The sequence below is a fragment of the Martes martes genome, assembly GCF_963455335.1.
Source record: "Martes martes genome assembly, chromosome: 2".
NCBI classification, from domain to species: domain Eukaryota; kingdom Metazoa; phylum Chordata; class Mammalia; order Carnivora; family Mustelidae; genus Martes; species Martes martes.
Genome location: NC_137889.1, coordinates 59631031 through 59773700, shown reverse-complemented (window position 1 = coordinate 59773700; position 142670 = coordinate 59631031). Strand labels below are relative to the sequence as shown.

The 142670-nt window shown below is 48.9% G+C and overlaps 2 protein-coding genes across 4 annotated transcripts; one reads left to right on the top strand and one right to left on the bottom strand.

The window, feature by feature from the left end:
• Window positions 1-59542: 59542 nt before the first annotated feature.
• PTK2B (protein tyrosine kinase 2 beta) lies at window positions 59543-120182 on the top strand (the record flags this gene model as incomplete). Of its 2 annotated transcripts, XM_080796647.1 has the most annotated exons (30): window positions 59543-59746; window positions 90370-90548; window positions 91071-91158; window positions 92341-92420; window positions 93519-93581; window positions 93793-93847; window positions 94294-94434; window positions 94846-94920; window positions 95513-95614; window positions 96337-96454; window positions 97000-97039; window positions 97496-97542; window positions 98255-98305; window positions 98790-98887; window positions 99909-99993; window positions 100238-100338; window positions 100603-100718; window positions 102352-102452; window positions 102647-102736; window positions 103559-103763; window positions 106430-106538; window positions 107802-107867; window positions 109136-109261; window positions 114057-114203; window positions 114412-114447; window positions 114822-114846; window positions 116275-116321; window positions 117021-117158; window positions 117412-117492; window positions 119044-120182. In XM_080796647.1, 30 exons carry the CDS (start codon window positions 59543-59545, stop codon window positions 119257-119259), a joined length of 3030 nt encoding a protein of 1009 aa, XP_080652773.1. In that variant the 3' UTR covers window positions 119260-120182. The 2 variants fall into 2 exon arrangements, with proteins under 2 accessions (XP_080652773.1, XP_080652774.1); XM_080796648.1 differs by lacking the exon at window positions 109136-109261.
• Window positions 120183-122145: 1963 nt separating this feature from the next.
• CHRNA2 (cholinergic receptor nicotinic alpha 2 subunit) lies at window positions 122146-132464 on the bottom strand (the record flags this gene model as incomplete). 2 transcript variants are annotated; one of them, XM_080796652.1, is made up of 6 exons in its annotated part: window positions 132373-132464; window positions 131526-131677; window positions 131076-131120; window positions 127401-127510; window positions 123425-124466; window positions 122146-122271 (listed from the first exon to the last, which is right to left on the bottom strand). In XM_080796652.1, the coding sequence occupies exons 1-6, from the start codon at window positions 132443-132445 to the stop codon at window positions 122146-122148; spliced, it is 1548 nt and encodes a 515-aa protein (XP_080652778.1). In that variant the 5' UTR covers window positions 132446-132464. The 2 variants fall into 2 exon arrangements, with proteins under 2 accessions (XP_080652778.1, XP_080652779.1); XM_080796653.1 differs by having other exon boundaries at window positions 123425-124439.
• Between the last annotated feature and the right edge of the window lie 10206 nt (window positions 132465-142670).

Below are 142670 nucleotides of genomic sequence, written 5' to 3'. Positions count from 1 at the left end.
TTTCATAAGGCAGCTGGGCAACATGATTAAAGCTAAGATAAACCACTGCCAGCATCCACGGAAGGCTGATCCTTCCCCACTTTCCTCTCTCGGCATCAAGTTCACCAACATTTTCCTCCTCTGCGGTGCCCTTCTTGCCTTTTCTTTCTCAAAATCCATTGTAAAGAATCTGGCCACTAGCTGGGGGGTTCACAGGAACACACCACACCCATTGTTTAGAACTTGGCACTGGGTTTAATTGTTGTCTCCCTTTTGGTTAGGTCGATTCTCTCCACAACTTTGAGGGCATAGGACCGACCCTTCCCAGTACCCCTTCTTTCTCTGAGGGTCTGCCCACCACCTGGCTCTCTCAGACTCCCCCAGCTGCTGTATCCTTACTGGGACACCCGAGGTTCCAGGCGCCTCCTCGAAGTCCTCCTGGGAATTCTGCTCTGAGTTTGGGCTTTGCTCCTGGGGGATGTGGAGGAGCAGGAATCCATTTCCCACCTGTGAGAAAACAGCCCCTCCTCTGGTCCTGGCCCCTGACACATCACGTCTTTTCCTGGTTTCTAAATCATGTAGTTGACCCCGCCCCCTACTTCCTCCCCAGCCTCAAGCACATCTCTGTTCTCCAGGTGCATTTGCGGTGGGACCCTAGCTCCTCTCTCTTACGCAGGTTTCTACTCTCCCCACTCCTGGTTCCTGCTCCAGGCAGGTTCCCGGAGATCTGACACTCAGAAAGCACCCTTACTAGCAGCCGGCCACCTTCCCTCCACTATTTACAGGAACATGGGGCACTGATGTACAGTGATGCCCCTCTAGGCAGTCCTGAGGGGCTGTCCCAGGCTTGGGTTCTGAAGCCCCAGTGCAGGCACACTGGGAGCCTGGGTTAGTGGAAAGACGATCAGGAATCAGAAGACATGGCCCCAGTATAGATGCTGCCACTCGCTAGCGGTGCGATTTGGACAGGTTGCTTGACTCTTCCAGACCTCACTTTTCTCACTTGAAAATGAAGGAAAAGGACAGCATCCCTCCCTGATGAGGTCCTTGAGAGAAATCCTGGACATACGTGAAAATGTCCCGGAAAGCACCCCAGGCACCATCCCTGGAGAGATGAGGAGTGGCGGGTTAAAGAGATGTGGGTTTGAGCCTTGACTCGGTCACTTTCTATCTGGGTGACGTTGCCCCCACAGAGCCCTAGTTTTCTCACTTGTAACTTGTTCTGGAGATTTGTGTGCTCTTTCTCCCCTCTTCACCTCCTTCACTCTCGGGGTCAGTCTTTCTTTACATGAGAAGGACTTTATCTGTTCTCAGTAAGTTCACAGCCTGGTCGGGGAGGTAATAAGTAAACATATTGAACTGTAAGATGAGATGGAGACTTGCAGTGCCATAAAAGACACACCCATAAAGTGTGATGATGTCAGAGGATGGAGAGGGTATTTCTGTCTGGGGAGTCTGGGGATGCTTCCTGGAGGAAGTGGCATTTGGAAAAGGTCTGAAAGGATGGGTAGGGATGACTGTGGAAACTTGGGATGGTGCTTATGGTCAGAGAACGGTGTAAATAAAAGCAGGGAGGTGGGAAGGCCTCATTTGAATGAATCATTTTGGGTGGAGCCAGGGGTGTCGAAGGACCATAAAGATAAAGGGAAGAAAGTAGGATAAGGCTTGACCTGGCCACTGAAGAGTTTGGACTTTATTCTGAAGGCTGCAGAGAGATGGGGAGAATGGCGGGGGGGCGGGGGGGCGGGCGCTGATCAAATTTGGGCAGCAGCAAGTAAAGTGGATCCGAGAAAAGAGGGCTTGACGTTTTGGGAGGAGCAGGTAGGACATGTTATTACGGTTCATGTTTTGAGAGTTTGGATAAATTATGTAATTCAGGATGATTTGGGGGTCCTGAAGATATCTGCTAGTCCACCGGAGGCTTCTCCATTCTGAGTGGAGATTGGTCTTTAGCTGAATTGAAAAGATGTAGGGTTGTGGTGCAGTCAGGTAAGCGTCCAGCTCTTGGTTTTGGCTCAGGTCGTGATCTCCCGGTCGTGAGATCAAGCCCAGTGTCTGGCTCCTTGCTGAACATGAAGTCTGCTTGAGATCCTCTCTCCCTCTGCCCCTTATGCTCATGCTCTCTCTCTCCCTCTAAAATAAGTAAATAAATCTACAAAAAAAAGTAGATGTGGGGTTTATGGGAATATCTATAATTTGCCATTCTCCTTAATCCTCTCCTTTCTCTGGGTCATTAATTCAGATAAGCCGACCCCCCACCCCCACCTCCACCCGCAGACTTACCTTTGCTAGGTATGCACTATTATATGTTAGCCTGTCTCCAGGCCTAATGACACTCTCTATACAGCAGGCCCCTGCAGAATCGGGGCAACATGCCCTTAGATCTGCTGTCCCCCTCTGCCCTCATCACTTCCCATGACCTGGTCTCTGTCTCCAGCCAGAACCTCCTCCCTTCAGCCCCCCACTTCCAAGAGTCTATCAGACGTTTCCACTTGAGTAATTCACCTTAAGTGCTACATGTCGGAAACCAAATTCATCAGTTTCTCATACCAAACCATCTCTTCCTCCAGGCAACCCTCCTGTTCATGCAGTTGTCATTCTCCTAGACACCCGGGCCAGAAACCCTGATGTTCTCTTCCCTTTCTCCTCTTCTCTGCTTTTCTCTGCTCATATCTTACTTATCACTAGTCCTACAGACTCCTTCTTCATGCCTCTCATTCCTCTCTTCCCTTCTCCCGCGGGTGCGCTCAAGCCCAGGCCAAACTGATTAGCTGATATCCTCTAATATTACCTAGAAGCCTCTCCCCTTCCTCCAGTTCCTTCGGAAGCTCCCATGCCCCTAGACACACCCCAGTCCCTTCCATTTTGATGCCATCTATAATCTGACCTCTGTTTACCCTTCTAACTCAACCCCCGTGTACTTTCCAAGTAAGCCCTTCACCCTCGCTAGCATGATTTGCTCACTGGGCCCCATCAAACCTTTGCTCAGTTCCTGTGTTCCTGCCCGTGGTCCTGTCCACCTTCCCCAGCCCAAGTCCTCCCAGAGGCTCCATGCACAGCCCACCCCTGGGAAACCTGTTGCTCCCCCACCACCCCCTTCGCTGCCTCAGGGCTTCTTTGCACTCCCTGATCTGCTAGAATTTATCAACTCATCCCAGCGTGAAATTCTGGGGTAGGGAGGTGCTTTGCCTTTTGTTCTTCTTAACTACCTCAGATGCCCATGATAGGAGATTCCGTTTCCCTCCTTCCCTGCACACCCACGCCTGGCTCTCTGGGCCAGGTGGGGTCTTCTTTATTCCCTGTGCTGGCATCATGACAGCCAGGTGTAGCAGCAGGAACCACATTCTCCCCAGGGGTCAGGATGCGCTCCTAGCCTCTTCTGAATGTGGAGGTTTCCTAGAGCCTAGGGAGAGGAAGCCTGAGATTTAGATCAGGAGCTCAGTAATCTCTTTATAAGCTGTTCCCGTGTCTCTCTAATCCGTGGGTCCTTGCCTTTCCCTTCTCCCTTATCCTCCTGTGTATTGAGCTCATGTAGGCCAGACTGAAAGACAGGAGAAGACAAGGTGTGGGGGAAAAGGCTGGGAGCCTTGGTCAAGGGAGAAATTGTTGTGGGAATATGGAAGAGAGATTTGCAAGGCAGAGGTTGGCAATTTTTAGTAACCCGGACTTCGACCTCGCTGTGCACAGGCATAGGGCTTGCCATGGTAACTGCTCTCAGAGCTTTCTGGATCCTGCAGTCCCAAGATTGGAAAACACTTAGTACACATCAGCTCCTTTATCTCCAGAGAGTGGCCCTCCTTCCATTGGTCTGGGTGTACCTCTGAGCCCTCCGCTTTTTCCCTACCTGACTCTCTGTGTAGAAAACCCCTCCCAGCCTGTGTTCCCTCCCTGGGAGAGTCATGAGGGGCAACAGAGAGAGCCTTGCCCTGGGACAGGAAGACCTGGGTCTGGTCCCTGTCTGCCTTGCCTGGTCACTGTCCAGCCACATGATCCTGGGTGAGTCACCTGGGCAAACCTGAAGAGTTTCAGGCTTCTCATTTGCTCATACAATAAGGACATTTGGGGACTTATTATCTGCTGAAGAGCTTTCTTCAAAATGGATCTCAGGCAGAAGCCCCGTGTTAAACCGGGTAAAAGTAGACCCTCTGGGGTCAAAGTGGGGAAGCAAGTGCCTGTTGCCTCCTCAACCCTCTTGCACAGCGGTCTTGGGGCCCTCCCTGTGTCTCTTGGAGCTGGGATCATTTTGGATCCTTTCCAGGCATCCAGTTTTTGAGGTCCTGATTCTTAGGTGTTTTGGCAGCCAAAGAATGGGTCCAGATTCAAGTAGATTCCATACAGAATGATCTCAAAGTAAGGAATCCAGCCTTGAGCGTGGCATGTGTGTGCGTGGGGTGGCAGGATACTGTATGCGTGAACAGCCTGAGACAAGGTGGCAGAATTGTCCCCTCTGAGCAAATGAACATGATTATGGGGAAAAAGTGCAGAATTTTCATCTAGGTCCCAGGAACTGATGGCACCCCAAAATTTTAGGAATGACCCACAAGTTTTTATACTGAGTTTTACAAACTTTTCATAGAAATTACATCAAAATTGAGCTCCATTTTAATTTGAATGAACGAGGTCAGAAGCTCTGTTGAGGTCAGAACCATGTCGGCACTGAGAGTTGGGGCTCTCTCCCGAGGACGAGGACTGCCTGACACACAGTCGGCATTTGATACGCACGATGTGTGTGTGCCTGAAACTGACCATATGGGTGCGTCCCACCAAGGAAGGTTGTTTAAAAAAAAAAAAAGGTGATGGGAATATGTGAATGTTTTAGGGTAATATTTAATATATTATATTAGTGACATGTTTCAAATGACATACTGTATAAAATAACACATTAAATTAAAATAATGGTTTTTTCCCAACTCCCCACCCCCCCGTTACAAAACATTCAACATTTCACTCCCATCTTTGACATCAGTGTCCTTTCGCCACTGGAACCCTACCCACATTCTAGCCTTTATCATTGTCCCTACAGTCTAAAGAGAGGTGGTTATTTCTTTTTAATATTTATTTTTGAATAGCACCTTTCTTGAGACCTAATTCACGTACCATAAAATTCATACTGTTAAAAACGTACATTTGATGACCTTGGTATATTCACAACTTGTACAAAAGACACCCCTATCTAACTGCAAAACATTTTTTTTTAAAGATTGTATTTATTTATTTGAGAGAGCGGGTGAGCACTCATGAGCAGGGGAGGGGCAGAGATATAGGGAGAAACAGACTCCCTGATGAGCAGGGAGCATGTCCTCTAAGGGAGGCTTGATCCCAGGACCCTGAGATCATGACCTGAGCCAAAGGTAGACGCTTAACCCACTGAGCCACCCAGGTGCCCCTAAATACAAAACATTTGTATCACCCCATAAGAAAGCTCATACCATCAGCAGTCATTCCTCCTTCTTCTCTGCCCCCAGCCCCAGCAACCACTAATCTGTTCTCTGTTTTTGTGAATTTACCTATTCTGGACATTTCATCTAAACAGAATCACACAACACCACGACATATTTAACTGGCTTCTTTCACATAGCATCATGTTTTCAAGGCTCATCTAGGTTGTAGCATGCGTGAGTCCTTCATTCCTTTTTTTGCTGCCAAATAATATTCCGGTGTATGGATATGCTGCATTTTGTTTATCCATTCATTAGTTGTTGTTTTTTTTTTAAGATTTTATTTATTTATTTGACAGAGACACAGCGAGAGAGGGAACACAAGCAGGGGGCGTGGGTGAGGGAGAAGCAGGCTTCCGGCTGAGGAGAGAGCCCTATTCGGGGCTCGATCCCAGGACCCTGGGATCATGACCTGAGTGGAAGGCAGATGCTTAATGACTGAGTCACCCAGGAGTCCCTATCCATTCATTAGTTGATAGACATCTGAGTTGTCTCCATTTTTTGATCATTGGAAGTAATGCTGCTATGGAACATACGTGTACAGGTTTTTGTGTGGACATGCGTTTTTATTCGTCTTAGTTATCTACCTAGGCGTGGAATCCGGGGTCATATGATCTATGTTTAACATTGTGAGGAACTGCCAAACAGATTTCCACAGCAGCTCGACTGTCTTACTTTCCCATCAGGAACATATGATGACTCTAATTTCTCCTGATTCTCATCAACACTTGTTACTGTCTGTAATTTTGATGGTAGCTCTTCTAGTGGGCGTGAAGTGGTGTCTCGTGGTTTTCACTTGTGTTTCCCTAATGGCTAATGATGTTGAGCATCTTTTCATGTACGTATTGGTTATTTGTGTGCCTTCTTTGGAGAAAAGTTTAATCAAATCTTTTAGAAGGTTTTTGTTTGTTTTTGATGTTCACAATAAAACCATTTCCTGTACTGCTTTTTTTTTTAAAGATTTTATTTATTTTATTTGACAGAGAAAGATCACAAGTAGGCAGAGAGGTAGGCAGAGAGAGGGAGAGGGGAGCAGGCTCCCTGCTGAGCAGAGAGTCCGATGTGGGACTCGATCCCAGGACCCTGAGATCATGACCTGAGCCGAAGGCAGCGGCTTAACCCACTGAGCCACCCAGGCGCCCCCCCGTACTGCTTTTTTTAAAAAGATCTTTTTTTTTTTTTAAAGATTTTATTCATTTATTTGTCAGAGAGAGAGAGAGAGAGTGAGCGCTGGCAGATGGAGGCAGAGGGAGAAGCAGGCTCCCTGCTGAGCAAGGAGTCAGATGTGGGACTCGATCCCAGGACGCCGAGGACCATGACCTGAGCCTAAGGCAGCCGCCCAACCAACTGAGCCATCCAGGCGTCCCTAAAAAAGATCTTTTACATGTTTTTTTTAATAGCAAAATTCAGCTCTTGTAAGGTGGGGCTGTACCCTCAAGAAAAGTTACCGAATCTATATTTTGATACCGCGATTACTGAAGAAAAAATCTATCAGGTGACCTTTGTAAGCCTCCTTTTGGAGGCACTGATTGAAGTGGTATCAGGCTAATACTTTTTCCCAAACAGTGTATTTTTGTTCAAAATAGGGTAACTGAGAGGGCAGTCCATACTATGAAAAATTCTCTAAGGGCTAGAATATATACTTCCTCTTTTCTGACAGATAATTTAGGGAAGGGAAGAGCTTTACCTTATATTCAAGCCTGTACAATATATGAAAATAGATGTATAAAAATGGATGGATGGATGAACAATGACTTTAAGAATGAATGAATGGGGGGCACCTGGGTGGCTCAGTGGGTTAAAGCCTCTGCCTTTGGCTCAGGTCATGATCCCATGGTCCTGGGATCGAGCCCCGAGTTGGGCTCTCTGCTCAGCAGGGAGCCTGCTTCCCGCTCTCTCTCTCTCTGCCTGCCTCTCTGCCTGCCTCTCTGCCTGCCTCTCTGCCTACTTGTGATCTCTGTCTGTCAAATAAATAAATAAAATCTTAAAAAAAAAAAAAGAATGAACGAATGGACAAAAGAAGGACTGTATGCTAGTGATCAAGCAGCCACACCAATCTGTCCCTCTTTATCCTCACTTAATTTCTGCTGAGAAAACCAACACTGGTCTTTAATTTATACTACCTAGAACCATATATAAAATAAGTGGAAAAGCAGGCTTGCAGTTACAAGCTGGAAAAAAGACACTGTATTTTCTGTTGCCTGGAATGTCTTTATCAACATCCTTTACGATGGGAGAACCTGAGTCTGCCCGTATCCTGGACGTGGTTGAGAAACCCAAAGATCGTGTAACGTGACTGCAGGATGTGATTCGGGGCCATAAGTCACTGGAGCAGTACCTTTAGGGAGGTGATTGTATATGGCAGGATTTCTTCGGTTCTGGAGTCCTCCGCTGCCCTTCCCACCAGCATGAGGACTTCAGGGTTGCTGTGGCCTCAGGCATGGGCCTGACCCTGGAAGCTTTGTGCCTCGTCCAGTCTCCGGGATGGAACCGACCACAAACCACACTCCCTAGTGATTCACCAGCTAATTCCATAGAGAGAGCCTCCCACTTCCATCCTTCCCCTTTGGTCCCCTCTCGAGAAGACAGTGGGAACTGGAAAGGACTACTCTGGAGTTTGGGGTGAGCGTGAGGCGTGGAAAGAGGAAGAACGGCAGCCAGGAGAACAAGAATGGAATGGACGTTGTGGCCAGACCTATGAAGAAGTGACGGAGACGGATGAGGCCTGGAGAGATGGCTTTTAAAGACTCAAACCCTGCAGGCGGGGAGTAAGTGACAGATGATATTGCTCTTTAGAGAGACCTTCATGGGGACACTTGGGTGGCACAGTCGGTTGGGCGTCTAACTCTTGGTTTCAACTCAGGTCATGATCTCAGAGTCATGAGATCAAGCCCCGGTCAGGTTCCCTGCTCAGTGAGGAGTCTGCTTGTCCCTCTCCCTTTACTCCTCCTCCTACCCATACACTCTCTCTCTCTAATAAATAAATAAAATCTTAAAAAAGAAAAAAAAGAGGACCTCCATGGCAGCCACAGAAAGGCAGCTTCCTATGATACTTACTCTGAAGTGAGTGTGGTTGGAATTGGTGTTGGGAAGCGAAGGACAGTGAAGGGAGGTGTTGACATGTTGACATGGCCTGGAGTTCCTGCTGTAGGCTTGGCTGTCACATCTGTCCACACTGCTGGTGGCCGGAGTGGGTGTTGGGAGGGCTGGCCCTCAGGAACAGCCCACTTCCCACTTGCTTCTCCTTATTTCTCGGTGCGGTGAATGAGTGGGGCATTGAGGATAGAGAGAGGCTTGGCCAAATGAGCAGGAACCAACTTAGCCTTGGAGCGGGGGTGGAGTTCAGAGGATGAGGCGGTGCTCCGTCTGCAAGAATGGGGAATCTGTAAAGAGGACACCCACTTGGAAGGCAACGGGGCAGACAGACATCAGTTTTTGCCCCAACAGCATAGAAAGGGTATTTCACAGGAGTTATGGAGCACGTAGGATACTCAGGACTAGCAAAGACTGATGGAGGGAAAGGAACTGGGCATGGGACAGAAGTTCGCATTCCACCCTCCTGGGCACCCCTCCTCCAGAGTTCTTGGCTGTACCATCCGTGTCTGCCAGGCACATGTTATCTTGAGATAAATTTATTTTTCACAAGTACATGCCTCGCTAATGGAATGGTGGAAGGCAGAGACCTTGTCTTGTGGCTCTTTGTCTCCAGTCACATTGCAGCAAGAGCCAGGATGTGAAACCTGTACGCAGGAAACATTTGTTCGGATCTGAGTGGGTTTTAGGAAGAACAATTGCTAATTTAGAGATGCTCCCCCAAACCTGGGGAGATGAGGGGCAGCAGAGGGATTCAAATGAAAGCAAAATGGTCAAAATCTCAGCAGCTGCTTCAAGAGATGAGTGGGCAGAGGACTTCCTGATCCCAGAACAAACACACTTTGGAGAACACTCCGAGAGGAAGTAGCCTAGCTCCTCCGGGCTGCACAGAGTTGTGCTCCTTGAGCACCCCTGTCATCAGAATCCCCTGGAGGGCTTTTGAAAACACAGACCACGAGGCTCCAGCTCTACAGTCTCTGATGCAGCATGCCTGGACAGTCTCACAAGCGCCATCAATGCTGGGGGCCCAGGGACTCCACTTTGACAACCACTAGTGTGATGCCACTTTTGTTACCGAGGGGCATCTATTAGCACCAGCTTCTGTCTGCAGTCAGAGTCAGGCCGCTGTTTCTTCCTCTTTAGGTTTTGCTTTGCTTTGTTCTTAACAGTACAGAAATGGTTTCATGCTTATCCTGGAGGAAATACCCACCATGTCTCCATGGGCTCCACCATGAGCCCACCCTTTCATGTGCCCAAGGCTCCCTGAGAGCTTGGTGGACTTTCCCAGCCTCTGACCTTTGTCCATGGTGTTCTTTCAGTCAGAACTGCCTCTACTGGCCTTGCCAAACTCCCATCTCTTGGGCTCCAACCTGAGCGCCACCCCTGCCAGGCCCTTCTCCCCAGGGCCCTCAGTCTGGCTTTACCTTCTGCCTTGTCTGTTCCCACAACCCTCCTGCTGACTTTCCTTCTGCCTTGTGCTCTCATTGGTTACATGTGTGCCCTCTGCCTTCATCAGTGCAGACCGCCATAACAAAATACCGTAGCCTGGGGGGGCTCACACCACAGACATTTACTTTCTCTCAGGTCTTGGAGGCTGGAATTCTTAGACCAGGGTGCCAGCGTGGTGCGTTACTGGTGAGGGCCCTCTTCCTGGTTTGTAGACTGCCGTGATCTTGTTGGGTCCCCTCCTGGCCTTTCCTCGACGTGTGTGTGCAAGGAGAGAAAGAGAGCTCTGGTTGCTCTTCCTTTTCTCATAAGGACACTATAATCTATCGGGTCAGGTCCACCATTATGACCTCATATAAGCTCAATTACTTCCATAAAGGCCCTTTCTCTAGACACCGTCCTATTGTCCTATTACCATCTTGGAGGTCACTGAGTCACGGTGCCTGAGTCCCCCCTCAATGGGCGTTGTGGGGGAGGTGTTCAATCAGGGTCTACAGGATCAGTGAAGGTATGAAAAAGCAAAACAAACCAAGACCTTTGGCCCTTCCCAGCCCCTAGTTCTTGATACGTGTGTGCAAAGGCCGAGGAGCTAGAGAGGAAAAGGCATTTGCTAAACCCCATCCATGGGGTGATGTGGCAAGGTGCCAGAGTTGTCATGGGCTCCTCAGCCTTGAAAATAATTTGATTACTAATCTGTATCACTCAGGGAACTACCACCCCCAGAGCTGTATTAAGAATATTTTCCTCAGGCAGAAAATGTGCTGCCTTTGGCATCCAAGTTGGACTCAGGAATTTCATTTTATGATTGATCTCCCTTTCTTCTTCTTCTTCCTGTACTTCTTCCAGATTCGGTTCCTCCTAGACCTCTCAGCTGATGCACAGCCAAGATTGTATTCTGCCCTCTTCAACACTCAAATAATTTCCAAATGTAGTTTCTTCTCCCCGCCCCAAGACTGTCTTTTAGTTCTTGCTTTTAACCTCATTTCTGTCCAGTGAAACCACCAGGCTGATGGTGTTCTCATAGAAACCCCAAGGGACCCAGGTACGTCTCTGGGAACTCCCGTCCTTTGCCATTTATTTATAGCTATTTAATGACAGGGTCACCCTGGAGGAGAGCCGCAGCTCCCTGATGGGCCTTGAACAGGTCACAGCTTATCTTCCCAAAAGTGTTCTTGATAACCCTTCTCCAGCCCCTACCATAATCCTGAATCTTGCCTGGCCCTCTTCCGTGTGTGTGTGTGTGTGTGTGTGTGTGTGTGTGTGTGTGTTCCCCTGAGTCCTGTCTCTAAAGGAAAATCCCTAAGGTTGGAGAGAGGACCTCAGGACTCAGTTCTTGATCCCACCTTTCACTTTCCAGGAAAATGGCGAGCCCCTCCCCTTTTTCGGGTGCCGTCCCCCAACTCCTTATCCTTCCTTCACCCACTTCTCTCCTCCCTTCCCAAGCTTGGGCTTGATACGATTGCTCCTTTGAGTACGGGGCAGTCCAGTCTCCTGGTGGAGGCAGAGGAACATCCGGCCTGCACACAAACAACTCACATCACAATCTATCAGCGGGCAGTGTTCCTAATGGTTGGGAGCCAGCACTGAAACTCAAGGTGTGGCTCCTTACTTCCCAGCCGCTGGCCTTGAGCACATTCTTAACCCCTCCACCACGTGCCAAATGGCAGTAACCGTAGTGCCTTCCTTAAAGAGATACCGCCACGATTACAAAGAGATCGTATATTTATGTATATAAAGCACTTGGCTTTGGTGCCTCGCGCATAATGAGCACTCAGTACATTCACCAGCTGTTATCAGGACAGAAGTATATGTTAACTGCAATTTCACATGGGGCCCCTGCCCCCTTGTCTTCTGGTCAGGCTTGGCCAGGACCCCACTCCACAGCCCGTGGCAAGTGGCCCAAGGTCCTGTGCCAAGCTCTCTGCCGGGCCAGGTTCTAGACTCCCTTCCTTGTGCTGCCAGATCTTGCTTGATCACATCACCCCGAGGCACACAACTCAGCTCCTTCACCAATTACCCCGAGAAGTCTAACCCCACAGAACATTCATGACAGAAATGGAGGGAGGATGAAGAGTGTTATGAAGAGGGTCCAATCCTGCAGCATTCCACGTTTCCCCTGGTCTCTTCCCCGTCCTCCCTCCTGTCCTTTCCCCTTCCTTTTCCAAAGCAATGAACAAATACCTGCCTGGGCTCCTGGAGCCTCATCGCCTGTCACCAGAGTATTAGCTTGGCTCACTTGGGCTACGCTGACCAAATACCAGAGACTGGGTGACTTAAAAACAACAGAATTGTATTCCTCACGGTTCTGGCGGCCGAAAGTCCAAGATCCAGGCGCCGGCAGATTCAGGGTCTGGTGAGGACTCACTTCCTGGTTCATGGCCAGTCTTCTTGGGCTGTGTCCTCACATGGTGGCAGTAGTGAGGGACTTTGGGCGGGGGGGGGGGGGGTCTCTTTTATAAGGATAGTAACCCCATACATAAAAGCTCCGCCGTCATGACTGAATCACCTCCTCAGGGCCCACCTCCTAATACCATCCCCTTGGGGCTTAGTATTTCCACACATGAATCTGGGGAAGAACACATACATTCAGACCATAGCAGACATAGTCCTAACCAAATACAGTGTTTTTCCTGGAGGAATTCTGTTACCCTCTCCTAAGGGAATAGAAACCCCATCATCTTCCACACATGTCTCAGGAAAGAGGCTCCCTCCTGGGGATAAGATTGCCTGTGTAGATATGGGGGTAAGCCTGAAATTGAGCAGTGTGGAGAAAGTGGAGAGCTGCCCACCACCGAGGGGACGGAGGCTGTTCTGCATGAGGGTTTGGATGGCTTGGAATACAAGGTCTGTGGGAACAGACGCCCATTTCCCTGCAAAGGCAAACTATGCCAGGGCTGGGTTTTTACTGCTTGTGAGGGAAGCCGTTGCTTTCCAAACTGCAGACCTCACTTTGTGATCCAACCAGGAGAGGTGGACAGATTCTATTACATGCAGTTGCTTCAGCCGTGAAAAACAAGCAGAACCTATGACAAGGTTGACACACATGTGGGAAGATGAGTCAAGTGGCAACCCATCCCCTGCTCCCATGGAGGAGACCGGGAGTTTGTGAGCCTGGGGGCACGGTGAGGGGTCCGGGTTCCAGGGACCAAGCTGGAGAACCAGGAGAGGCTCATACCAATGGCTGCAGTGTGACTGATCTGTCACGTGCCAAAGGTGTCCAGAGTCCTCACCCCCAAAAATAAAGTTCACCTCTCATACCTTTGCCAGGAGAGCTGTGTTTTTCCACGCAGAGTTTCTTCCTTCCCTCTTGCCTCTTCATGTTTTTGTTCTTCCTCTGAGACCCTCCTCGGCATTCAGTGCTCCACCTTTGTGAGGCCTTCCTGATCCACTCTTGCCTGTAGTGGGAGTGAGGGCTCCTGTCCTTGCTGTTGTCCCAGCACACCGCCGTGGGTGACAGTGGGCGCCCTCCTCCTTCCACCCCTCAGCAAGCCCTGTGAGATAGTCTTCCCTGCTCTCGACCCTAGCTAGTGGCGAGGGTGGTCTCTGACATGCGGTAAGTCATCTTTAAAAATCCATTAAATGTGCCATTAAGGATAGTTCACTACAGTCCAGAAGCAGAGGAGAACCTGGTTCAGCAACAAGTGTGGCTGCTCAAGACCATGGCAGGTGCTATAGGTCATTTGCATTTGCAGATGGGGAAGAAAGAACCCAAGAAAGAGGTTCTGTGGATCCTTATTTTTATTCTATTCTCATAGAACTACTTGCTCTCTACTGACCCTGCTGCTTGAGTAACGCAAGAGCGAATGGGGAGTCTCCATGAGTCACAGAAATGTGGAGTGTCTCAAAGGACCAGATACACCTCCATGAACAGAGAATGACTTGGGGGAGGAGGAGAGGGTGGACAGCTGAAGTGATCTGGTCCAAACTCCTTCTTAAGGAGAAAGGTCTTCTTTGGGCACCTGTGAACCATGTCTCACACAGAGAACTCATCATTGTTGGAAAACTTTAATTGCCAAAAGGGTCTTCCTTTCACTGAGCTGAGCTTTGAATCCTGTCAGAAACTCACCCACTGGTGCTAGAAATGCCCTCTGGAACATCCCAGAATAATGACTGGTTTTCAGTATGATAGTCCTGAGAGAGAGACCACCTAGCCATTATTTTCTGATCTAGGCTCACCATAAAGACCAGTGTTCCCTCTTCCTTGTGTGACATGGTTTTCAGATGCTCTGCCCCTCTGGCCCTCTACTTCTCTATCTCTCCATCAGTGGTTTTTGTCACCATCTTCAAATGTCACATTCCACAAGAAACTAGGCCCCTCAGCTGTGGTCCCTACCTCCTTCATCACCATGGGCTCCTATCTTTCCCCTCTCCAGATGGGCCTTCTGTTGAGAAAGATTTTGCTCGTCAAAATTACTATGTAAAATCCACCTACAGATGCCTTAAAGTTTGAATTCCTCAGCCTGGCCCTCGTGGTCCTAAGATTCCTCTGCATTGTGTCTCTGGTCTCCCCCTCCCCACTGCCTTGGTTCTCATTTTTCTTGTGTTCATCCGCTCAGGCTGCTGTAACAGATACCACCGACTGGTGACTTCAACAGCAGACATTTATTTTTCTCACAGTTCTGGAGGCCGGAAGTCCAAGATCAAAGTGTGGACGAGGTTGGCTTCTTTGAAGGCCTCTCTCCTTGGCTTGTAGATGGCCCTCTTTTCTCTGTATTCTCATGTGCTCTGTTCATGTCTGTGCTCATTTCCTCTCCTTGTAAGGTCACTAGTCATATTGGACTAGGGTTCACCCTAATAACCTTACTTTATGTGCCTCCAAATCCAGTCACAGTTTGAGGTACTGGGGGTTAGGACATCAGCATATGGATTTGGGGGGAACACCACTCAGCCCATAACATTCTACCATACCTTCATGTAGTAAAGCTGATTTTACCTCATCTGCTCAGAACCCTTTCATCTCTCATGCCTTTGTTCCCCCTGCCTCTTGCCCTGTTTCACCCTCCTTCTCTTTTGAGGTCATTCTTCCACGAAGCTTTCTTGCTGCCCGGTTGTCCAGTCCAGTTTAAACCCCCACAGAGATGGAGAACTTCCTTTCTCCCAAGCGAGCCCCTTCTGCTTGCTTCGGTAGCGTCCACCTAGCAACGTGGACCTAGAAAGGCCTCAGGTGTCACACACACACACCAAGGGCATTTTTCCTTTCATTTCAGATAAAATGATCTCCAGATAAATCAAATTATCTCTAGATAAAATGAGCCCTGAGTAGCATATGGGGGGTGGGGGGAGAAAAGCCTGCAATATCCCTGAAGTTGGAAACTAGTGAAACTAGATAGACGCCTGAAACCTGTGTACTCCGAGGTACTGTTCCTGGGGAACAGCCTGAAACCGAACTTGGTCCTCTTCCACTGTTGTAAATACGCAGATGTTTCCTCCCTCGCTCCCCACAGTTCAGGAATACTGCGTCTCCTCCTTGTTCCCTCTGCAGGGCGGGGTTCTTCTTAACCTCACCTGCCGAGGTGTCTTGTTTTGTCCAAACAAAATCAACAAGGTTGCGTTTCCTTCCACTCCACTCTACAGCTCTTCCCAAGTGCGCCATGCACACTCCGCCACACACACCTCCTAGAGCTTCAGCTTCGTACATTGGCTTAATGCTGTTGCTTAGCAACCGGGAAGGGAAGTGTGATCACACCTCCCAGCACTGTCCGTGGAGCACTGTAGACAATACAAACAGTTCCCTGGCTTCTTTCTGCAACCGAGGAAGGTAACTGTCAGGGGTGGCCAGCGTGATGCTGCAGAGATATTGGCTCATCATCTGGGGGCCCAAATTGGTGACTGCTTAGCTTTTACTTGGCATTGGGTAATGTCTTCGAGGGGGCGGCTGGGTAGGTGGTTCTGGAAGGGCCGGATCTCTCTGCTTGCACTTGTTCTCAGGATGCCTGTGATGCAGGCAGGGCAGCTTGCAGAATCCTCTCTGCTCCCACGCAGCCCTGCCCTGCACCAAGCCTGCATCCTCCCAGCCGCTACCTTCCCTGCAGTCTCCTCCAGGGTTGTTCTTTGGTGTTCTGGCACTGTCCTGCCCACCCCTCCCCACTTTGCCCTCTTGTTCTTCCAGTTCCTGGGCCCTCGGCTTTTCAGATGCTCCTCTGTGCTGCTGGACAGCCCCAGCTCCGCAGATCGGCTACGTCTCTGCCTCACCTCAGTCCTTTCCATTCCTTCCATCCCAGCCACAGACCACTGGGCCACAGGCCACACAAGGGGACTGAGGCCCACCCCCTACTCTCAACTGGTGTCCTAATCAGAAACTGGATGACTGTGACTTGGAATCCCCGGGTGTCATGGAACACGAAACGGTAGAGAAGGTGAGAAAGTCTGTAGTCTGAAGTCATATATCCCAGATCCCTATTTTTTTTTTATGGGATCTAGGGAAAGTTTCTTTCATTTAAGTATTTCCTACGGGGATTGGAATATTTGCCTCACTGGGCGATTATGGCAATTACATGAATAACCAATAGCAAGAACCCAATGAGATGCGTAACATGTAGACGGAACGCTCCTAGGAGCCTTCTAGGTCTACAGTCCAACTCTTCATTCTTCCTTCTGGACCTGCTTCTTCCTCAAGTGAGAACCAGTGTCCCCGTTAGATTCCCAGGAAGCAGTGGCCTGCAGTGACAAGACTAGGCACTCAGTACCTCTGATCTTGGGTCCTGCAGTCCACAGTCCTGAAGTTTCTTTTGTTCACCTGTAAAATAGATCTAGGAACCACTGCTCTGTCTAATGCACAGAGTTGTGGTAATGCTCAAAGGAGAAACTTTGTGTCAGTATCTTTTACACATTTCAAGGTGGTTTACAAATCATAGGCATAAAAATTATCTTGGGAGTGCCTAGGTGGCTCATTTGGTTAAGCGTCTGCCTTTGGCTCGTGTCATGATCCCAGGTTCCTGGGATCGAGCCCCCTGCGGGGAGCCTGCTTCTCCCTCTACTACTCCCCTTGCTTAAGTTCCCTCTCTCGCTGTGTGTCTCTCTGTCAAACAGATAAATAAAATCTTAAAAAAAAAATTATCTTGGGGGCACCTGGGTGGCTCAGTGGGTTAAGCCTCTGCCTTCAGCTCAGGTCATGATCCCAGGGTCCTGGGATTGAGCCCCGCATCAGGCTCTCTGCTCATCAGGGAACCTGCTCCCCACCCCCCCCGCCCGCCTGCCTCTCTGCCTACTTGCGATCTCTGTCTGTCAAATAAATAAATAAAATCTTAAAAAAAAAGAATATTTCCTTTAAAAAAATTATTTTGGACAAAATTGGTTCTATTTCTTCCCCTATAAAAGGAAGGAGTTCAATTTCAAAATGTCTAAAACCCCCTTGATGTCCTAAAATTGTAGCAAACTGAAATACGACAGTCACTTTCCCTCCAAAGTCCTCAGTGGACAGAATGGAATCCTTTTTCAGAGACACTATGTCTTATGGCCATAAGAATACATTGCCCTAATACTGCCACTCCCTTATCCCTGGGGCCCCATGACCAAGATGGCTGCTCATCACCTTGTCAAAAACCCCAGCCCAGGAATGTTCTAGAGCCTTCTTCTAGTTCTGGCTTGGGAATGTATATAGCTCTGTCCTTTCAGTAAAGAAAACAAGTGAGTCAGAACTTGCCCAAGGCGTGATAGAGGTGCTGGGGAAGCAATCACTGGTGTAGGTGTTTGAACTTTATGTCATGGGTACGTCGATGGTGCCTGTGTGTTTAATAGTGGCCTGGAAAAGAGCTGGATTTGCAAACAGAGGATAGCTGAAGCAAGAGCTATTGGAGTGTGTAACGTCAGGACTTCACAAGTACACTAAGTGAAAGTGTGACCAACAAATAGAGTTCGAATGTTACTGAAATCTTAAAGATTGGGAATCTCACCAAGGATAAACGAACTGTTCATACACATTGGCACTGCCTTCAGTGAGACTCCTCTAGACCATTAGAAGGTCTCCCTCTAAAGGGGATGCCAACAGGAAAGATGGCTGATGCAGCTCTCAAAGCTCTGGCTTTGCTTGGAAGATCTATTTCCGAGCCCTGTGGGGAGAAGGGTGCACCTTCACTCGGGGTCTCCGCTGTTACCCATCCTCCAATCCTATGAGTTCAAGGAAAAGATGAATAGAGTCTTTTATTATCTGTTAAAAAGTTGGAAATTCCTGCTTCATAATGAAGTTGCAAGAGGTCAGCTCTAAGACAAATGTCCATGGTTAAGCACATCACCAACTTCTTAAAAGGTGTTTGGTGGGGGAACACTGGGAGGCAGATTTGATCTATGGTATGTCTGGACCCATGGACTAACTAGTCACAGAATCAGAGAATGTTAAGCCAGAGGGACCTTGGCTATCACCCAGTCTGACCAGTTGGTTAACAAATGAGAAAACAATCTGCAACCTGTTAACAGTGGTTGATTTGGAATTGTGGACATGCGGGTGATTGTTATTTTCTTGATCGTTTCTTTTCCTTTTCAAGTAAAATATGCCATAAGAAAACAGGAAAATGACTTGCCTAAGGTCCTGAAGCCACGTAGAGACAGAACTTGCCTCGTTCCCAGATCCATTGACTCTTTGTCCTCTGCTTGTCCCTGGGACATGGTATCCGGAGGCTAGGACCAGGTTTCCGAAAAGATCTCTTGCAATAAGAATGCAATCATGCTGCTTATCAGTCTTCACCACTTAACACTTAACTCTAAATGATCAGTATTTTACAATTTCCAGGATGATTTCATGAACACTTTTCTCTTAATTAAACCTAGACCTATTCTCTGGGGAATGCTAAAAATAAAATGTCAGTTGTAAGCCAGTCTCTCAAAACACACCTGGTTCTACAGAGTTAAAACCGCCCGCTGAGGATAATGTGAAAATGGAACCCGTGTTTGATTTTCTTAACCCACATCCCACGTAGCCCATGCACTAGAGGAAAGAGAAACACTGTTAATGGAGTGGTAAGAGCAGTGTGAATGTCATCCCCCGCAGAGGTTCCTGTGTACAGCTTTTGTTCCTGTGGTCTCTTCAATAAATATGACTCAGTGTGCTGTTTGGGCCCCACTTCCCCTGTGCAGGGAGCTGACAGCAGCGCTGAGCTGTGCCCGTCATGGGTGACTCAGGGGACCTGCTTGGGCCCTGATTGGTCCAGCCACCTGTCTGCCCTTGGCTGACCACGCTCCCTCTGCTTTTCTGAGACTGAGATCCCTGACCCTTCCCAGCTTGCAATGAATATGGGTGGTGGTTTCCCACTGCCCCATTCTTTTTAAAGAAGTGCCATACACTTATCTTGACAAACTGCCAAAGGGCTCTTTTCACCCACCTACTCAGCCATAGAATTTGTGGTCTCCGCATAGGCATGAAACACAGAAGGCCAAGTAAAGGTCAGAATGTGCTCCCCGTGAACAACAAAAACAAAAGACAGGAAAGGCCTCTCCTCCTCTAAATACTTGTTAGAGGGGTGCCTGGGTGGCTCAGTTGTTAAGCGTCTACCTTTGGCTCAGGTCATGATCCCAGGGTTCTGAGATAGAGCCCTGTATTGGGCTTTCTGCTCAGTGGGAAGCCTGCTTCTCCCTCTCTCACTCCCTCTGCTTGTGTTCCCTCTCTCACTGTGTCTCTCTCTGTCAGATAAATAAAATCTTTTTAAAAAATGCTTGGTAGAGCAAGAATATTGTATACTTCATGTGTAGAAGGGACGGATCGTCTGGGCCAGCCGACACTTGTGAACTTGTTTTGGCTTAAACATCAAGATGGGAGCTTGGATTTCTTTGGATGCACGTTATTCAAAGAGATAATAAAATGACCCCAGCATTCAGAACAACAGAAAGTATTGATTAAGAAGCATGGGGTCTCCTTCCCCTAAGCCAACAGAAGCCACAGCCACCTCAAGGATATGGAGAATCAGAGAACTGTATGCTCCTGGGATTACTGATCTAGTCTCAGGATTAAGTAGGATTTGATTCCAGAAATACTTACTGAGCACTACAGAAGAGGCCTAGAGGTCAAGAGCACAAATTCACTACGGGCTACACATCAGCGGGGTCATTAATGTTGTAGGCTGTGTTCTAGAAGATGCCGAAGATAAACGCAGTGGGGCAGATGGAAAGTCACCACGTCAAGCCAGTGAGTCACCCTTAGTTTAGAGGGTGGTACGCCCCATCCAAGAAAGTGGTGCTTTTGCCAGGACATTTCAGATGCAATGCCTTTTCTTGCCAATCTGCTGTAGGATTTTTCTCCCTCCTTCTCCTTTTCTCTCATGGGATAGAAGGACCCAGTTTGACCTAGTTGTACATGTTGACCTATGCATATGAGTGACAGAGCTCCTAATTCATTCACTCACAAACGCCCCCTCTCCCTCATTCTCCCCGTCTCCTGCCACATGAACATACACACACATGCACACACAAATACACACACACGATCATACTTTGGTTGCCACAACACATGCTGCTGTATGATGGCAGATCAGACCAAGACCAGTGCTGAAACAAATGAGGCACCATAGTGATGGGATTGTTCTGAGGGGAGGGGAAGCTGCTGGGGGGGGGCGTGGCTTCCCACTCGGCAGCTGCTTAATGAAGAATAGCCTGGGAGTGCCCATTCATCAAACCTTCAGTCACTTAGACCCGACTAAGTGTGGCTTTGGAAGATGTTTCTCCAGAGCGGGAGAAAGCAGAAGAAGAGAGCCTATCATTGAGAAGGAAATAAAAAGAGGAAGGGGTCACCCACCTGTTGTTGTCCTAGTGCTCTTGTCATTGCTGGGCAGCCCCCACTAGAATTATTCAGTTGCTGTGGAAGAAGGAGTACTTCCTTGCAAAGATGGTGAGTGAAATTCTCTGAAGAAGGGGTAAGAGGCATTGCAGGTAGACCAAACAGTTTGCAAGGTTTAGTCCTGTACCAACTTGTGCTCTGTGGCTAGCAGGTGTGCCTTTGGGAGGACCATTTAACTTGAGAAACAGAGGGAAATGGTGATATCCATAGTGCTTGGGAATTGACAGGGCATAATTTGTTATGGCTAGGACGAAAAAAACTTTGCAGAAAGAGGAAGCGGCGAGGTCATGAATTACACGTCAGTAAATCATTTTTGTACTGCTGGACTGTTTGACAACAGTTTTATATGAAAGAGATAACTGAGCTGGACTTCCTGGTCATGCTTCCCTGTCTATAGAATTTAACAGACCAGTTCATGTGGTTACTGGTTGTTCTTTCTTTCCTGGGCTTGAATGCAAAGTCAACATCAGTGGCAGTCTTCTCGCAGAATCATCCTGATTTTCAAGAATGGTATTTTTATTGTACTCTGTGTGCCTAAAATTGAAAGCACGCCTTACCCTTCAGTCTTGAGTAAATGGAGTTCTTAGAGTAGATGGCTATTTTTTATTCTGCCTCTTCACTTTACAGGTGATCCTTTTGCTCAAGAAGAGTCTCAGTGCTTTAATACTCAGCAGGTGGGTGCGTAGTAATGGCCTCCCAGAGATGTACCTGTCTTAGTCCAAAAAGCTGTGACTCTGTTAACTTACAGGGCAAAGGAGACTTTGCCAATGTGATTAAGGTAAGGATCTTGAGAGAAGGAGATGCCCAGATTATCTGGAGAGGTGACATGACAACAGAAGGAAATGTGTCCAGAGAAGCAGAAGTCAGAAAGAGAAAGAGAGTAGCAAGTGCTATGCTGCTCACTTTGAAGGTAGAAGAAGAGACCATGAACCATGAAGAGCTGATGAATGCAGTTTCTAGAAGCTGGAAAAGACAAGGAAAAGGATTCTTCCCTAGAGCCTCCCGAAGGAACACAGCCCTGCTGGTACCTTAATTTTAGGCCTTCTGACCTCCTGAACTATAGGATACATTTGTGTTATTTTAAGCCACTAAGTCTCTGGTCATTTGTTATGGCAGCAATAGGGAACTTAACACAACTACCTTTCTGGAAAGCAATTTGGCAGCATGCACTGAGAAATAGAAAAGAGTTGATGCCTTCTGACTCAGTCATTCTACTTCTAGGACTGTCTCTGATGAAATGATCAGATATGCAGAAATGTCCTTACATATTAAGAGGTCCATTACAGGATTATCTCTAGTAGCAAAACCTTGGAACCACCTGAGGGCCCTCCTGGTGGCCTTATCTTTATTACGGTTCCAACAGTGTTTGAGTAAGGAATATGGCTAACTTAGTGATGACCGTCCTCCTTTGTGATGTAGCTTCAGGAATATGTTGCAATCACAAGAAGGTTTGGCCTGTGTTAGAAAATGACCATAGTTGTGAAGAAAGACAGAAAGAAAAAAGAAAGTAGGAAAGGGAGAAAAGGGAGGGAGGAAGGAAGGAAGGAAGAGACCATGGTGATAGACCATGGTGGTCAATCTACTGATTCAACAATGCTCTTTGAGCATGCTGGTCCTGAGCCACAGCTGAGGGTACAGAGGCAAAGGACACATAAGGGCTTATGGAGAGCTGCAGGAGCCTGGCCCAGGAGATGGTTTTCAACACAAAAACTTCTCAGAAAAGGTGATGTTCCACTTAAAACTTGAAGGATCAGTAGGAATGAGCCATGGCGGAAGAACCAATTCATGGAATGCAGCTCTTCCCCTGATCTGAGCAGGCACATCACTGAAAGTGGAGGTAGAGCCTGGCTGCTCACCAGAAATTCTGAAGGTCTAGCCACTCTCTTGTGAAAGAGCTATAATCAACAGCCGAGAACTGGAAACAACCCAGATGTCCTGCAGTGAGGGGCTGGTATATCCATACAATGAAATATTACTCGGCAGTAAAAAGGAACAGACTATGGGTGGATGGTTCTCAACGGCATTATGCGTCGTGAAAAAAGTCAGTCTCAAAAGGTTTCCATCTATTAAGTAACATTCTTAGGCTAAAATTAACAAGTCAGGAAATGACAGATGTTGGCGAGGATGTGGAGAAAGGGGAATCCACCTACACTGTTGGTGGGAATGCAAGCTGGTGCAGCCACTCTGGAAAACAGCATGGCGGTTCCTCAAAAAGTTGAAAATAGAGCTACCCTGCGACCCAGAAATCGCACTACTGGGTATTTACCCTAAAGATACAAATGTAGTGATCCAAAGGGGCATGTGCACCTGAATGTTTATAGCAGCAATGTCCACAATAGCCAAACTATGGAAAGAACCTAGATATCCATCAACGGATGAATGGATAAAGAAGATGTGATATATATATCACATATATGTAATATATATTTATACAATGGAATACTATGAAGCCATCACAAGAAATGAAATCTTGCCATTTGCAATGACATGGATGGAACTAGAGGGTACTATGCTGAGCGAAATAAGTGAATCAGAGAAAGACAATTATCATATAATCTCTCTGATATGAGGAATCTGAGAGGCAGGGTGGGGAGCTTGGGGTGTAGTGAAGGAAAAAATGAAACAAGATGGGATCAGGAGGAAGACAAACCATAAGAGACTCTTAATCTCACAAAATAAACAGGGTTGCTGGGGGATGGCGGGTGGGGATAGGGTGGTTGGGTTATGGACATTGGGGAAGGTATGTGCTATGGTGAGTGCTGTGAATTGTGTAAGACTGATGATTTACAGACCTGTACCCTGAAACAAGTAATACATTATATGTTAACAATTAAAAAATTAAAAACTAATATTCATAGAGCAAAACTACAGAGATGAGGAACACATTATTGGTTGCAGAGGTGGGGGTCTTTGTGACTATCTTTGTGACTATCAAAGGCTTCTTTCGTTGTGATGGAACTATTCTGTATCTTAAATATGGAGGTAGTTACACAACCATATACATGAGATAAGATGGCATAGGACTACACACACACACACACACACACACACACGTCCATGTAAAAGGTGGTGAAAATGGACTTAGGTGTGTCATCTCATCCCAGTATTATAGGGATGTCAGTTTCCTGGTTTTGATATTACACGGTACCACTAGGGAATGGTGGGTCAAGAGCACAGGGCACTCTGTGTGCTATTTTCGCAACTTCCTATGAGCTTATAATTATTTCAAAATAAGAAGTTAAAATAGCCACAGACAAAAATTCCTCTGCCTGATGACATTTTTTTGTCCCCAAGAATTTTTTCACCACTCAGTAGTTCCAGGTCAACTTCAATTGGTGTTTAAAGACCTTAGTTGCCCCCAGCATTCTAGACACCTGCTAGTGGCCACGTGGTATGGGGAGGTAATGTAAGTCACTGACAGCAGACGATTCTCCCCCAAATCTCCAGTGCCTTGGACCACCCTGTGCCTGCCTTCTCCCTCAGCAACTGTCAGGAACATCACTTCCCAACCACCAGCCTGTGAGGAAATTGTCCATGTTTGCGAGACAATCTGGATATGTTGTGAGAGCTGGCTTTCTTTTCTCTCTTTTGCCAACTCTGGATGAGAACGGGGGAGCTGGCCAGTGAACAGGCTGGAGAAAGGAGGAGGCTTTTTTGGAGGGGATCTCAGGGTGGAGTGAAGAGAGATCGCCAAGATTAAGGGAATTGGTAGAGTAGGTGCTCTGGCCGTAATCGGAACACACAGGCCAGGAGTATCTGAATTCATTCACTCAGTCAGCACGTGTCTTTGTCTCTTCAGGCTGCTGTAGCCAAAATACCAGACACGTGGCTTAAACAACAGACATTTATCTCTCACAATTCTGGAGACTGGAAGTCCAAGAACAAGGCTCCAGAAAATTCTGTGTCTGAGCAGAGCCTACTTCCTGGTTCATAGACAGACTTGTTTGGCTGCATCCTCATGGGGTGGAAGGGCTGAGGGAGCTCTCTGGGGTCTTCTCTTTAAGAGCGCTAACCCCATTCATGAGGGCTCCACCTTTGTGACCTGATCATTCCCAAAGGCCCCACCTCATAATACCTTCACATTGGGGGTTAGGATTTCAATGCATGAGTTGGTTGGGAGGGAACTCAAACATTCAGTCTAGAGCAGTGGGCATTTATCAAGTACCCAATCTATGCTAGGCCTGGTTTGATGTATTGGGTTGACAGGGTGAAGAAGGGTCCCTGGCTTCGCAGAGATTATATCAATGGTCTGAACTCAATCTCTATCACTCACTAGTCTTGTGACCTCTGCAAAGTTCCTAAATGTGTCTGAATTTTGAGTTCTTCTCTGTAGATTGCATTACTAATCCAACCTCTTTGGATTTCTGTGAGGTTGCATAAGATGTGCGTTAGTGCCTAACACAAGACCTTAAATGTAGTGGGTTTTCAGTTTTCCATTAGTTCTCACTGTTCTCCCTCTTTGCTCACCTTCTATAGAGAAGAGATTGAGTCCCACCTGGCCCTCCTAGGACTGTAGGCATAGCTCAGTCTGGTAGGTTCAGTTGAATTGAATTCACTCTACAGTGCTGTGGAGTGCAGGGCAAGTGAAGTTGGGAAAGAGAAACTTCTTGCTTACTTCTGTTAATTTTTTGCTTTATATTTTGAATTCTTTCCATTTTCCATTTTTCCTTTTTAAAGTCATTTCCCTATAATTGTATTTTTTAACTTTTTTTTTCAAATTGAGTTTGTTTTCTATCTCTGCATCAACTCACTTTCATTTAGTGATTGTCTGGTTGATACTTTTCTACCCCCTTATTTTCAACTGTTCTGTGTCTTAATGTTTTAGGTTTGTCTTTTGTGAACTACGTAGAGCTGGATTTTTTTTTTTAAATTGAGTCTGAAGGTCTTTGTCTTTTTTAAGAGTCAATTCAGGCTTTTTAAAATTTGTTAAGAGCTCTGTTTACTAAGACATTTCCGCTGTATTATTTCACATTTGCTTTTTTTCCTACCTTATTGCCTCTCAGAAGATTGACAGTGTTTCTTTTATTTCCTTCTTTTTCACCCTCCTGATTTAGAAGTTACATATTACAATTCTATTATCCTAATTGTTTTGCTCACATTTGGCACATGACTTGAAAATCTCCCATTGGCCAATATTGCTGCCCTTCTCCCCTAAGTGGAAAGACCTTATGAGGCTCTGACTGTAATCTTTTTCCTTCTATTTTCCAAACTACTGTCAACTCATGTTTTCGTGTTTCCAGCCTTTCTTTTTTTTTTTAATTCTTTATTTATTTTCAGCGTAACAGTATTCATTGTTTTTTCACCACACCCAGTGCTCCATGCAATCTGTGCCCTCCCTAATACCCACCACCTGGTTCCCCCAACCTCCCACCCTCCGCCCCTTCAAAACCCTCAGGTTGTTTTTCAGAGTCCATAGTCTCTCCTGGTTCACCTCTCCTTCCAATTTCCCTCAACTCCCTTCTCTTCTCCATCTACCCTTGTCTTCTATATTATTTGTTATGCTCCACAAATAAATGAAACCATATGATACTTGACTCTCTCTGCTTGACTTATTTCACTCAGCATAATCTCTTCCAGTCCTGTCCATGTTGCTACAAAAGTTGGGTATTCGTCCTTTCTGATGGATAAGGTAGATGTGGTCCATATACACTATGGAGTATTATGCCTCCATCAGAAAGGACGAATACCCAACTTTTGTAGCAACATGTTTCCAGCCTTTCAACGTCCTCCTTCCCGATGTGGCCATTAGTATCATTCACTTGGACTTGTCATAATATTTTTTTCTCTATTTAAAGATTTCAAGTATACTCCGTATAGTCCTGAATTTTTCTATTAACTCCGGTCTTGATTGTCTAGTTCATAATTTGCATCTGCTGAGCCTCCCTCAGTGTTGGTTGTCTGCCTGCATAGCTTGTCTGTTTGAAGTGTGTGTGTGTATGTGTGTGTGTGTGTGTGTGTGTGTACATGAGTAGGGAAGGGAGTCCTGTGTATTTCTGATTCCACAAGGGTCCTGCAGAGGTGTGCTTTTTCAGAGGAAACATCTGAATCACTTGTTACCACTTCTGGCCTTGTTTTTAGTTTAATTCCTTAGATTGGACTTTGCATCCCACTTAGGTAGAATGGCACAGGCTTGGGGATTTTTCATTTTTTCTTTTTTTAACTGGGCCCAGGCAGAAGTCAAGCTCTCTCACCTCTGCGGGCTGGTGAGCAGTATCTGGTGCCCTTCTCATCATCGAATCATTAAGGCAGCTGTTCATTCTCTGTGCTCAGTCCCCGCCTTCCAGCCTCTGCAGCGTGAGGATACCACTCACGCAAACATCAACCCCCCCTCACCCGCCCCAGCTCCCGAGGTATCCACAGCCTCAGTTTCCCCTCAGTGCTCTGGACACAAGCCCCCTCTATTTCTGATACCTGCCAATTTCCTCTTCCCAGCTTGGGTGAGATCACATCTGATACATTTTATCCAGCATTACTACACATTTGGAGTGGGGTGGGCCTTGGCCACGTTAGGTCTGTTTGTCACAGTTACTGTAAACCACATGCTCACACCTTCCTACACAGGTGGCAGGCCGACCTTCATTTTATCCATCAGCAGATGTCATCAAGTCCGCTAGACTCCAGGGCCACAGGGCTGAGTGAAGAAACTCCATTTTCCCTGCCCTCCCAGAACTTAGCATCCAAAGAGCGAGGCTGACTTGAATCAGGTGGTCTAAGGAATCTGCGTAAATTCGAAGTTCTGGCAGATGTTGCTAAGGACGGGCACGTTGTTCTAAGGCAGTGGGTGCTCCTGTGGGGCCTGACTCTGCCAGCAGTAAGGAAAGAAGCAGCCAAGATGTCACAAAGGCCAGAGAACAGCTTAAGGAGGAGTTCAGTGCCAGGCGCAAGGTTGTCCCAAACGCTGTTCCTTAACCCCGTGCCCTGCCATTGCTGTGTCAGCCTGGTGATCTGGGAGTCCACTTTCTCTCTAACAGGTGGCAGGAGCTCAGGGTGATTAAACCCTACAGGTACAGGCTACAGAGGTGGGGTTAAATGGGGGGGGTGGCAGGGGCAGGATTTCCCCTGGCAGGGTGTCCTAAAGTGCTGGGAACTACCTCAAAATTGTGCCATATATGCTGTGAACGGCAAGAAAAAAAAGAAAAAAGAAAAAAAAGGATGTGAAAAACTTGTGTGAAGACCATCGTGCCTGGTATATTTGGACTAGCAGGAAGGAGGGGGAAAAAAAAGGTCAGAACTGTATTTCTTTTGCCCTCTGGTTCTAGGGCTGGGGATTTCTTCTTCCAGATGATAACCAGGAAAAAGGGCCCTTGCTTATTCTCTAGATAAAACTTCTGGTCGTTCTCATAGCCAGTGGAGTGATGAAGGGAAGGGTGATGAGGATTTGTCTTTTTAAGGGAAGAGCCCTGGGCTGGGAGGGCCGGGGTGCCCACTCTGTCTCCCATTGCTCCGTGGGACTGTGCATAAGGGGCGTGTGGGAGACAGGCCCCTGCTCTGTAAAATTAGGAGGTTGCTTTAAGGGACCCTTCTATCCCTGGCACCTAAAATGGGCTCCCCAGGGGAGATGGGCTGCTGATGAGGCTCCAGCTCCCCTGCATTTCCAGGGTTCCCAATGAGCTACAGTCCCTTGGGCCTCTATACCCAGATTCCCTGGGCTTTGGAGCAGCCCCCTCTTCACCTCCCCACCCCCCACTCCCACTTCCTGCCACTGATAATACCCAGAATCCAGCATCCTCCCTCGGAATTTTTCTCCTCCTCACATCCATCTCTGCAGCCAGCTCTGCCCAGTTGTGCCAAGAAAATGCAGTCTCTGCTCACAAAAATTCACTAACCTGCTGGGATGGGGGTGGGGTGGGGAAGGGGAGGCCCTGGTCTCTCTTTGGAACTTCCTTTTATGGACATGGATTGCCGTCCAGTGCCTGGCAGCCCTGTTCTCATCCAGGTCAGGCCCTGAGCCTCCTATGGATTCGCTGACCCAGCTCATCATCCTGGAGGCAGGGCCAGTGGAGTTGAAAAGTCAGAGCCTGTGGCAGGGCTGGGAGCCCGTCTTTCCCTCCTCCTCTCCTCCCCTCTCCCACCCTCCCCTGGGCCCACCTGATCTCTCCTCTCCACTTCCTGGGCGTGATTCACCCTCCGGCTCCCTGTCAGCATGGTAGGTATGTGTCATTTCCTTATGCTGGGGAGACCCAGACTTGCAGTGCACCCCCTCTCCGCCCTGTGACTGAAAGTGTTGGACCCTCGAGCCCACCGCAGCGTCCCATTAGGGGTTTGTTGTTGGGGTGGATGTATCACCTGTGGGAGGTGGTCTGTGTCTTCAGAGAGATGTGGGAGGAGCTGGGGCCTCTGACTGCCTGTATTGTCCTGTTTTCTTCCACCCCGCCACTGTCCCCCAGAACTGTTCTGCGCTCCCCTCACCACCACCCTCCCCACCAATGCTCCCATGGGATGCTTTGGCCTTGCAGGTCGCCCCTTTGCGCCAGCCTGCCCCTCCCTGGGGAGCCTGGTGGGAGGAGGCTGGGCCCTGGGCTGAGGCAGGACGGAACCACTTCGCAAGGGCCCCACATCACTGCCATCCAGGTCAGTGTTTCTCTGTCAGACCAGTGGCAAGCAGAGCCATCCCCTTGTGAAATCTAGAACCTCTAGGTGGAAATGAGGTTCAGTAAGTGCCGGCACTGACCCACTTCTTTGTGACAACACGCCCACAATGCCTGCATGGCCAGAGTTTGGCTGGGAATCCTTGTGATATCAGCTGCTGAGGCAACTCATCCAAGGATAGCAGCCTCTCCTTGTCCCCTAGTGGTGGCAATGGGGGGAAAGTACAGAGTACCGCACTGGCCCTGGGAGAGTCTCCCTGTTGGGATAGGGACTGGGATAAGGGCCAGCTCATCCCGTCAGACCATGGTCCTCTTGTGGGCTCTGACCCCACTCTGAGCGCCCTATCTTGAGCTAGTGGGACAGACCTTGCTGGAAGTATCTAGGGAGTGAAAGATCAGAAGATTTTGTCTTGTGAGACCTGTTTGAAGGGCTGACACACTTTAGAGTTGGAAAAAAACAGAAGGAGCAGAGAAGCTGTTTCCTCACATTGAGGGGCTCTCAGGTGAAAGAGAGAGGTATTTTGTTATTTGTGTGTCAGAAGGCAGTCCCAGGACATTACAGAGGAGTGTACTAGGGCTGAATATAAAAGAAGACTTTCTTATAATTGGAGCTCTGAGCAATGGAGCAGGCTGCTAGCATTTTGAGGTAACGAGTGCCTTATCACTAGAAGAATTCAGGCAGAAGGTGGCCGAGAGGGCCTCTCCCGCACACTGCTCAAGTCTGGACCCCCCTGGCCTCTGACAGCTCTTCCCACACCAACTAAGCCTGTGGAGTCTCTGATTCCCAGCGAGTGCTGCCCTCTCTCCCAATGCCACAGTGTTCCCAGAGCACGTCTTCATCTTTCTCATCACACACCCAAAGGGATGCCTGGCTGCCTCAGTCAGAAGAGCGTGAGACTCTTGATCTTGGGGCTGTGAGTTTGAGACTCACGTTGGGTGTAGAGATCACTTAAAATCTTAAAAAAAAAAAAAAAGGAGTTCCAGAAACTTCTACCACGTGCTCAGCTGGTACAGCCACTGGGGGAAGTATTTCTGTTACATGTTTCTGTGGACTCTTACTGGTCCCTCCACCCACCCCCAGTCCTGCAGGTCAAGATTACTCTCCCTCGTGCTGTGGAGGAGGAAGTAAGGAAATACCCAGGCCACTGCAGGGCAAAGATTAGACCCAGAGGCTGCCTTCCTGTTCCCAGGCATGGAGTGTCTGGGAGCCAGTCCCCACGTCCCTAGACGTGGGCTTCGAGCCGAATCCTTCAGGCAACTCAAATAACTGCCCATCATTGTCCCATTTTACAGAGGAGGAAGCCAAGGCTCAGAATCGCTGTAACTAATGCTGGCAGACTGGGTCCAAGGACCCACAGGGGTTCCCGCAGAACCAGGCAAGAGAGTTCCCAGTGGCTATGCAAAGGATAGAAACCAAACTCGAGCCAGCAGGAGGTGAGAGCAGAGTTGACTAAGAGGAGAGAGAGAGAACGCAGGTACGCAGTGTCCGGGAGACTCAGAAAGGACAGAAGGGAGTCTCATCTTTGTTTGGAGTCTGGGATTTTTACTGAGGATGGTGGTCTGGTGCCCACATCTTCTCAGGCCTCCAGAACCAGTTCGAGCAAGGACAAGGGTCCAGGGGTTATTCCTTGGAGCGCGGTGGTCTTGGTGTTGAGACATCTAGCGACAGTGGTCTGGAACAGGCATATGATGGCTTCTTCTGGTCATTCTCCCCTGGTCCTTCCTTAGAGACTGTCTGTCCTAGAGAAATCGTTAACTCCTTGTCATCTCTTACAAGGACGACATACACTGTGTGCATTATGAGGCATGTGTAAAGTGGGGGAGCATGTCCTCACAAGAATAGGAGCAGGAAATGGAGCAAAGAGCAGATTTTTGTGGAGTCCTTCAGTTTCCTTTGCTGAGAACGGTGTCTGTGACACACTAGGAAGGGGCAGGGCTGTCCTGTAGCTCTTCCACTGTGAGCTTCAAGGGACATCCCACAAGCATGCAGGGAGGGGCCCCGTGTAGCTGCAGATCTATAACCTGAGGGACTGGGCCAGGGCCTTTCAGGTCCATGCTCCTGGGTGAATGATGGTCTACTCCGTATGGTCCAGTCCTGTGCTAGATACACCTGGGACCGGGGCAGCGGGGAGTGTATAAGGTACTATCCCCAGTCTACAGGAAACCTACAGTCCAAAAGAGGGAGCATAGCATGGTCACAAAAAATAAGATGTGCCTCAGGGAGGAAGAGCTCATCCTATTGAGGGATGAGAAGGAAGCTTTATGGAAGAGATGGAACTGGAATGGGGCTTTGCAAAAAGGAGCGTCAACAAGGCAGACATGGGGGACATGGAGATGAGAATCATTGCATTCCGTGCCATAGTCATCAAACAGAATTGGGCCCATAAATTCTTGAGCTATTGTTAAGCAAGCGTGATTAGCCCTCCCACTATCTCTACCCATCCAGGTATGGCCCCGGTCCCAAATAGAACTTTCCAGCACAACCTTCTCATCCTCCAACTTGATGAATAGCCTCAGCAGGCTCCCGTTGACTGGAAGGTGGTAGGCGACACAGGTTCCCCTTCCAGTGGCTACCAATTCCCTGTGGATTCTACTTCTGACATCTCCCTTTATCTCCCCTTCATTGTTACTTCACATCTGGGGCGAGACTCTACTTCTTCTTATCCTAATGGATGCATCAGCCTCCCAGTGGCTGCCCCCAGGTCTGTCTTTGCACAACTGTCGGGTAGAGTCGCCTTTATAAACTTTGGCACTTTCAATCCCGAGCAAGCCTTCACTTTCTAGCTGTTCACCTGCATTCCTTCTGAGTTTTTTTGACAACGCTCCCCGCCCACCTCCTTTGTTGCCTGGGTGGCTCATCCTGTTAAGCGTTTGCCTAGGGCTCAGGTCATGATCCCAGGGTCCTGGGTCCTCCCTGTTCAGCGGGGAGCCTGCTTCTCCCTCTTCCCCTGCCCCCTCCCCCTGCTGATTCATTCTCTCTCTCTCCCTCAAATAAATAAATAAAATCTTAAAACAAACATACAAACAGGCCTATCCAAACACCCATGCTGCCCTCCCCGGTCAGGTGAGGGTACCCCTTTCTCTTTGGCCGCTCCCGTGTCTAATTCGATCTGTGCCTCTCTTGTAGCACTTACCACACTCCACCCTGTGGAATTCATCCACGGACGCGTCTGCCTGTCCAACTAGGTCGCTAAGTTCCTGCCTCACACTTCGCTTGCCTTTCTATTCTCTGTCCTGTCTGCCCACGCGGCGGGCACTCCGTGATCTTTGCTGACTGATGATAATCACAGCCCCTGGGGCCCAGCCCCAGGCTGAGGGTGCCCAGAGGAGACCCTGGGAAAGCAGCAGCATACAGAACTGACCCCTGGCGTGCAAAAGCACATGCTGTCTATGGGGGAAAAGAAAGAAAACAGTTCTGCACGAACAGGGACCTGCAGAAGCCCGGGTGGATTTCTCCTCAATGTAACGAAGTCCCATATGTTTCCTTGAAAGTTGGTGTGGTGTACGTCTCGGGAAAGAGACGGAGCTGCCGTGCCCTAGCTCTATGTCATCGAGAGAGTGATTGTAACCTCTGTGTGCCTCAGTTCCCCCACATGTAACACGGCAGGAGGACGGTAGTTCCAACCTTTCTGCTTTGAGAATTAAGTTCCTATTTGTGGCTGGCAGATTAAAAAGTCCTAATAGATGTCTGTTATTTTAAAGTTATCACTAGTGGTAGTCTGTGCCTCCCCGAAGGCAAGAAACACACATCTTTGAATGAGGGAGGCCAGAGATGCTGCTCAGGAGGGGACTGTTGGGCCGAGTGGTTGGAAATCGACCTTCCTGCCAAAGCCTCCAAAGAAACCCCTGGAGGGTTGAAATACAGGAAAAGGTAATGAGAGACTGCAGAGTCCAGAGAGACAGATCCCAAACAACCACCCCAAACATGCCTTCCATTTTTACAGCACTTCCCATCGATACTGCCCCAGAAGTACGAGAACTCCGGCCCTCGGTCCCGGCAACACCTCCCACATGTCTTCCTTACACTGCCACATTCCAGACGTACCAACAAAGCTCCTCAAATGCTTTTTCAAACACAACAGTGACCCACCTGATATCCAATCCCTGTGATCCACAGAAAATGTGGAACCCAAAGGCAAGTCAAGACGAGAAACTTGAGTCTTACGATGACCCGAATCCTATTCTACAATATCTCGGGGTACTGCATCCCATCCCTGACCCTAGGGTTAGTTCAACCTGCCTGAGGACAGGCACCCTCTCAGCACTCTCCACCCCATCAACCTCTCCATCTGCCACAATCTGATTAGGTACCCCCATGAACTCATATGCTGAAACCCTGCCCCCCCCCAGGGTGATGGTGTTAGGATGGGGGGGGGGGGCTTTGGGAGGTGATTAGGTCACAATAACAAACTCTCGTGAATGGGATCAGTGCTCTTACAAAAGACAGGCCAGCAGGCTCCCCTCCATAACGTAAGACACAGTAAGAAATCTGTACCCCTGGAAGGGGGCCCTCACCTAACTGTGGCGGCACTCCAATCTCAGACTTCCAGCCTTCAGACTGTGAGAAATAAATGTCTGTCATTTATAAGCCACCCAGTCGGTGGGTTTCATTAGAGCAGCCCTACCAGACTGAAATACCAATCCAGTGTGCCCCCAGTGCAAGTCACCTGCCCCCAGCGGGGAGGCTGTCTGCTTTGTCCAGGGCTTTGGACGAATTCCCACACCTCCTCCTTCCCAGCTTGCAAGTTTTATGCTAATCTAGTTTATTTCCTAGTAAAGGTAACAGTCTCTGCAGACAATATCCGACTTCTAGATTTGGGTTCCCCGGGTCTCAAGGTGGTGGGCCAGTCCTTGCCTAATTAAACTGAGGAAGTCTTTCGGCTGCCTAGACCAGAGTCTGCCAGAAATCCTGCAGGGTTCGTTAGATCATTCTAGGTCAAGATCAGAACAGGCAGAGGCTTCTAGCCTCCTGCATTTCCCCTCAGTTACCTAATCTCACTCCTGGGGAGAGAGTTCCTGAGCGGTTCCCGTACCGTTCAGCCTTTGCAATATGCAAATAGCTTGTGACTGAGCCCCGGTCCCTTGGGCAGTCAGGAAGTCCCCATTTAAAACTTCTGAGTTTGTAGAGCTGAGGCCGAGGCCGGGGGAGGATCCTGCCAGCTTGGGGGCTCCAGCTCTAGTCTGTCAGGGGGCTTTGGTGTTTGTGGGTCTGAGTTTGTGGAGAGGAAGGGATACTGCTGGGCAGGAAGGGAGGTTAGGGACTGTGCCCAGGGGACTGGTAGGCGGCAACCTACGAAGTAACACTGGGTGCAGAGGAGAGGAAAGGGGAGGCTGGATGCCGGCTTACTGGCATTTGAAGCCTCAGTTCAAAGAGGTAGAAGTTCGCTGAAAACAAGTTCTCTAAAATTCTAGAAAGGTCTGGGCCTTTCCCATTTTTGGAGGTTCTCTGGATTAAAAAAGTAGAAATATCAAAATAAGGCAACAAATATCTTGATGTATTTTAAATATTTACCTTCACTAATTATTAGTTTTAGACACACACACGTGCACTAGCACACATACACGCACACACGGAGAGACTTCACGAATGGACTTGTTTGGAAGTAATATCAGGGGCTGTTTATCCTCTGTGGCCTGAGCCCAGAGGCCCTCTTGGCTTTGGGAGTGGCCCAGCCCTCCCTGAGAGATCCCCCTCCCCTCTGGAGGAAGCAAGGGGAGGCAGGTGGGGGCCCGTAATTCTGGGCAGTTATGAAGTGCAGAGCATGTGCCCTGGAAGGTGGAGATGGGGAAGCACGGAACAAATCAACCGTGTGAGTGTCTGGGCTTGTCTGGGTGTCCCTGCTTGGCCAAAGGTCTAGCTAGACAGGGACACTCACCCCCGCACGTGCAGTAGGCATTGGTGGGGAATCTGTCGTCAGCGTCTTGTTGAGTTCTCTTCTGGAGAGAGGGGACAAAAGCGGGTCCTACTGAATGGGACGTGGTGGAGTCAGGCCCCAGTCAGGCCTACGTTGTGGGTGGGATCGACCTTTCTGTGGGCCCAAACTCACCCTGTTCTCGTTACTAGTTCTAGGGAGCTCGGGACCATAGTCTCACTCCGGTGGCTCTTTTGAGGGCTGATGCCCATGTTGGCTTGTTTCCAAGGGAGGTAAGGGAGGGGAAGAGTTTTTTCCCCAAACTGCTTGTCTCTCTGCTCCCTTCCCACGGAGCCCGCTTCCCAATGAGGCTTCCCTCTTAGCATTTTGCCCTTGGTCTGCCGTGCTCCGTTCAGCAGGAATCCCCCATCCTTGACACCCAACCAACCTCTTGATTTCCATCCACTGATTCCCTCACCTTGCCCCTTGGCTATAAATCCCCAGCTGGCCCTGCTAGGTCTGGAGATGAGGCTACACTCTCTCCCCATTGCAATAGTCCTGAATAAAGTCCTCCTTGTTGGTTCAGCAACATCTGCTACGTTGCTTTTCTTTGTGACCGCACCTGTATACACGCAAACTCTTAACAGAGCGTGCGTAACAAATGCGGGTTCTGTTGGGTTGTCTCATTATCTCTCCTGTGCTCAGAGAGGCTGCTCGGAAAGGCTATGGAGGTCTGGGGACAAGAGAGCCATCTGTCATCCCTGGCCATGGGACCCCCTGTCAGGGAAGAGTTGAACACAGTCCCTGGGGCTGCAAGTGACTGAGGGGCCCCTCTCTTTGCTCTGCAGCTGGTCAGCTGTGTATTATGTCCTGGGGGCTCTGGAAGGAGCCACTACTGCCTCTGGCTGGGAGGAAGGAGGAGGGGAGCTGGCAGGGCAGGAGGAGAAAGGCCCCCAGGAGTGTCTCCCTTCTAGGCTCTGCTCTTTTCCCTTGGAAAGGACTGTTCTAACCTTGGTTCCTGCAGAAGCACTCTCTGTCATTAGAGGCGGTTCTCAGCATATCTATTTTGGAGCTGCAGCTGGTTGCTTCTCAGAATAAACAGAGCTGTGATATTGGGATAAAAGAAGAAAGGAATATCTTCTCTTTATGCCCTCCCTCTTCTCAGTGGTTTCCAACCTGCACTTCCCTCTTCTCAAAGGCCCTGCCCTAAGACCCCTTGCCCCTCACTTCCTGCCCTGTAGCTCCCATACTGCCATCTTGTAATCACAGGATCCCCTCCCAAGCACATAGGGGCCCCTTTTCTGGCCAATCTCTGTGCGAGGCTCAGGGGCTGTAGGGCCTGCCAAGAACTCAATGTCAAGCGACACAGAGTTCGTGGAGTAGGGACCGCCACCAAAGAGCATAAGAGCTGATCCAGCCTCCAGGGTTTTGCTGGAGCAACTGAGGTCCTCGCCGGGGATGTGCTGTGCTCTGCATCTCAGAGCTCCTGGGGGTCAAGGAAGGAGCTGGAACACGCTGACTCTGCAGCCTTCCTCTTACCTTAATGTGTCGTGGTGCGGATGGTTGTGTTGTACTGCGGTCATTGACAAGGGAGCTTGGTGCTTCAGGGACAGAAGGAGAAGTCAGATATTGTTTGTTTTGGACAAAACAGATGTAGGGGTTCCCCAGTGTATTTTTCGGACTAAAATGGCTTCCCTGAGGGAGCAAGCAATCAGGGATGTTTTCCAGATACTTGGGTTTGGGAGGGTCTGGTTGTTAAGGAGCAGATGAAGAGACTTGTGTATGTGGCCCCATTCGAGGCCAAGTTACTCATTGTCTGTTGCTGTGCTTTCCAGCCCGAGTGGGTCTGACAGCGCCCCCATGATTGTGCGAGCTTTCGCCTCGTTTTGGTCTGTCTGGAGCGCTTCCTTCACCACCTGCGTTTATCTGTCGGCCCGCTGTGTGGTTTGACCCACATGGGGTTACAGAGACAGACCCTAAGGAGGTGGTAGTCTCTGCGAATTGTGCAGGTCTCCTCCGAAGTTCTTCCTACTCGGGGCGCAGAGCGGTCAGCCTCACCTCCGTTCCGCTGGCCTCTCTGCGTAGATGCCAGACCAGCCCGTGTGTTGTGTTAACCTGAAGCAGCCCTGGGAAAAACCAGGTGAACCAAGACCACTGCAACAGGTTTCCTCTCTTGCTTTTGTCTTTATTTTTAAAGACGAAGCTGTGGTTAGACTCTCAAATTAGTCTTTAGAAACCTTCGTGGATGGCTTGGTAGCAAAGCTGTCAGTGTGGGGCTGAGTGAGGCGTACTGGGCCATGAAGGAGCTGCCCTCGGGGGCATCCCTGTGGGCTGAGAGGAGCTGTAGGTGCGAAGGTCAAGATGAGGCACTGGAGAAGGGCCCGTGTCTTCCACGTGCCATTAGAGGGGCCCGAGGATCAGGAATTTGGGTTTTGAGCTGAAGTGAACTTGGGGTTGTGTCTCAGCTCCACCATTTCCTCATCCTGTGACCTTGGGCTGCTGATTTAGTGCCGCGGAGATTCCATTTCCTCATGTGTAACAAGGGGATATTAATAGTATCTATTTAAAAAAAATTCATTCCTTAATTCAAGGTGTAAATTATTGAATACCTCCTCCTTGTAAACACTGGACCTGGCACAAACTACAGTGCTGGGAAGGCCTCTGTCCTCATGACACTAATGTCTCCTGGTATATTGATTATATAGGGAAAAAAATTTTTTAAATATATATATAAAAATATAAATAATTTCAAGTATATTTTTATGAACTTATATATAAATATATAAAATTTATAAATATATGTTGCATATTTATTAATACATGTATTTGTGTTATGTTATATATAAGAACATATATAAATTTATACAATTTTCATATATACAAATAATATATAAACAAATATAAATAAAATATATAAAAATTTATGTACATTATTTTTCTTTTTTTAAAAGATTTTTTTATTTGACAGAGAGAGAGAGCAGAACGAAAGAGAGAGCAGGAAGGGGCTCGATCCCAGGACCCTGAGATCATGACCTGAGCCAAAGGCAGATGCTTAACAAATTGAGCCACCCAGGCCCCCTGTAAATTCATATATATATATATATATATATATAAAAAACTTAACACCATGCTTGAAACACAAAAAGTGCTTGATAAATGGTAGTTGTTATTGTTATTATATTCAACACCGGAAATATGATATAAATGATCAGGCAAGAACAAAAAAAGTGGTTTTCATATGATACAATGTTTAGTTTCTTCCTGAAATTTGTAGCTGTCTTTTCTTTCGGTTAAAGAGAGTGTCTTACTCTCCCGAAGAAACAGAACCAATAGTATATATGGATCAGCAACAGCAAGCTGGAGACCCAGGAGAGTCCACAGGATAGTTCCAGAATGAAGGCCAACCGGCCCAAGACTCAGGAAGAGCTGAAGTTTGCATTTGAGTTCAAAAGGCAGGAATCTGTTCAAAGCCACACTTGAAAGGGTGGCAGGCAAGAAGAACTCTTTCATGTTCAGAAGGAGGTGAACCTTTTTAATCCTAGTAGACCTTCACCTGATTGCATGAGGCCCACCCACATTAGAGACAGCAATCTGCTTTACTCAATGTACTAACTCAAATGTTAATCTAATCCAAAAACTTTACAGAAACACCCAGAATAATCTTTGACCAAATATCTGGACATCCCATAGCCCAGTCTAGCTGACACATAAAATTAACCAGCACAGGGAGCCATGGCTAGAGAATGCTATAGCTGAGAAAGCCCTTGGGTTGCCGGGGTACTGAGTGACCACCCTGTCCTGAAGGGGAGAGGAACCCTGGCTGGGATTGGCCCTCTTGATGGAATGCAAATAGTTGTCCCGGGGCTCAAGCCATTCCAAAGACATGTTTTTGTTAGTTTACACAATGTTTTGTAAATTTATCCCAACATTTAAAGATTAAAAAGTTCACATTAGAAATCTGAATGTCCTGGGATGCCTGGGTGGCTCAGTTGGTTGGGCCACTGCCTTCGGCTCGGGTCATGGTCCCGGGGTCCTGGGATGAGTCCCGCATCGGGCTCCTTGCTTGGCAGGGAGCCTGCTTCTCTCGCTGCCTCTGCCTGCCTCTCTGCCTGCTTGTGTGTACTCTCTCTCTGACAAATAAATAAATAAAATCTTAAAAAAAAAAAAAAAAAGAAATCTGAATGTCCAGCTTCTCATGAAACACTAGAAGCGGGCCTGTGGGGCTCAGGCGTCCATTTTTCCATGGCAACCATCAGCAGAGGTGCCTTGAGTCCTGGTAGGAAAACTCGTTCCCCTCCAGCTAGGGAGGCACTTCCTAGACCATGTCACCTTGTCCTGGATGCTCAGAAGGAAGACTCAGCCTGCTCCTTCCAGCCCCTTCCCCCTCACAGGACAGCCATGCTCCACTAACCCCGAGATTGTGACCAAGTCTGCTCACCTTTCTGAGATTTCACATTCAAAATCTCATGAAGAACTAGAAGTGGTCACATGGAGTTCAGGCATCTTTTTAGGTCCAGGTCCTATCTTCTTCAAGCTTGACTCTCAGAGATGGGCCTTAAATGAGATCCGCTAGAGCCAAGGAATTGCAAAAAGCTTGATTCTCAACTTCTGGGGCACAAGGAAGGAACTGGAGGTGTTTAGATAGGAGAAGACATGCCCCTAAGGGAACCGAGAACTGCTCCAAAAATAGATGAAGGGTTGTCATATTGAAGAAGGAAGAACTGAGCTCATTTTGAATGTCCCCAGAGGCCAAGATTCCAACCAGGGGCCAATAGCTGAGAGAAGTCATGTTTGTGGTGAGCATAACACAGACTTTTCTAGCTCCTTAGAAGCAGAGAAGACTGGTGCCCAAGGCAGTTAAGACCCCATGGGCTGAGGGGGCCGTGGGGACCGTGAGGGGCGTTCCTTTGCCATACTGGAAGTTGACCAGGTTAGGGGTTCAAAACCTTTCCTGTGGGAGGTACACACAGACAATGAATGTATCTGTACATCACCTGAAAGATAGACTGCCAGGGATGTGAACCCCACGGGCCTGGAGGTAATGACCACGGCAGACCCAATTTGAGAAGACTCAGGATTTGTTTTAAGCAGGATTTGTTTGGTACAGCTCGCAGACACTGAGATGATTCTTGGAGGAAGTTTATACTCATGAGTCCCAAGAAACAGGAGGCAGAGCATGCCAAGCAGGGGGATCCCATTGAGAAGCCCCAGTGTAGGTCAGGGGGCACAGGGAGAGGGGAGAAATGTGGCCATGAGCCTCTAAGGTGTTTTCCTTGGGAAGGGATGGTGAAGCAGGGAAAGCAGGTCTAGAATTATTAGCTGGTTGGAGTAATTTCAGCAGGCTCTGGGGCACAGGGACTGTCCCTAGTTGTGTGGTACCTGTCCCTGGGGTGATTAGAGCAGGTGGCTTGGCCCAAAGAGCGAGAGTCCAAGAAACGAGGTGATGGGTGGTGGAGCTCCAGATTGGTTGGTTTGCGAATGAAAGTCATGCTCTGGAGAACTGGCTAGCACAAGTCCCTCCAGAGTCAGCAGGGCCCCAGAGGTCAAAGCGCCAAGCACAGAAACTAGGAAACATGGTTAGGACAAGGCCCGGCCCACACACCCTGAGGGGATCCTTTTCTTCAGGTGCACCAGGAAGAAGTTTCCATGGCCTTCCAGCCCCAAGGTGCTATGGTCAACACCTCCAGCCAGAAACACCCTGAGAGTCCAGGCTTTCTCTCTGTCTGTACATAGGGGACTCTAGGCTCAGAGAGGTGAGCAGATTTGTTAACAGTCTCGGGGTTAGTGGAGCATGGCTGTCCTGTGAGGGGGAAGGGGCTGGAAGGAGCAGGCTGAGTCTTCATTCTGAGCATCCAGAACAGGGTGACATGGCCTAGGAAGTGCCTCTAGCCTGCAGCATTGGGGTTCCCGGGGTAGTGGGAAGAGGGGAGCACTGCAGTCCCTACCAGGACCGTTCTCCTGGTTCCCCGTACCCTGCCCCAGATGCACAAGGAAGACTTAGAGCTAGAAGCAGCCTGGATGAGAACACCACAGCTCAGTCCTAGCTTTGTCTGCCTGGCACGGAGCATCGGACTTGAGCAGCTCATTTCCCTCCTTGCATCAGCCTCATCGGCTGTGATGCATTCCTTCTCAACCTGCAATATAACACCCTTCCTGCTGGAATGAAGATTGCTGTTCCATTGTGCCCTCCCTGCCCCAATACACCATCATTTATTCTGATGGGTAGATCTCGAATAGGCCTCCTTATTTGCATACCCCTGAAAAGAAACCAGGGTTTGGGAACCACCAGACTGGGAGATCTCCTAGACCCCCTCCAACGTGAGATCCCACACCATCCTGATCCTCTGGGCTGGTCCCTGTGGGGCCATTCAGAGCAGCATACCGGGGAGGCAGTGGAGCAGAAATGACTTCTCGGAGTTCACAGCTACCAGTTAGGGGAGAGGAGGAACCAGAAGCCAGATCTCCTGCCTGTGTCAGGCTGCTCAAGCCGCCCTCACAAGAGACCACCACCTCGGTGACGTCAACAGCAGACCTTTGTTTCTCACTGTTCCAGAAGCTGGAAGTGCAAGATCAAGGTGTCCGCAGGGTTGGTTTCTCGCGAGGCCTCTCTCTTGGTGCACAGATGGCGGTCTTCTCACTGTGTCTTCACCCCAGTCTTTTCTCTGTAGGCAGCTGGTGTTTCTCTGTGAGTCCAGATTTCCTCTCTTTATAAGGACACCAGTCATCCTGGATTAGGGCGCACCCGAATTAGGGCCTCCATTGACCTGTGATAGGACCTCTTTAAAGGTCCTATCTCCAAATACAGTCAATTCTGTGGTCTTGGGAGTTGGAACTTGAACATGCAAAGCCTGGAAGCCTGCCTGGTGGGGTCGTGTTCTTTCCTGTGCTCCTCACACCTCTCCCCTAGCAGGCCTCTTCTCCCCCACTCCATGGGATGCGCTCAGTGCTGCAGGTGCAGGTGAGCCCTGCATTTACTGAGTGTACTGTGCCCATCCACATCCAAGGCCGTGTTCTACCCATATGACCTGTTGGTTCCCAGCAGGGCCATGGGCCATGGCAGTGAGTGGGGCAGCCTGTACTCGGGGTTCATTCCCCTCACTTGGTACACAGCCATGTGCAATTAGACACATGACAAACAATGGCGATGCTGATGGCGGTGATGCTGACAGCTGAGAATAGAACCCAGGAGTGGGAGGTTAGTCTGCTCTGCCCATGCTGTGGGGACCAGCCAGCTTAGCACAAGGATGAGCAGGGACTAGAGTTCAGAGTAGACTCAGTGGCCAAACAGGAGGCACAGTGGTGATTGTAAGACTCTGGGAGAACATCTTAGGGGATGCACCTTCAAAGCCTGTGTGCAGCTCTAAAGTCCGAGGAACCTGAGACCAGAGCCAGAGAGCTGGGAACTTCAGGGCTGACCTGGGCCAGCTTGACTGCCCCCCTACCCAGTGCCCCTGCTGAAAGACTGAGTGGCCTCTGGGGGTGTCCGCTTGCCATCACTGATGTCAGCCTGGCTCATCCAAACTCATCCATTGAAGTGGGCATTAAATGTGTATTAAATGTGTATGGACGGCAGGCAGTCCTGGTATGAAATACGTAGGAACAGCCCACCCCACCTCAAATTGTCATGTGTCTCTGCAGTCCTGTGTTGAGAACCAGAACTGGCTGTGCAAAGAAGGAGTGGGGGGGCGCAGCTCAGGTGAGGCAGCTCCCCAGGCAGCACCGGCACCTGCCAGGAACAGCTGTAGGAAAATTCCTTGACCACATCATAGAAAGGGACTCTCCGGTACTAAAAATAGCCCCAAACTGGAACCAGCGGGTTGCCTTTGACAAGACTGAGTCGCTTGTCTTCGAAATGTTTGCGTAGACGCTTGAACCAGAGGAAAACAGATGAGTTGTGATCATGACCAACCCTTGACGTTAGGGGTTCCAGATTCACCAAGTGTGGTTCTATACGTTATTTGTGTTAATCTTCGTAATAGGGAAGATAGCGTTCTTACCTCCAGCTTGGGTGGGTGAGCTCGCTGAGGTTCAGGTTGGTAACAGGATTTGTTCCAGATGTGTTGACTGGGCAGGAGAGACCTGGAAGTTGTGCTTCTTCTTCTCCCTAATGTGGCACAAACCTGCCCCTCCTGGAAACCTCCTTTGGCTGCCAGTTGGGAGGCCATTATTCTGACCCTTTTTCTGCATTCTGTTGAGTGTGGGCCTGTACCCTTTCGGAGCCAGCATCCCCTGCCCTGTAAAGGGACCAGCACCCCCTCTAGAGAGGAGAGAAAGGAGACTGGGCAAGTGCTTTGTGAACTGCCACTTGGTCCTCCGCGTGTGAGGAAAGAGTCCCTATTTAAGGTCACCTTTGAAAGTAGATGCCCTGTCTACCACATTCGGGGCAGGCAAGCATAGGCTTGGGTTGGAAGAAGCTTCTCCCTCATGGTGGGCAGGGTGAGGTAACTATCAGAGAGGTATTGGGTATGGGTGAGGAAGGTTCTAGAGAACAAAGGCTTCCACCCCTGTGTGACTCTGTACCTGACCTGGCTGGTGTCATCTGCATGATCGGTGTGTAAGGGATCGCTTGGTCTCTTGTACTTGCCAGGGCATTCACCCGGGTGACATGGGCCTCCCAACAAAGGTTTCAGGGCTGTGGTTTTACCCTTCAGAGGGCCTCTGTGCTCGTTCCCACAATCAAGAGTCCAGCTCTGTGTCTTTGGGGAAGTCACTCAACATCTCTGGCCTCATCTACAAGACAAGGGAGGTAAAAACTCGATTAGTTATAAGGCCCTTCAGAGCTGATTCTCATCACTGGTGAGTTTATCATTTTAGTTGATCTGTTTTCCTTGACATCAATATCCCACGTCATTCCTTTTTTTTTTTTTTTTTCGGTCTATTTTTCTACCCCTCACGTTTTTTTTTTTTCTCGGCCTCTCATTTCCCCTGCAAAATCCCAGGAGATTGCCTGTAGCTAATGATTTTAGCTCCCAGAATTTTAGATCCAAGAGGGCACTTTGGGAAGCATCTAATCTGGTCCTGCAGCTTTACCCTGGAGTTCAGGGCCCCTGAGAAGTATTTTGGGGGTTCCGCCAACATTGAAGCATTTTCTGCCAGACAATGAGGAGTTAAACTGCCTCAGGAATCGGGCTATCACTTTTAACAGTTTGAAATATTCATGCTTTAGACTTTGTTGGAAGCATGTTCCTGTCCCCTAATCTCTTCACTTTCTCTGATGAGAAACCTGAGGTCCCCACAGGTGAGGTGAGTTGGCCACGTTATCGAAGGATCATTATGGCGCTGAAGTTGAATGTGATTCAAAAGACTTAAACAGTATTGTTTTTTGTGTGTGCATGTAAAGGATGAGAAAATTCTCAGTCAACAGAAGGAAAGAATAGAATGAGGGGTTGCGGGGAGCTCCGGAGGCTCTTGAAGACCTCCGTGTGGACAGAACAGCCACCAGGAGGGGAAGGGCCCCAGGGCTCACTCCTCTCACCCCCTGCCACAGAGCACTGTCTGGGTTCTGCTGCGCTCTCTCTCCCTCCCGCCTCAAGTCTGTGGTGAAGCTGTGGAGAAGTGGGTTGCTGTTCTTTTTTCTGACTTCCTGTGTGCTTCGGAAACCTCAATGAAATAAGAGCTAAAGGCAGAAGGGGCCAAGGACTGTTATGTCAAACATAGACTTATCCCTGGCCTGGGGAATGGGGCGGCCCAGGTTTGTGATGTTTACGGACCAGAGCCCAGGATTGTAGCCCCTGGGCTTCCCACTGGGCTGCTAGGGAAGTCACCTGGGGCTGGAAGTAGGTGATGGGCACCTCAGTCCTTTCAGGCGTGGCTCCAGTATAGCTGTACAGATAGCCCAAGTGATTTTTAAGAACTATTCATCATTGAGGCCAAACCCATTAAAAGGGAAAACTCAATTACCTTTTTCCAGTACAGCTGGTACATTTGCTCCGTGCCTCCCTTTCTGCCTACAACCTCCTTGCAACCATGGCAGCGTGTTTGTGTAGCGGGTATGCGTATAGTCTTCCGAGTTTTTAATATGACCTTGATTGCAGAAGCCTAAGCAGGCTCCTTATCAGTTACCTTTCTGGGCAGACAGGAATCAATGAATGAGGGCAGCTCTGTGCCTCCATGAGAAGGACAGAGCTATGGGGAAACACCCTGCATTTCTTTTCTCTTTCTATTCCTTTTTTTTTTCTTTTTAAAGATTTGTTTATTTGTCGGAGAGAGAGACAGAGCACAAGCAGGGGGAGCAGCAGGCGGAGGAAGAAGCAGACTCCCCGCTGAGCTGGGAGGCCCACGTGGGGCTCCATCCCAGGACCCTGGGATCATGACCTGAACCCAAGGCAGACACTTAACCAACTGAGCCACCCAGGTGTCTCTCTCTCTCTCTCTCTCTCTTTTTTTTTTTTTTTTTTTTGATGACACATTGCTGAGCCCATAAGCCCCCATTCTCAGGGCCTCCTATTCAAAAACAGTGTCCCATAGCAGACCCTATGGGTCAGTTCTTTCTTGGCCTAGCCTGGACACCTGGCTTAGTTTCTATGCCTGACGTGGGAGAGACCTTTCCCTTCCATAGCTCTTTTAAAAAGGTAACAGTAGGGTGCCTGGGTGGCTCAGTGGGTTAAAGCCTCTGCCTTCAGCTCAGGTCATGATCCCAGGGTCCTGGGATCAAGCTCCGAGTCGGGCTCTCTGCTCGGCAGGGAGCCTGCTTCTCTTCCTCTCTCTCTGCCTGCCTCTCTGCCTACTTGTGATCTCTGTCTGTCAAATAAATAAATAAAATCTTTAAAAAAATAAATAAATAAAAATTAAAAAAAAAAAAAGGTAACGGTAATTTTGCCTTCCTTTGGGCTCAGAAAATTTGGGGTTGGGTTTCCCTTTGTGTTTTATTTTGTTCTTCTACCAGGGAAGAAAAAGATCCTCCCCCAGTTGGAGTAGCATTTGGGAAGATGACTCTAGGCTGGGGGTTTTTCTCACCGCCACACTCGGCATTCCCGACCATGGCTGGAGTTTTAAAAAGACCAGCATTCCCTCAAATTTTCTGAGCTCTGAATAACTGAAACCACCTGTTTCTTCTGTTTCTGTCCATTTCCCAATAATGGGCTTGGGTAACAAGAGACTGAAACAGAAACCACTTCTGTGCTCTGAAGTAAAGGCTCAGAGACACCCAGGAAGTTCGCATGTTTGAGAACGAGTTCTAACTCTAGGACCTGCCTGGTAATGAGAGGCCTCCAGACAGGGAATCAGGAGACCACGGTCCCAGCCAAGAGTCCTCCTGTGTCAGCCTCTTTGAAACTCAGTTCTCTCCAGTGAGACAAGGGCCAAAACCGCTGTCCCCCCCCCCGCACCTCTGCTGCCTGTGGGTGAGTATCAGAATCACCTGGGATGTCAGTAAAAAGTACACGTGGCTGGACCCAGCCCCAGAGGTCTCCACTCACTAGGGTGGGACTGAGCCTTGCAATGTGTCCATCTATTTATGTCTACGTTGTTACTGAAAAATTATTCAGATACTTGTTAAAGATGGTAAGGAGGACTTTATCTAGGAGGATATAGCCATGGGGTTTTGCTGTAGGGGGAAGTCATGAAAATAAAACGAGGAAGAGTAGGGATTGATAGCTAAGAAGCAGGGTGGGGAATCAGTGGATGGAAAAATTGCTCAGAGTGTCGGGTAATTCTTTTCTGAAGGGACAGAATAGGATTGCTGCTGAAGGCGGGCCAGGGCAATCTGATATTACCTAGGTGATGGGGATGGAAGGGGGGCAGTGGGAAATTCAATCAGATATCAAGAAAAACCAGCTGCGGAAGGTGGGGAGTTCTGGTTAAGGCCACCTAGCAGGAGTCTTGCTGAAGACGACTCCATGAGGACAGAGGCGGAAGCCGAAGCTCAGGGCTCGTCGAGCGGAGGGCTCAAAGGAAGCCACTGAAACGTGGTCAGGGAGAGAGTCTGTCCATACACGTACGGACACGTGTGCACACAGCCAGGGTGACGCAGCCGTGGGACCAGGTGCTGTCGAGACCGTATTGTAGGTCCAACAGCCTGGCCTTGTCACGATTAGGATCCAGAACCCAAAGGACAGTACCAGGAGGTGTCTACGGGCTGAGCGAGGCTGCCTCCACAGGCGGCCCCGGGCCCTGCATCACTGCAGGGTGTGGGGGTAAAGAGCCCCAGCTCTGCTCTCTACTTGCTCTGTGGCCTTCCGGAAGTCACTCGGCTCAGCCTCACCTCCCTCATCCGTGGGATAGATGATAACAGTACCTACCTTTTGGGTGTGTTATGAGCACTGAATGGGCTCACTGCACATGTGAGGTGTTGGCCTAGGGTCAGCTTCAGGAAATGCTATTAGTTCTAGGAAGTGAGCCCCTTGGTGTGCATGCAACGGTGGAAGAAGGAAGAGGACACGCAGTCAGGGTCCCAGGGCCGTGGGGCTCCCTGCCGTGCGGCCCACGCTCTGCTCTCTCAGAGGACTGTCTGCAGTCGCAGAGAACTGTCTAGTCCTGGGGCTCTCTCCGCAGATTTACTGGGCTATCTCTCCTCCCTATTCACCCCCGATCCTGAGTGTAGAGAAGATCCAGAAATCTGGATTTCCGGGGCCTGTTTGCTCTCTCTAGTCTCACTTTGAGGCCGGGGATTGGCCCCTCTTCAGGGCTACATGCAGAGCCCAGAAAGGAGGGTTGTGTCACAAGGCAGGTCGAGGTGGACAGTGGAGAGAGGGCTGGCTCCCCTCCCTGTGGAAGTCACTGACTTTTTTCATATAGTTAACCAATTGAACAGTCGAAGAACTTAGGATCCTTTATCTGTATGTCATTCATAATGTAGATGCGTTTTTATGTCGTTATAATCAGGATGTGAACTTTGTTCCCTGTCACTTTGCATCTTTATACAAATGTTTTCATGTACTACCAGTGCTCATATTTTAATCGAGTTTATCATTATCGGTAGTGCCTAGAATCCCCGTGCCCCACAGGCAGCGCTCTGAGGATTTTGTTCTGATTTTACGATCTCCCTGCTATAAATAGTACAGGTGTGAACATCTTTGTGCACATGATCCATGCTCTCCCCCATTGGAGGTATGGGGTGCGTTTCCCCAAGTTGGGGGACCAGGTCCGTACATGGGACTCGCTTTATATTTTAACCAGCTTGCCTTCAGAAAGCCAGTTCTGAATCACCTGGCAGTTGTCCCGGTTTCCTTTCAAGGCCGTAAGCATAAGATTTTATTCTTTTTCTCTTGGTTTCTTGGCTTATATAGCCGATTTGTAGTGGTGCCTCAAAGTTGTTGTCATTAGTATTTTTCACTGCTGAGGATTTTTCCATCTATTTTTCATTTCCTCGAGCCTCACACACAGGTGGCATCCTGTTTGCTTGACGGGGAGTCTAAATTGCTGTTTCATCCAATCCGCATTAAAACGAAAGCTGATGGCTGCAGGGTGCATGTGGGGGCCCGTGTCATGTTTAATGGTTTTGATATCTGTTTACATAAAGCAAATTTGTGTCCCAGATTTACAAAGAGGAGCAGATCGGGGATTGGCAGGTGGGGAAGCTTTTTCAAGAGGATGTTTTAGCTGTTTTCAAGGTGGTACTAGACGAGGGGGCCAACTGTTAGCATTGACTTAGTACTTTCCCAATGGAAAAAAAAGGCGATTTTTTTTATTGTGGATGTTTACGGTCGATTTTTTTTTCCTGTTTATTAAATGTGTCCTAAGAGATAACTTAAAAATAAAAGTGGATGTCACCATCATTGTTACACATATTAATATATCTAATGCTGGTGTTCCTTTTCGTGCTGCTGGCTAGAAGGTGATAAGCTTACATGTAAGTTTCTGTTTGGGGCCACACAGAAAAGCAGCGTTCATTGGAGCTGTCACCTCTGGCACAGAAATACCCTGGATGTGAGGAGACAAAGCCGGGGCGGGGGGTGCTCCTAGGTGGGATTGGAGCTGTCAGCGCCAACTTGCATTTGTTGGGTTAAAATGGGAAATCCGAGTTCTGGTCCTGCCTTTGCCACTTAATAAAGGTGAGCCGAGGCAAGCTGCCCGGTCACTTTTCCTCATCCTCAGAATGGGAATGACTTCTGCCTTGCGAGATGTCAGCAAGATAGCAAGAGTACAAATACCCTGGAGACTAAAAATACTCTGCACATGCAAAGACCCTCTTCCCTCCTGTCTGTCTGTTGCACGTTTTTTAATCCTTGACTTGGATGAAAGAGTGGGGTCCCTCTTTTGCACTGGCAGCCCTACAACCATTTGAAACCAGCAGTCCTGTCCTCACTTCCCAGGGCTCCACTCTCCTGTCCCTCCTGTGTCATGAGACAGAGTTCCCAGGCTCCCAGGGCTCTGAATGTCCTCCTCCTAGAATGTGGCAGCCTGTCAAACCTCAGGGTCCCTGGGCCAGTAGTGCTGTTGATGTGGTCATGTCTATGCAGAGCCCTGGGGAAAATCTCCATCCTTATTTTAGGGATTTTTCTAGTAGCCCCAAAACTGCATTGATCTTTCTGGCAGCTGTATGTATCATAGTAACTAACCATGAGTTCACAAACAGCTTAAACCCCATTTTTGTTTAACCCATGCTGTTGCTAAACCACATCTTCCTCACCCCAGATTGGGGAAGTTTTTTGTTTTGTTTTTTTTTAAATCTACGCAAAGAATCTCACGTTTATCCCATTTCGCCACTTGTGTTTTGTTACACTTGGTGTGTCTTACCAACCTGTTGCATATTTCAGGAGTCCTTTGTGGCCGGCATTTGTAGTCAAGTCTCTCCCCATCCTGTGTTTCACTTGGAGCTTCTCGCCCAATAACCACAAACTCTTTAATGCCAAATTAACAGGTGTGAACAAAGGCCAATTAAAATAGCAGTCAGTCCCCGAGTGAATACAGACACTCAATCAGCAGTCGATAGAGAATCCGCTTATGAATTCAGCTGCTTGTCATCTGCCCCCCTCATTAACCGCTCAAGAAAATGGGGAAGAACTCAGTCAAATGCCTAACTGAAGCATTGATTTGTCACGGCACCAAATTTCCCTGCTCAACAACCAACTCTTTAATGCACCCAGCCGGGGAAATGAGATTAGCTGGCGTCATAGGCTGGGAGAAAAGGAACGAGTTGAGATCATGACTCAAAAGTGGAGAAGCTGGGAAAGAATTTAGTTTGGGGTTAGAGATGACAAAGAATGTGGTTTTGAAAATTACAACCTTTAGGAGATTGGAGAATAACAGAAGCTCCTTGGAGGGAGAAGCGTATCTTAAAACTCCAGGCTTCTGGGCACCTCGTATGTTGCCATCCTGAGGTGCTGGATGTGGGTGGGGGAAGCCTGCAGGGCCAGATGTGGAGGGTTGAGGGTCGGGTCAGAGCCAGGCTGGAGGCAGGTCCTCAGAAATGTGCTCCCCGCCCCAGCCCTTGCCCAACCAGCTCTCACAAGCTGGTGGCACCCATTTCTCCCCCAAAGGCACTTTCAGCAAAGTCACATCGGCAGCTTGAAATCAGCCTTGGAAGCATTTACACCAGGGACATTGGCAAAGGCTGCAAATCGGGTACCCCTTCCCCTGTGTCACCAGTTGGGGGTCACGGCTCAGGGACTGCATCATCAGAACTGCCCCGCAGCCTCCCAGCTCACACCTGCGATCTGTCCTCTAGCCTGAAGTAGATCCTTTTTTTTTTTTTTTAAGATTTTATTTATTTATTTGTCAGAGAGAAAAAGCACAAGCAGGGGGAGTGGCAGGGAGAGGGAGAAGGTGGCTTGCCACTGAGCAAGAAGCCTGATGTGGGGCTCGATCCCAGGACGCTGGGATCATGACCTGAGCCGAAGGCAGATGCCCAACCACTGAAGTACCCAGGCACCCCGAATTATATCTTTTAAATGAAAATCTGCTTCTCCACAGGGTGATGTTCAAATTCCTTAGCGTGTTGCCACTGTCTTCTCATTTCCCAACACCCCTCACCACCCTCCTCACCAGCCTTATGCCACGTCATGTGGTTTCTGATCTTGCTGTGTCACCTTCTCCTGAGATCCTGGGGCCCCCTAAGCCAGTGCTCTTCCATGCTCCTCAAGCACCAAGCGTGGACCCCTGTTAGATCCCATCCCATGCTGTGGCTATATTATGTTCCTCTTTTTCCTCTTTTTTTTTTTTTTTAAGATTTTATTCATCCATTTGAGAGAGAGAGAGAGCACAAGCAGGGGGAGAGGCAGAGGAAGAGGGAGAAACAGACTCCCTGCCGAGCTGGGAGCCTGATGTGGGGCTCAATCCCAGGACAGAGAGATCATGACTCGAGCCAAAAACAGATGCTCAACCGACTGAGCCACCCAGGCGCCGCTCATCTTTTTCTTCTTTACTGAATTATGAGTCTCTGCTGGACAGGGACCCTCTTCCCTCTTCTGTTTAGCTGCATATCTCTGGAGTCTGGCATGCCTCCTAAAACATAGGAAGTCAGAAAGGCGGAGGAGCGGGAAGGAGAAGAAGGGAAGAACAGGAGAGGGGAGGGAGGACGGAGGGGCAAAAGCAGGTCAGCAAAAATCACTCATGAACTGGCAAATAAGGAGCAAGGGGCCAGCGATTTTCTCAAGGGTTGGGGGAGCAGTGCAGCCCAGAGGGCACGCAGGAAGTCTGCCTAGCTCTGGGAATCAAAGTCCTTGAACTAGCGAGGAGAAGAGGAACAAGGAAGGACGGGCTCATGCATCTCCGTTGCTCCCCTTCTGCCCCCCGCCAGCCAGCCCCATGTCAGCTGGCCTCCGGGTTGGTAGGTGCTGGCAACAGAATGATCCTGAGTGGGTGATGTGCGTGGGCGTGGCGAGCTGAAAATGTGCTAGAGTCTCAATAAATGCTTTTTGAATTACATTGAATTCTAGCTGGGGGATAATCACCACCTTTCTGGTTCCTTCCTTCCAGAGGTAATGGGGAGGGATGCTCGGAGCAGAGGGGAAGGGATTAACCCAGTGATGGACTGGGGGGCCTGGAGCGGGCACCATGCTGGCCCTGTGGGAACTGGGGGCCGAGAGGGCTTGGGCTGGGGGGTGGGGTACACCACGTGACCCCAGCAGGGCACAGCTCGCCCAGAAACACAGGCCTGGCTCCCTGAGACGGCAAGGTCACTGCCAATTAGTTAAGTGGCTGCTCCCAGCAGGCCTTTGCAGAGGAAAGGCATGTGTTCCCCATTTCGTTGGTGTGGAAACAGCAAGAGGAAGTGAGTCAGAGACAGAGTGGAAATAAAGCGTGTGTCTCGTGACATGCCGGCTTCTGCTAGATCCAAAGGGATTATATTGTGGCTGTCTCACGTGAGGCTTCCTTCCACGCTTCTGTGATATTCTCAGGACAGATGATGGCCCTGTGTGTGTGTGTCCAGAGTGGGAGATAGGGCTGAGATTTCCCGGTGGGCAGGCGGGTGGAGGAAGGTGGGTGTGGGCGCAAAGGTGGCATCAGAGAAGCGGGGACGGAAAGAGCCAATCCCGGACTCACTGGGCCGGTCTAATGTTTGGCAAGTAGGGACTGGTATGGAGTTCCTGGTTCTTTCTTCTGCCAAGTCACAGACACTTAAAAAATATATGTGCCAGGGAGTTTACAGAAGTAATCTCTGATTCTCCAGAAAAATCTACAGGCTAGATAATGTTAGCCCCAGTCTCCTGAGAGAGGAAACTGAAGCTTAGCACGGTGAACTTGTCCAGGTCACACGAACAGTCAGCGGCTGAGGCTTGAAGGCCACCACATTGCCTGACCCCGAAGCGCACGGTGGGGAAGGCCCCAGACTTATGTGACAGGGCAGCCCGAGGACATGAGTTTGAAACCCGAGTTTGATGAGTCAGGTGACTGACCTCGTCACTCAGGTGAGCGCACCTTCTCCCTGACAGTGCCACCTCTCTGAGTAATGGTCCCTCCCCAGGCTCCCTCAGATCATGGGCAGAACTTTCAGCCCTCGAGACAGTGCGTTTTATGCCCAGGATGTCCACCTCCGCTTCCACATCTGACTCTCTGAGAGGCCCAGCTTCAAGGTCATTTGCCAAAGACAGTCATTGTCGCTTGATAAACAAATGAGTGCTGGAAAACCAACAAAGGTCGAAAGACATAATGTTAGAGTAAAAGCCGGCCCTTCAAAAAGAATACATTGAGCTTAATGACAAATTCCCTGTAGCATCTGTATTTTTCCCATTTTGCCGCAGTCACTGGAAAATATCAGACGCCATCATCCACATACCAGCCGCTGTTCGGGAACTCTGACCCACCTGGCCTGATGTCTCCAGGCCTCAGAGCCAGTTGATGGCAGAACTCGTACAACCCCCTAAGCATGGTGGCAGGACACATCACCAGCCCTCTTGTCTTTGGCAATTGCTTACGCAAATTCCTGGCACAAAGGATGTATTCAGTTAAGACATAACATTACCCGACATTGTCTTCAAGTGCAAGATTGTACTTTACTGTGATGTCGATGCCGTGACCCTGTAATCTTCCTCTGCTGGGAACCCAGCCCTAGGCCCAGTAGTAACCCAGAGGATCCGAATGGGACTTAATTCTGTTTTAGGACCCCCTCCTTTCGGCAGGTGAACATCTTGCCATTCAGGAAGAGTGTCATTTATTTTCTTCCTGAAGACTTCAGGGACTCCGAGATTGTACAACCTCTCTTATTACCCTTTCCAGGTTTTGGCTGAGATATTCTTATAGCCAATCAAAACTCTTCCTGTTTTAATTTAAGCCCATTTCCTTGTGTTTGTTGTTCTTTGATTTGGACTTGGGCAGACCTGGATTGGGAAGCAAGCCGGAGCCCACGATGGCTCAGGGCCAGGGTTTCCACTGGTGCTGTGAGACCTTCTCTCCTCTGACACTGTTCAAAGGGGCTGGTGCACGCTGGAATACAGGGAGGGATTGCCGGGCTGGGGGTCATGGTCTTGACTGGAGAAAGGGGCAGCACGCTTGGCTCACAAGTTGAGAGTCAGAGGATTTAGGGATCATCAAAATACAGAGACAAGCCAGTGATGAGAAATTCAAGTCATCCAGCAAAATATGGAGAAATAGACAAGTTCTGTTGTCAGAAACAGGAGTTAGAGGCAGCAGATTGTTCTCCTATCCTCCCGTCTCTGTGTTCAGTGATGGATGTTGGCGGTTTAAAATCAGCCATAGTGGGAATATTTACACCACAGAAATTGGCAAATGCTTCAAATCTGACCTTCCCCTGCCCCACCCCCTCCTCCAGAGGGCCATTGGCAGGGGGCACAAGATATGGGGAATACAGATGGTCAGACAAGATTTTGGAAAATAAGCAAGTGCTAACCATGATGATAAAGCCTTTCGTTGGTATTCAGCTTTATTGCTTATAATGAATTTTCACTTGCATTTTTGCCCTTCGTCCTCACAAACCTTCTATAAGGAAAACAGGGAAGGTATCATTACCCCCATTTTACAGGTGAAGCAGATGAGGCCAAGAGAGGTTAAGTAACTGGCCCAAGGTTTTAGAGCTAGCCAGAAAATGAGCTGGCAGAGGGACAGTGAGAGAAGCCTGTCAGTGAGGTCAAGAGCTGTGTACTCCTTACATCACACCTTTCAGTTACTCTGCTCCAGAGAGTTTGTGGGGGATCCCTTGGCAGTCCATGGCAGACCAGTGCTGACAGGTGGGAGCTTGCGGTGCCCTTGAGGAAGTTGCTATGTACCTGTGGAGACAAGGGCCCACCTTTCTGGGCCCTCGTCTTTGGTGGGCCCTCATCTTTTAACCAAACACATGAATCCCTCCCCACCAGCACCCTCCCTCCCATGACCAAGTCCTAAAGTGGGGAGAGTCATGCTCCCTAAACCAGAAGACCTTGGGATTCTTCACAGACTGGGGATAGTCAATGCTAAGTTGACACTTTTCTCCTTCCATGGAGTCTATGCCAGCCTCAGTAGTATCAAGAGATACCACCTTCTTTGAAGGCAGATGGGAAAGTGGGAAAAACTTGGCACTTGGATTCAGATCTGCTCTGGGATCCAAGCTGACTACTCAACAAGCAGGAATCCTTGACCAGATGGCTTAAACCTTGTTTTCTCATCTGTATAATGGGCATACTCATCCCTGCCCATCTCCAAGGATGGTGGTACAAAGCACTTACGTTTTTGGAATAAATAGCCAGAGGTTACTGCTGCAAAGGATTAAAGACAGACCTACAGGTCTTACCTCAGGCTGAAGGTGGAAGTCCAGCTGGGGTGCCTGGGTGGTGCAGTTCGTTAAGTAACCGACTCTTGGTTTTGACTCATGTTGTGATCTCAGGGTCGTGAGATCGAGCCCTCTGTTGGGCTCCACACTCAGCATGGAGTCTGCTTAAGAGTCTCTCTCTCTCTCTTCTTCTGCTCCCCCCCACCCCCACACATGCACTTTCTCTCTCTCTCTCTAAAGGAAATAAATAAATCTTCAAAAAAAAAAAAAAAAGGAGATCCTGAGTGAGCAAAATGGTTTTGCAAAAATATTTCAACTGGAGTTGGTCATGTTGACCACTAGGAATGATGGCCCCTGAACCAGGGGCCTGGAAAAACTGATGAAGATAAGAAACCAGGGTCTGCCAGGCATGTTGACAATAGCCAATGCATCAATTTGGGTGGGCTATGCTCCACCCGACATAGACTGTGAATGCTTTATTTGCTCAGGGTAGAGGTGGGTGCTGGCTCCTGAGTTCCTGAGTGGGCTGGAGAGGGGGGTCAATGATCCCACTTTGGTTTCTCATTACATTTTTTTCTTTTTTTTTATTATTATTTTTATTATGTTATTTTTTTTTTCTTAGTAGACTTTATTTTTTGGCCCAGTGTTCTGTTCACAGCAAAATCCAGAGGAAAGTCTGGAACTTTCCCATATACCCCCACCCACCCACATGCATGCCCCCCCACACTGTGGACACCCCCATCAGAGTGGTATATTTACTATGATAGATGAACCTACATTTCATATCGCTATCACCCAGAATCCATAGTTTACATTAGTGTTCAGTCTTGATGTTATACCCTCCACGAATTTGGACAAATGTGTAATGACAGGTATCCATCAGTATAATATCACACAGGGAGCATTTACAGTGCCCTAAAAGTCCTCTGTGCTCTGCCCATTTGTCGCTTCTTTCCCTCCCAGTCCTTGGAAACCACTGATATTTCTACCGTCTCTGTAGTTTTTCCGGAATGTCATGTAGTTGGAACCGTATCGTGTGTTGCCTTTTCAGATTGGCTTCTTTCAGTTAGATGCATTTAAGTTTCCTCCCCGTCTTTTCATGGCTTGATAGAGCATATCTTTTTAGCACTGAATAATATTCCGTCGTCTGGATGTACCACAGATTATTTACCCATTCACCTACTGAAGGACATCTTGGTTGCTTCTAAGTTTTGGTGTTATGAATAAAGCTGCTATAAACATCCATGTGTAGGTTTTTGTGTGGACATAAGTTTTCAGCTCCTTTGGGTAAATACGAAGGAGCACTATTGCTGGATCGTATGGTAAGAATATGTCTCGTTTTGTAAGAAACCGTCCAACTGTCTTCCAAAGTCTGCACCAACAATGAACGAGAGTTCCTCTCGCTCCATGTCCTCATCACGTGCTTACATCCTCTTGGCTGCTCAAATCTGAAAGCGCCACGTTTCGTGGTGCCACCGGCTGAAGCTGCTGAAAGTACCGTGGGGACCTAACCCCTTTCCCCCTGCCAGACTTGGCCCTGGCCTCTGTCCCCAGCAAAGATTTCTAACTCACCTGCTCTATCTCTGTCCCTTGCTCTGCCTGCCAGAAAGGGCTTACCTGCTTCACTCCTAACTTCAGCCAATGGCACACAGAATTTGGGCAGATGGGGGCTCTTGGGTTGCCCCAGATCTTTTGACTTTTACTGACTAGTTATTTCTACTTAACTCTTCTCTCTCAAACTCTTCCCCAGTGTGCATGGGGCGTCCCGTGTGTGCTCACTGGCACCAGCACCCTTAGATGAGAACGCAGTCTGGATGGGGAGCATTTCACCCCATCCCCTTTGTCGTGGATGCCCAGAAGCCATGTGGTGTAACCTATAGATGTGGGCATAGCTCTTCTTCCCAGCTCTGAGTCCACGTCCCCGCTGGTCAGCATGACAACACCGATTGTGCCCCTGGTTTCTACATGCCTTTGGAATGATGGGCCCTGTGACTTCCATCTGGTATATGGGGACGGATGCCATGTACATTTCCTTCCTACCCCAACACCTGTTTTATAAAACTGCTTCATGAATCCCCTGCCTGAAAACTAGTTTATACCAACAGATCCCCAGGGGTCGTGGACCCTTGGCTCAAAAGACACAGCAATTCCTAAATCTGGGACCGATTTACATGTATGTCTGGTCCAGTGTCCACACACACACGAGTGTGTGTGTGCACGCCTGTCTCTACAACCAGAGTGTATACTCTTTAGGAACAAGACACCTTGCCCTCATCTCCATTCATATCCTATAGCATATCTGTCATTGTCCCATCTAATACCCCTGTGGCCTTAACATTCCAATATTCTCCTGCTTACATCTACCTACCAGCATCAGCATCTTTGTGCCTAAGGACTTTCTCTGGCTCCCGAGTCCAGTCTGCCCTTGTGCAGAACTGGCTGGCAGTGCTGGGAATAATGGCTATAAGAGGGGGTGTGTAAATACCCTGACATGCAGCACATCCTGATTCCCAGAGTTCCCAGCAGGATGGCCCTACAGTTGCCCAAGCGATAAGTCTACTGATACCCCTCCTTAGGCTGTCTTCCCTTCCCCGTCACACATCTCCCCCTTCCTCCGTGGGCTTCCTGGGCTTGCTTCTCAAGCTCTTTCCTCTAGACTCCTTCTTGAAGGTGTGGGGAAACTGAGGTACACGCTCAGCACATAGCAGAGTATTGGCGCACAGGACACGTTCAGGCGATATTTATGGGGAAATGGCATGGATGCTTCTAGAATATACATATTAGCCTCTAAACTAAAGCAGGCTAGATATTCTTTTCTCCATCTGTCTTGTCCCAAATTCTGGACTCAGACTGGTGCTGTGCCCCTTGTCTGCCTGCCCCTGATAGAAGGGCCTTGCTCCTTCCCTGGCCCTCACAGCGTTTCCTGCATGCCCTCGTAATCCATACTGCCTCTTGAAAAGGAACAGATCCTTGAGGCCAATGACTGTCTCCATCTTCCCTTCTAGTGTCCAGCACAGTGTGAGTGGGTAAACATAACTTTGTTTCCACTTCTAAAATATCTGCCTCTACAATAGCCGGCTCCATCCCAACTCCTGGTCTAACAGTGTCCCCCTAGAATCTGAGTCTCTTGTCAGAAAGGAGATCATTTTTCTGTAAGAATGGACTCAGAATGAGAGCTAAGGTTAGCCTAGAAAGGTGGCCCCCAGGCCATGGCTATATGTTAGAAAAATCCTTGGAAACTTAAAGATACCAATGCCAGGCCTCCCCATAGGCCAAGTCAGAGGCCATCTCTTGGCACAGGGCCTGGATTTATGCTTTCTTAAAAGCTTCCCAGGGGGTTCTAGTGGAGCCAAGGTTGACACGAGTCATCAGATAAAACTTCCTGTTGTTTCCTTGGGGTGCTCCTGCTTCAGACCAGTGGGAAGTAAAGTCCATGGGGTTGTGTTGGATCAAGAAGACAGGACCCCTTTTGTGGAGACTCAGGGAGAACTGAAGTTTCCTGGGATTCTTATAGTCTATATAAGTGTCAACCAAACTGTCATCCAAACTGGGCTGGGTGTTCTAGGGGCCCAGCCCAGCCCTCTCCCACCTGGCAGAAAGACCTCCCAACTGGGCTGTGAGAGTGCTGTTCTTCTCGAATTCTCCTGTGCACCATGAACAATGTGCCGTATGATGAGTTCCTGTGGGACTGAGGCCTCCTGCCCAAAAGTTAGGGCTGGCAGCGGCAGGTGGGGGCAGACAAAGCCATCAGCTGATGGACTGGCCCCCCACCTGGGCCCTTTCCTGCCTTGTCTGTTCCAGCTCCCTCCAGGCCACCCATTCTCCCCTTCCGCTGCTTCCCTTGTCCCTGTTTCTCTCCTGCTATTTTCTAGTGTCTAACTCTTTGCTTTTTCTGCTCAGCTGTGCCTTGGAACCATGCTGCGGCCGCCCCCTCTCACAGCTGCCTTTGCAAAGTGTGGGCCTCTTGCCTCGGAGCCCAGTGTGGGAGGAGAAATGTGATGGAGAGAGGGGGCTTCTAGAAGAGAATGCTCACAGCCTGGGAGCTCGAGGGCCGGGTTTCAGACCCGGATGTTTATACGAACTGCTCCTTTGTGCTTCTGCTTCCCCCAGTCCATAAAGCTGGATGCCTTGAAGGGGAGTTTTTGAGAATGGGGGGTTGTGTGGTTTGCTAGGTCCTGGAGCTCAGTGGGAGCCGTCCCTGGGGCACGAGGCATGTGGGCCTCCTCAGACTCATTTCTGGGCTGTCCCTCTGCTGTCTCCACAGGACTGCGATGTGCCGGTCCTAGCTGCCGCCCGAGAGGATGTCTGGGGTATCTGAGCCCCTGAGCCGAGTGAAGGTGGGCACGTTACGTCGGCCTGAAGGCCCCCCAGAGCCCATGGTGGTGGTGCCGGTAGACGTGGAAAAGGAAGACGTGCGGATCCTCAAGGTCTGCTTCTACAGCAACAGCTTCAACCCTGGGAAGAACTTTAAACTGGTTAAATGCACTGTGCAGACCGAGATCCAGGTGAGTGTGGCAGGCAAGACCTGCTCTCTTCATGCGTCTGTCTCTCCCTCTCCTTCCTGGGCAGCTGAGCAGCCCTCCTTCAGCCCAGCAGGCTCTCCTGTAGCCGCTTCCTGGGCTGGGGACACCTGGGAAGACGTTCTCAGCCTGCTGGGCCAGGCCTCCTCTCCAGGGCTCTGCAACCATCCTCCTGGAGGGTGGGGAGAGGATAGATTTTAGGGGCTTCATGTGAACCCCGGATCATTTGCCTTGTCTTGGATTCAACTCATTTCAGCTCATTAAAGATTTATGGCATTTGGAGCTCCACGAGGGATGTAAGAGCCTTCACCCTCTAGGAGTATATGCGCTGATAGAATTGGGATTCGAGATATACACAAGTGATTGCATGGAAAACAGCACAAAAAATGTTTTAAGACATGTGCTTGGCACTTAGAGAAAGGAGGTGGGAGGATGATAATGAACTAGAGATGCCCTAGACCAGGTGGATGGTCGCCAGGTCCTTTATGAGGCAATACTTCCTTTGGCTTTTTCTCGTCCAAGGCTATGGAATCTGTTTTGTAGGTTTGGGTGGTCAGTATCATCCCAGCACCCAGACACCAGGAAGCCAGTTCACCTTAAGCAAATGTATAAGAGCTTGTCATTAAAAGCAGAGTTACAATACACTGATTGTTTTTATTATTATTTATTTGAGAGAGAGAGAGCATGAGTGGGAGGGAGGAGCAGAGGGAGAGATACAAGCAGACTCCCTGTTGAGCAGGGAGCCCAACATGGGGCTCAATCCCAGAACCCTGAGATCATGACCTGAGCTAAAGGCAGACGCTTAACCAACTGAGCTGCCCAGGCACTGCTACACTGATTGATTTTAAACACTTATTGAACAATTACTCTGTACAGCCTGGATCCATCCCTCAGCACACCATTACCTCCTTGACTCCTCCCAACAGCCCCATGAGATAAATACAATGAGGATATCCTTTTCCACTGCCCAGAGTACCCCTTTCTGATGATGTCCAAGAAACCCAAACTGGTTTTCAAAGGGTGGCTTTTTCATTTGAACAAAAGAAGCAGGGGACTTTTGGGAAAACTAACCACATTTGAGAAAGCTGGATGAACCATTTCCAATCCTTTCATCACCAATCCTTCCCCTGTTCCAAAAGTCAGTATTCCTCAAATTGAGTGAGTGTCTCTTCTAGTTGGTGCTAGCAGCAGCCTCTCCACCTGTCCATCTGTCTCCTTAGCCGTCTTCCATCTATTAGAGTGCATGCTGGGCTTCGGTACACCAGAGCAGAATGTAGGTGATTATGTCACTGCCGTGACTGGTCATCACGATTGATCATGGCTTGGTTACTCCCTCTGTTTCCTGTCACTGATTTGATAAGGGTCTTATTTGTGTATCTTATGGTTCCAGATGTGTAGGTAGAGTTGTGCCCTGAGGGTGAGCTCTGGGCACCTTCTTCCTCCCTTCCAGGGAGGTGTTTTCATATCTTCTTAGCTCTCTTCTTCTTGAGACTGACTTTGAGTGTATCATCTTCACACATAGCTGATGCCATCCACTGTGGGTTTTACTAGTTTAATTTTCAGAAGTTAACCTGCTTTCCAAGTTTGGAGGCACCTCCCTGACCTTTTCTGCTAAAAACCTGCGAGCATGCGATTGGTCCAGATCAGGAGTTGTTCAACGGAATTCAGTGTGAAGGGACCCTAAAGGAGAGGTCCTTTCCAAGAGGAGGGAAAAGCAGGAACTTAAAGCAGGGAGGCTGCTAAATGTTGAGTAGTTCAGATGGGGTAATATGAGTAATATTTTGAGAAGCGTCAAAGTCAAGATCAGAAGGGAACGTTGAGGGCAGATAAGAGAAGGCCTAGAAGATTAAGCTAAGAAATGTAGACCTGGACAGGCACTTGGGAAAGACATAGTTTTTAAGCAGGAGAGAGGCTTTTCTGGAACTGATGACTTGCTCAATGCATAAGGGGGAAAAAATACAGTGGGCCTCCAGAAAAGGCAATGAGACCCAAGCTTAGGAAGAATGGCTATACTCAAGGCATTATCTGGGCATGAGAACAAAGGTGAAGAAGAAAAAAAAAGAAATGATAGCCTTCTAAGAATTTATGTCCAAGCCTTAGACTTTCCTACTTCCTATCTGTCCTGCAGGCAAACAGCCATGGCTCTAGAGTCACCTAGACCTTGAGCTGGATAGTTTTCCACGCTCATTGGCTACATGACTGTAGGACCAGTACTTGACCACCCTGGCTTCAGTCCCCTCACTTGGGGATTATGCCCACCCGTGGCCATGTTGTAAGGGTTAGAGGTGAGAAGCACCTAGCTGATTGTAGGAGCTCGATCATTGAAAGCTATTGATTGCCTGAATGTTAGGTCATTTCCCCAGTTAGGAATCTCCAGGGATTTTTCATTCCTCATAGAATAAAGTTCAAATTGTCTTCCATTAGCGTTTAACCACATATCTGTCCAATTTTCAAATAAGGCAGTAAGATGATTAGATTGGTGTTTTCAGACAGTATATAATGTTCTGCAAGATATTAAGAAGTATGTCCAGGAGAATGGGTTTTAGGGTCAAGGAAGTTTGGGAAATACTTGCTTAAACAATTCCAAACAGATCCTTTGTGACAGGACTTCTCAGAGCCTTAAATATGCTGATATGCATGGGGGATCACTAAGAAAGGGCTACAGAGGGGATATTTTCAGAACTAAGCCGTTTCTTATTTGCCTAAGAAACCCTTCTTTTGAAAGGTGGACCACTAGTCCTCTGGAAAATCATTCAAGACTCTGGTTTTCCTAAACTCTGACAGCCGTACAGAAAGGGCAGGAGAAAGGAAAGGCTGGAGATGGGAGATGGATTAGGGAGCTGTGGCCATAGTGCAGGCGGGAAATGATGAGGGCCTGGACTAAGGGAGTGGCATTGGAACAAAGACAAGTCAACACATCTGAGTGCATCTAAGGAGGCAGAGTTAAGAGAATTTGATGATTAACTGGAGGTAGGGAGGGAGAGAAAGGAAGGAGACAAGAATGACTCAAGCTTTTGCTGGGGTAACTGACTGGGTATTGGGGCCACTCACTGAAATACCAACAGAGACAGGAAGGGCGTTGTGAGATTTCAGCTTTACCAGTGTTGTGTTTGAAGTGTTTGTGAAATACCACCATGGAGGAACATGGGCCTGGAGCTCAGGAGGGAGGAAGGACCCAGTGAGAAGGATTTGGAGCCATTGTGCAATGGATACCATGTGAATGGATGGGATCACCCATAGAAGCATGAATAGAGCAACTGAAAAAGAGTTGCAGTTTGGAAACCCTGGGAAAGCATTTTCTAAAAGGCTGATAGAGAAAAAGGGGCAGATAAAAGAAAAAGAAGAATTATTCAGGGAAAGATGAAAAGAACCAAGAGAATAGGCAGCAGACACAACGGCATAGGAAATTTTGAGGTAAGAGTGGTTAGTAGTGTCAGACACTCAGAAAGGTCAAGTGAGATAAGGCTAAAAATAGGTTCATTGGCTTCAGTAACAGGTGCCATGATCTTTTGCTGGGCAATTTCAGTGAAAAGATGGAGGAAGGAGACAGAAGCCATTGTAAAGTTGGTTGGACAGTGGAGATGGAGAGTATAACCAACACTCCAGAGAGGTTTTGACCATAAAGGGAAGGAAAGAAGAGAAGGCAAGAGGAACAGTGTTAGGGGCAGAGGGAACAGCAGAGGAATATATAGGCAGATAACCAAGAGATGCCAAGGTTGGCTATTTAAACTAAGCTAAAAATTTTTGGTTTTATCCCATCTTTTGTGGGAAGCCAGTGACATAGTTTAAACATATGAGTGACATGAGACTGCATTTTTAAAAGATCACTTGAGTTACATAGTGGAAAGTAGATTGGAAGAAGGCAAGAATGATTGTGGGGAGATGTTAGGTGGCTGTTGCAGTGATCCAGATAAGAGATGATGATAACTTAGACATGAAGGTAATGATAATGATGATCTTAGTGATGATGTGTTGATGGTAATGATGATGACAGTGATATTGATGGTGATGGTGACAGTGAGGATTAATGATGGTGGTGGTGATGGTATCAATGGTGAGGGTAGTGGTGATGGTGAGGACTGATGATGACGGTGGTGGTAATGATGATGATGATGGTGGTGGTGATGATGGTAGTGTTGGTAGTGGTGGTGATGTTTGTGATAGTATTGGTGCTGAGGATGGTGGTGAGGGTGAGGATTGATGATGACAGTGGTGATAATGATAATGGAGATGATAGGATTGATGATGACGGTGGTGGTGGTGATGGTAGTGTTGATAGTGATGATGATGGAGGTGGTGACAGTGAGGATTGATGATGATAGTGGTGATGGTATCAGTGGTGAAGGTGGTGGTGATGGTGAGGATGATGATGGTGGTGATGATAGTGTTGGTAGTGGTGGTGATGTTTGTGATAGTATTGGTGCTGAGAGTGGTGGTGAGGAGGGTGGTGGTAATGATAATGGAGATGATAGGATTGATGATGACAGTGGTGGTGGTGATGGTAGTGTTGATAATGATGATAGTGGTGATGATATTGATGGCGATAATGGTGGTGATGGTGAGGACTGATGATGATGGTGGTGATGGCATTGATGGTGATGGTGGTGGTGACAGTGAGGATTGATGATGACAGTGATGATGGTATTGATGGTGATGGTGCTGGTGACAGTGAGGATTGATGATGACGGTGGTGATGGTATCAATGGTGAGGGTGGTGGTGACAGAGAGGATTGATGATGATGGTGGTGGTAATGATAATGATGATGATGGTGGTGGTGATGATGAATGGTGGTAGTGATAGCAGCTAGAACTTTTGAAAGCACATCACATGTACTATGTCAGTGACTTCTCAAAAGAACTCTATGAAGCACATACTAAATTTTCTCCAGTTTGTATATAAGGAAACAAGGTGCCAAGTAGTTCAGCAAATTGCTAGTACGTAGTGGAGGCTATATTCAAACCCATTCACCCCACCTTCAGAGCCTGCGCTCCTAACCACCATGATCTATGGACAGAATGATTATAATTCAGAGAATTTGGGAGGTGTAAATGAAAGGTTTTGCTGATGGACCGGAGATGCAGGAATGAAGAGGAGGGAGGTGTCAAGAACCGGGCAGCCCTAGTTCAGGCGAACAGGATCTCACTCCCTAAAATGAAGAACATTTGAGGAAAAACCAGTTGCAGAGGGGGTAGTTCACAAGTTCAGTTTTGGACCTGTCAAGAACAGTGGAGATGCTCTAACATTTTCACTTGAAAACGTGGAGTAGACTTCTTGATACATGATTCTGGAAGAGAGAACAGGGCTGGAGAGGGACATTTGAGTGTTGTCAGCCCCAACTATGGGTGAGATCATTAATTCAGCATCCCGAATAATGTCATGGTCCATTCCACAAATATTTGTGGAGTACCCCATGTACCTGGCACCATGCTGGGTATGGCCTGGGGTTATCATCATACTCAAAACAGAATAAGCTTAACATTGACTCACACTAATGAATGAACCTTTACAACCTTTACAAGAGGCAAGTGCTCTGACAGGAAGAAGGAGGGCCTGGGAGAGCATAAAATACAGAACAGTTTAGTCTAGACGTCCAGGAACAGCCTTGCTCTTCAAGGCCCGTTTGTGGACTCTGTTTCCAGCTGCATATAGGTCCAGACCCAGCTTTCCTGCCTGAGACTCTTGGGCCCCTCTACCCTCTGCTCCGACTCCTTCCTGCACCCTCCTTCCCTAGGGGGGCTTTGTGCTTTGAAGGGTTTTTCTACTTCCAGCTCCTTCTTCTTTCACCAGCCTCCCTGTGCTCAGCTAGCCAAGCACTTGTCCTTCCATAAGAACATATCTGAAATGCCGACACCCCCACTTAGCTGTGTCTGATTCAGTAGAAGCAACGGAGAATCACTCTGGCACAGTCCAGAGATGGTAACATCCCTCCCAAACAGAGTTACTGCATGGGCACTTGCTGATTTCATGTTTTCCTTCTTATTCTCAACGGCTTTCTCTGAGACTGTAATCGCCTCGTGATGTGTTCTCCAGGCTGTTAAAAGCCCTGTAAACAATGCTGGCCCTTGGGCCGAGGATCCAACAGAAATCAGGCAGGTGTTGAAGGGAACTGAGCAAGTGCTGGATGAAAAATGTATTTTGCTCTTCTTGATTTTCCATTTCCCTTTTGTTTGATATTCATAGGAAATTGTGTTTGTTTGGGAGCTCTGAATCTCTGTTGCAAGTGGAGGCTTAGATCATTATATCCTTCTCTAACATGCTAATTTGCTTGTCTGGGAAAGAGGTTAAGATAACACTTCGTAAACAACTTAGCAGAGTGCCACCCAGACGTGCCCACACAGGGCGTCTCTCTTTGACTCTTAATAGCTTCTCCTTCATTCCCTCTCTCTCTCTCTCTCTGTCTCTCCTCTGCTCTCCCCTTCCCTTCCCCATTCTCCTTCCCCTCCTCTCTCATTCTTTTCCATGTAGGTTGATCTTACATGCTGATTTGTCACACAGTCCTGGTTTACACACCCTGTCCAGAGATGATTAAGGACGGTGCCCCTGCCAATCTCAAGAGCATCGTGATTCAGAGGATAAATTACATGGTCACCTACTTCTAGGTGTCATATTCACTCCTCTCTTTGCCTGACATCCTGACTTGCTGGTTCATGGAGTTTTTCTCTCTCTGGCTGATGTCAGCTGACCCATTCTGTTCATGGGCTATCTACTCATCCTGGGACTTCTGTGTCTCATACAAGAGGGCCTCAAGCAGAGAATTAGGCACTTGTCTGTGATGGGGTGTGGTTAAGAGTGTTGGAGGGAGGAGAACCCCACATCCAAAATCCTCTTCCTCAGCTGGAATTTATCCTGCTGAAAAGCCATGTTCAAGTTTCATCCTTGTTCTGTCCTGAAGCGTCCCTCTACTAAGAATCCACATTGACATCCCCAGGAAGGAGAGAGCCTGAGCCAGCCTTTGCCCTGCGCTTTGCACCTGGTCCGGCTGAGTCCCATCCTTTCAAAGCAAGGCTTCCGGGCTGTGGAGTCAGCCTGTGGTGCTTCTTGCCTGGTGTGTGAGCAAGGCAGAATCCAGCCCTAAGTGCAGCCTGCTCTGCACACACTTGTACTCACTGACCTCCGCTAGAAATCCAGGACTCATTTTTTTTTTAAGATTTTATTTATTTGAGAGGGAGAGAGTGTGTGTGTACACAAGCAGGGGGAGGAGGGGCAGAGGCAGAGGGAGAAGCAGACTCCCCAATGAGCAGGGAACCCCCTGTGGGGCTTGATCCCAGGACCCTAGGTTCACGCTCTGAGCAGAGGGGAGACGCTTAACCAACTGAGCCACCCAGGTGCCCCGACAGTGGTCATCGTATATATGATACATTCAAGAATATTCCCAGAAAGGCACATTTCAGATATTGAGAACCATTGTCCCCACCAACACTTCTTAGTTTCAAGTTTGAACCCATCCCTTAACCAGACATGCAGTGCTGTGGACTGAATGTTTGGGCTCCCCTGCCCTCCACACATCCATACGTTGAAGCCCTAACCTCTAGCAGGATGGTATTAGGAGATGAGGCCCTGGGGAGGTGATTAGGTTCAGATGAAGTCAGGAAGGTAGGGCCCCAGGATGAGATTAGTGTCCTTTCAAGAACCGGAAGAGAGCAGAGCTCTGCCCACCATGTGAGGACTCTGCCCTCCGTCTTCGAACCAGGAAGAGAGCTCTCACCAAGAACCAAATCTGCTGACACCTTGATCTCGGACTTCCAGCCCCTGGAACTGTGAGACCTGAATGTCTGTGGTCTGTAGCACTTGGTGACATCAGCCCACACTGACTACCACATGGAGCCAGCCGCTCCATGCAGCCAGAAGCTCATGGTCTCGGTTCTTCCTTTCCGGAACAATCCCTGCTGCCCTCCTTCAGATGTCTCTAGAGGCAAGACCACAAAGTTGACATGCGAGAGGAAGGGAAGGCATGATTACCTGTCCTGGGAAGTTGCCGTTTCTCAGGTTGCCCTGAGAAGAAGGAATGAAGCCACACAAGGCTAGCCCGCCACGTGTGAGGACTGTCCCTAAAAACCCGAGGGGAAGGAGTTCAGCCAGGAGACCACAGATGCTTCCCACAGAGGGCACCTGGGTGGCTCAGATGGTTAAGCCTCTACCTTTGGTTCAGGTCTTGATCCCAGGGTCCTAGGATTGAGTCCCAAATCAGGCTCCCTGCTTGGCAGGGGGCCTGCTTCTTGCTCTCCCTCTGCTGCTCCCCCTGCTTGTGCTCTCTCTCTTTCTGTCAAATAAATAAATAAAATCTCAAAAAAAAAAAAAAAAAAGAAGAAGGAATAAATTTGCCTCTTTTTTAAAAAAAAAGGAAGAAAGAAAGAAGGCAGTTGGACAAGCCCCTCCCCCTCTCTGCACCCCCTCCCCATTTCCTGTGCAGCAGGCCTACCGGCGGCCCACCCACCCACCCACAGACGCCTGCAGAAGTGAGCGCCGGGCCAACACACGGAGTTCTCAGCCTCTCTGTATTTATCTGCAGGCCTACATTCATTATATCGACAAATTAGCAGGCAGGTGCCTGTGCTTACGTTTCTATTTTTAATCTGCAGTTGCGCTGCTGAATGTCCCTGTTAGAGAGAGGCTTTTGTCGCATCAGAATGAACGCTCTCAGAGTGATAAGTAACGCTAACTTTTATTATTTTGTTCTTCAGTCCCTCTTTTAAAATTATCCCTTAGGTGTATTGAGAACTTGGGACTTGTAGAGCTATTGTATTTGTTTCCGAGGGCCGAGGCAACAGATCACCGCAAACTCTGGGGGCTTTAAACAACAGAAATGTGAAGGGGCGCCTGGGTGGCTCAGTGGGTTAAAGCCTCTGCCTTCGGCTCAGGTCATGATCCCAGCATCCTGGGATCGAGCCCCGCGTCGGGCTCTCTGCTCAGCAGGGAACCTGCTTCCCCCTCCCTCTCTCTCTGCCTGACTCTCTGCCTGCTTGTGATCTCTATCTGTCAAATAAATAAATAAAATCTTTAAAAAAAAAAAAAAAAAAAAAAAAAAAAAAAAAAAAAAAAAAAATAAACAACAGAAATGTGTTCTCTCTGGGTTCTGGAGGCAGGAAGGCCCATATCAAAGGGTTGGTGGGACTCAAAGGCAGACCCTTCCCTCACCTGTTGGAGATTCTGGGGCTCCAGGCTTCCTTGGCTTGGGGCTAGAGCACTCCAGTGTCTGCCCCGGCCTTCTTTACCCCTCCCCCTTCTGCTCTCCTCTCCGTGTGCTTCTCATCTGTGTGCCTTTTAGAAGGACACCTGTCATTGAATTTAGGAGCCACCCAAAGAGTCTAGAATTATCTCCTCTTGAGATCCTTAACTTATGTACCTCTGCAAAGCCCCTTTTTTCCAAATGAGGTTCCATTCACAGGTTCTGGGGACCAGGGCAGGGACATATCTTTTGGGGGGTCATCGTTCAACCCTGTGCATCAGGTAGGATCATAATGTCTATTACTGGTACCTCTGACCCATGTGTACAGTACGTAGTTGACTGTGAGCACTTGGCACGCATACACACACCCATGCTGAAGCAAGGCTAGTTGTCGGGAAATGACACAGAACATGGACTGATGCCACCTCTCCCCACTGCTGTCCGGGGTCCTCAATCTCTGGGCACCCTGTGGCCAGCCTGTGCCCTGGAGGGATATTTCCTGTGACACTGTCAGGCTATGTGACACCACAGGCTGGTCAGTCCCTCGCCTGGATCTTATCCAGTCACATGACTTGAAATTGGGGACCAACTTTGTAGCACTAGCTCCATGACCTCCTCCTGTGCCTCCAGCTCGTGTATCCACCTGGCTCCTTGCTGTCTCCACAGACAGCTGACTCCCGCATGGAGGTTCACACTCATAATGTCTTTCTCAAACTCTGGTTCCCTTCCCGTCTTTCCCAGCCCCCATAACCGTGGCTCTGTTCTCTTAGTTGACCGTGTCTCAGGCTGTAGATCTCAGAGTCATTCTTGAATCTTTCTTTCTCTCACTCTCTGTATTTAGTCCATCAGGAAATCCTGTCAACCCTCCCATCAAAACACATCCGGGTTCTGACCACTTCCTTCTCAGCACCTGTCACCTGGAGTGACACACTTGCCTCCTGTCTGCTTCTGCCTGTAGCCCATTGTGGTCCATTCTGCAAGTAGTGACAGCAGGGAGTCTTTAAAACATTGCTCAGCTAGAAAGATATATTTGAGTTCTAAGAGCATATTCACTGCTCTCCTTTATTTATATTTTCCCCGCCACTCTCCTTTAAAGATTTGTTTATTTTTGAGAGAGAGAGAGAGTGAGAGTGTGTGTGTGTTGGGGTGGGGGAGGGGAACAGACCGGGAGGGAGAGACTCTCAAGCAGATAACCCGCTGAGTGCAGAGCCTGATGGGGGAATCGATCTCATAACCCTGAAATCATGACCTGAGTTGAAATCACGAGTCCAGTGCTTAACCAACTGAGCCACCCAGGTGCCCCGCACTGCTCTCCTTTAAACTCTCCAGTCTCTGGGCTCTCCAACTCTACCTGTCTCACTCATAGTAGAATCCATAGTCTTACATCAGCCTATAACAGATGTTGGCAAGTGATGGCCTGCAGGCCAAATATGGCCCACCACCCATTTTTGTAAATAAAGTATTATCGGGACACAGCCACACTCACTTGTTTACATAGTGTCTATGGCTTTTGAGCTACAACAGCAGAGTTGAGAAGGTGCAATAGAGACCACGTAGCCCTCAAGCCTAAAATATTTACAACCTGGGCTTTTACCGAAAAGGTTTGCCAAGGCCTGGCCTGGCTCTCTCAGGCCTTTCCTCCTCTCACTTTCCCCAGGCCTCTCCACCCCAGCCCCCTGGCCTCTTCACAGTTGCTCAAATGCAAAACGCTCTGGGGCTGCACACCTTAGGGGACTCCATGTGGTACGGTTTCTCGGGCCACCCTTCTCTTTCTTATTTCCTTTGGGGATCATCCAAATGCCCTTTATCAAAGAGGACTTTGCTGGCCATCCCCATGTAAAATAGCAGCCCCCTCTCATTCTGGTGCCTGTATCTGCTTTGTCTGTCTTCTTAGCACTTAGAAGAATCTGAAATATTATTACATGTATTTTTTTTGTTTAACACCGCCCCCCCCCGGAGAAAATAAGCTCCAGGAGAGGGGGACTTGTTTTTGTTTCCCCAAATAGAATTAATTAATGAGTTGTTGTTTAACAATGGATGGATGGGTGGATGGGTGGATGGGTGGATGGATGATGGATTCCAGTTATAAAGCCAACAGAGATTTACTGGCTAGAATTCCACGTCTCACTTCCAAATTCCAGCAGAGGAGAGAGAGTTTCTCATTGATCTGGTATCTACAGGGGGTATTGTCTTTGGTCTGTGGCAGTAAATGCCCAAGAGGTCCTATAAATAGGGCTGGAAGTCTGGTTTATATAACCACTACCGTGATCTTCCTACGTGAGAGATGATCCGAGTCACAAGGGAGTTTTTAAGTACCAGTTTTCCAAATCCCATTCCAAATTCACTGAATTAGAATCTTGGGGTACTGGGACTGGTCACGGCCTCAGAGGACCTCTGCCAGCAGAATACCCATCTGACTCTCATTCCCTAAAGGAGGATTATCAAAATCACTTGGATGGTGGTGAGCCTCAGGGTATGAGGTCATGTTACAGGGTTTGAGAATTCACAAGATACTCAGCGTGTTGAAGGGTCTATGAAAGAGTGACAGGAGACAGCTGGGTGGGGCAAAAGAGAAGAGAAAGCCTGTGAGTGTGCATCAGGTGGTTGGAGGTGGCTCCATAGCACCCCCATTTCCCCTATCCACACTTGACAGGCTATATAGTAACTGCCTCTTGTCCATCTCTAAGGAAAGGTAGTCTCTTGGAGAGGAGGGACTACATCTTATTCACCATTATATCCCCAGTGCCTAAACAGAGCCTAATACAAAGTAAATGTTTGTGGAATGAATGAAGGAAGGAACGAATGAACTAATGCCTAGAGGGTACTCAAATGAGATCCATAATCTTCCAGATCACTTGACATAGAGACCAAGTAGGAAGTTGACTAGAAGGAAGATTGGCATTCGTAAATAATAATGTATAGGAGGGGTAATAGAATTTCAGCCTGCTTAAAACGGAATTCCCTGTATCATCTTTGGCAAGTCTCTTGACCTTTCTATGTCTCACTTTCTTCATTTAAAAACAGAGACAAAGTAAGTGATCTCTAAATTGACCTAAGTCTCCAGAGTTCCAGCCTAAGGTTTATAAGCTTAATCATCATTTCAACGTTTGAGTGTCTGTATAATTGGAGGTTATATTTTTGTGGCTATATCAGTGAGGTCTGCTTTCTAGGATCTAGAAGCCAAAATACCTATTCAAATTCATTTTCGTCAGGACCTGAGTGAATTTTGGTCATTCTTCTTCAGTCTGGCTCTGTGGCATTTACTGTCTAGCCAGCATTTTAATTTTAGAGTTTTATATTTTACAAGAGTTTATACATAGGGCAGGAGGACTCCACTTGGTAATGCATGAACCAAACACGTAAGCATAAACTATGGCATTTGTCTCAGGCTAGAAGATGATGTCTGCTCTCACCATTTAAGTATGACTTTGTTATGCCTAATCTGCATGACCAAGTCTATTATAACAGTGGAACTAAAACATTTATTTTTGAAGAGATTTTTTTTACAACTCTATAATGAATTTATGAACAATATATATGCAACAAAAGCCACTGACCAGCACCTCTCATGAACATAAATGCAAACATTTTCAACAAAATGATCGCAGATGGAATCCAACAATTTATAAAATGAATGCACATTCATCCAATATTAATAATAGCTTTTTATTTAACACTACTGTGCACAGGCACTACGCTAAACTCTTCATATATATTGCCTTGTTTAATCCTCACGAGAACTCCAAGAGATAGGAAAATGTTGACATTTTACAAATGGGAATCCAGAGCAAAGAAATTAATTTGTCCAAAGTAGCAAAGCGAATCAGAAATGAAACAGTTTCTGACACTCCTAAGGCCATCCTCTGAACCACTACATTGCATATAAAAGTTTGAACACAGGAAACCTGGAAGAATAAAAACATATGTGTGGACATGCTGATATGCCTCACCCCAAGACAGCACTGTTCACATTTTGATGTACCTCATTCTGGATTTGTTTGTTTCAGTTTCTAGCCGCTACCATTCTTTGTATGTGATTTCATATCTCATACCTCCCATTTATTACAATGGAAGCCTTTTCCAAAAGTTTTCCAAGCTCTTTAGACAATTTTTTGAAGATTTTATTTACTTATTTGACAGAGAGAGACACAGTGAGAGCAGGAACACAAGCAGGGGGTGTGGGAGAGGGATAAACAGCTTTTCTGCCAAGCAGGGGCCCCCACACAGGGCTCGATCCCAGGACCTTGGGATCATGACCTGAGCTGAAGGCAGACGCTTAACATCTGAGCCACTCAGGTGACCCTCTTTAGACAACTTTGAAAACCAGCAAATAAACTCTCTGTGGTCCTTCCATTATTTCCAGGGCTCTTTTAAACTATTTCACTGGCTGCTTGCTGGGGGGATTTGGCTACTTAAAAAATTTCCACAGTGAGTTTCTTGGTACAACAGGGTTTTTCTGTATTTTGAGTCATGTCTTCAGTATCTGCTTTTTCATGATCTGCTCCAGCTACAGTAACAAAATACCACAGATGGGGAGGCTTAAACTACTGGAACTTCATTTCTCACAGTTCTGGAGGCTGGAGGTCCAAGCCTGTGGTTGGGCTCTCTTGAGGGCCCTCTTCCAGACCTGCGGAAGGCCACTGTCTTGCTGCATCCTTACATGCCAGAGGGGGATAGAGAGATCTCGTCTCCCTTTTGTCTCTTTTAAGGGCATTCATCTCATTCATGAGGGTTTTCAGGAACAGAATCCTTTTTGGAGTGTCACATTGTCATCATTGTCAGGATGACCGGGCCACGGCAGGGAAGCGTGCACTGGGCGGCAGCCACGGGTGATGAATGGTACCACACCGCCCAGAACCATCCAGCCCCGAGGGCCAGCTGTACCCGCTGAGACTCACGGATGTGAGCTATGAAGCATTATGGTGACGTGAACGCCCGGGGCCCATCCCCCTGTGTGAGAAGTAAAATGTCACCAGTCATGCTGAAGCGACCCGTGTGATGCTACATGCCACAGACGTGAATCGTAAATCATTCCTTAAAGGGGCATTTTAAGGGGGATGTTTTCGGGGAAGTACGTGCAGTCCACCTGCTCCTTTCCTGTCACGCTCTTCACTTCTCCCAGACCTCAGCTGGGCACCAAGAGCCCTTCCTTCCTTGTGGCTTATTAGTAAATCCAAACATTTGACCCAACAGTCTTCTTTTTAACAGAATATTTTCATTGCTCAGAGACACCTCTTATGTTCTGTTCAAGTCACTTAAAGAGAAGGTCTCTTGTTGCCGTTTTGACCTGTTCCGTGCACTTCCCCAGAGCTTTACTTCTGGCTCTACACGGAGCAGGCAGGGAGAAGGAAGGAGCCCGCTGTAGTGAGCTCTCGCCCCTGGAAACGTAAAACCTTCTGTGGCTTTCTTGCTCCAAGCAGAAGGAAGTCATTTTTCTCTGCATTACTTTTTCCCAGCCAACTTCTTCATGGCCATGACCTGACATCCTGCAAGGTTCATTTATCACACATCAGCCTCTGGCTGCTGCTAATACTGGCTACAGCTTGGAAACAGGATCAGTTCCCTTTTCCAGAAATGACTTTTTTCAGTCACCTGTGCTCCTTGTACAGAGCTCAATCACTGTTGGCACAGTGGCAACCATGGCATCCTTCTCTTCCCTCTGCCATTACCGTGGAGGTGGGTTTCCGAAGGTCCCAATTCCCATTCAGGCAGGGGGGATCTGAGGAGCCTCTGGCCCATGCATCTTTGGACTCCAGTTCAGGCTTTCCAATTTATACCTCAGTTACAGACTTCTTGTGTTAATGAATCCAACTCTCCAGGTTGGCTTGCCTCTTCTGATCCCACGCGTCTCCCTTCTCCTTTGCCTGCCCATCATGATCATGGTCACCATCTATTAAGATCTACTATGTGCCAACCACTGTGCCAAGCTCTTTAACCCACATAAAGCTGGCCAGCTTGCTTTTTCCTTGAGGCCAGGCTCAGTGCAGTGTCACATTCCAAATGATATTAGTCTATCCTCTAAAAAGAATTGAAAATCAAGTAAAAATTTTATTCTCTTCAGGAGAAGAATATCATTGGGGTTTCACTTTCAAGATAGCAAAATTTCTTAAAATTCTCATACTTATTTCTTAATATCCATTTAGTTGTCTGCTGTCCAGAAATAGCTTTACTTGCATTTTCGGATTCCTGAATTCTGGCCCATGTAGGCTCTTCTCTTCCTCCCCTCTGTTGTTCATTTCAAGATCTATTCTTGTTCTTCCTTCAGTCATTCTCTGCTTCTTTCAGTGTAAGTCAAATCCAAATGGATTGAGACCTCTCCACTTTTACCCTCCCCATCACCAAGTTTACACTACAGAGGTGCAAGAGTTGGGTGGTGCACAGAAACCCCTTAGGACATGAAGGAAGGGACAGTTAGCATGCTTATAATTTAATATCTGCTCTTTTTACTTATACCACTTTCTATCTTATCTAGTCCCACCCAAAATCCCACAATGGAAGGGGTACTTTCCCATTTTACAGATAAGGAAATGAGATTAGGTGACCTGGTCAATACCACACAGCCATAGTGGGATCCATGGCCTGATCCAGACCATGCTCCTGATCTCTCAAACATTTTTAACCATGGGTCACTGTCCTTTGTAACCCCAAGTTGTTGTTCAGAAAGCTGACTCCTGCTCATTTACTCAAACATTCTTTCTTCAAATATGTGTGTCAAGCGCTGGGCTCGGAGCAGGGGATGATATTGCATGTCAGATTTGGCTTCTGACCTTGGACTTGAAAGGCTAGGAAGGCCAACATGGACAAATGTCTTAGTTGTAACTAGTAAATGTCGGTGCCAGTTTCTTAGAACTGCCATAACCAAGTCCCACAGGTGTGGTAACCTAAAACATCAAAAAGTCATCATCTTACAGTTTGGGAGGCTAGAAGTCCACAGTCAAGATGTTGGCAGAGCCATGCTCCCTCTGACACTTGTATGTTCCTCTTTTTAGTTTCTAGTGGTTTGTGGGCCATCTTCTGACATTCCTTGGCCCAGAGACATATCACTCAAATCCTCCCCCTTCATACGGCCCTTCTGCCTGTGCACATGCCTCCCTCTGTGTCCAAAACTCACCTTCTTATAAAGACACCAGTCCTGTTGGATTAGGGCCCACCCTAATGACCTCATTTTAAACTTGATCAGTCTGTAAAGACCCTATTTCCAAATAAGGTCACATTCTAAGGTACGGTGGTTAGGATTTCAACATATCTTTTTGGGGCCACACAATTCAACCCATAACAGTATCTGACTATATGTGTGTGCACAGTTCTTTGGGGACCCAGGGAAGGAAACAAGCCCTATCAATGCAAGTCAGGGAAGACGTGCTGACTGTCCCCAAAAGCTCGCCGGGAGGAGAGCACGGAGACAGGAGAGCCAGGGGTCCTCCAGATAGGAAGAGCGTGCTGTGCTTGGCAAGGGAGACTGGAGCTGACAGCACGTCATGAGTGAGGGTGGGAGATGGGACTTCTATGCCTCAGGCTAAAGAGTTTGGTTTTAAACCAAAGTCATCTGTTTAACTCTGCCCTCAGTCTCAAAGTGGAGCCCTTATACATAGAATTTAAGCAGGGTTTTTTCAAACTAAGGCTTTAATTTATTAAAACTGTAAATTCAGTCATCTTTAAAAAGAGGAACACTGTGCCTTCCTTAGGGAAGCCTGGGTGGCTCAGCGGGTTAAGCGTCTACCTTCGACTCAGGTCATGATCCCAGCGTCCTGGGACTGAGCCCCACGTTGGGCTCCCTGCTCAGTGGGAGTCTGCTTCTCCCTCTCCCTTTGCACCACCCTCCCAGCTCTTGCCCACTCTCTCTCTCTCAAATAATAAATAAAATATTTAGAAAAAAAAAAAAGAGGAGCATTGTGCCTTCCTTAGAAAAAAGAGTAAGGAGAATGAGTGAAGTCAGGGTGGGAAAGCAGCTTGGAGGCCAGGGCCCCAGGTGGGGTCCCGTGAAGCCGAGTGTGTTTGCCGTGTGCCCTATGTGTTTGCACGCAGGAGGTGTGTCAGTGCATGTTCTCATGAAACTCACCTGGGGAAGTGACCGAAACTGGATTGGGCAGAGGGAGCAGGGTGGGCTGCGAGGTGGCCACCCCCTAGGGAGCCCTGGTGTTTGGATGAAAAGACAGGGCCTTGAAGTCCCTGAAGTGACCAGTCACCAGATACGGGCTGCCTCCAGTAAGGGCTGTAACCCGAGACGGGGTGTGGGTGCTTCGGATGGTGGTGCCAGGCTATCTGCTCAGTTGTTTCTAAACACCCAGCCACTAGCGTGAATATATTTAATAAGCTCAAACAACAACAACAAAAGTAGGTGTTTTGTGTAAAAAAAAAAAAAAATAGGTGAACCTGAGAAAGTCATGGGACTACTAAAGAAGTGATAAAAACCGTGACTGAGGTATAAAGATAGACCTTTCGATGAAAGGAACAGAAAAAGACACAAGAAACAGCCCAGCACATAAAATCACTTAATGTTAGACACCCTTGTGAAAACAAGTTAACTTCAAGCTGTGTACCTCACACTATATACAAAAATCTGTTTCAGATAGAAACAAAAAATTGTGACCAAGGACCAAAAAAGAAGAGAGAAAGTGGCCTGAGTACTCGATTGCTTGGGTGACTTTTTCTCTGGGGAAATAAATGCTCCTGGACATGGGACAGCATTCAGTCCTGTCCCTGCTTTGTTGATGACTTACAAGAAGAAATGCCAGAGAATCGAGAGGCAAAGGTGATTTGGGGTCTTCACACTATTTGATAGAGCAAATAAGTCAATGGCAGCCAAGCGGGAAGAAAAGCCTTAGCAATTCCACTGTGTATGAGAAGGTGTGAGCCAGCGGCGGTCCGAGGGCTTGTTTCTCAGTCACAGTCAGAAGGGCAGAGGTAACGGTTTCCCTATCGCAAAAAAAATGTGTGTGTGTGTGTGTGTGTGTGTAAATACATCCTGGGCTTATATCAATAACAAGTGATAAAATTAAGACAGCTTTTTTTTTTTTCTGTTATGTTACATATGGCAATTTAGTGACTAGGCAAACATCTCAAACTCTTGTTCCTAAAAAGTGATTTATTAATAGAGAAAAAAATACTGATTCATTAATGGCAATTTATGAGCCGTGGGCAGAGGGTTGCTTTTGCCGCTCCCACCGTTTGCTGGAGAAGCCCTGTGAAGGGCAGAGGAGAGGCAGTAAAGGGGAGGGCAGGGCTGATACAAAGGCCCCCGGTGTGAGATCATGTCAAAACTTGAGTTTCCTCTTCTTTTAAACTGATTCCCCACCCCCACTCTGGGTCCCCTCAAGTGAAGCTGCTTTCTTCCTCTTACCCTAAAGAAAAGCTCCTTGAGTCCGGAGTTGGAGGGTGCCTTGTGTGTGCACTGGGGCTCCCCACAATGCTTTGCAAAGTGAGTACGTCATAGGAAGTTGCTGATGGTTTGAATGAAGGAAGCGTTCTGTGGCTTCATATGACAAGGGCAGTGAAGAGCAGGAAGGAGACCGGCTCAGGGAGCTCGTCATCCTACTAGAAAGTGTATGTCAGAACCGGGTTGTTGTGACTTCAGAATGTGTGCTCTGTGTCCCCCCCGGGGTGGACAGCCGTGTTTCTCCTGACTGACAGATCTGCACGCTTTGCAGTGCAGTTTTGACACGAGGCAATTCTGGACCTGGCACAGACTTGGCAGGTTGAAAGCCCGGCGCCCCCACCAGACACCCCTCCTCAAAACCCAGTCACAAGCTCCCGGCTTCCCAGACCACCTGTACTTTGGACAGACTGGCTACCAACTTGGGGGTTCCTGCTTCCCACCCTGCTCCAAGTTTGTCAATTTGCTAGAATGACTTGCGGAACTCAGGAAAGTGCTATCCTGATGACAGCTTTATTATAAAAGATGCAAACCAGGATCAGCTAAATGAAGAGATTCATGGGATGGACTGTAAGAGGGTCCCAAACATGAAGTTTACATGTCCTTAGGATTAAGCGTCACCCTCCAGGCATGTTGATGTGCATCACAAACCAGGAAGCTCATGTGACCTGGAGTTTTTATTGGGGTTTTGTTATGTAGGCAGTCAGTTGATGGATGGATTGGTTGAACCATTGGCTGTGTAATTGGACTCTCCAGCTCTCCTCCTGTCCCTGGAAACCAGGCTAATATCATGTGGCTCAAAGTTCCAAACCTCTAATCACACAGTTGGTCCTTCCAGCAAAGCGGGCCCCCATTCTGAGACTATCTAGGCACCCCCGCCCCTTGACTCACCTCATTAGCGTAAACGTAGGTGTGGTCCAAAAGGCCCACCATGAACCACAAAGACTCTACCACTGAGGAAATCCCAAGGGCTTAGAGGCTCCCACCCCAGAAACAGGGACAAAGACCAGCCAAGTTCTTTATTATCTAACATACTTTCATTAGTAACCAAGGAGGTGATGGTGTTGGTTGATGGAGGTGCCTCTCTCTAGGACCTTCTGGTTTGTTCCCTGGGAAAAATTGCTCCCCCCATAGGAATCTGCCAGCACCAGGCAGCCTCACAAATAATGCACTTTATGTTTAGAAAACACCTAACTTCTTCCTTACCGCAAGATGAAATCTAAATTCCTGTGAAAATCTGTTGGACAGAGCCTCAATGAATTTCTACCCCAAGGACCTAAAATGACCCCACCACCCTTACAATAGAAATTCGCTGCTTTTTAGAAAGCAACCTAGGAAAATGTCTAGACAAGCTGTGCCCTGGAGAGTTTCACCCACCACAGAGCAAAGAGCAGGATTCAGTCCGGCCCCTCTCAGAGACTGTGAGTGGAAGAGAAGGGGTGAGACCTTGTCTGGGCTAAAAGAAATCTTACTCATTTATTTGATGTGGTCCCTTTACTTCTCGTCTGCCTAGGGGTCGCCCTCACCAGAACTTCTCTGTTTATTCCGAAATTATTTCAAACTTTAAAAAATGTTGAAAGTACAGTACAAAGATCTCCCATAGTGCCTTCACACAAATTTCCGAAGGAGTTGTGTAGCTGGCATGCCTGACAGCAGGAGCACCTGGCCCCAGGGGCCCCACACAGACCAGGTTTGGTCCTTCGCGGCCCGCTGACAATATCCAAAGGCAGAGAAATAGTGGTGGCGAAACAAGGAAGGGTTTTATTTCAGAGAGGCCAACACTGGGAAGACAGTGGACTAGCGTCTCTCAGACTGCCCTCCACAGTGCTGAAAATACTTCTGGGTTGATGTAAGGAAAATGTGGGGCAAGGTGGGTGGGTACTGTGCAGATGGGCAGTGAAGGTCAAGTGGATCACTGTCTTGGGGTCAGTTAAGGGTCTGGCTGGCTCAGGGAAGGTCCTATTGCTTAAAGGAGGTAGTTTCTCGTCCCATCAAAGGATGCTTTGCCCACAGAGTCTTTTGCCTGAGTTAAGAGATACGCTGGGGTGGGGGTGGGGGGACCGTGGGTCGAGATCAGCTGGGAAAAAGGACTTAATTAAAAAGTTTGAAGTCCCCAAAACCATAAGATACCTAGGAATAAACCTAACCAAAGAGGCAAAGAATCTATACTCAGATAACTATAAAGTAATCATGAAAGAAATTGAGGAAGACACAAAGAAATGGAAAAATGTTCCATGCTCATGGATTGGAAGAACAAATATTGTGAAAATGTCTATGCTCCCTAAAGCAATCTACACATTTAATGCAATCCCTATCAAAATCCCATCCATTTTTTTCAAAGAAGTGGAACAAATAATCCTAAAATTTATATGGAACCAGAAAAGACCTTGAATACCAAAGGAATATTGAAAAAGAAAGCCAAAGTTGGTGGCATCACAATTCCAGACTTCAAGCTCTATTACAAAGCTGTCATCATCAAGACAGTATGGTACTGGCACAAAAACAGATACATAGATCAATGGAACAGAGTAGAGAGCCCAGAAATAGACCCTCAACTCTATGGTCAACTAATCTTCGACAAAGCAGGAAAGAATGTCCAGTGGAAAAAAGACAGCCTCTTCAATAAATGGTGTTGGGAAAATTGGACAGCCACATGCAGAAAAATGAAATTGGACCATTTCCTTACACCACACATGAAAATAGACTCAAAATGGATGAAGGACCTCAATGTGAGAAAGGAATCCATCAACATCCTTGAGGAGAACACAGGCAGCAACCTCTTCAACCTCAGCCGCAGCAACTTCTTCCTAGGAACATCGCCAAAGGCAAGGGAAGCAAGGGCAAAAATAAACTATTGGAATTTCATCAAGATCAAAAGCTTTTGCACAGCAAAGGAAACGGTTAACAAAACCAAACGACAACTGACAGAATGGGAGAAGATATTTGCAAACGACATATCAGATAAAGGGCTAGTGTCCAAAATCTATAAAGAACTTAGCAAACTCAACACCCAAAGAACAAATAATCCAATCAAGAAATGGGCAGAGGACATGAACAGACATCTCTGCAAAGAAGACATCCAGATGGCCAACAGACACATGAAAAAATGTTCCACATCACTCAGCATCAGGGAAATACAAATCAAAACCACAATGAGATACCACCTCACACCAGTCAGAATGGCTAAAATTAACAAGTCCGGAAATGACAGATGCTGGCGAGGATGTGGAGAAAGGGGAACCCTCCTACACTGTTGGTGGGAATGCAAGCTGGTGCATTCTGGAAAACAGCATGGAGGTTCCTCAAAAAGTTGAAAATAGAGCTACCCTATGACCCAGCAATTGCACTGCTGGGTATTTACCCTAAAGATACAAACATAGTGATCTGAAGGGGCACATGCACCCGAATGTTTATAGCAGCAATGTCCAGAATAGCCAAACTATGGAAAGAACCTAGATGTCCATCAACAGATGAATGGATAAAGAAGAGGTGGTATATATATACAATGGAATACTATGCAGCCACCAAAAAAAAATGAAATCTTGCCATTTGCGACAACGTGGATGGAACTAGAGGGTATTATGCTGAGTGAAATAAGTTAATCGGAGAAAGACAGCTATCATATGATCTCCCTGATATGAGGAAGTGGAGATGCAACATGGGGGGTTTGGGGGGTAGGAAAAGAATAAATGAAACAAGATGGGATCGGGAGGGAGACAAACCATAAGTGACTCTTAATCTCACAAAACAAACTGAGGGTTGCTGAAGGTGGGGGGGTCGGGAGAGGGGGGTGGGATTATGGACATTGGGGAGGGTATGTGCTATGGTGAGTGCAGTGAAGTGTGTAAACCTGGCGATTCACAGACATGTACCCCTGGGGATAAAAATACATTATATGTTTATAAAAAAAATTTTAAAAAGGTATGCGTATCTGCATACTCATTCCCACAGAGAAAAAAAAAAGTTTGAAGTCACAAAGAAGGAAGTCCTTCTCTCAGTTCAGATCTATCACATGCCATATTTAGTAGCTCTGTCTTTTCTGACACACACATGTCCATTGTCATTATTCTTTTTCTGATTTATTTGAAAGCAAGTTGGAACAACACTACTGCTTCCCCAAAATACCCCAGTGTTTGTTTCTCCACAAGGACACTCTCCCACAGAACTAGCCTGCAGCCATCCAAAGGAGAAAGCCAGGACTGCTGGGATACTTGCCTTTGCACCAGAATATCCATTCAGATTTCACCACCTGTCTTCCCAGTGTCTATTTTTCCTATTTAGCCCAGAAGCATACGCCACATTTAGTCGTCCCGTCTCTGTGGTCTCCTCCAGTGCAGAAGATTCCTCGGTCTGAAAGATGGCAGGCCTTTTCAAGAGGATGGAACAAAGGGGACCCCTCTCCTGCCCTCCACAGCACTATTGACGGGAATGCAAGCTAGTGCGGCCATTCTGGACAAAACAATATGGAGCTTCCTCAAAAAGTTAAAAATAGAACTACCCTATGATCCAGCAATTCCACTCCTGGGCATTTATCAGAAGAAAATGAAAACACTAACTCAAAAAGATATATTCATCCCCATGTTCATGGCAGCATTATTTACAATAGTTGAGATATGGAAGCAACTCAAGTGTCCATCCATAGATGAATGGATGAAGAATATTGTGGTATATATATATACAATGGAATATTACTTAGCTGTAAAAAATGAAATCTTGCCATTTGCAATGACCTGGAATGGACCTGGAGTGTATTATGCTGAGTGAAATAAGTCAGAGAAAGACAAATACTATATGGTTTCTCTCATATGTAGAATCTAACAAATCTAACAAACCAAAACAAAACAAAAGGTCAAGCTTATAGATACAGAGAACAGACTGATGGTTGCCAGAGTGGAGATGCAGTGGGGAGTGGACAGAATGGGTGAAGGGGGTCAAAAGGTACAAACTTCCAGCTATAAAATAAATAAGTCAGGGGCGCCTGGGTGGCTCAGTGGGTTAAGCCTCTGCCTTCGGCTCAGTCATGATCCCAGTGTCCTGGGATCGAGCCCCATATTGGGCTCCCTGCTCGGCAGGAAGCCTGCTTCTCCCTCTCCCACTCCCCCTGCTTGTATTCCCTCTCTAGCTATGTCTCTCTCTGTCAAATAAATAAAATCTTTAATAAATAAATAAATAAATAAATAAGTCATAGGATATAAGATACAGCATGATGATTATAGTCCATAATATAGTATTGTATGTTTGAAAGTCACTAAGAGATTAAATCTTAAAAATTCTGATCACAAGAAAAAAAATTTTTAATGATGTGTGGTATTGTGGTAACTAGACTTTTGTGGTGATCATTTCGCAGTGTGAACAAATACTGAATCATCTATATGCCTGAAACTAATATAGTGTTATGTCAATTACACCTCAGGAAAAAAAAAAAAGGTAACAGTTACAAAAAAAAAAAAAAAAAAAAAAGAATACAACCCTTTATTCTAGAGGTCTCTGGAAAGACCCGTCACCTCAGGTCGTATAACTAGACTTGGCCAGGAACTCTTGGCAGGGATCTCAGAAATGATTCTGCACTCTTCTTGGTGCATCAAGGTGGGAGGCATGCTTTGTTTACCTGTCCTACCGATGATGTTAACCTTGATAACCTGATCATTTGCGTCTGCCAGGTGTGTGTGTGTGTGTGTGTGTGTGTGTGTGTGTGTATGACTAGAGTCTGAGGGAAGGTACACTGAGACTATGTCAATATCCTATTCTTCATCAGACCTCCACCCTCTAGCTCTGTCATCCATTAATGAATCATGCCTAAACCAACCAACACTGTTTGTTGCCAAATGGTGATTTCCCATTTCCATCCCTTCTTCTACTACATTTACTAGTTGGCATTCTACTTTAATGAAGAATAGTCCCTTCTGCCTCATTTATTTATTTGTCTGTCTCAGATTCTGTTTTATTCAGTGGGATGTAATCCATTCCTATCATTATATTATATTATATATTTTTGTTTTTAGTTTTATTTTTTTACTATTCTTCATTTAAATTCAATTAATTAACATATAGTGTACTATTAGTTTCAGAGGTAGAGTTCAGTGATTCATCAATCTTATATAACACCCAGTGTTTATGACATCACATGCCCTCCTTAATGTCCATCACCCAGTTACCCCATTCCCCTCCAGCAGCCCTCAGTTTGTTTCCTTTGTATTCCTATCATTAGATATTTTTATACTTAGGTGTCCCAGATCTGTCCTATGCCAGCCCCTTTAAGCTAATACTGTTTCCTTGTTATATATCCCAACATTCTCTAAATACTTCCCTTTTTTCTAGGACAAAAATATATTCCAGGCTTATTTTGTACTTTCTTTGCCTCAGCCTCAGCCCCGGAATCAGCCATTTCTCTAAGGATACCTGGATCTTCTTTTTTTTTTTTTTTTTAAGATTTTATTTATTTATTTGACAGACAGAGATCACAAGTAGGCAGAGAGGCAGGCAGAGAGAGAGGGGGAAAGCAGGCTCCCCGCTCAGCAGAAGCCCGACGTGGGGCTCGATCCCAGGACCCTGGGATCATGACCTGAGCCGAAGGCAGAGGCTTTAACCCACTGAGCCACCCAGGTGCCCCCTGGATCTTCTTTTTATTTTTTTAAACATTTATTAATTTATTTGAGAGAGAGGGAAAGAGAGAATGCACACAGAGGGGAGGGGCACACTCCCCACTGAGTGCAGAGCCTGACACTTGGTTCCAGCTCAAGACCCTGAGATCATGACCTGAGGCAAGATCCAGAGTCAGATGCTTAACCAACTGAGCTCCCAAGAGCCCCCACACCCCCACTGTCATTGTAGTGGAGAAGGGTATTTGGAAACTAAGACTCAAAGTTTGGTCTGCAAATGACCATCTGGGTGTCATTGACTTCAAGCCCTTTCAGTACACATAAGACTCTGAATGGTGCATGCTCACATGCTCTCTGTCTCCAGCCCTCTAAAACCATGAGTCCTCACCAATTCTTTCAATTCCAATCCCTCATCCAAGGGTCCACTCTAGCCTTCTCCTTTCCATATTTGAAGTAGTTTCTCCATCACTAAGAAGTCTGTTTCCCATTATCTTTAATATATTTACTCTTTTGCTGGATCCCCCTATAGGTAAACATGGTCTTCACCGCACCAGCATCTCTACCCCTGGCTCCACCTCCTTCTTTACTCTGTTCCTGGCTTTGCAGCCACTGCCAGCCCCTCTGCCTCTCAACTTTGGCCTTGGTCATACCATGTGTTCTAAGAGTAGGAAAAAGTAAAAGAGACAAAAAAAAAAAAAGAGACAAAAAGAGTAAAAGAGGACATCAGGGTTTTGTTCTTCAAAGCTTTCTTTGTCTTTACAAAAGCACCAGAATCACCAGTGGAGGTCTAAAGGGAGCTCTCTGCCTCCTAACTCTCTTCCATTTGCAGAAAATACAGATTTATTCATTCATTTAATTTTTAAAATTCATTTATTTTATGTTATTCATTTATTCACTATTTTGTACGGATACTTCAAAAATGGTGGAAGCACTTGGCTGGACTGATCTTCCTGCAGATGACAATGATGAAATCTGGACAAAATAACAAGGAGATGATCTTGAAAGCCCTAAAGAGTGACCATAACCAGCTGAGACTAGAGGGAAGACTGCTCTTGAGAGCAGACTGTCTGGCTTTTTGCCTGAGGGCACTTTCCTGTCTGGGAGGGTTGGGAGGGGCAGAAATCTTCAGCCTTATGGGCTTGAGGCATCAGAAGATATAATTTAGGGCTGACTGAGCAGCCAGAAGATGTAGGAAATTCCTGGAGAAGAGGAGCCACCAAAGGAGTGAACCCTGAAATAGAAAATTAATTTTAATTTTTAAAATTTTCAGAAATATCAAAATACATAAACTATTTAGAAATAAATATAACAAAAGACCTGCAAAACTATACACTGAAAAGTGCAAAACACTGTTGAGAAAAATTAAAGAAGAGTAAAATTAAGTGGAGAGGTATACCATGTTTGTGGTTTGGAAGACTCCACTCTAAGATGTCAATTCTTCCTCAATAAGCTATAGCTTTAACACAATCTCAATCATGATTCAGCAGGCATTTTAACTAGAAAGTGACAAACTGATTAAAAAATGTATATGGAAGTGCAGAGACCCAGAATAGCACAATAATCTGGTAGAGGAGATTGTAAAAGGTTTGTGCTATTTGACTTTAAGATCTCCTCTAGGGTGCCTGGGTGGCTCAGTGGATTAAAGCCTCTGCCTTCGGCTCAGGTTGTGATCCTAGGTCCTGGGATCGAGCCCCACATCAGGCTCTCTGCTCTGCAGGGAGCCTGCTTCCTCCTCTCTCTCTCTGCCTGCCTCCCTGCCTCTCTGCCTACTTGTGATTTCTATCAAATAAATAAAATCTTAAAAAGAAAAAAAAAGATCTCCTCTAAAGCTACAGTAATGCAGGCAGTGTGGAAGTGGCAGAGTAAAAACAAAGATTAGTAGATCAGGAGTGAGAGTCTAGAAATAAATCTAAATTTATATGGCCAATTGGTTTTGACAAAGGCAGCAAAACAATTCAATTGGAAAATGAAAGTCAACAACCACTGCTGAACAATCATAGATCTTTAAGAAAAAAATAAATTTTGACCCCTACCTCACACCATGTATAAAAATTAATTCAAGATGGATCACAGACCTAAAAGGAAAAGTGAAAACTATAAAGTTCATAAAAGAAAATAGGAGAATAGCTTCATGATTTAGAGGCAAGCAAAGATTTCTTAGACAATATGCAGAAAGCACTGACCATTAAAGAAAATTTTGATAAGACTTTACCAAAGAAAGTGACAAGGAAGTTAATAATAGGCATAGTACAGACCTGGAAAAAGTATTTATGAAACACATACAAAGTACTTTGATCTAGAATCTGTAAGAATCACCTACAACTCAATAATAAAAAGACAACACAGAAAAATGGGCAAAGGTTTGGAACAAACACTTCACAAAAGAAGATACATGAATGACCTGATGAAAACATGCTCAATATCGTTAGTCATCAGGGAGATGCAAATTAAAAGAACAATGAGATACCATACATAACCATCAAAGTGACTAATATTAAAAAGACATCCAACACCAAATGTTGGTGAGGATTTTGTGTAATGAACATCTCATATATCCAGTAGAAATATTAAACAGAATGATCGTAGCAGCTTCTTAGAAAGTTAAACATACATCTACCTTTGACACAGTAATTTCCACTTCTAGGTATTTGTCCAGAGGAGATGACAGCGTATGTACACCAAAAAACCTGTACAATAATGTTCATAGCACTTTCATTCACAGTAGCAAAAAATAAGAAATGGCCCAGCTATCTAGAAACAGGGGAATGAATTATATATACTAAATGTTTCCATCATATGAAGTTCTAGAACAGACAAAACTAAGCAAATGTGGGAGGAAAATTGGTTGCCTGGAATTGGGGTGGGCATTTGCATGAGAGTTGACTGAGAAGGGATAAGTGGGAACTTTCTCAGTGTCTTGAAAAGTTCTGTATCTTAATTACTGGCATGTGGATTACACACAAACTGTATAATTGACATGTGTGCATTTTTTTAAAGATTTTATTTATTTATTTGTCAGAGAGAGAGAGAGAGAGCGAACACAGGCAGACAGAGTGGCAGGCAGAGGCAGAGGGAGAAGCAGGCTCCCTGCTGAGCAAGGAGCCCGATGTGGGACTCGATCCCAGGACGCTGGGATCATGACCTGAGCCGAAGGCAGCCGCTTAACCAACTGAGCCACCCAGGCGCCCCGACATGTGTGCATTTTAATGTCCATAAATTTTACCTTAAAAGAACTGTAAAAAGTGGTAATACTTGAGTGGCGATTGGGTGTCAGGGGCAGAATGGATGAAGCAAGAATTGTTGAATGTTGATAATTGTTGAAGCTGGGTGTTGTGTACATTAGGATTTATTATACTCTTCTTTCGACTTCAGTGTACTTAAAATTTCCAATAATGACAGGGGTTGCCAGTCCTGGAGAAATTAGACATAGGCCAGTAACTTTCATGTGGGGCAGGGAAGGCTCTACATTTAAAAACACCAGAGGGTGCCTGGGTGGCTCAGTGGGTTAAGCCGCTGCTTTCGGCTCACGTCATGATCTCAGGGTCCTGGGATGGAGTCCCGCATCGGGCTCTCTGCTCGGCGGGGAGCCTGCTTCCTCCTCTCTCTCTCTGCCTGCCTTTCTGCCTACTTGTGATCTCTGTCTGTTAAATAAATAAAATCTTAAAAAAACAAAAACAAAAACAAAAACACCAGAGGTTGGGACTCCAGGTGGGGCTCGGGAGTGACACGGGGGCTCTGGATAATATAATCATACGAGTGGACAGAGCAGTACAGAGGGTCAATGGCAGGAGAAACGGGTGGAAATAATGACAAAATGGTCAACTTCCCATCCGTGAGCTCTCCCTTTATCTGTGTCCCTCTTGCTATAGGTCCCATTGATCACAGCCTTCTTCCCCATCCCAAGACCACAGTTCTCATTCCTGCACTGACTTGTAACAACTGTTACCGTGTGCTTTCTGTGTCTCAGTTTCCTTATCTATCCCACAGAGTAGGAGCTGACTGCTCTAATGGTCATTTGCTTCCCTAATGGGGGAGGGATCTTTTAGCTTGGGGTCATTTAGCTTTACCACTGCATAAATTTGAAGAGGGCTGGCAGGAGGCAGAGTTGGACCAAGGCATGTGGGTGCCCAAGCAGACTAATAATTTGGCATTCCTTCAAAATAGTACTATTTAGGAACGCCTAGGTGGCTCAGTTGGTTAAGCAGCTGCCTTCGGCTCAGGTCATGATCCTCAGCGTCCTGGGATCGAGTCCTGCATCAGGCTCCTTGCTCGGCAGGGAGCCTGCTTCTCCCTCTGCCTCCATCTGCCAGTGCTCTCTCTCTCTCTCTCTGACAAATAAATAAATAAAATCTTAAAAAAAATAGTACTATTTAAATATGAGTTTAACATTTTGTTAGTGAAAATTGGAAGAGTTTTTAAAAATCTGCCTTTGGGGGCGCCTGGGTGGCTCAGTGGGTTAAAGCCGCTGCCTTCGGCTCAGGTCATGATCCCAGCGTCCTGGGATCGAGCCCCGTATCGGGCTCTCTGCTCAGCAGGGAGCCTGCTTCCTCCCTTCTCTCTCTGCCTGCCTCTATGCCTACTTGTGATCTGTCTATCAAATAAATAAATAAAATCTTAAAAAAAAAATAAGTTGGCTGTTTTAAGCCACTAAATTTAAAAAAAAAAAAATCTGCCTTTGATGGTACTTTACTGTTCCATTGGGAATGGGCTCAATTCACCAGTTACATGTGCAATCTTACGAGAAACCTGAATTAAACTGAAACTAATGTGATTTCAGAATGAGGTGGGACCTTATAGACGGGCTTCTAGGTGGCTGCCCAGTGGGCCTCTTCTTGATCCAGCTCTGTCTTGAGGCCAGGAAATGATGGCCTCAGACTATGGGCAGGCTGACTTCTACCAACAGGAAAGCAAGAATAGTAGGCTTCCCAATTTCTTCCCAACACTCTGTTTCCTGTGGCCATGCTTCTTACGTGTAAAGGGCCACTTAATCCATTAATGAGAGTCTCATGTTCTGGCTTGCCCAGCCCCAGCACCCCATGAAGCAGCCTGGCCTAGTAGAAATCCTCAGAGTCCACTGGACCTGGGTTCAAAACCCCAGGTTAATTCCATGAGCTGTGTAACCCACATTGGTTTGATCATCAGCCAAATGGAGATGTAACACTTACTTCCCTGTGTTGTATGGGATTTCATGAAATAATAATGTATGCAAGAGGTCTGGCGTGCCTACCACAGACCCTCAATTATGCTGACTAAATCGGAAGCCATTCCGAGGGCGATTTTACATGGTGGATGCCCATTAATTATTCATCGGTTTGGTTGGAGTGGGCTGCAGAAGCACAGAGTCTGTGCTCTTTGCCTCAGCTGCATTTTCTCCCACCCTAGAGAATCATACTTCCAGGGACTGCATGAGGACTGTGGGAACCTAGCAGGGGGCATCCCTGAATCATGTCTCTCTCTTCTCCTCCCTAGGATGTCATCGCCTCCATCCTGATGAGCGGACGGATCGGGCCCAACATCCAGCTGGCTGAGTGCTATGGGCTAAGGCTAAAGCACATGAAGTCAGATGAGATCCACTGGCTGCACCCGCAGATGACAGTGGGGGAGGTGCAGGACAAGTACGAGTGTCTGCATGTGGAAGCCGAGTGGAGGTAGGAGAAGAGCCCTGGGTTCTCAAATGGGGGGAGAGGAGTACGGAGTGGGGAGGCCCTGGGATTTCCTTTCTCAGAGCACTTCCCAACTTCTAAGAATCTTCTAGAAAATCTGAGTGGCATTTTAGGCCTAGTCCTCTTGCAGCCTCCAATGCATGTATTGGCCAAGGCCTAACATGGGCTCATAGCACTCACCGGTCAGATATCAGGAACAACCCCAGGCAGGATGCTCTTGGAACTATGGAGAAGGAAGAACAGTAGGGCAGGGAGGATAGAGAACCAGATCCAGTGCTGATCTGCAAACCTAAGGAAAACAATTGCCGTGAGGGGGAAGAGTTGGAGAGTCAGGACTAGCGTTGACTACCACCTGCTGGGCTCCATGGTCCTCCGCGCTCCTTCACCCAACCACAGAGGAGGGAAAGAAGAAGCACGTCCTGAATGGGTGGCCATCAGCCTCATGGGCAGACCCATACATGACGAGCTTCCCTGTGTCAACCAGAGAGTCTAAACTTCCTGTCCCAGGTATGACCTTCAAATCCGCTACTTGCCAGAGGACTTCATGGAAAGCCTAAAAGAAGACAGGACAACGCTACTTTATTTTTACCAACAGGTAGAAGTATTTTATCTTTCTGTTCCCAGGGTCCTATTACTCGTCGTCTCTTCGGGAGACAGAAGGACAAAGCCCAGATTTGGGAGGTCCCAGTCTAGGAAACTTCTCGTGGAGACAAACATGCCTTGGTCCCTGGTCAGCAGTTCCAACCCTAGTTCTCTCAGGGCTCGTTGAGGGCTGGCTCACCACCCCCCCCCCCCGCCATGTGCACAGCTCCTTTTGGACTTTGCTGGTGGTTATTTACTGCCCAGGAGACCTGGTGGTGAGCAGACAGTGTGCTTCCAAAGAGAAGGGGTAGTCTTAGCACACAGACTCTTGCACACCTGGTTTCTAGCCCAGTTTGGCCACCTACTAACCCAGGATACTCCCAGGGCTTCACTTACCTGCCTGAAGCTGTTTCCTTTTCTAGAAAATGGAGGTGATAAGAATAATATTTACTTTACAGGGTTGTGGGGAGGGCCAAATGGTATCATTAGCATTGTGCTTGTGAACCAGCTCTCTGCAAAAAAGAATCTCTGATATATAGCACGTGCCAATCTCCATGATATAAATATTGCCCCACCATGGGTGGCATTTTGAAGCTACCGCTATGATCATACAGCTTGCAAAACTTCAGAAGCTTTAATACCTGGCTTTCATGGGCTGTTTGGAGCTGCTGTAACACGCCACTGCCTGTAATAATGCAGGTAGTGTGCCTAGCACAGGACGGGCCACAGTGAGCACTGAGGATGTGTGAGCCTGCTGCCACTGTCGTCTGTCTGGTCCCTGGTTTGCTGGACACAAAGCCAGACCCTGATTGTAGAGTGGATGACATCTGTCACTATTTACCAACAAGTCATGGAATAAATGATTGGCTCATGCCTGAATTCCAGTTTCTTTATCTCTAAAGTTCAGAGTGGAGAGGAGAATTTGAACTCTAGCCTCATAAAGCCATGAGAGCATGTGTCTGGAAATGCTTCCAAAAATCAGAAGGCCTTGGCCTGTGGGGGCATGATTCTAGAGGGCTCTGGAGGGATGCAGAGGCTACACGTTTGTGCATGGTGGGGTGTGTGTGTGAGAGAGAGAGTGACAGCTTGGGGCTGCAGGATTGTATTCAAAGCCCCCACCATCTCCTGGGGCCTCTGTTCAGGGAAACAGGGAAGGAGGGCGTGACTCTCAACCTTGGCCTTTCCCTCTCACCAGCTACGGAATGACTACATGCAACGCTATGCCAGCAAGGTCAGCGAGGGCATGGCCCTGCAGCTAGGCTGTCTGGAGCTCAGGTATGTGGCCTCAAGGATCCCCCAGGGACTGGAGTTCTTGGCCATCTTTGTCTTGCATCCAGGTTGGGAAACAAGAGTGGGTCCATGGGGGTGGGGTGACAAATGGTGGCTGACATAGGGTGAAGTGCTCACTGTCTTGTCCTTAGAATAGAAGGGCCAGTCGCATCTCTGGTCAGGGTCCCCTGCCTCCTTTGGCTGCCACCGCTCTTGCCTCCAGGCTGCCTGTTTCTTCCATCTCTCTGCCATTCCAGTGATTCAGTAAATGTTTCTTTGAGCACTAGGCAAGGTCCTGGGAGATATTCGAATGTTGGGTTTCCATCTGTGTTGTTCACTGCTATGTCCTCAGTGGCAGTAAGCACCGATAAATATGTATAGAATTCGCAAGCCATGCAGAGGTGCCCTCAGACTTCCGGGTCTGGTCCGGGAGGTGACAGGTGTGTCCACGGTTGCTTATAATACAGAATGAAACAGGTGCCACACATTTCTCTCCTTGGTTAAAGCTTGCAGGATTTCTCCATCTCAGCACTAGGGACATTGGGGCTGGATAATTCTTTGGTTGGGGGGCCATCCTGTGAATTATAGTATATTTAACAGCATTCCTGGCCTCTACACACTAGATGCTGGTGGGACCATCCTCCTCCTAACCAGATGTGACAATCAAAGATTTCCAGACATTGCCGAAGGCTTCCAGGCTAGAGAGGGAGGTGTCAAATTGCTCCTGATTGAGGACCACTGAATTGGGACATATACCCGAGCCACTGAATGCTAGACATCCCAACAATCAGTGTTGGCTGCCTTGGGTCACTTATTTTTAGAGGACACAGATAGGACTGCCATCTTCCTCCTCTGCCCCAAAACTGGGCAGTCCCAGAGCTGGGTCTCCCAAAACATAGGGCAGGAGCCCTTCTTAGGAATGAAATTTGTGGGTTTTCCTTTTCTTCATGGTTTAGTAAATAACTTTTTTTTTTTATTCTCATAATGTTCTCCTTCCCATTGTTTACCACATTTGGCAGGGGAAAGAGAGCTTCTAGACCGATGTGTGGCATTGGGTGACTTGCACTCCAGCCATCAACCTATTTATGACTTCTCTCTCTCCAGGCGGTTCTTCAAGGACATGCCGCACAATGCACTTGACAAAAAGTCCAACTTTGAGCTCTTGGAGTAAGTTTGACCCTGGCCCTTGCCTCTCCTGCCTTCCTTCCTTGCTGCCCTGCTTTTCCTATTCACTTCCTACCTTGTTCATCCCCAGACCAGAGCCAAGCAGGACCCATCTCCCTGGTCTTCAAGCCATCTTGCCTCTTCCTGATTGGACTAAAGTCCTAAGTTGGGGCTGAGGGGGAGTCAAATGTCACCTTTTCCCTCCTTCTTTCAGGAAAGAAGTGGGGCTGGACCTGTTTTTCCCAAAGCAGATGCAGGAGAACTTAAAGGTGAGGCAACCACTGGGCAAGGGGCCCAGAGTGACCCCCTTTGTGTTGGCCTCCAGAACTGGAGCTAATGGCACCGGGCTGGGGGTACTCGGGAAAGCCAGGGTATCTGGGCTGTCTTGGGCCATCTGGGCATAGGGCCACTAAAAGCACCTAGTGGGTCCCTTCTGTGGCTGGCCATTTGGAAACCAGGCTCTGTTTCCACATCAGGGGCCAATTAGCTTTGTGGCCTGGGGATGCTACTTCCCATGCTTCTCTGCCAGGGCTACGGTGAGCCTCCCTTGACACAGTAGGTGTGTGTCTTAGTCATAGATTGATGCTGCTTTCATGGCAAAGGCCTGAGGACCATCCTCTGGCAGCAGACAGGCTCTCGGTGAGATCAGGGAAGGCATCAGAGCCTGGAGGAGCAGGGCCTACTCATCACTGGGCACCCCCCACCCCTCCCCCAGCCCAAGCAGTTCCGGAAGATGATCCAGCAGACATTCCAGCAGTACGCCTCGCTCAAGGAGGAGGAGTGCGTCATGAAGTTCTTCAACACCCTCGCGGGCTTTGCCAACATCGACCAGGAGACCTATCGCTGTGAACTCATTGTAATGACACGTCCTCTTTATTCTCTCCCTGACCTGAATTCCAGGCCTCTCAGGGAGCAGGCCCATGAGGCTAACATGGGGGGCAAGGAGGGGTGTGCTTGCTTATCGCAGCCCACATAAGCCAAGCTCCTCGGGCAGCTGGGCCTCACCAACATACCGTCAAACACAACCAATGTTGACCTACTTGCCGGAGACAGGGAGCGGAAATCTTGGCCACAGATCTTGGAGGTGGGCAGAGTAGGCAGGGTAGGCAGGGAGGAGGGTAATCCGTTGGTAGGGTTTTAAGACTGAAGGAGCTGGAGGACCCAGGAAACAGTGGCCTGTGTCTGACTCAGTGAGCTGTTTCGCAGATTTCTGAAATGGGAAGGAGACAGAACTGAAGCAGCAATCTTCTCTCTCCTTTTATTCCAGCAAGGATGGAACATTACTGTGGACCTAGTCATCGGCCCTAAGGGCATCCGCCAGCTGACGAGTCAAGATGCCAAGGTAGAGGGAGGCGGGGGGCAGGCTGCACCCAGCACCGGGCTAAGCAGTCTTCCCCTCTCTGCTGCCTCCTACCTTTCCCTGCGTTTCAGTTGCTCCTGCCCCTTGCTGAGAGCAGAGAGGCCCTTGGTATGAGAAGCCTTAGAGAGAGTATTTGGAGCCTGGGGCAGATGGTTCTTCACTTTCCTGTGACGATCCCCTGCACAGAGGCTGGGGGGTTGGGGAGAGAAGAAGACAGAAGGAGAGAGAAGACAGAAGGACACTATCACTGTACTTCTGGCTTAAATAAAATTGTTGCTCTTGTAATGGCAAGACAGGGCAATTATTCCCCTGGGAGTCAGAAGACCTGGGTCCGGTCCTGGCTCTGTCACCATCGCGGCATATGACTTCGGGCCAGTCCCCATTCCTAGACTCATCTTCTCTTCTGCAAAGTGAGGAGCTTAGACCAGACAATGCTTTCAGCCTTCACTGTCTTTGATTCTGTCTTCATCCCACGGAGAGGCTGTCAGTGCTTCCTTGCAACCCCAGACTGACCAATCTTCACGGCCCCAGCCCAGGAATGGGAATGTCTGAAGGGCCCCCTCCTTTCTTACAGCCCACCTGCCTGGCCGAATTCAAGCAGATCAGGTCCATTCGGTGCTTGCCCCTGGAGGAGGGCCAGGCGGTTTTGCAGTTGGGCATCGAAGGCGCCCCCCAGGTGAGCATCTCTGGGCACCTGGGAGCTCTGAAACAGCCAGCCCACCGAAGGACAGTCTTTCTTGCTTAGGTCAGCCTGGCTTTGGGGATCTTGCTAAGAAAATTGCACCTATTTCTCGGACAAGGTGCCAGGTTGACAATAAAATTGTAAGGGAAATGCATCAGGAAGCAAAGCTGTTTAAAAATGTCAAGAAATAAGTTGGGGATGTTTTTAGGGTGGGTGAAGTGCCCTTAATTCAAGGTACATAGGAGAGGTCTAACTTTGAACAAGTGAATGATGACTCAGTAACAGCATCTCCAGGGACCTGAGTGGGCTTTTTGTGGGTGGAAGAATCAGATAGAACTCAGACAGCAAACCGATTGTCTATATCCTCTTTTATCTGTCTGTCCCCTGCGCACTGCCTCTTCTCCTGGTTTCTGCTCTTACCTGTGGAACACCTACGGGGTACAAGGCATTGTGCTATGCACTCAGAGACCAAAATAAGTCCCAGCAGAAACTGGCCTTCCTAGGGTTTAGGGTCTCCAGAGGGGAGGGATGACAAGTGCGCCCCCTGGTGGTCATGGGGGAAGGCAAGCCAAGCCCCAGGACAGGCGCTGATGGATTCCAGGCTGGGGATGGATGGCGACGTCAGCCCCTTCTGAGGCAGTTTCTTCTCGGGTCTTGTGGGGCAGACTCTAGCCAAGGCTCTTGGGTCTCATCCTTGGCTGGTCTCTTCTCTGCAGTCCTTGTCCATCAAAACCTCCTCTCTGGCAGAGGCCGAGAACATGGCTGACCTGGTGGACGGCTACTGCCGGCTGCAGGGGGAGCACAAAGGCTCTCTCATCATTCATCCCAAGAAAGGTGAGTTTCCATTCAAAGGCACACGGGCCCAATGGGGAGATGCGGCACAAGCCCCCAGAGGCAGAGCGGAAGAAGCGAAACCGTTGACCAAGATGGAAAGGAAGAGGCTCTGAAAGTGGGACCAGGTGCTCGCCCAGCCCTTCTTGGGTGCTCCTTGGGGACCTGTCCTGGGTCCTTCGCTGCAGGCCCTAGCCGAAGGCAGCTAGGGGGACTGGCTTCTGGAGTGGTGGTGTTTGTAGCCCTACGAAGAGCAAAGCTAGTGCTAGAACATGACTGGTCCTTCCTGTTAACATGTGTCTGTTTGGGGATGGGATCAGGAAGCAGAGGTCCAGGTTGGAACATGTGGGTGGTGGCAGAAAGAAACTTGAGAATTTCTTCCACTAAGAGGACTCTAATTCAGGCCAGCTTCCACTCCGTATTTCAGAGGATACATAGCGGGAAGGGGGTCTCCCTTGTGTTGGCTCACAGGAGGTGTGAGGTCAGCCATCCTTCCAGGACTCTGTGTCCCCTGGCTCCAGCTCCCTCTCTTTCTGCCCCCTCCCCAGATGGTGAGAAGCGGAACAGCCTGCCCCAGATCCCCATGCTGTGAGTACAACAGGAAGACGGGGAACAAGGACTGCACTCAGCCTGTGTCTTCCTGGGAGGAGGCAGAATGAATAGGGAACCCAACCACCATGGTTCCTGGTTTCCAGGCCCCCAGGGGAGAACACAGGAACCCTGGCATTTCACAAGTGGCAATTTCTCACCAGTAACTTTCACCCCATCAGTTCCTGCAAGGGTAGTCCCATGTCCTAATGCCATCTGGCCTCATCTTAGGGAGAATGGCTGCTGTCCCCTCTTCCCTGCCCCTTGGCAGCATGGGCTGTGCTCCCAGGCTGGTATCATCGGGACTGTGTGTTCCTCCCTGGGGCAGGCAGGGGTACCAGGGCAGCTGGCCTCCAGGAGAGGCGGGTGGGAGAGGGTGGGCTGCCAAGGCCATCCCGGGCCACACTGCCAGGCTCTGAGTTCACCAGGCTCCTGCCCTCTCGTCTCCTCCTACAGCAACCTAGAGGCCCAGCGGCCCCACCTCTCAGAGAGCTGCAGCATAGGTAAGCCTGCCCGTGTCCAGAGTCTCCCTTCTGCCTGCTCTTGTGCCGTTGTCAAGGATGCCCTCAAAGCTATGCAAATACAGATTTCCCCTGTGGCTTCGCTGTGACAGCTTAAATCGTCATTAATCCTAATAGCTAACGTGTATTCGCCAGTTATAATGCTGGGTGCCATGTTTGTCTGAGCTTGGGCCACCCTAACAAACACCACAGTCAGGGGGCGCCCTACTCCTGACCTCATCTAACCCTAATCACATACCCCAAGAGGACAGGCCTCCAGATACCTTCACGGGGTGGGGGGGTAGGGGGCGCTGGGATTTCCACATAGAAATGTGGGGGAGATACAAACATTCAGTCCACAGCAGGGTCAAATATATAATAGGAATTCTTTTATTTGATCTTTATGACATTCCCTGGAAACATTCACTTCACAGAAAGAAAAACTGAGGTTAAGGGAGACTAAGGAACTTTCCCTAAATGATGCAACCAGGTGGTAGCGAGCAGGAATTCCAGTCAAGGTGCCCTAGGCTCTGTGGCCACGCCAGAATGTGGGATGGGAGCCCTGTTCTTGTCTGGCTCCCCCCGCACTCCCCACTCCTCTCCCGGGACATCAGGCTTGGTTTTGCTGGCCTGCATGTGGGAGCCCCATGCCCAGTTCCTAGAAGCACCCACTGAGGCATCTTACCCATAGGATGTTCTCTTTCTGTCATTCCAGAATCAGACATCTATGCTGAGATTCCCGATGAGACCCTGCGAAGGCCCGGAGGTAGACCTCTGGCCCCACCACGATGGCCACAGCTAGGGCTCTATGAAGTGACATTGTGGGGACACCTGTGACACCCTGGGGGGACTTTGTTTCCTTCCTTCGTCCTCTCCCACGTGTGCCTCAGACAGGGACAAACCGAAGCAAACCACCTTTGATTTGAAAACTGAGACCCTTCTTTTATCCCCACACTATGGACCTTTTGTGTGCCTGTGCTGTGGGGGGGGATCCTAAGAGTTTGGATGTGAGACCCGGCCTTCCGAGGGAACAGGGTGATGGTTTTCCCCCAGGTCTGAGACGATGGAAACTTCTAGAACCCCTTCTCCAGGCCAACTCTTAGATATTAGCTGAGATGTTGTTGAGGGGTCTGGTGGTGCCTGGGTAGGAGGGGAGCAGAGCCTGGCACTGGGGCATGCAAATACCCAAATTCCCGGGGGCAGCAATGGCTTCTGTGCCCTGAGACTATCTACTCTCTCCATCTGCCCAGGTCCACAGTATGGCGTCGCACGGGGAGACGTGGTCCTGAATCGGATTCTTGGTGAAGGCTTTTTTGGGGAGGTCTATGAAGGTGTCTACACAAATCACGTGAGTTCCAAACTCTTCATGGAAATTCCTCTCCCACTTTTCCATAGGACAAAAGGGGAGTTTGTATATTCTGGGTTTGGAGCGGCCACCATGATATGTGGCTCTTCCCCTACTTGGCATTTGCAGTATTTATGAAATACCCAGTGAGTGACGTAAACAAGAGTCACTGCCCAGAAGGCTAGCAAGCCCAGGGAGTAAAATGGAGGCAGGACCTGGGGAAGGGCTGGCTGAATATTGGAGGGCAAGAACGTGGGGAAGTGTGAGAAAATGCAGCTCAGAGATGAGGAAGAGCGGGATCTGAGGCAGGGACTGGTTTTGAGGCCCCAGTAGGGGCAGGAACCACAGAAAGGGTAGAGCCAGAGAAAAGAGGCAGCAAAAATGTAAAAGCCAACAATAAAAACAGAGAACAATAATAAAAAGAGAGAAAGAGACCAGAACGCCTCATTGGATGCCTTTGCGCACACTCCACCATGTCCACGAACAATGGGCAGAGGACAGGCGCTGAGCCTCAGTGTCCCGATCTGGAGGGCCAGAGGCTTTAGTCTCAAAGGTCCCTTCTGGTCCTGACATACCCCGATCAAGAAGCAATAAAGTCAGGGGGCGCCTGGGTGGCGCAGTTGGTTAAGTGTCCCACGCTTGGTTTCGGCTCAGGTCCTGGTCTCCAGGTCGTGGGGTCAAGCCCTGTGTTGGGCTCTGCACTCAGCATGGAGTCTGCTTGAGATTCTCTCTTGCTCTCCCTCTGCCCCTCCTGCTCATGCATGCTCTCTCTTTCTGTCTAAAATAAATAAATAAATCTTAAAAAACAATGAAATCAGGTGTCAGAGAGGAGTGGAGAAAGAGTGGGGGGAAGAAGGAGGAAAGGGCGGGAGGTGCCTTGTAGAGACCAGGAGGCCCAGATGCTGCCTGTCTTCCCTCAGCTGTGAGCCACGCCTGTGGGATGACCGTGGCAATGCCAGCCAGGGGACCCTTTCTTTTGAGCCCCGGGCTGGCCCAAGGGGCTCTGAACAGACTTTCGTTGCAGAAAGGGGAGAAATTCAATGTCGCCGTAAAGACCTGTAAGAAGGACTGCACTCTGGACAACAAGGAGAAGTTCCTGAGTGAGGCAGGTGCGTGTCCCCTGGGAAGGGACCTGGCCTCTGTGAGTGGGAAAAGACCCCCGGGATGACACAGACCTCCGAGATGGAAGAGGGGCCTGGAACCCTGGATGGGAGGGTGCCAACAGCGCAAGGAGCCCCATCAGGAGAAGGGGTTTCCCTCCACATTTCTCCCACTGGGGACAGCCCAGCCTGTTTCCCCCATGTTGGACCTTAGAGCCACTCGGGCCCACATCCCTCTTGCCCCCAATTTCAGTGATCATGAAGAATCTCGACCACCCGCATATCGTGAAGCTGATCGGCATCATCGAAGAGGAGCCCACATGGATCATCATGGAATTGTATCCCTACGGCGAGGTGAGCTGGGGATGACAGAAGGGGAGCCCTGTGGTGACAGCTAGGCCACGGTTGAGCAGGGCGTCTGGCTGGGATGCCTTCAGAGCCTGGGCCCTTAACTCCCAGCTTCCCCCCCCCGCCCTGTATTCAGCCCAAACAACCCCGAGATCGGTCGTGGGGGAAATTTCTGGAATGTCTTGCCAACCTAGATTTGCCGGGAAGGGCTTGGCAGCTGCCTGCAGGGGCCATGCCAGGGTCTTGAAGGCATCTTCTCCCTTCCTGCAGCTGGGCCACTACCTGGAGAGAAACAAGAACTCCTTGAAGGTGCTCACTCTCGTCCTGTACTCGCTGCAGATCTGCAAGGCCATGGCCTACCTGGAGAGCATCAACTGTGTCCACAGGTGGGGCTGGGGAGGAAGCTGGGCTCCTCGAGCTGACCCTGACCGTGCAGAGGCTGGGGTCGTGCAGGTTTTGGAGTGGCGCAGACGAGTGTTGAGACCCTAGCATTGGTCCTGGCTCCTGTGACCACTCGAGCATCTGCTAGGAGCCCATTGCTTCATCTGAAAGGTGGACTCGCCATACATATGTCACGGCGCTGTTATTAAGACTAAATCCAAAGTGCGGGGCATCTGATTGTAGCTCAGGGCTGTCCAGTCCGCTTCGCAGTGGGGTCTGGGAAATTGCTCCCCTACTTGCACGGACCTGGCTCTCCTCAGGCTCACACATTTGGTGGCACACAGCCCAGGCAGGGGGACTAGACTGGGGCACGCCGGGCACATCCTGGGGGCTGGGCCCTTCCCAGCCTGAGCAGCTGGCCCCTCACTGGTCCCCAGCACCCCTGAACTCTCAAGTCCTCTCTTCCCCCTGGCTGTGGAGTGGGCCCCTTCTCCACCTGGCCCCGTTCCCATTCCCTGAAAGAGGGTTCCAGCCACAAGGGATGGGATCCCCTGGAGGAGACAAAGGGGTGCTCCCAGAATATCAGGGTGACAGGTGAATGCTTCCATCCAGCACCAGGGACGTGGGATATGTGGGCTTGTGGGCGATATTAGCAAAGCCGTGGGTGGGGATATAAATGTTCATTCATTCGTTCCAGTCACTCATTCAGCACATCTGGAACTTCTATCCTGTGTTTCCAAGTGCTGTCCTCGGCTCTGGGATCAAGTCGTAGTCAAAACAGACCCAAACTCCCTTTCCTTATGGAGCTTACTTCTAGCATCGGGGTAAAATCCGAGATATAAACGTGAGGGGAAGGTGGTTGGATAATCTGTTTCCCTTGTTTGTTTGGGTAAAGTTGCCTCGCTCTGAAGTCAGCTTTTTCAGTAATAAAGACAAATGATAGGGAATGGAACCTGCCTGTGAGAAGCGAGCTGACGAACCTGGGGTTAGAAATGATGCCAGGAACATGAGGTAAACTGAGTCCGTGAGCACTTCCCCAGAGAGGGGTGAGAGCTCAGCTCTGGATTTAGGCTGCCTGGGTTGACCCCAACCCCTGCCCCCACCCCTGGGGAACCTACCGGACAATCTCCTTCAGCTCTCTGTGCTCCCGTCTTCTCTTTGTGGGGGTCTGAGGGTCTCTCATGTCACAAGGCAGAGTGTGTAAAGTATTTGTGTGATCCTGACCATCCTAGTGCCCCCTGGAAAGTTTCTGGGAGCTGTTGCAATTGGCCATGACAGAAGCCTACAGTCCAGTGGAGTTGCAGAAGCAGGCGAGAATAGTGACTGGGAAAGTTGTTGGGGCTGTCCCTTGAAGAATCAGCGGGGTGACAGCATGCCTGGCAGAGGAGAGGATACAGCCCACAGGACAAGCATGTGGAGCGAGTCCTGGGAACCTGAAGTTGGCTTCACATTGGAGAAGGGGTGATGGGAGATAGAGCTCCCCAGGGAGGTGGGAGGAGGTGGCTGAGGGCCTGGGGCAGGGGGACCTGGACGACCAGCCCAGCCTCCTGGGGCCCTGGCCAGCACTCTTCTCCTTCATTTCTCTGTCCATTTGTCTGTCAGAACAAAACATTCTGAACCTTCGCATCTCTCTCCCAGGGACATCGCCGTCCGAAACATCCTGGTGGCCTCCACTGAGTGTGTGAAGCTGGGGGACTTTGGCCTTTCCCGGTACATTGAGGATGAGGAGTATTACAAAGGTGAGGGATGTTCAGCCGAGGACTTGTCCCTGGAGGGGTCGCTGCAGCCTCAGCCCACCCCCACAAAGAAAGAAGAAAACACTACAGTTGGTCAAGCCCAGGCCAAGAGTCTCTGGAGAATAGGCTGTAATTCTAGATAATTCTGGATCTTTCTTCGCTAAACAACCCCTGTAAATCTCTTTGCCGACCCAAAGCCTCTGTGACCCGTCTCCCCATCAAGTGGATGTCCCCTGAGTCCATCAACTTCCGCCGCTTTACGACAGCCAGTGACGTCTGGATGTTTGGTGAGTGGAGTTTCCCGAGAGCATTGGAAAGGGTTCTGATTCCGGAACCCACCCCTCGGTGGCAAGGGTTCTGTTTTTCTCTAGCCACTGAGCAGTCCCAGAAGTAGGGGGGCTGGTGGTGAGTTGGGGACAACATGGGCTAAGGGCCTGCCTGGGCAGTATTGGTTAATCTTCCTAGCAAAGGTTCCTGAGGGGGGCATGCACTCCAGCAACCAGTCCCGGGGACTGACATGGGGTCCCCCGCCCTAGAGGGGATCAAACTCTGAGGATGGTTCTGAGAAGGAGGCATAGGAATAGATGACAGGTGATAGATGGACAGCCCCTTATAGAGCACACAGCCATGTAGATTACACCCCTCAGTTCTCCACAGCCAGCCCAATAAAAACTCATTATTATTATGTCCATTTTCCAGATAAGGACACTGAGGCTCAGGCAGGCCAGGGGCTTATGTAGGCAGCAAGCTGTTGGTGCTAGGCTTCAAACCCCAGCTTTCCCATGGTCTTCACCCCCTCTTGAGGGAAGGCACTGGTGGTCCCAACAACATGCCTTTGACAGCCCCCTCCTTCTCATCGCACAAAACCTAACAGCTCCATGTGGAAGGGGTCTAGGGAGGGGAACCTCCATTCACTTACAGATGCAGGTGATGGGTCCCTCGGTGGACCACCCCCCCCCCGAAGTGGGCAAGTCCCTAGGGATGGGAGGGGTGAAGGCTGGAGAACTCGAGAGGTCCCTGGCAGGGTTTTCACCGGGGAGGGTGGGCTGGCGTCTCCAGGCAGGTGTCCTCCCCAGTGCGGGTCCTGAGCCCTTTCTTCCTGCCCTCAGCTGTCTGCATGTGGGAGATCCTGAGCTTTGGCAAGCAGCCCTTCTTCTGGCTGGAGAACAAGGACGTCATCGGGGTGCTTGAGAAGGGGGACCGGCTGCCCAAGCCCGACCTCTGCCCACCTATCCTCTACACCCTCATGACTCGCTGTTGGGACTACGACCCCAGTGAGCGGCCCCGCTTCACTGAGCTCGTGTGCAACCTCAGGTGACCATGGAGCAGGGGTGGGGGGCTGCCGGTGCCAGGACCCCAGGCAGCAAGTCTCCTCTCCCACTGCTCTTAGGGGCTTACAACAAGCATATGTCCCTGAAAGGGATGCAGTTGGTGTCTTCATGGCCACCATAGCGATGGGAGAATTCAGGCTCAGAGCTGTGGCTGTGACGAGGTGGGGGGATGGGCCTTGCACCGGGACTTCCCCTCTGACCAACACGGAGCCATGTGTCCCAGTGGAATTGGCTGGTCCTCCCAGCAGAAGCACGGTACCCTGCATGTCACAGAGGCTCAGCGGCTCAGTCAGAGGACAGGGGATTGAAACCAAGCTCACTGTCACATAAGAACACACAGACAGCGAGCCTGCGTAAGCCTCACCATCTGGGTATCTGTCAACCCGGAGCTCGAGGTGTTGCTCCTAGTATGCACTCCAGAAATATTTTTCAGGTTTGAGGCCAAAGTCTAAAGCAGACTTTCACTGATGTGCCTGTGCTCTTTGCACAGAGATTGAGGGTGTGCCTTACAGGAGGGCCAGCTCGGGCATGGGACCCGAATTCCCAGCAGGGCCCTTGAGCCTCTCTGCCTTTCTTTGATCCTTCCTCCCAGATAGCAGGGAAGGGGTGATTGATGTTTGACCATTAAGACAGCGACCCGGGAGTCACCTCTCCCTTCTGAATGAAACATTGGCAGCCTGAAGTTCTGATGTTTCATCCAAGAGCCATTGTTCTCTCCTGGTGAAGGGTGCTGTCAGATCACATTTTAGACAGTCCCCCTGTTTCCTTGGTGGCTTGCGTGCCAACAGCTCCTCCTCGGGTGGTCTGACTTTCTTTTGGCCTCCTTTAGGGCAGGGATCAACAAACTTTTTCTGTAAAGGGCCGCTAGTAAATATTTGGGGCTATGCAAGCCATATATGGTCTCTTGTTAAAACGACTCAACTCTGCTGTTACAAGTTAAGACACATCCATAGACAATGCATCAACCAATGTGTGTGTTGCTGGGTTTCAGTAGGACTATTTAGGACTATTTGGGGCAACAGAATTTGAATTTTATATAATGTTCGCATGTCATGAAATTTCTTCTTTTCATTTTCTTCAATCGTTAAAAAAATGTAAAAAATACTCTTAGTTTGGAGGCACATAAAAATAGGCAGGGGGCTATTTAAACAGGATTTGGCCTGGGGGCAATAGTTTGCTGACCCCTGTATTAGGGAATCGAGTGCTTATTTAATGTTAAAAACACTGACTTTAAACACTTGCAGTCAATGTGTTGGCAATTTTTTAGAGAAAGAAAAGAGTCCCTGGCAACGGCTTTGTGGGGAGGTACCCCAAGGGGCAAGCTGGAACTGGCCACGCTGGAGCAGCGAGAATGATACTGAATGTGCTTGTGGAGCTAGGGTTCCAACACAGTCTGCAAGGCTTCCAGCTTAGAAGACCTCTGTGTTCCTGTCTATCCCTTTGTTGGCCCCCATTAACTCTAGTCTCATCTTTGGTCCTTCGTATGGGAAATTTGAGAAGCCAAAGGGTTCCAGGAAAAGTATTTGAAAGATGTAGTTTGAAAGGGCCAAAGCTCTGGGGTGATAAGGGGAAGAGGGGGACCTTAATTCATTCGAGGGGTTTAAGAACCACGGGGACTTGTGACAGGTGCTTGTCTGTGGGCTAAGAAAGATGCCCCATTAGAGGAACCAGGCCGGCCCCCACCAAGGATGGAGTTAGGAGCAGGCTTTCTGTGTAATTGTAAAGATATCCAAAGACCCCCAAGGAGCCCAGGATATCCCCCTTAAGCTACAGCCTGGCAGTCCTCCATTAGAGCTAAGACAGGATTTGATGAGTATTTCCTAATCATGTAGGCGTAAGAAGGTCCCTTTTAATATCAAACTTTGAAAATTCCTCCCTGTGACAATAGTTACCTTTTCAGAATTTATTGATTGGCAAAATGTATCAAGCTACATAATGACTTTTTTACATGATGTACAGTGTAATTCATGTACACTTGAAAATCCAATACAAATATCGTATGTTTGGTAGCATAAAATACTTGGTCCACAGACAATGAATACATGTGAATACAATAAATATAGACTATGAACAAGTGAATTCAGGGACCCCCTGTGATCATTCCAGAGTCCTCTAGGGTCTGATTGCCAAGGTGGGAAGCACTGGATTGAATAAGAAAGGCAAGAAGCATGTACATAGCTAACCTGGGAGTTGAATCCACAACCATTACTCATTAGTACACACGAGGAATGTGTTGGTGGGTGGTTTAATGAAAAATAGGAGATGCAGAACACAGGCCTTGGTCATGAAGTTGGCTGGGATTTCAGATATCTCCATAGGGGGGTGGTGCCAATAGCAGGCACAGGAAGGCAAGATGCATGGGGAGGTGACAGGGGACACACTTACACTACCCTGTAGGACTGACTCTCCAAGGACTTTTTCCCCACCATAGATCCATTCCTGTTATTCTCCCAACTTCATTGTTGGGGAAGCAGCCTCAGGGTCCATCTTTTAGCCTTCTCAGGGGGATCTCCCCAGCCACTCTTCCGAGGAGACAGAAATGGGACCCAGCGGTCCTTCTTTGGGCCTCTCCAGGCTTCAGAGGAAGGAGTACAGAAAAGAGGCTCCAGGAGCATCTTTAACTTTGTTCCTGACCTGACTCCTTGGCAGTGACATTTATCAGATGGAGAAGGACATCGCCATAGAGCAGGAGAGGAATGCTCGCTACCGACCTCCCAAAATCTTGGAGCCCACAGCCTACCAGGAACCCCCACCCAAGGTAAGCCAACCCCTGGTCTCAAGGATCCTATGAATCAAGCAGAGCTCGGCCTCCATGTGGCCCCCTCCCGGCCTGACTGTGGAACTCCTCCCTCTTCCTCCAGCATAGGCAGGATGTGTTCCTGTGGTCCTCTTGGCCCTCAACCCAACTGTCCTTCAGCACTAAATTCAGACCCCATCAAGTGGGTGCCCTGGCAGGTGTGATTTGAGGCCCCAAGAGAGCAGACCCCTCAGAGGGCAGCTAGGGCAGGGAATCACCCTGAAAACTCTTCCCTTGAGGATCTGGAACACTTTTCTTTCTGGTGTTTTTCATGAACAAATTAGATGTCCCCGAGGGCACATGAATGGGGAGTGTCCCACAATCCCTTATGTCCAGCCTCTACGTCCACACCCTCCCTGGCATCTCTGGACTCAGAATCCAGTGCTCTGCTACCATGCCATTAGTTGGGTGGGACCATATCCATATCAGGCAGCTCAGACTGCCATAACAAAATCCCGTAGACTGAGTGTGGAGGCTGGGAAGTCCAAGATCAAGGTGCTGGCAGGTTCATTGTCTGGGAGGACTCTCTTCGTGGCTTGCAGATGGCCACCTTCCAACTGTGTCTTAGCAGAGCAGAGAGATCAAGAGCTCTGGCATCTCTTCTTATAAGGACACTAATCCCATCATGAGGGCCCCAGCCTCATGACCTCATCTAACCCTAATTATCTGGCAAAGGTCCTACCTCCATATGCCATCACACTAAGGGTTGGGGCTTCAACATACAAATCTGGGAGGCGGGGGTTCACAGACAGTCCATAACAAATTCCTATCTGCTCCAAGGCCTTTTCTCACTGTCCCTCATTGTTTGACATGCCCTGATCCTTCCTCAGTCAGGGTCCACCTCAGTTTTCACCTCCTCCACGAAGCCTCTACACGTGCCTGAGCCTGGGTGACTCGTTACCTCTGGAAGTATGTGGCTCTTGACAGCTGATTTGACAGGTGTTCCCATATCTAAGGAGGTTACACACCAAAGATCAGTAAACCCCTCCATTGGTGATGTCCCCCAGGAAGCCAGAGAGACTGGCTTCTTGTACCTTCTCATCACCCAGCATATAATGGATGCTCAGTAAGTGAGTGCAAATGATTTCAATGATCACTTTGCCTCTCATCTCTCCCTCATTCTGAATAAGCCTGACCTGTGTCCAACCCAGGATTCCCCTTGGTGAGCTATGCTCACTCAAGGAGAGAGGCATGGCCTGACTCACCTCTGTGTTTTCTCTCCAGCCCAGCCGGCCCAAGTACAGATCCCCTCCACAAACCAACCTTCTGGCTCCCAAGCTGCAGTTCCAGGTAAACATGTGACCAGAGGGCTGGTCCTCATCTCAGACCTTCCTGAATTTCCATTCTTGTGCCTTTGAGGACTAGCAATGACCTGCTTGGGTTATGGAGATGGCCTGCATTGACTCATTCTTGGTACCTACATGAGAATTTGAACTCAGAGTGCCCAGAGAGCAAAAGAATCAAAATGTAATTCTACCAGGCTGTCCTCAGCTAAGACTCACCTTAAGCTCAGTCCATCTGTCCATAGTGTTTGTTGCTCCGTGTGCCTGCCTATAGCTACTTCTCTGTGCCAAAGGCCTTCCTGGCCCCCTACCCAGAGCAGAGCTTTCTGAGAAGGAATTTCAGACAGTTGGGGGTAGTTGATGTTCTCCAGAGAATGGAGCTGCTCCCCATGGAGACTTTAGGCAGGACCCAGATGGCCAGAAGCTGAAAACAAGTTTCCATCAGAGCTTTCCTTGTGCCTCCATCGTTACCAACCATGGGATCTTCCCAAGATGTTGGTCCCTATCTGAGAACATCTCTGTCTTGTGTCTCTGTCCTGTGTCTCAGTCATAGGGAGCCAAGGCCCATCTCTTTTCCCTTACAACCCTCAGCTCAGAGTCAGTGTTCAACAATGGAGCATCTCAACCAACAGACACAATGTCTGTTCATCTGGTACTCCTTACTGAAAGGTGGTGTTCCATGGTTGTATATTTCTCAAGGAAATGCTCCAGTACCAAAATAAGGCTAACCAAGAACTAAGAGCTAAATCCTTGTGTGTGTGAAGAAGAAAACCTTAATGCAGAAGATAGAAGCAATATTCCTAAGAAGAATCATACCTTTCTGTGATGTTTAAAACAGTGATTAAATACAAACACACACACATTTCTGTGGGCTAATCATATCTGTCAGTTTGCAAGATGCTTATGAAATGGAACTCCTTTCTGAAGAGTCCTGATGGAGGAGACATGGACTCAGTGGGTCAGTAATGTATGTGGACCCCATTGTGTGCAGAGCTTCATCTGGATGGCTGTCAGATGAATGAGAGACCACAGGACCCACAGGCCCCCAGAGGGGCTGCTCTGACTCCCAGCCAAGAGTCATGTGTGTCTCTCTGCCATGTCTCCCAAACAAGACCAATGAAACACCCACATCACATTTTTTGTGAGCTCCTGAAGAGCAAGTGTGACGTCTCCAGTGGTGCCATTATTGTTTCTCTGTGCTCATGTTTGTGGCAGCTAATTGTCCACCTTCTTGTCTTGTCCCTGTGCTGGTGCTTCTTTGCTTCTCCTGAATAGGTCCCTGAGGGTCTGTGTGCCAGCTCACCTACGCTCACCAGCCCTATGGAGTATCCATCTCCCGTAAACTCGCTGCACACCCCACCTCTCCACCGGCACAATGTCTTCAAGCGCCACAGCATGCGGGTAAGAGGGCTCTGCATGCTGGGTCCTAGCCCGAACTCAGGAGGCTGCTGGAGGGAGGTGTCTGGGACACCAGGAACCCCACATCCTCCATCTCAGGAGGGGCCCTTCATGCTTTAATACACCAATCAGCCCACCAGGAGGCTCTGTAGCTTCCTCTCCTTTGCAAACGCATTGGAAGTTGGGGGCCACGTCAGGCTGTGCTCCCAAGGACACTGGTTGGACCTGGACCTGCCCTGTCCATACTTTGGTGCTATGTTTCCTGAGCCCTGGGGGAGTAGTGTGGCAGCTTGTGGGCAGAGGGCATCCAAGCTTGATGGTGCCAGAGAATAAAAGATCCTGGAGGCTCTGCCCAGTTCTGCCCTTCCTGCCTGATTGTTTCGGTTGCTAAATGTCTCCACAGTCAAAGGAAAGGTTTCCTTGTGACTGGACTCCTGCTGCTATCGTAAAAGCTGATGTTGTGTGGGAAGGAGCTTTGGGGCTAGTGTGGGGCTAAGCCACTCTTCCCAGTCATGTCTTTGTGTAACTGCCAGTGAGGCCCTGAGTACTTCATGGACCAGCTTCTCATTATCAAGTTTTATGGGGGGAAAAAAGGCAGCTTTTCTTGTAAAAGAAGATACCCACTTGTCACTTCTCAGCATCCATCTTCTCTTTCAGTGGAGCGGTGGTCATCCGGCATGAATATCTGATATACTTTACTAAACTGAGTCTTGATATGTGCCAAAACAAATCAAAAGCATTATTTTAGTTCTAACTCTAAATGTGTGTGATATATATATATATATATATATATATATATAACACTCTAATATACTAACTCTAGTATATATGCATGATATTTCAGGCTCAGTATACAGGACTCTAAAAGCTTTTGGAAAAACTCCATGTTTATTATAATAGATTTGAAAAATATGGGAAAGTTGTGTTGATATATTCTGTACCATTATTTTTAATTTACCAAAATTTTGAAATGCGTAAGGTAACTTAGAATTCTAGGCAGTGAGATCTATTGTGGGCTAAAATTTCCCCTAACCTAACTCATTTTCCTCTTTCAAATTAATTTAACCAATTTATATCTTAACATATACTTAACAATAATAAAACCGCATTTTGAAGTACGCACTATAATTTAGGCAACGTGCACTTCCTCCACCTTCCTGTCCTTGACTCTGTTCGTAATTGAGTTTTAGTGAGTTTTGCTTTAAAATGTGTCCTTTTAGAAAAAAGCAATTTTGCACATTTCCAGGGTGGCACTGCCTTTGTCTAATCCCTGCTTCGCCATAAGACTTTGTTCAGTTCCATAAAGACATACTGTGCAGCAGGAAAAAAGGATCTTTTGTGTCAGGGATTTAGAAGTACTTGTCATAAGGAAGGTCTGCCTAAAAGAATATAATGAATGTTTCTTTAAGTAAACAAAAAAGGTAAAAAATATAAAATCCATTCTATGATGTACATCAGTAAGACTGAGAAAACCTCTTTCAGGTAAAATGCTGAGGAAAGGTATAATAGGCTTCCTACAAAGCATCTGAAGGCATTTAACAAAAATCAGAAATGGTTTCCCCACAAAAACAATTTTTCTACTGACTGACTCTCTTGCCTGACTCATCTGGGAATCTGGCATTCCACACAAGAGTCAGGATGGCAGCAATCTCCCTCTTGAAGACCTCACAACTGAGGTTTAAAATAATAATAAAAATCTGTGGGGCGCCTGGGTAGCTCAGAGGGTTAAAGCCTCTGCCTTCAGCTCAAGTCATGATCTCGGGGTCCTGGGATCGAGCCCCGCATCGGGCTCTCTGCTCAATGGGGAGCCTGCTTCCCTCTCACTCTCTGCCTGCCTCTCTGCCTACTTGTGATCTCTATCTGTCAAATAAATAAATAAAATCTTAAATAATAATAATAATAAAAAAATTCCGTGAACGACCTTGTGCAGGAACGCTTTTCTGGGCACTGTCCTAGGTGCTGAAGAGAGAACAATGAGGTTCTGCTTTCAGCGAGCTTCAGGCAGCTAGAAGGAAAAGGGCAGGTGCACACTCACCTGTAGTGCAAGCCGTAGAGCTGTGAGTGGCACACAGAGGTAATGCAAAGGTGCAATGGGAGTTCAGAGAGAATAGCTCTTTCTAGCTTCTGTTTTTTCAGCAGAGCCTCAAACGATGGGGAAGATTTGGACAGGAAGAAACTGGGGTATAGGGGATAAAAGAGGCAGAGGCATTAGTAGGAGCCAAGACTGAGTGACGGGAAACCACAGGGCAAGTGTAGGAGCTGTTTGGCTAGCAGGATGCATTTGGAGGTGGAAACAGAGCTGGCAAGATGGGAGCGGGATACTCAAATTATGGAAAGAGTCACAGCTTGTGAGAGTCATTTTAAGACGCCACACACAGAAAGTTGATTCCTTTTTAAAGTGACCGACAATCTAAGTATCCATTGCCTGATAAGAATATCTGAGGTACCTTGTAGACAAGTAAGCCCTAAAGTGATCAATTTTCTAAAATCTTAATTTCTCCTTGAGTTTTATTATGAAATTGTAAGACGTAGGAAAACATTCCCCACCCAATACATGTTAAAATATTTGGTGAGATGGTGATTGGGCCTGGGGCATCCTAGACAGTTGAGTAGCGGGAATTGTCCTTTAACACTTACAAAACAATACAGTGTTTTCTTTTCTTTTCTTTTTTAAAGACTTTATTTATTTATTTATTTATTTATTCGACAGAGAGAGAGAGAGAGAGATAGTGAGAGAGGGAACACAAGCAGGGGGTAGTGAGAGAGGGAGTAGCAGGCTTCCTGTTGAGTAAAGAGCCCAATGCGGAGCTCGATCCCAGGACCCTGGGGCCAGGACCTGAGCCGAAGGCAGATGCTTAATGACTGCGCCACCCAGGCGCCCCATGTCAGTGTTTTCTTGAGTCTAATAACTTCTTCTACCAGTGTTTTATCTTTTCAGTCTGGCCTAGTATTCAGAATATTTGACACTTAGTTCTTGTGTGTCACTATTTGTCAGTAGCCCAGGGTAGCCGTACCATTGTGTTTGGAGGTTTTCGACATTCAGCAGCAGATATTTATAACCCTCAAATACCCTCATTTTGGAGCATCAGCCTCTGGGAAATATATCTTGTTCTATAAATTCTATGGTTGTAAAAGACTCTTATGTCCTGCAACTTATTTTTTTTTTAAATAAGATCTAACTCAGTAGCCTTCAGCTGAGAAGATCTTGCCTCCAAGATGACGTTTGCTGAAGTCTGGAGGCATTTTGTTACGACTGAGGAGATACTAAAAGCCTCTGTGGACCTGCTGCTGAGTATCCTACAATTTACAGGAAATCTCCCCCAATACAGAATGATCAGGCCCCACATGGTCATGGTGTTAAGGCTGAGAAACCTGGTCTAACTGTTGCTTACTTCACCCCATGAGAACAGGGACATTGCATATTTTGTCATCACTGCCCTCCCAGCATCCAGCCCTATGCCTGCCACATGGTAGCTGCTAAGAAGTAGGTGTTGAACAGAGTAACAAAGAATATTTCAGCAAGAAATCTAACTTGGGGGGGTGGGGCGGGGTGTATTGTTAGAAATTGAGAGCCGTGATTGAAGCTCAGTGAGCACTAGGCAAAACAGCCCAATATAACTAATTTGGAACGGTGTTGTTATAGTCAAGTGTGTTTTAAAGGGTTTGGTGGAGAAAATCTTTTTTAGAGGCTTGGCAGAGATTATGGCTTGCTAAAGTAGAGAGAGAATAATTTTTAGCATTCTGTGCTAGTGACTTGTATGTAAAATGCCCATTTTAAAAGCAAGGATCTGAAGAGGCTGCTGGTCTGGATGTCCCAGAAGGGTCCTGCCCCTGACAAAGGTCACCCAGGGCTTTATGCCATCTAAAGAATGGCAACAGCACACTTGAGTCCAGGAGGCCAAGGTGATCGTGTGCGGCAGGAAAAAAAAAAAAGCCAGAGTTTGAAGGGACGAGCAGATACTGATATAAATGAACTCTGGGGAAGACTGAAGGGGAGGAGTAAGAAAACATGTAACACCTTCTGTTTCAGAACCCCCAGAGGAAACTATAGCTCCAGAGCCCTTCAAATGAGTTAAAAGGAGGGTTAAGTTAAATAAAGCTAGGGAAGGCGAGTGTATACTGCACATCTATAGATCCATATGGCTTTAAATTTCATTCTTCACTCTGCTCTTAGCTTATGCATTTCTTTTAGCCTTTGGTTCAATCACCGAAGCTCCTACTAGCTTAATAAAGAGTACGTTTTCATAAAAAGGCTCCATCACATGGGTGGATGCTGTCGCCCCTTCCCTCAGCCTGCGTCCCGTCCCCCCGTGGACAGCTCTGCGGGATGGCACACCAGGAGGCTAGAGGGAGCACCGCGCTCCTCAATGCTCCCAGACCCCCTGCCACGGGGTTCCGGTGAGGATAAGCACCCCAGGCTTTCCAGGGGGCCGGCTTTGCGTTTTTAAATGTATGAAGTGACCATAACCATGACGTGCCAACTGAGAAAATACTGTTAGGACAGGAATTTGAAAATGAAATCATAGGAGCAGATCTTGGAATGGCTTAAATACGATGCATGTTCAATGCTGTGCTCCCGGGTTTGACACGACACTGTGGTATGGCCACGTGCTCAGGGCTGGGGGACCCTGTAACCGTCTGCGTACAGGGCTGCGGATTTTGGAACAAACCTCGAGAGAAACCAAGCAGCCCATGGAGGCCGAGGCCCATGGCTCCCCATCCTCTTTGGAGGAATGCCCACCCGGGTCTGGGCCCTGGACTCATCATGTCCTCTCCTCTCTCCCCACGGTCCTCTCAGGAGGAGGACTTCATCCGACCCAGCAGCCGAGAGGAGGCCCAGCAGCTGTGGGAGGCCGAGAGGCTCAAGATGCGGCAGATCCTGGACAAGCAGCAGAAGCAGATGGTGGAAGATTACCAGTGGCTGAGGCAGGAGGAGAAGTCCTTGGTGAGCAGCCCTGAGCTGTTGGGTGCGAGGGGACCCCACTCTGCAGCGCTGCCCAGCACCGTGTGGTAAAAGTGCTTGAACGGAAGAGAGGTCCACACCACTGCGTCCTCTTGTGTCCCCAGCTGATGAGAGGGAATGCTCTCCGTGCATCCTTAAAGTTTTCAGTTCTGGAATCCTAAGTCATTTGCTTCGATTTCCTCCCCTGCAGGACCCCATGGTGTACATGAATGACAAGTCCCCGCTGGTGAGTCATCGGGAAAGACCTCTGCCTTAAAGTCAAGGCCTGGGAAGACATTGGAGACAGTGGGACCCCAGCGCCGGGCCCCCTGCCTGCCCATTCCTTCCCTTTTTGCCTCTCCCCCGGGAGCTCGACTTCTCCCTTTACTTTGAGCTCCACAAAGCTCCGCTCCTGGTTCCAGAGCTCCCACTGGATCTCCAGCCATAGCACATGCCCCCTCTGCCACAGGGCCCTTCAGGCTCTGAGACGGGGGTGCCCCACCGGCCCCCTGGCCCCCTGACCTCCGAGTGCGCAGCTGAGGGTGTGGGGAACAGGTCAGGGTGGGGAGCGGGGTGCCTCCAGAGGCGGGCTGGTGACAAGTTCTCTTTCCTGCCTTCCAGACCCCAGAGAAGGAGGCCGGCTACAGTAAGTGTCTGTGCCCTCCCTTTTGGCGGGAGCTTCCCCTTGACCTCTCGTGCGGAGCCACCACGCATGCTCGCTCATTGCCCACGGCAGAGGCCGCAGCGTCTGTTAGCCGTTTTCAGAAACTCTGCCTGTTCCAGTTCAGAGGGTGCAGGGAGGGCCCTTTTGGGAAAGGATAGCTACCCTCTGCTCCGCCTGCCACCCCCGCCCTCTCCCTCCCTCCGCCTGTCTCTTTCATCTCTCCCCCTTGCCGGTCCGCAGCACTTGCCTCAGTGTATCTATCTCCTCTTGCCTTTGGAGACCTTGGTGGCTCTTCCTTCCTGTCCCTCCTCCCTCTGTCGAAGGCTGTCTGTGGGGGACAGTAGCTCCACCCGCCTCTCACAGCTGGTGCCTGTCTTCCCTACGCCCAGGGGATGGGGGAGAGAGGGCAGGCAGGGGCAGTTGAGACCACAGGGCCTTTCCAGAAACTGCTGCTAAAGGGGAGCAGGAAAAGCCAGCGGTGAGCCAGGCTCACCACCCTCCCTGTAGGGAGGGTGCAGCTGATGGTGTGGGCGATGGGGATGATGACAGTGATGACAAGGACAGCGACCAGTGACAGTGACAACAGTCACAGGAAACTGAACACTAGACAAGCATGGGCCCAAGTTGCTTGCAAATGTCAGCTCCAACCTCACAGCAACTTGATCGGGTAGATACAATGAATCATGTCCATTTTACAAAGGACGTGAAACTAAGGCACAGAAAGGTCAAGTAACTAATCCAAAGTCACATAGCTAGTAAAGAACAGAGCTGTGATTAGAGGCCCAGGCCATCTGGTTCCAGGGTCCCTTCTGAGCGAACCCTGCTATTTAACAGATGAAAAGGGTGGGCCAGGGAGTGTTAAGTGAGCTGCCCCAGGTCACACGGCTGTCTGGTGGCAGAAGGTTAGAAAGTAGAACCAGTCTTCCAGCTTCCATTACCGCTCAGTCTTCCAGCAACTCCACAGGGCTTGCACGTGCCTTTGCTTTTCAAAATGTGGAGTGAATAGTGTGGATCCTCTGCTGTTTCACTTCCTGGACCCCCAGATGCTCCAAGTGGACCATCAGCCCCCTTAGCTGCTCTGGCACCGGTGAAGTTCCTTCCCCAGGATGTCAAGGCCAGAGTGTGTGCTTGGGGGCCACTATGAACCCTGCAGAAGCTGGAGCACCTCCTGTAATCATCCCATCTCCACTGCAACTGTGGCTTTTTACTGTCTATCAGATGCATGGCAGTGCTTAACTGTGGGGGGCCAGGGAGCCCAAAGGTTATTTTCCGGAAACACCTCCAACCTTAGTTTCCCTGGGTCTCCTGGTAGCTTAGGAGAGGGGGTTGGCTTGGTTATCAACTGGCAGGAAGGGAAGGGCCAGGGTGCCCAGACCTCCCCACCACACTCACTCTCCCTCCCCCTTGCAGCGGAGTTCACGGGCCCCCCACAGAAGCCACCACGGCTGGGCGCGCAGGTATGTGTTGGCGGGGCCGAAGCTGATAATGACTTTGAACCAGGGCTCCCCAAGACACAAGGCCAGGGGCTGTGAAGATTTCAGAGGCCCTCAGAAATAATCCAGTCCAGCACCCACATTACATAGCTGAGGCCCAGAGAGAAATACCTTGTTTAAGGGCATATAGTGAATTCGTGAAAAAGCAAGGGGAAGCCCAGTCTCCTCATCTCCTGTGCCCCTCCCTGACCTGGAGGAAACCTCATTGACCTAGCCCGAGGAGCAGGAAGCGTGGACTCCCTTCCTGTCTCAAGCTGTCCCCTTGGCTTCCTGCACCCACACTGTTCTTGCAGTAGCCTGGGACCTCTGGAACAGTGGTTGTGAGCCTGGGCTCCCATTAGAATCATCCAAGAAGCTTTGAAAACCGCCTGGGCCCCGAACTCAGGAACCCAGGTGATGGTCTCGTTGGTCTGGTGTGAGACCAGCCACTAGTACCATTTCAAGGCTCCCTGGCTGACTTGTTTGAGAACCACTGCCCTGAAAGCAGAAGAGAGGGATGCACACCCCCCCCCCCAGGACAAGGCATCATTATTTCGGAGAAGAGTCTTTTCAGATTGGGCTGGTGGCTGTGTTGGCACCAGTAGTGTCTGCCCAAGAAAGAATCTCAGTGTCCCCCAGACTCACAACCCTCCCCTCTGGCCACTTGCTTTCCCCTCCCCCCAGTCCATCCAGCCCACAGCCAACCTGGACCGGACTGATGATCTGGTGTACCTCAATGTCATGGAGCTAGTGCGGGCTGTGCTGGACCTCAAGAATGAGCTCTGTCAGCTGCCTCCTGAGGGCTACGTGGTGGTGGTGAAGGTGACAGCTGTGGACAGGGCGGGTGGAGGCTGCCCCTTCTGGCCCTGGGTGGGAGGGGGTGGCGCTGGGCTCCCTTGTCCGCCCAGCAGGTGCCTTTCCCAGAAAGTCTCCTTTTAATGCAAAGTGGCTGGTGGGAATTTAGCGCCAGGGAGTTGATGGGGGCAGCTGCCATCCCAGGAGGGCTCCTCTCTGAGGAAGCACAGCTTTCTCCGAAAGCAAGAGGTGATAGTACCCCCACCCCTCTCTCCCACAGAACGTGGGCCTGACCCTGCGGAAGCTCATTGGGAGTGTGGATGATCTCCTGCCCTCCTTGCCGTCGTCCTCTCGGACAGAGGTGGGTGTACTTCTCCCAGACAGTGGTGTCAGCAGCGGCTTCTGCCCTTCGCCTTCACCTGCGCCAGCTGCGCTTCACACAGAACACTCAGGAGGACCACAGGGCGGCCTCCTGTCTGTCTCCCCAGCCTTCGGCACGTGGCTCTGCACAGCAAATCTGAGCGGGACCACAGGGAGGGCGGGGGAGGGGGGAGGGTGCAGAACCGGTGGCCAGGAACCCAGGAGTCTCCCCCTTTAAGTCTTAGACAGTTGCGGTGATTCCGTAATGCACGAGGGTGTGCAAGGGAGGACAGACCTCCCTTTGCCTTTTCCCTTCCCATGGCCCTTTATCTAATCACCTGCCACACTAAGGCTAAGTGTGCTACAGTACTGGGGTCCTGCACTTTGCAGGTGTGATTAACTTAAGGATCCTGAGATGGGGCAATCGGACTATGCTGCATTATCCAAGTGGGTGCAATGAGGCCCAAGGGTCCTTGTAAGAGGGTGTCGGAAGCGGGACATCCTTTAGGAGTCAGAGAAGGAGATGGAATGACAGAAGCAGAGATTGGGATAACGTCACAGCTGGAAGGGTCCACAAGCCAAGGAAGGCAGCAGCCTTTAGAAGCTGGAAAAGGCAGGGAACAGATTCTCCCCTCAAGCGTAGGAGGAGCGTGGCCCAGCCATCCCCTTGACTTTAGCCCCATTGGACCCATTTCCAGCCTTCTGACCTCCAGGAGCAGAAGAGACTAATCTGTGTTGTTTTGAGCCACCCCACTGGTCATGAGCTGTTACCGCAGCCATAGGAGACTCTGAACATAGTCAAAAGCTGAACACTAGCGTCTCAGAACATGGGTTGGTTGTCTGCCTGGGAAACCAGTCATGGGGTTCAGCAGAACCCACGCCCTCCCGCCAGGCTGTGTGAGCCACCGACTCCCAGCGACACAGCTCAGGGGATAACCGCATCACATCACTGTCCCCACAACATGTGACTGTCCGAGACAGGATGCAGGAGGGCTTGGGCATTTCCCAGCCTTCCTCTGGGTGGCAGTAGCAGCCCATAGCGGAGCCCCAGCAGGCGCTGTCCCTTCCCTGTTAGAGGTCCTTACCCTCCACGTGAAGGCTCCATCGTTCATTGCACTGGGGAGTACCTTGGCTGCTGAGTCTGCGCTCTTAGCAGTGTGCTAGGCACTGGGATGTGGTGGTAAGCCAAACCCTACAGCTCAAGCCACGGTCCACAGGCTCTTGAGTTGAAGGTAGACAGCTAACTAATGAATAAGGATACCTGTTGCCCAACGTTCACTCTACCCTTGGGTCAGCAGGAGGGGGTACAGCAGTGAAGGGATGGTCTGTGGGGCTGCATCAGGAGGAGCTAGGATGGAGTGGGCTAGGGTCTGGGGCATCTGCAATGTCTGTCTCCAGGCCACATGGGGCCTTGGATCAGACTTGTCCCCCAGAAAGCTTGTGACTGCCTCGGCCAAGCCCAAACGGGATACTTGCATGGCTTCCCCATTCTCTAAGCTTAAATGTCACTGCCGCTCAGGCTCCCAGCCTCTCAAGCATTCTTTTCTTACAGATCGAGGGGACCCAGAAACTGCTCAACAAGGACCTAGCAGAGCTCATCAATAAGATGCGCCTGGCCCAGCAAAACGCCGTGACCTCCCTGAGTGAGGAGTGTAAGCGGCAGATGCTCACGGCCTCCCACACTCTGGCCGTGGATGCCAAGAACCTGCTGGATGCAGTAGATCAGGCCAAAGTTCTGGCCAATCTGGCCCACCCGCCCGCAGAGTGATGGAGGGTGGGCGCCACCTGCCTGCATCTTCTGCCCCTGCCTGTAGTGTTCCCTCCCCTGCCTCCCCCCGGCCCCCGCCTTGCCTTCGGTCATGTGGGTCTTCTGGGGAAAGGCTGTGGGGAGGCCTCCCCTTGCCACTTTGCACGACCCCCTCCCCCCACCCAACCCCAGACTGTGCTGCTCAGGCTGCAGCTGGACAGAGGGGACTCAGGGCTCTAGATGCCAGGGGGCGGGGCAGGGGTGTGTGACCAAGAGGGCTCAGAGGGAGCCCTGCTGCGGCTGGCCGCTCCCTCCTCACACCCACCTGCTCCGCTGTGGTCACACTGGTGCCCCTAGTGGTCACGATGGCTTTCTGCAAGGACATGGCAGGCCTATTGGAGCCAAGCTATTCCTTCCCGTTCCACCCATGGAGGTCCTCGGATGGACCGAGGGGCTGGGGAGGGGCTTTCCTTTGGGGTTGGGTGGCTGGCGAGATGAGGGATGGGCCTGGCTTTCTTGTACAGTGTATATTGGAATTTATTTAATGTGAGTGTGGTCTGGACTAACAGCCGTGTGCCCCCTCCGAGGGGGGACCTGGGACCCAGTCCAGGAACAAGCTATTGGGAGTCTGGGCACAAGGCGCTGTGCGGTCTACACGCCAAGCGTTGGGGGGGAAGGGGAGAGACGAGGCCAAAACAGGACTCGGACCACAATCTGCTCTCTTCCCTGTGCCCTTTCTCTCTTCCCTGACTTGGCCCCTTCCTTCTCTCCCTCTTTTCTTACTTCTCCTTCTCTCCCCCACCCCCACTCCCACCCCCCTCCCCGCCCAACACCCCCCCCCCCCCGCTTTCCCGTCAGCCCCACCCCTCCCTTGTGTTTGTGCAAAACACTCTTCTACCTTCTTTCTATTTGACTTGTGGATGAATTAAAATTGTACCATTTGCTTTGTGGTTTGGTTGTTTTGTTTGCTTGACCTGCTCTTTGGAAGGAGGGTGATGTTGCCCTTGGGCCACTGCCCTGGAAGAAACTGATTGTGTTCTGTTGGGCACAGGTCAAGAGCCGACGCCAGGCTAAGCACGGAGGGGTGTGTGGTGACACCACACCGGGGGCAGTAGGGTAAGGTGTGGGCTCCAGGCCCTTCACCCCTGCGCCCAACCCAAGGGTGACTTTCCAGTGGAGACCCAGGGAAGCCCCCTCTTGTGCCGCATGAGGAACACCGATGGCACTTTCCCAGCTGGTGTGCGAGCCACTGGAGTGCAGGGGGCTTGAATGGTCCTGGGAATGCTGAGGAGGGGTCCCGCAGCTGAATGAGCACCAGCCTTAGCTTTATTTCATCTCTTTACTCACATGCAAGGGGGGTGGGCAATGGAATAGCACGAAGGAACAACACTGCACCAGGAGTTGGGGTCTGGGAGAGCCAGGATGGACCAGAAAGAAGGCTGGGGGACTGCCCCTGCAGGAGTCGGGGGGGGGGGGGCGGAAACCAGATGGGACGCTGAGCAGGGGAGTTTTGGGAAGAACTGAGGAGTAGGGGCCTGGCCTGGGTATTTCAGGTTTTCTCTGTGTTTGTCAGGGAGAGGTAAGTGGAGTACCCCAAAGGCCCAAGAAAACCAGAAGTTCACCCCACTTGGCTTCCTATCTGGGGTCCGCACACCATCCAGAGAGCCAGTGTCTGCTTCTGTTAGTGGCTGAGGTTCTGCTCTCTGAGGGCTAGACAGGCAGGATGAGGCCTGACCCGGGGACGGGAGTTCCCCAGGCTCCGGCATGTGGCTGCTGGCTGTGGATTGCTGGATTCTGAGATGCGAGGACTCCCGGGCTATCCAGAGTGGCTCAGAAGCCACAGCAGGACTTCAGGAAGGACTGGGAGACCAGGCTGGGAAGGGAAGCCGTCCTGCAGCTTCTGCATTTCCACAGCAGTCGAGGTGCAAAGCAACCCAGCTCACCCCCTTCAGTCACTCAGAGCAAAAGGCAAAAGTCCTGTGGGCTGGCCATCTCTTGCCCCGTGAGTGGGTGGGAGGAGCAAGCTGCAAGCTTGAGTCAAGGATGGCCCAGGATACCTTCCTGGTTTGTCAACGTGCTTTCAAGGACAGATGGCAGGGACCGCAGAGTGGCCAGACCTCTTGGGGCCAGTTAGTGCGGAGCCCGTTTGCTGCGGGAAGGTGAGGGGGTGTTGCTACAGGTCAGGGAAAGCAAGGGGTTCAGATGAGCTTCTAGGCAGGTGGGATGACCCAGCTACTTGCACCCAGCCACACATCCCTCTGCCACCCAAAAGGTCTGACACGTACCTTTTACCCCACTGGGGCCCTGCTTCCCCCTTTCCTTCCAGGAGAGGGTCAACCATCATTAGACCTGCAGGATCAGACTCAAGATACCCGAACCTACCTTTCCAACCTCCTCCCACGGGTCCCACACTGGAGCCCCATCTCAGCCTGCCTGTTCTAGACACCTTGGGCTCATTCTTGAATCCAAAATGTTGTTCACAGTCCTTCCACCCCCTGAAGCTCTCTCTCCTCTCTTTCCCATGCGCCCATCCCTGGAGGTCTGTGCGTCTGCCCCCTGGATTGCCCCTCATGGTCCTCCTGCTACTCAGCATCTTCAGGGCTCCTTCAGGAGAAACTTACATGGTTTCACATTGTCATCACCATATTGTAACCTTCTGCAGAGCAAGTTCCTCACTTCCTAGTTGCCCAGCATCCAAAACTGGGCTCTGTGCCCGCAGATTCTCGGCACATAGTACAATAAGGTCAGTGAATTGACCCAAGGAGTCTTCGATGATGGGGCCAGTGTAGGAACTCCACAGAGAGGTGCTTGCAGCCGGATGGCCTTGAACCCGAAGTTGTACTACAGGGGGTAGTGGTTAAAAATGCTCAGCAGTGTCACCTTTGGGTCCAAGCAAGGGACAGGAGATCAGATCATTCCAGCCAGGAACGGAGGCAGAAAGAGTCCAACTGTCCCCAGGAAGCAGACGATGATAAACAACCAGAGGAATATCCTATCAATGACCATGGCCACATACTTCCAGTCTTCCTTGACCTGCACGTGGAAATGAGCTCACTGTGACAGAGGCCAGACTTGGGAGAGGGGAAGTGTCTCACCTAGGCACAGCCTTTGTAAGGATGACTCTGGGGTCAGCCGTGGCCTCACCAGAGACCTGGGGAACCTAAGGTGGTCTCAAGACCCAAACAAGCCTCTCCTAGTGATCCCTGCCCTAACCCACCCCTATGACGTGACCCAGAGCCTTTCCATAGACTATCAAATTTCAGATAAGGGGGCCCAGATGTTCTAGAAGCACCAAAGGGCATGGACGTTCCCAGGGGGGCTGCAGCGATTTAAACCCAACCCCTGGCAGTTACAAAATGGCGGAGACTGTGCCCCCACCACAGATTTTCTCTCCCCCCACCCCACCCCCAATCTCCCACCCACTGCAGGAGGTGGAGCAGCGGAGGTAGGTGAGGATAGGTGTGGCCCTGGGGAAGTCTGGGCAGGTCACAGGGGGCAGGGCTTTGTGGAATTTGGTCTCCCCGCCCAAGCAAGCAGGCAGGGTTATCTCCCCGCTCACAGGTGAGATAATGATTAATTTTTCCTAACCACTCAACACAGCCACCCACTGGCCTTCCATCCTTCCCTAGGTTGGTAAGAAGTCTGTGATCCCGAGCGGTGCCTGCTGACCTACCTACTCAAGCTGGGCTTGACAGGGGCTGGGGCAGGGAGCTCACCGGGTACAACCAAGGTTCCTCAGGCTTTGTGGGTGAATAGTGACTTCTACAAAAGCCCAGAGCCCACAAACAAATAGAATTGGGAGGAAACCATCGGGACAAAGGAGGAAGGCTGAGGATGCAGCAGGCTGACTTACTTGGTTTATCATCTGGTGATACTCCCTTCGCCTCCCTCTGTCCCCTTCCCCCACCACCTACAGGGTGACTGTACCAAGAATGGCATGGGGAATTTCAGCCTCTGAGATTCCTCCCTCTCTGGCTTGTTATTCCCCAGATAGCCTTAGCTGGGGTATTCTTGGCTGCCGTTCTGCCACCTGCCAGCTAGACGTCCTTTATCACAGTTTAGTCCAGACTCCTGAGGGCCACAACAGAGGGAAACGGGCCCCCATGGAGGAGACTGGGTGATCTAAATACCTTAGGACGGGGGACAGCCACCCAGAGGAAGAGCCCCTCTCCCGGCCCCAACTCACCGAAGAGTCAGCATCCTCAGATCGCAGGTGATCGGCGATATAACGCACACCTTCCAGTGCCTTCTGTATGCGAGGTGACAGCAGAAGCCCACCCTGCTGCCACCGGGCGTCTGCCTTGGGACCCGAAGCCCCTTGGTGCCGACCACCATGGCTGCAGAGGACACCCAGGCAGGGCAACGACTGGGCTGCCCACACCCATCTGTCTTCTTCTGCTTCCTCCTCCTCCCTCTCATCCGCATCCACATTGGTCTCCAGCCAGCGGTAAGAGGAGCTGGGCTTCAGATCTGGGGAGTCCTGGGGCTCCAAGGAGGGCAGGGGCCGGCTCATTAGCAGCCACCTGGGCACACAGCCCAGAAAGGCCACCCGCACCCAGTGGGGCATCGTGTGGGTGCTGGGGGAGCGGTGGTGGACGTTGAGGACAAAGACCGTGATGACGATGGAGAGCGTGACGAAGATCATGGTGAAGAGCAGATACTCGCCGATGAGCGGGATGACCAGGGAGGTGGAGGGGATGATGTCGGTGATGAGCAGGAGGAAGACGGTGAGCGAGAGCAGCACGGAGATGCAGAGCGTGATCTTCTCGCCACAGTCCGAGGGCAGGTAGAAGACGAGCACGGTGAGGCAGGAGATGAGCAGGCAGGGGATGATGAGGTTGATGGTGTAGAAGAGCGGCAGGCGCCGGATGACGAAGTAGTAGGTGACGTCGGGGTAGATCTCCGCGCAGCAGTCATACTTCTTGGTGTTGTAGGTGCCGGTGGCGTTGATGATGGCCCACTCTCCGCTCTCCCAGTAGTCCTTCAGGTCCACCGTCTGCTCCATCTGCTCCAGGTCGATCTTGGCCTTGTCGTAGGTCCAGGAGCCAAACTTCATCTTGCAGTTCTGCTGGTCGAAGGGGAAGAAAGTGACGTCGATGCTGCAGGAGCTCTTGTAGATGGCGGGGGGCACCCAGTGCACGGTGCCCGTGGAGAAGACGTGGGCCTTGGTCATGTGGGTCACCGCAAACTCCCCATCTGCACTGGGGAGAGGAGAGGAGCTGGGGGGCCTGGCTCAGCCCACCTGCCGGTCCAGGCACCCGAATAACAAAGCCGGACCCGGCTCAGTTGTCGTGATCTGTGCAAGTGCGGGAGGCTCTCCCACACTCAGAGCTACCTGAGTTGTCTTTCAAACACTATCCTTTTAACGACATAAGCAGGAATTTTGAAGAATATAGGAAAAGAGCAAGAATTTTAGAAACAACAGCTATTAACATTCTGATGTTATATATATATATGTCATATATATTTGAGTGCCACACACATCATATATACAATTTTCTACATATTTTTAAACACATGGGACAGATAGTCATATGGCCTGTTTGTGCTCACTTAATATTTTAGGGTGATTATTTATATTATTATTTATATTTTCTCCCCACAGCAGATGGGGAGCAAGGCCCTCGTCTAGGGTCATGTCTTTTCCCACCTGAGATCCTTAGCTCCTGGCTCAGAAGAGACCTAACACCTTTGCTGGTGAAGGAAGGAAGCTCCTTGACTCCGTCTGTGTACTGGGCATTTCTGCACCAGCCTCATCGGCTAGGGCCTCTACACAAGCTGTGGAGGATGGAATGTGAGGCACAGGCCTGCCCTTAAGGAACCAGAAGGAGTCATGAGGAAATGAGATGCAGCCCTAAACACCTATAACCCAAGGGCGTGGCAACAGCACTCCAAGGGCAGCCCACTTGGGGTGGAGTGGGGCGGGGCGGGGGCGGACTTCCCTTCTGGCTGAAGTGAGCAGGTTCACCCTTAAAGTTGCCAGTGGGATGGGAGGAGAGATGGGGTGGAGAGCACACTAGTGGAGCAAAGGCAGGGAATAAGGAACAGAGGAGGGGAGAGACAAAGCTCAGTGTGTGCTCAGGCTGGGGGTGGCAGGAGGAGGGGGCAGGGCATAGGAAAGGGTGGTGGGAGATGACACTCTGGCATCATGGAGCTAGGCATCCAAGGGCCCAGCAGGGCTCTGGGAACACTGGGGGAACAGTGACCATTCGCTGGGACTTCCTGAGAGCCTGAGTCCCTGATTCCCCCCAGGTGGGATGGTGCTGTGGGCTCTGGGCCTAGTGTTTAAGGAGCCTTCCTTCTCCCTCCAATTCCTTAAAGTCAGGGGAACCAGAGGAATACACGGGAAGACAGACTTCTTTTCTATGGAGAAGTGCCAGATTAGGGATTGGAAAACGGGAAACTCAGAAGGTTGGAAGCAGGAACTTTGATAAACAGGTACAAGTCAGGCGGAAGTTTATCCTTTTTTTGGTCACCACACAGAACTACCACTAGATGGCGACATGCGCCCCATTTGGAGGAAAGAGAGGCGCAGTTTCCTTGATCCTCCTATTTAACCTGGAGAGTAACGTCTGGATGAAGGAGACCCTTCTTTAAATGTCTGCAAGAGGGGCACCTGGGTGGCTCAGTGGGTTAAAGCCTCTGCCTTTGGCTCAGGTCATGATCCTGGGGTCCTGGGATCCTGGGGTCCTGGGATCCTGGGATCGAGGCCCACATCGGGCTCTCTGCTAGGCAGGGAACCTGCTTCCCTTCCTTTTTCTGCCTCCTTGTGATCTTTCTGTCAAATAAATAAATAAAATCTTTAAAAAAATAAAATAAATGTCTGCAAGAATTTGGTTTGGACTTTTGTCCTAGCCAAAGAATCTCCTGTTATTATCAAGGAACACTGGTCGAAGCTTTATTGATGGTCCAAACTTTAGGCTGTATCTGATGTTAGGACTTTGGTCCTGACTTTCCTGCCAGGTGCAAAGGGAGCACAACTAGAAGGATCCTGGGTGCTGGCTCGGGGTTATGGCTCCGTATAAAGATATGCAGGAAGAGGTCCGTGAGTCCAGTGACAGCCACCAACACCAGGCACCTGCTGCTAGACCTTCTGGTAATCCGTGCTGATCTGTGTGTTTATGGACGCAGCCCAGGAAAAAGGGCTTTGGGTCTTACCAGGAGTGGGCTGTATAAAGGAATCATTGTCATGACTTTCTCTGAAGACACCAAAACTCAAAAATGGATCTGTCCCCCTTTATTTTTTTGTTTAAAGATAGTTCTTCCAAATTCGGGTCAAATGAGTTAGAAAACCTAGACTGCGTGTGTATCTTGGCAGCACAACTTCCAACAACATTCAAAATGCTGTCTTGGGCTCACAGTTCCCAAAGGACTGGGGCTGGTGTGGAGGAGTTATGGACATACAGTATCTTCCAAAATTATTTGACCACACAACTGCTTTTCGTATCTACTCGTATCTCTGAGAATGGGTGCTCCTTAGAGCTCCACATTAGAAAACACCATTAGACAAGCATAACATCAAATACTTTTCAGGTTTTGCTTTCTAAATGAAGAATTACCTGACACCAAACAGACAAATGAAAGACTAGGTCTCTATCTTTTTTTATTTTTTTCCTAATTGTGTTGTTGGTGTTCACTGGGATTCTCTTTCGACTCCCCTGCCTTTTGTCAGTGTCTCATCATTGTGCTCAAAAATGGCTCCTTTTTTGGTCCTGAATGCAAGGCAACTATAAATAATGTGAGTTTTACAAAATATCCACGCCAAGTGAGTTCGCCCTTTGAGGGTGCTCCCTGGGGATGCTGCTCACCGGTTCCAACAATACCACCATCCTGCAAAACGCCCACCCTTCGGAATTGCTTTCACAGTCTACACCACCCGATTTTTCAAACACCACTTGGTGTTGGCAAATCCGTGTCCCATGTGCTAATTTAGACTGGGTGCTCAGTAAGTTTCGGTGGACGAGTGAGAAAACAAAATGGAAGAAACTAAGGAATCAAGAGGAAAGGAGGAGGGGATGAGGATGAGTGAGAGGATGAGTCGACAAGGAGGCAAGGAAGCTGAGACACAAGGGGGGACCTCCCACGTCCAACCTAGCCAGGCTTTACTATACCGGCCCCTCCCAGGAGCCTCCAGGACACCCCTGCCCCACCCGGCTTCCTACTTGTTGTAGAGGACAATGTCAGGGATCCAGATCATCTCTGAAGGGACCCGGAGGGATGTGATGTTGCCGAAATCAGCCGGGTTCCAGTGCAGCTTGTAGTCGTTCCACTCCTGTGTATGGGGAGGGGAGTCCCGTCACCTGGCACCGCCTGGCCTCGGGAGCACCTGGCTTTGGGAGCACCCCCCCTCACACAAGTGCCTCCCCATACCCACAGAGGAGAAAGGGCTGTGAGGCCGGGACAGGGCTCGGAGCTGGGGATCGAGAGTCCAGCCTGGGATAACCAACCCCGTTTTGCCCCAGCTCTGGTACTCAAAGTCCTGAGCACACCTGGACAATAGGTCCCACTAGTCCCGCCTCCAGTCCTTGTCCTGCCCCCCTAGTGGGATGATGCTGGATAGCCACCTCACTCATTCGCAGGAACAATGTTTTTTTTTTTTTTAATGCCTCACAGTTTACAAAGGATTTGTACACCCTCCATCTCAGAACAGACTCCATGGGAGAGCTGGGGAGGGAATGCTGGGCAGGCCGAAGTATTTCCCCATTTGAACAGGTAAGGAAACTGAGGACCAGAGAAGTGAAAACACCCAGCCAGGGTTATGTGGCTGAGAGCAGGGAGTCCAGACTGGGAAGTCCACAGTGACTTATAAACTGTGTTCCAGAGCACCCCCCGCCTTGGGAGACCTAGCAGGAAGGGGAGGCTCTGAGCCCCAGCCTTGGCTCCAGTAGCAGGTCCAAGAGAATCTCCTCCCCAAAACCAGGATAGTATTATTCATTCTCTGAAAGGTTCCTTCTCGGCATCATCACAAGTGGTGATCAATGTGGATTTGCCTACATATTTATTTAATGCTTCTTTAAGTTCTACCAGCCAGGGACAACACCTGGTTCACTCTGACTCCCTAGCACCAAGCCCTGAGGAAATGCTCAGGAAACGTGTAGCTCAGTAATGAAAACAATGCCTCTAAAGTTGTCTGGTTCTATTTCTGGGATGGAGGGCTTCCCACCTCCCTTCTGGACCTGAAAGAAACAACCACCCCAACAGATAATGACTGGGGTTGATGCACAAGGCTGTCTTTGCCTCCCAGGGCCTTTTCATAATTAAAATAAATTTTCATAATTAAATAAATTTTCATAAATAAAATAATATCTACTAACATCTATATACCTAGGTTCAAGTACCTAGGTACTTGAATCCTGGCCTCCCCGACTCCAAGCCTGCCCTCATTCCAGGGGCCATTTTGCCTTTGCACATCTTCTCTAAAATAGTGCCATAATGCACCCTTGAATAGGATCCCACGATAGAGGCCTTTTTCCCTCTAAGGATAGTTATGTGACGTTTACACAAAGCATCAACCTGGTAGGGGTCCAGGAAGGAGTAAAGGGAAATAGCATTTTCAGGAAGCAGATGCATGAGAGAAAGAGCACTGGTCTAGCTCAGTGGTTCCCAAACTCCAAGCACCCAAGTCCCAGGTTCATAATTTTTGCCAGTATACCAGTGCTGTCTGTATCATCGTGTACTCAGTTTTTTCCTTCAAATATGTTCATGATTTTTAAGATCACCTGAATTTTGAAATTTTACATCACGGACTTCACTAGAAAATCAAAAGCATTTGGAAATATCCACTAAAATATAAATGTAAGATGATTACAAAAGGGTCAGCAAGGCAAGTAAAACCATCTCATGGAACACTGCTGTTGGTACCCAAACCAGGCTTGGGGAGACACTGGCCCAGCAGTGGTACTGACTGCTCACATGTAGGGGAAGGCTTAGGTGCTCAGAGGACCCCCAACTTGCAAAATAAGGAAGGTTTAAAAATTTGTAAAATTGTCAGGACTTCTCAGGACATTGACGAACAATTTTGAAAGGGATTGGGCCTCATCATTGTATTCCCTTCCCCCAAGTCCATCATCTCTCAAGCTTTCAGGCTTCAACCAACATTTGGAGGGCCTCTGTACCCATGGGTTATAGTAATTGGCGATTAGTTGCCAATGCAGGCAACAGAGGACACTATCCCCATTTAACAGATGAGGAACTAAGACTCTGATAGGCTTAATAACTTGCAGAACATCACAGGTTAGTCAGAGGGGCTGCTGGTTGGCCTGACTCTGGCTCTCACGCTCCTTCCTCTGCTCCCCATCCCAGCCCTTGAAGCCAAGGACATCAGCCCTGGGGGGTGGGGGGCAGGATAGCAACCTATCCCAGAGCTGGTCCCTGCACTGCAGAACAGTGTGGCTTCCCAAGTCCCTTACCACTCTGGGCTTAGATTTGCAAATCGGTAAAGATGAGCCGTGTGACCCCTTGGCAGCTGCAGGGTGAGCAGTGTCAGAGCTATGGGCTCCATGGCTCTCTCCTAAGCATTCAACTATAAACTCCATGGCCAGTATACAGCCCTGGGGTCATGCAAAGCAAGGCGTTCATTCAAAAGACTCAAAATAGTGATGACAATCCCAGTTTCGATTGTCGTGGGTTTCTGAGTGCTAGCCTCTGAGATAGGAGATGGTCAGGTTTCTAGTGGGGCAGGAAGAGGGAGTAGCGGGGGGTGTCAAGGAGGCAGAGGGCTAGGTCCTCTTTCTCATTTTCTCCCACCCGTCTATACTTCTGGGCCTGGGGAGGGGCTGGGCAGAGCGTGAAGTGGGTCAAGTGGAAAGGAACCTATTCAGCCTCTAATAAAGCCTGTGCTCCCAAGTGCTGCCCCCGAGAATGGTACATCAAAAAGGGCCACACAGTCTTTGCCAGGAGTGATGCTGGGCCAGTTTTCAGACCTTAAGAAACGAGCAGCTTCACTTCCTATCTCTTGGGACCCTTGCTCTGGGGTCTCTGAGCTTCCAGGTCAGGCAACCAGCTCCCCTGCTGGAGAAAGACCCTGAGTATACCTGAAGAGGGTGAAGGGCCCAAGTGGGCCCAGCTTCCAGAACCTTCCAGAGCCTTCCAGACAAAGGGCCCCCCTTTTCTAGCTGAACTGCACTCTGCTTCCGGCTTTCCTTAGCTATAAAGGGTTTTCAGAGGGTCTATCTTAGACCCTCCAGAGCAGACCAGCCACAGGTTAAATAGCACCAAGTAATACCAGTAGTTGCCATGCAAAGCAGAAGAAACTGCCCAAACTCCTGGCCATAAAACCATGAAATATGATAAACTGTCACTTTACACCATTAAGTGTTGGGGTGGTTTGTTAAGCATCATAGACATGGAACACCCAGCATTCTCCTCCAGAAGGAGCCTGGGGTTCCGAGTTGAACACACCTGGGGCCCCCCTTTTCTAGCTGAATGCACTCTGCTTCCGGCTTTCCTTAGCTATAAAGTGGGCAGAATGAAACCTTCCCTGGGTTTTCAGTGACTACTCAGAATGAGCTGATCAGCAAACAATGGCCAGCAGGCAGGAAACACCTACCCCCAGAAAGGGGATGCCTAGGTTCTTGTAGGTGACCTTCTCGGGTGCCAGACTCAGAGTCTCAGTGCACAACCCCTACGAGAATCCATCTGCAATCAGCCAGCTTTGGGAATGTCCCAAGTAGCAACTCTACCCTGAAACGTGAAACGTGAATTCAGAATCCCTCTGACATCGCTTCTCGGCCTTTTGGGTAAGATCAAGTGCAGAATCCCTCTGACAATCCTGGGAGGGTCTGGGGTCCATGGGCTCCCACCCCGACTCTTGCCTCAACCAGGGAAGCGGTTCTCACCTGCTTTAGCCAGACATTGGTGGTCATCATTTGGTTCTTCTCATCCTGCCCAGTGGAAAGAGTAAGAACAATAGAGAGATGGAGCCAGCCCCCCAAAACAGGGTGGAGTGGGATGGGCTGATGCAGACCTCCTATACCCCAGAAGGACCTCTCACATGACACCCCACGCCCAGCCCAACCCTCCACCCCTTCCTGACACTGCCATCCTTACAGATCCTTCAGGAGCACACGGGCCCCTTGGGTCCTCTGGGTTTGTGTTGAGTGGAACAAACAGGGCACCCAGACAACCCATTGCTGTGGATCAGCGTCCTCTCAGGAGGGTCTCCACGGCTGGCACAGTGGGACGGAGAAGGGCTGGAGCTGGGAAGAGGGGGAGGAAGGAGCCCGGGAAAGGGACCTGTGGTCTGGGGGCTGATCCCAAGTGGGAGAAGCATGGGGGGACAGGCACACCACATCAATGAGCTGGGCAATCGACAGCCCAAAGCGCACGATCACCACGTCCGAGGTGTTGGGCACCGGCCGTGCCCAGCGGTTATAGCCCCTGAAGAGGTGTTTGAAGAGGCGGTCCTCAGCTCGGGTAGGGGAGGCTCGCTGTGCCGACCCTGTAGATGGGAAGGAAGACAGGGGTCTCCGGGAGTCCATGGTGGTGAGTGCCTGGGTCCCTCTCCCGTCGAATCAAAGCCACTCAATCTCAGTTTCCTCATCTGTAAAATGGGGATGCTATCCAGAACCTATCTATCTCTAAACACTGCTGAGGATTAAATATAACAGTGTCTAGTGGAGCTTAACGAAGCAATTGAGGCATGCTTGGAGCTCAAGAAACGGCACTTACTCTGTGACTCTTAGGTAAGAAGGCAGGAGAAAAAGTGCTGGAGAGGGAGGCAGAGGAGTGGGGAGGACCCAACCTGGAGACAAGATGCAGCCTTGAACTGAGGAGCCCCAAGGGACAGCAGTATGGGGGAGACACCTGGCCCATGTGGCATGAGCAGAGGGAGAAGGGTTTCACACGTCTCCGTGAGCCCTTCACTCCCGTCCACCTGCCAACGAACTTCTGGCTGATGCTAACCACAAAATCCTCTGCCACTTCAGGGGTCTCTCCATTTTTGCTGAAGCTGGGGAGGTTCAAGGCGACATGCTCAGAGCTGAGATTGCCCGGCCACCTTCCCACTGTGCAATGAGCTGCTTGGAAGTCCCCCGTGGCTTTGGCAGCTGCCGTGAGGTCCCTGCAGGAGATTTCCCCATGCTGCCTGAGAGCCCACAGGTGTGACATGATGTCCTGGTGACGACACCCACTCACCTGCCGGGATCAGAAGGAGCCACCACAAACCGAGCTTTGTCACGGACAGGACCGCAGAGTGGGAGGGGCCCATGGCTTTCGAGGACAGGGTCTGGCTTCCCCTGGACATCAGAAGGAGGGCAGGCAGGGCTTCACTGGGGCTTGAGGCTCCAACCCGCTTCCACAGCGAGAGTTCCCGGTGCTAACACGGCAGAGCTCCCGCTGGATTCCACACAGCCCCTCTCACTGTGGAACCTGAGCAAGCCAGGGAAAGGGTTTAGGGTCCTGCCTCCTTGACACACACATGCTTTTGTTCCTCAAGCTTTATAGAGCTGAGAAAGGTGAGCAAACAGGCCTCCCAGGAGTAGAGGGCTTGGGGCTCACTGAGGAGCTAACATCTCCCTCTTCCTCTGACATCAACCCGTTCCTCCACCCTGACCTGCTAGACAGAGGAAGGTGCGAGATGCAAATGGAGTCCCCGTCATTTTGGCCTGGGTGCGGGATCTCTGAAATGGAGATGATCGTACCACCAAGGGTGGTCAACAGAAGAATTCAGATGCTGTTCACAGGAGCCCAAATTTGAAAGCAGCCAAATGCCGGTCAGCTGATGAACACGCACGTGACAGATGGCACGTTCATATGATGGAAGCCCAGGTCATGAAAAGGAATATAGTGCCAACACCGGCTATGGCACGGACCAACCTTGAAAACCCGCCAAGTGCAAGACGCCAGACGCACAAAAACGACACATTGTGGGATTCGATGTGTATTAAATGCCCAGAGTAGGTAAATCTGTGGGCTCAGAGGGCAGATGAACGGTTGTTGGCGGTTGGGGGTGGGGAGATGGGGGAAGGGAGAAGAGGGAGTGATTGCTAATGGTAGAGGGTTTCTTTTTTTGTGTGTGGGGGCATCAAAATGTTCTGCCATGATGTAGTGGTGTTGGTTGGACAACTCAGCAAACATACTAAAACTCACCAAAACGTACATTTTTCAAAGGACTACTTTTATGGTAACGTGAACTGTCTCTCAAGAGAGCTGTTATTAAAAAAAAAAAAAAAAAAAGAGAGCTGTTATTAACAAGATAAATAGGCACCGTCTGGATTAGTAAAATAAATAAATTAAATGGCCAACTCTCTAGTCTCTAGGGACAACAATGAAGGCCAGAACGTGGACAGGTAGGGTTCCAGTGGCAAGAAGGACAGTGACGTGGAAGATGGGAGGGGAGTGTTGAATGTTTTGTAGCAGGGAGAGCCGGAGAAAAGGGTGGTGCCCTCATGAATGGGATCGGTGCTCTTACGAAAGAGATCCCAGAGTGCTCCCTCTCCCCTTCCACCATGTGAGGACGCGGCAAGAAAGCATCGTCTAGGAACCAGGAAGCAGACTCCTATCAGACACCGAATCTGCCAGCACCTTGGACTTGGACGTTCCAGCCTCCAAAACTGTAAGAATAAATGTCTGTTGTTTACAAGCCCCCCCCCCGCCTGCGGTGTTTTTGTTACAGCAGTCCCCATGGACTAAGACAACCAAATTGCTCTCTTCCCATCTTTTGTTCTGTGTATATACGGATCACCTGTGTTATCTCCGGGTGCAGAAATTAGAGGCAATTTTTCCTCTTCTTTTTTTAAAAATTGTATTTATTTATTTGTCAGAGAGAGAGAGAGAGAGAGAGAGCACAAGCGGGGGGAGCAGCAGGCAGAGAGAGAAGCAGGCTCCCTGCAGAGCAGGAAGCCCCATTTGGGCCTCGATCCCAGGACCCTCAGATCATGACCTGAGCTACAGGCAGACGCTTAACCGACTGAGCCACCCTGATGTCCCAATTTTTCTTCTTTTTCATATTTTGTTATATCTTCCAAATCTCCTACTGTACATGTCCACTGGGTGTTTTATGTGCCCTCCCCGTATCTCATGGTGGGGGGTTGGGGGAAGCAACTCTCATCCCCAAAGTAGGTGTAGATTTAAGACTCCATTTCTCTAGCACTGGATGTTGTATGTAAATGATGAATCACTGACTTCTACCCCAAAAGCCATTATTGCACTGTTAACTAGCTAAATTTTAAATTAAAAAAATTTTTTTAAAAAGACTCCATTCCCCGGCACCTGGGTGGCTCAGTGGGTTAAAGCCTCTGCCTTCAACTCGGGTCATGATCCCAGCATCCTGGGATCGAGCCCCGCATCGGGCTCTCTGCTCAGCAGGGAGCCTGCTTCCCCCCTCTCTCTCTGCCTGCCTCTCTGCCTGCTTGTGATCTCTGTCTGTCAAATAAGTAAATAAAATCTTTAAAAAAAAAAAAAAAAGACTCCATTCCTCCAACTGAGTGGAGCGCAAGTCATCAAAATCATCTGTGAAAAATGTGGAAGCAACCCACATGTCCATCTGTGGATGGATGGATAAATGAATGTGTTGTATACATATAGCAAAGTATTATTTAGCCTTAAAAAGTGAAAAAAAAATTCTGACACATCTACAGACATGGATGAAACTTGAAGACATTACGCTAGGTGAAAGAGGCCAAACACCGAAGGACAAATCTTGTGTGATTCACTTATTTGATTACTGGAGTAGTCAAATTGGTAGATCCAGGATAGTGGCTGCCAGAGGCTGGGAGGAGGCGAGGAGGAGAGCTAGTGTTTAATGGGGGCAGAGTTTCAGTCAGGGAAGATGCAAAGCTCTGGAGATGGATGATGGTTGCACAGCAAAGGGAATGTTCTCAACGTCACTGAACTGTGTACTTAAAAATAGGGGTGCCTGGGTGGCTCAGTCGTTAAGCATCCTTCTTCAGTTCGGGTCGTGGTCCCAGGGTCCTGGGATTAAGCCCTGCATCGGGCTCCCTGCTCTCGGTGGGAAGCCTGCTTCTCCCTCCCCCACTCCCCCTGCTTGTGTTCCCTCTCTCACCGTGTGTGTCTCTGTCTGTTAAATAAATAAAATCTTTAAAAAAATTAGTTAAAACAGTAATTATGCATATTTTGCCACAGTAAAAAAAATACTTGGGGAAGAAAAGCAGGTACTAAATACTCAAAACTCACCCCAAAAAAGAGTCTGCTGTGTTCATGGAAATCACCTCAAGGGTGAGACAAAAAAGAGAACAGGAAACAGATCCTAGCACTGAACTCCTCCCATGGGTTCGGAAGTTGAGACAAAAGTTGATGGGGGCTTGGGAAGAGAAGCAGAGGTCACTACTGTGAGCTCCTTGTGGATGGGAAGCTGTGTCTCATTCACCTGTTATCTCAGCCCCAAGCACAGACCTTAAAACAGGGGTTTGCTTTGCGGGTTCTAGGTACGTAGGGTCACCCCTGAATGGTGCCCAGGAGTGGAAGAGGGTTCTGGAAGAATGTATGAGGGAGACCCAGGCTCATGGCTCAGTTTAAGGGGCAAGATGACATTGAACACTTTTTCCATAATCTGATTATTTTTTCTTTTCTTTCCTCATTCATCTTTCCAGTGCCTCTTCCATGATGGGGACAACAATGTGCCGGGCATTAAGGGTGAAGAATTGAGAATATGTGACCTTGAGGGGGACACAGTAGAGAAGAAAGGACAGAAGAAAACTTCTGGAATCTCGTCTGCTCATCCACCTCTGCTGTAAGTCATGACTTTACTCATTTCGTCCCGTTGGTTTCAATGCCATGCAGAGAGACCCCAAGTTCCTAGAAGTCCCTTCTGAACTCTTTCCAACTGCTCACACTGGGAAGCTCTTCCTTGAGTCTAAGGTTGTGTAAGCACCTGAGAGCCACTTGAGTTGAGTTGGGTTGAAGGCCCTGGTGTTGCCAGCAGGGAGGAATTTCATCAGTCCCCAGGGGAAACTGCAGAAAAGGTGTGTTCGTTTGTTTGTTTATCCTTCTACGCTCATTCAAAACCTGAGGGTCACAGAGCTCCTTTTCTGGTTCCTTTTATTTTTCACTCTCTGCCCTGGATGCTTTGGGATTCTCACGTGTCCCATGCCTCCCTAACTGACCTGGAATGTCAGTGACAAATTATTACAACATTGTCTCCACCATCTAGAAGTTTCATTTGCTTGTTAAAATATAGGGGAGCTAGGGGCGCCTGGGTGGCTCAGTGGGTTAAAGCCTCTGCCTTTGGCTTGGGTCATGATCCCAGGGTCCTGGGATCGAGCCCCGCATCAGGCTCTCTGCTCAGCAGGGAACCTGCTTCCCCCTCTCTCTCTGCCTGCCTCTGCATCAGGCTCTCTGCTCAGCAGGGAACCTGCTTCCCACTCTCTCTCTGCCTGCCTCTCTGCCTACTTGTGATCTCTATCTGTCAAATAAATAAATAAATAAATCTTAAAAAAAAAAAAATATAGGGGAGCTAGGGGCGCCTGGGTGGCTCAGTGGGTTAAAGCCTCTGCCTTCGGCACAGGTCATGATCCCGGGATCCTGGGATCGAGCCCCGCATTGGGCTCTCTGCTCAGCCAGGGAGCCTGCTTCCTCCTCTCTCTGCCTGCCTCTCTGCCTACTTGTATCTCTGTCTGTCAAATAAATAAATAAATCTTTAAAAAAAAAAAAAAATGAACGGGAGCTAGAAAACTGAATTGTTCCTCTCCACCAGGACATATCCGTGAAGATTCACGGCTTTGTTTTCGGTTAGGGGTGAGAGAACAGGACAGGCAAGCACAGGGAAAGAAGATTCCAGGGTCCCCTGTGATGTTAACACCTAGATCTTTCTAAGAACAATTTATACTTGTGCAATTTTAAGGTTTAGAAGGCACTTTCACACCTTTGACCTCATTGGAGCCTCATATCATCCCAGGAGGGTAAGGGGAAGAGATTTTATTATCTCTTTAGTATAAATAAAGGAAATAGTGATATTCAAAAAAGATTTGCTCAGGGATGTATAGTTCAAAAGTGGTAACAGTTGGGATTCAGACTCAGATCTTCAGCTTCTAAACTATAATCTGGTAAAGTGCTACCCAGTGCCACTAACTAGAAGGGCAATTCGTATGGGCAACTTATGCCCATACTTAGATCTACAGATCCTTGCACTATTGACTGTCACTGCTGAGCCACTGTCAGGACTGAGGTCGATGGCAGGTAGGTGGTGAGAAGGCAAAGGTGTTCCACCCCACACCCATGTTTGCCTGGATCTAGGGTTCTGAGAGTTTCCTGTATATGCAGATCTACTCACTCCTCCTTCCAACCCATATCATGGTCACAAATCCCAAGGCTATGTATGATCTGTTCCACCTTTCAACAAAGTGCACTAAATAAAAGATTTTCTTTCCCTATTAGTGACAAGAGGAGTAAAAGAAACAGAAATCCAAGCATGCTGAAATTGCATGATATAAAAACCAATCAGAGATATGTCAGACCCTCTGGAAGAATGCGCAAATAAAAGTCAATCGATCCTAGAGGATACAATCCTACAAGATGCCTCAAATTTGCATCCTTTGTAATTAGCCCACGAAGATAATTTCATTACTTTGTCACTGGAAACCAAAGGAGAAATTATCCCAGTTAATTGACAGTAATTAGAGTTACCTTCCGCCTAAGAAAAATATTAAAAGAGAAAGAACCCTGGAACCTTTGATCTTTTAAGTGGCTGGATTGGCAGGTTTGGGGAAGGGGATGGCTGTGGTGTGACTGTCTGTTTGTAAAGTGGGTCTGGGTGAATGGGACGCATAGGGAAATCTACCCAAAAGACACTGCATATGCAAAAGGCTCAGACACCAACATCCCCGCTATTGTTGCTGATGCAATCAAATAATCAGACCACCTCCCCACCCCTATGCCGACCTCCTGAGTCCAGGTCCCCTAAAGTCAAAGGAATTGGCCTCTTCGTCCAACTTCCTACTGCAGCTGACTTTCAGCTTCCCACCCACCAGGTCCTGTTCTAGTCTTTTCACAAACATCACCTTCTCCAGGAAGCCCGCTTAGACCCTACCAGCTCCTCTCTGCCATCCAGCACCCCGTCCCCCCACATGAGAGTCCCAGCTCTCACCCCTCTGTCAATACCCCAAAAAACACCCCTTGATTAGAGGAAATGATACTGTTTCTTCTTCCAAATAATTTCATGCCAGGGTCTTAGGGGAAAGAGACCATATTTCTAGCTTGTGTATCTGCTCTGCTCCAGACCCTGATCAGCCACAGAAGCCTAACATCTCAAGGTCAGGTAGAATCTTAAAGGTCATCTGGATTAGCACATCAGCCTGTGTAGGAAACCACACTGACAAATTCCAGCCTCAAAAAAACCCGGGCAATGAAGCACTTGCTACTTTTCCAAGTCAGTGAGTACCACTTATGTCTGTTACTCTTTACTGAAAGATACAGAGTGTTTACTTCATGAGTAAATAAAGGAAGGAATAGTACATAGAAGCAGATTTAATATGGTAACACCACTAACCCCTGAGACTGAGCTACCCGAGTAGAAGGGGTTGACTGTCACTGAACTGCCCTCGCAGGGATAACCAGAAGATGAAAATTCTTCCAGAAGCAGGTGACTTCCAGCATTCTGACATGCTCCCCTCCCAAAGTACCCGGAAGCCGCTCATCCGCTAGTATCCCCCTGGACCCCACCCCCACAATGCCCTACCCCCACATTCCCCGATGCAAGCTTTGGGGGCACCTTTCTTACCGGTGGTGACAGAAGAAGAAAGGCCTTTGAGAGAACACAGAACCAGCCTGGCTTGGAAGTCCCGGTCAGCTGACAAAAGTCCCCCCCAAATGGAAGGGCAGGTGCAAAGCAGAACAGGGCGACTTCATTTTATGGTCACACTGATGCTGGAACAGGACCCACGTTGGCGAACGAGGGCGACCTGACTCTGAGGGTCAAGCTGGCTTCCTGGGGAGGGCTGAGTAAGTTCTGCAGGCTGGTCAGTTTGCCTGGGCTTCCCGCTCTGGCGGCCGGAGAGGCTTCCTGCAGGTGCTAGGGGGGAGAGCGTCACGGAGAGCCTGGCACAAAGGCTTCTGCAGGTAAAAGCCAAAGCCAGTCCACAAGAGGGACTGCTGGCTTGGCCAGCGCACAGACTCATGCTCTCGTTCTCTCTCTCTCTCTCTCTCTCCCTGTCTAACACACACACACACACACACACATACACACACACACACACACATCTTCTCTGGAGGGAAGGAGGAGGAGCTTGTACTATTCAGCCTGTGTCCAGTGGGGACAGACAACAGATTTGCTCTTCTCTGTCCAGTACTTAAGATGCATCTCTCTTTGCTCCGAAGGACCCTGTGCCCCGGGATCACTGCCTGGACCCCCTGACTTCACAGGTGGGGGGATCTCCTGGGTCCTGAGTCTGGGGGTCAAGAGAGCAGCATAACTGCCAGTCTAATAGGAATGAGGAAAGAGCCCTCAGCAAGCCAGCCTATGGATCTCTCCTTCCCCTTCTCCTCTGGAGGAAAACCCCTCTCCCCCCGCCGGCTGTCTGCAGGATGCCCCGCTCACTCGTGCCACTGCCTGGTTTGGCTGCAGCTTGCCTGTCCCCTCCTTAACCTTCTTGCCAGTGACTTTGCCTTCAGTTCCCAGAGAAGCAAGGTCATCCTCCAAACCATACACAGACCCATTGCCTCCTTCTCTGATCAGGAGTCGTGTTCTTCCTCCCCTTCCTTCCCGCTCGGGGAAGCTTGGCCCCTGTGATCTTGATGGAATCCCCATCTATTAAATATCCCCAGGCTTTCTCCTATCCTCACCACTCCTCCTGCTGGATCCTTTCCCTCAGCCCATAAATAAGCTCATCCTCCATCCTAAAAACACCCTTTGAGGTCTGCCTCCCCTTCAAGTTACTTGTTCTCTCACTCGTCTCCCTTATTGTTAAAAGCAAAGACCCCTAAATAACCATAAGGGTTTGTTTGATTTCTGGTTTTCTCCTTTTTTTTTTAAATAAAGATTTTATTTATTTATTTATTTGACAGACAGAGACCGCAAGTAGGCAGAGAGGCAGGCAGAGAGAGGAAGGGAAGCAAGCTCCCCGCCGAACAGAGAGCCCAATGCGGGGCTCGATCCCAGGACCCTGGGACCATGACCTGAGCCGAAGGCAGCAGCTTTAACCCACTGAGCCACCGAGGCACCCCTCTGGTTTTCTCCTTAAAAGCTGTGTGGGTTTTTTTGCACAGTGAAGCAAACTATCAACAAAATGAAAAGGTAACCTACTGAATGAGAGAAGATATTTACAAATGATATATCTGATAAGGGATCCAGGATAGATAAAGAACTCATACAACTAATAGCAAAAAATAAACCAACAAAACCCCCCACAAGTAATCTATTAAAAACAGGAATCAAATAGAAATTAAAAACAGAAATCAAATAGAAATATTTTCAAAGAAACATATAAATGGCCAACAGACACATGAGAAGATGCTCATTATCACTCATCATCAGGAAAATGCAAATCAAAACCCCAGTGAAATACCACCTCACACCAATCGGTATAGCTAGAATCAAAAAGACAATGGGGCGCCTGGGTGGCTCAGTGGGTTAAGGCCTCTGCCTTCGGCTCGGGTCCTGATCCCAGGGTTCTGGGATGGAGCCCCGCATCGGGCTCTCTGCTCACTGGAGAGCCTGCTTCCTCCTCTCTCTCTGCCTGCCTCTCTGCCTACTTGTGATCTCTGTCTGTCAAATAAATAAATAAAATCTTAAAAAAAAAAAAAAAAAAAGACAAGAAATAACAAGTGTTGGTGAGGATGTGGAGAAAAGGGATCCTTTGTGCACTGTTCGTGAGAACGTAAATTGGTGCTGTGGAAAATGGTACGGAGTTTCCTCAAAAAATTAAAAATAGAAATACCTTACAACCCAGCAATTCTGCTTCTGGGTATTTACAAGAAAAAAAAGAAAACACTAATTGGAGAAGATACATGCATCCCTATGTAGCATTACTTACAATAGGCAATAAATGGAAGAAACCTCAGTGTCCATAAATGGATAAAGAAGATGTGATATGTACATATAATGGAATATTACTCAGCCATTAAAAAGGAATAAAATGTAGCCATTCACCACAACATGGATGGACCTAGAGGGATGTATGCTAGGCGAAATAAGTCAGACAGAGAAAGACAAACACCATGTGATTTCATTTACATGTGGAATCTAAAAAAACAAAACAGATGAACAAGCAAACGGAAAACAAAATAGAAACAGACTCACAAATATAGAGAAGAGACTGGTGGTTGAAGGAGGGGTGGGATGGGGGATGGGCGAAATAGGTGAAGGACGTTAAGAGGTACAAACTTCCAGGTATAAGTCAGTCACTAAGTACAGCATAGGCCATAGAGTCAATAATTTTGTAATACCTTTTATGGTGACAGACGGTAACTACACTTACTCTGGTGAGCACTTTATAATGTATATAATAGTCTAATCATTATGTGGTTCACCTAAAACCAGTATAATATTATGTGTCAAATATACTTTAAAAACAAAGGCTGTGTAGTTTTCAATAGGACTCCAGAGCTTTCAGTTTCCTTATATGTAAAATGAGGATGTGACTATTGGTCCGCACTTCACTAGCTTGTTGTGAGGAGTTAATAAGTTAGCATAAATAAAGGGCTTAAAATAGTAAAATAATGCATGATATGTGTGTGTGCGTGCGTGTGTAAATAAATGGGACATGTATGTGTATAGATATATATATTTATACATATATACATGATTGCTAGTATTCTAAGAAAATTAAAAGACATAAAATACAAAAAAAAATTCTCTAAACACCTATGTTCTCACTACCCATAATTAACAAAGGTTAGAATTTCACCTTATGTACTTGCATATGGAGGGGTGTGTGTGTGTGTGTGTAAGGAAGGAAATAATCATAGCTTATACCAATAGGTTCTTGGCTGCAAGCAATAAAAACCTATTAATGAATTTAAGCAGAAATGGCTTTTATTAAAAGACAATGGGTGGTTCATAGCAGCACTTAGAAAGCTGGAGAACCCGCTCAGGGCACAGGTGAAAACAAGGGAGACATCAGCCAGACCAGAGCCAAGATCACAAGCCATTCACCTACAGGATGGGCCCGGGGCTGCTGTGGGGCTGGATGGAAAACCTCAAAATGTCTGTCGCTGTGACTGCTATCACTGCTGTCCCTGGAAACCAACCTCTCCTCCTGCTGCCAGAATTAATCCTCCTCTGTCCCTGCTTCTTTGTGTCACTAGTTCCCAACACAAAGGTGGGGACAGATGCTTCAGATTAATCGTGGGCCCATGAATGAAGTGCAAGGAAGGTTGAGGAAGCAGGAATCTTGGTGTTTTGATCTCCTGGTAGAAAGTGGGCTCTGCCAACCTTCAAAGTGGGAACATTCCCAAAATATTGGAAAGGAGTTTAAATGCCGGAAAGCTCCCCCAAATCTAGCTTTTTGGCTCCTAACATCAATGCACACCCAACTTTC